At 38.3% G+C, this 109,142-nt stretch overlaps 2 protein-coding genes across 3 annotated transcripts; both read right to left on the bottom strand.

Moving 5' to 3' along the window:
• Positions 1-32,547: 32,547 nt before the first annotated feature.
• Positions 32,548-95,969, bottom strand: CENPI (centromere protein I). Of its 2 annotated transcripts, none has more exons than XM_017655461.3 (21): positions 95,882-95,969; positions 93,927-94,159; positions 93,151-93,288; positions 89,771-89,889; positions 89,379-89,486; positions 73,734-73,782; positions 73,423-73,469; positions 69,537-69,626; positions 69,071-69,199; positions 68,669-68,836; positions 68,399-68,519; positions 67,184-67,275; positions 65,565-65,682; positions 65,414-65,478; positions 51,350-51,444; positions 48,108-48,243; positions 47,125-47,249; positions 43,107-43,155; positions 42,757-42,975; positions 33,657-33,698; positions 32,548-32,962 (listed from the first exon to the last, which is right to left on the bottom strand). In XM_017655461.3, exons 2-21 carry the CDS (start codon positions 94,144-94,146, stop codon positions 32,861-32,863), a joined length of 2,232 nt encoding a protein of 743 aa, XP_017510950.2. In that variant the 5' UTR covers positions 94,147-94,159; positions 95,882-95,969; the 3' UTR covers positions 32,548-32,860. The 2 variants fall into 2 exon arrangements, with proteins under 2 accessions (XP_017510950.2, XP_017510951.2); XM_017655462.3 differs by having other exon boundaries at positions 95,795-95,925.
• A 1,495-nt stretch (positions 95,970-97,464) lies between these two features.
• Positions 97,465-108,902, bottom strand: TMEM35A (transmembrane protein 35A). Its single transcript, XM_017655463.3, has 2 exons — positions 108,626-108,902; positions 97,465-99,265 (listed from the first exon to the last, which is right to left on the bottom strand). Exons 1-2 carry the CDS (start codon positions 108,743-108,745, stop codon positions 98,846-98,848), a joined length of 540 nt encoding a protein of 179 aa, XP_017510952.1. The 5' UTR covers positions 108,746-108,902; the 3' UTR covers positions 97,465-98,845.
• Positions 108,903-109,142: the final 240 nt, after the last annotated feature.

The following is a 109,142-nucleotide window of genomic DNA, read 5'->3' as shown; positions in this document are numbered from 1 at the left end:
GTGCACATGGAATGCTCTCAGGGTAGTACACATGATAGGTCACAAAACAAGTCTTAGCAAATTTAAGAGGAATGAAATCATACTATCTTCTCTAACTACACTAGTATGAAGTTAGAAACAAATTACAGGAGAAAAATTCACAAATATGTGAAAAAATTACACTCCTGAACAACCAATGGGTCAAAGAAGAAATCAAAAGGGAAATCAAAAAGGATCTCAAAACAAATAAAAATTGAAGCACAACATACCAAAACTTATGGGATGTGGGAAAAGCAGTTCTTAGAGGGAAGTGATAAATGCTTACATTAATATGTCAAATGTAAAAAAATAAAACAAACAAAAAACAGAAATAGGCCCATAAACATGAGAACAAAGTGGTTGAGATTAGGGGAAAGGAATGAAAGGGTGAAATAGTTGAAGGGGATAATGAGGAACAAACTTAAAATTATAAAATAAATAAGTCATAGGGATAAAAAGTACAGCATAAGGAATATAGTCAATAATATTATAATGTATTTGTATGGTGACAGCTTGTAACTACACTTTTATGGTGAGCATTTCATAATGTACATAACTGTTGAATCACTATGTTGTATACCTGAAACCAATAGAATATTGTACATCAACCATAATTCAATAAAAAAGAAGAAAAAATCTCAAACAGCCTAACCTTACACCAGAGGAACTATAAAAGGAAAAGCAAACTAAGTCCAAAGTTAGCTGAAGGAAGGAAATAACAAAGGTCAGAGTGGAATGAAATAGACCAGAAAAGTAATAGGAAAGATTGACAAAACTATTAGCTGGTTTTTGAAAAGATAGACAAAATTGACAAAATTTTTGCTACACTAAGAAAAAAAGAGAAGACTCAAATAAAATCACAAATGAAAGAGGACACATTACAACTGACACCACAAAAATATATAGGATCATAGAGACTACTATGAATAATTACATGTCAACAAATTGGATAATCTAGACAAAATGGATAAATTCCTAGAAACATACAACTTACCAAGACTGAATCGTGAAGAAATACAACATTCTGAACCAACCAGTAACAAATAATGAGATTGAATTAGTAATCAAAAGCCTCCCAACAAAGAAAATCTCAGGATCAGATGGCTTCACTGATGAACTCTACCAAATATTTAAAGAATTAATGCCAATCCTTTACAAAATGTTCCAAAAGATAGAAAAGGAGGGAACACTTCTTACCTCATTCTATGAAGCTAGCATTACCCTCATATCAAAACCAAAGATATTACAAGAAAAGTACAAACTACAAAATATCACTTAAGAATATAGATGCAGCAAATTCCCAACAAAATACTAGCAAATAAATCCAGTCACATGTAAGAAGTATTGCATTCCATGACCAAGTGGGATTTTTCTCAGAAATGTAATGTTGAGTCAACATAGAAAAATCAATCACTGTAATTCATGGTATTAATAAAGAACAAAAACCAAACCATATGATCACTTCAACAGATGCATGCAGAAAAATCACTTGACAAAATTCAATATGCTTTTATAATAAAATAACTCAGCAAATGAAGAATAGAAGGAATTTCCTAAACTTCACAAAAAGCATCTACTAAATATCCATAATCAACATCATATTAATTCTGAAAGACTGAAAGCTCTCCCTCTGAGTTCAGAAACAAGAAAAGGAAGTCTACTCTCCCTATTTCCATTTACCATTGTACTAGTAATTCTACTAGACAGTATAATTTAGTCAAGAAAATGAAATAAAAGGTATCCAGATTGGAAAAGGAGTAAAAAGATCTCTACCTGTGGATGACATGATCTTGTATATAGATAATCCAAATAAATCCTCTAAAATGTATTTGAGCTATTGAACAAGTTTAGCAAGGTTGCAAGGTACAAGATCAAATACAAAAATCAGTTGTATTTTGGAACTACTACAGCTCAATAACAAAAAAACAAAAAACCCCAATAACCTGATTTTTAAACAAGGGCAAAGGAACTGAACAATTTCTCCAAGGAATACATACAAATGACCAACAGGTATGTGAAAAGGTGCTCAAACATCATTAATCATCAGGGAAATGCAAATCAAAACCACAGTGAGATATTACTTCACACCTATTGGGATGGCTATTACCCAAAAAACAAACAAACAAACAAAAAGATAGCAAGTGTTGTTAAGGATATGGAGAAAAGAGAACCCTTGTAAACTGTGGTCCAGGAATGTAAATTGGTGTGGCCACTATAGAAAAGAATATGGAGGTTCTTCAAAAACTTAAAAACATAATTACTGTATGATCCAGCAATCCCACTTCTGGGTATACATGCAAAGGAACTGAAATAAGGATCTTGAAGAGATATCTGTTGTCCCATGTTCATTGCAGCATTATTCACAATAACTGAGACATGGAAGCAACCTAAATGTCTACTGATGGATAAATTGACAAAGAAAATGTGGTATATACCCACAATGGAATATTATGCAACCTAAAAAAATGAAATGCTGTCATTTGTGACAACATGGTTGACCATTGAGAACATTATTTTAAATGAAATAAGCAACACAGAAGGACAAATACTACATGATATCATTTCAATGAGGAAAACTGAAAAGCAGTCAAACTGAGAAGCAGAGAGTAGAATGGTACTACCAGGGGTTGTGGGGAGACGGAATGGGGAGGTAATGGTCAAAGAGAACAAAGTTTCAGTAAAAATAAAATTAAATTAAAACCTGTAGTATTTCCATATATTTGTAATGAACAATGTAAAAATGAAATTAAGAAAACAATTCCATTTATAACAGCATCAAAAAAGATAAAAGACTTAGGAATAAATTTTAAAAGAAGTGCAAGACTTATACCTTGCTTATACATTGTTGAAATTAAGTAAAGCAGATCTAAAGAGATAGAAAGATCTTCATGGATTGAAAGACGTAATTGTTAAGATGGCACCATTCCCCAAACTAATCTACAGTTTCAATGCATTCCCTATCAAAATTCCGATTGCCTTTCTTTCAGACACTGATGAGCTAAAGTTCATATGGAAATACAAGGGACCCAGAATAGCCAAAATAATATTGAAAAAGAAGAACAAAGTTGGAGTATTCTATTCTTGATTTGAAAGCTTACTACAAAGCTGCATTAATCAAGACAGTGTGGTCCTGACATAAGAACAGACTTACACATAGAGGTCACTGAAACAGAATTGGAAGTCCACAAATAAACCTATACTTCTATAGCTAATTGTTTTGACAAGGATACCAAGACAATTCAGTGAGGGAAAATAATAGCCTCTTAAATAAACGGTGTTGGGACAAATGTATATCTCCAGGCAAAAGAATAAATTTGAATCTCTAACTCACACTATCAAAATTTAACTCAATATGGACATTTTTCCAAATAAGATACATAGTGGCCAACAAGATACAAAAAGATGCTCAACATAATTAAGCATTAGGTAAATGAAAATCAAAGCTACACTAAGATACCATTTCACATCCACTAGCATGGCTATAGTTTAAAAAAAAAAGAAAAAGGACAAGTGCTAGCAAGGATGTGGAAAAACGGTACTCTCATACATTGCTGAAAGAAATGCAAAATGGAGCAGACACTTTGGAAAACAGTTTGGCATTTCCTCAGTAAGTGAAACACAGAATTGTGATATGACCCTGTAATTCTGTTTCTAGGTATATACCAGAAGGACTGCAACACAGGTGCTCAAATAAAAATTTGCATATATAAATGTTCATAGCAGCACTGTTCATAATGGCCAAAGGTGGAAACAACCCAAATGTGCATCAATTGATAAATGGATAACAAAATGTGGTATATCCATACAATGGAATATTATCCAGCCATAAAAAGGAATAAGGTACTGATACATGCTGCATAATGTTGAAAGCATTATATTAAGTGAAAGAAGCTAGACACCAAAGGCCACATATATGATTCCATTTATATGAAATATCCAGCATATGAAACTCCATAGAGATGCAAATTGGTGGTTTCCTGGAGCTGGGAAAAGTAGGAGAAGAAGCAACTGCTTCATGAGCATGGGGCTCCATTTTGGAGTGATGAAAACGTTCTGGAACTACATATTGATGCTGGTTGCACAACACTGTAAATGGACTTAATGCCACTGAATTGAACACTTTAAGATGGTTAAAATGGTAACTACTATGTATATTTTATCAGAATAAGATAAAGTAGTAAAACAAAAAACAAAATGTCATCTTTCCAAAACTAGCCTTAAAAACTACTTAAAGAAATCTAATAATAAGAAAATACAAAATATGAAATGCTTAAGAAGTCAAATCTATTGGTGATACAAGACAAAATGCAAAGAAAAAATTAATGCCCATTAATGTTAAGGAAAATTCTGAGATCTAGGTTAAAAAGAGGCAATGTAGTTATTAGCCAGTAAGTCTACTCTTACGTAAATGGCTGATGCGGCAGAATCAAGCAAGACTCAATTATTGTCTGACCTCCCAAAACCTCAGTCACAGGCCAAGGAACTTCAAGCTCTTTTCTTCCGTTTAATTTCATTCCTAAACACAGTATCATGACCCTTTGAAGTCAGAAATGGCAGAAAAATCAGAATAATTGTACTTTAGTTCCCCCTTCAGTTCAACACACTCATTTTCCCTACTCTAGCTTTCTCTGCACTTCCCTGTAGTTGGGGAAAATGTACAGCAGGGGGAGATGCTAGGTTATCCTAAATTAAGCAAGAACATGGGATTCTCAACATGACTTAAGACTTTTACTCAGAGCATCCTAGAAACTGGGTTAAGATTGAAATAAGCCTGATTTTTAAAATTCTCACCTGAAGTTACACAGATTAATACTTTTTTATAATTATCCATATAAAAAAGCAAACATTTCCCAATTACATCTAAAGTATATTTCACTTTGGCTCTATCCTCATTCACAATAGGGGAAATTAAATATTGTTTTAGAATTCTCATTGTGCTTTATTTGTTTGAATACAAACATGGTAGCTATATTTTATATTTCATTCTTGGTAGGAAAATATGCAAATACCTCTGAAATCAATAAAAACCTTTTTTAAGATAGATAATATTATAGTGATTTTTTACCTACATACAATTTCATAACCTACTTCCACTTCCACCTGCATTTTAGAAAATTATTTCAGTGTATGCATTTCCCTTGCTGACCTTAAAATGTCTCAAGTAAATATGTAAATCTGCTTTTTGCCTTTAAAAATACTTGAGAGCTGCACAATTATCACATACAATTCTCGTTGCATATTCTTACTTTCCTTGACTGCAAGAGGACAAGGTATGAGATAGAAGAGCATCAAATAATGATTTTGTGAGTATAATTTTTATAAATTTTTATTATACAGTTAATAATCATTATGCAAACATGAAATCTTTATGATTACTAATCTCATCCTTTTCCAAAACAGGACTGGAAACAGTCCTTGTTTTTTTAACAGCTTTAGAAATATAATTTACTGACATAAAATTCATCCTTTTAAAATAAAATAAAGTGGATTTTACTATATATTTTTACAGAGTTTAGAACACTTTGATCATATGAAAAAGAAACTTCATACCCATTAGCAGACATGCCCTATCTGAGTCCTTTGGAGCCTCTATAACAGATTACCATAGACTGGGTGGCATATAAATAACAGAAATTGAATTCTCACAGTTCTGGAGGCTGAGAAATGCAATATCAAGGTGCTGACAGATTCGTGTCTGATAAGGGTCTGCTTTCTGGTTCATAGACAGCTGTCTTATTGCTGTAACTATAGCTGATGAAAGGAGCAAGGGAGCTCTCAGGAGTCTCTTTTATAAGGGCTCCACCCTTCTGGCCTAATTGCCTCCCAAAGGCCCCACCTTCAAATATATCATCTGTGGATAAAATTTCAATATTTCCAGAATCTCTTGCCTGGCCTTAGTGCGTCTCCATATCAATAGGTGTTTCCAAGGGGTGGACAGAAGTAGTCCATGTCCATATCAATAGGTAATTACAATGGCAAGCAAGGGCATATCTGGACCAGAGAGGTTTGGTGGGGCCCCTACTTCCGCAACTGGATCATGAGAGACACGGGAGAGTAGAAGAGGACAACTACTTGTAAGAAAGAAATGGGTTTCTCCCACTTTATTTCTCCCTCTGACTGACTTTGGTTTCAAAGGTATTTAGCTCTGGGATTTTTCCCCCTGGAGTTTTATCTGGAAGTAGTCAGCAGGACCTTTGAACCTGAAATCTGTCTACATGAGTGTGGCCCTTGGGAAGGCTTCCCCTAGAGATGGTGGATGGTGGGGAGGCCCCAGTGGCTGCAGCAGTAGAGGGTGTAGCTTCAACTGGGAGCCCCCTATCTGTAAGGCTTCTAATTGGGGAGCCCCTAGTGGGGAATTGGCCTAGGGTAATGTACCTCCTAATGGGGTGAGGCCTTCCCCAGATGGGGAAGGGTGGAAACACTGGAAGCTGCAGAATTAGCCCTAGGTGAAATAGAAGACTGCTTAGAGGCCCTGAGTGGCCATGTAGCAGCTGGGATTGTGGGATGCCTTTTCTTCGAGATAGTGGAAAGGTTATCAAGAAGAGAGAGAGACTTCGGCAGGAGAGAGACACACTTCAGCATTACTTGGAGGAGCTGGGCAATGACCTACAGGATGCCCTTAGAAAGAGGGACAGTTATTGAGAAGATGGGTTGCACTCCTGGAAGATATGTTAACAGTGAGCGAAGAGGCAACAGGAGAATCCATGGGAGGGGGAGGAAAGAGCAATGCCTTCAGCCCTGGAGATGGTAGAGAAAATGTTAAGAGAAGTTTAGGGGGTGGGGCCCAAGGGTGGGTCTCTTGTCAAGGCCACTGCTGGAGGCACCAGCTTCTCCTGTGTTAAAGACCCACCCAGTTGTAATTAAGAAAATAAAAACACAACAACCATGGGCTCCTCAGGGGGAGGAGCCACCCCCTCCCCAGGTTGTGGAGCACTCCATGCTTTGCTCCTATGTCCAGGATGAGCTGGTGGACATGAGTGTTCAGGATCGGCAGAAGCTGTCGGAACCTCTGCCTACGAGGCTTTTGCGTCTTTGGGATATGTGAGTGGAAAACATTGTTATGTCGAGTTCTGACATGTGTAGACTGGCTACCCTGATGATTCAGCCTTCCCTCTGGCAGTGGTTGCAAAGTGTCTGTCACACCTGAGGGAATCAGGCACTTCTGGATTGGCTGACAGCAGCCATCAGGATAGTTTGGCCTAATCAGGGTGATTTACCATACTTACTAATTGGAAAACTAGTTAGTTTGCAGAGCTCCAGGAGGTATTATGGGAGTTGGGCATGAAGAATAGCATTTATAATATGGACCCCCAGGGCCTCGATGAGGAGATTTTTCACTGTAGGAATGAGAAATCTGGTGCTCCATACAGCTCCCCCATCTCTCTTTGGGTCCCTAGTGACTATTTCTGCTCTCCACATAGGGCAACTGATAAGTGAAGCTACTTGTACAGATTAGCAAATCTGGCGGAGGTTGAAATGATAAGAGCACGGAAGGAAGTTTGGGCTATGACTGAAAGGAGAGGTGCAAAGGGCCCTGTGAAGGTCTCAAGGACCCGAATGTGGGTTGATTTGAAAAACTTGATGGGCAGCCCAATAGAATCTTGTTAGAACTGTGGCACTAATTAAAGCCAGAGCAGCAGTTCCAGTCGCTGAAGTCCAGGACATGGAAGCTGGAGTCAAAACCCCATGTCCAGACTGTGTCCCTGGAAGATTTTCTGGGGGACAGTACTCAGGCTCTGCCTGGGCCCTTACCTCCACAGGATGATTGGGCATAGTGGTTCAACTGAGGGGAAGGTCAAGGTCTCCACCTTGGGGGACATGGTGGGGACTAGGGGCCACATGTAGAATTAGCAATTCATTGATCCCCTGTGAATGTACAACATGTCTTGGCACTGGTGGACACAGGAGCTGAATGTTCTCTGACTTAGAAAGATTCGGGTTCTCAGGCAACCTTGAGTGTTTTCCTGGGAGCCCTGCTGTGATAGATGGCTATGGGGTAAGGCAATTAGAAGGAAGAAAGCCCAATCCCATTGGGGATAGGGCATTTACCCCCAAAGGAGTATACTGTGTAATTTTCTCCCATCCTGGAATATATTGTGGGGGTGGATATCTGGCAGGGCCTGTGGCTACAGACCACTGCAGATGAGTTCAGACTGAGGGTATGTGTGGTAAAAGCAGTTCTAAGGAGACATGCTAAGCACCCACCTGTAGCTCTGCCTGTACCCAGGTGAGTGACAAATATTAAGCAGTATAAATTGCCTGTAGGGACACAAGGAAATTGGAGAAAACTCTACAGGAATTGGAGAAGGTGAGCATCATAAAGCCTACCCATAGTCCTTTTAATTCCCCAGTGTGGCCAGTGAAAAAGCCAGATGGCACCAGGTGTATAACTGTGGAGTATAGGGAATTGAATAAAGTCACACCCCCTTTGCATGCTGCTGTTCCCTCAATAGCAGCCCTTATGGACACACTAAGTCATGACCTGGGGACATATCATTATGTTGTGGATCTTGCTAATGCTCTCTTGTCTAATGACATAACACAGGAAAGTCAGGAACAGTTTGCCTTCATGTGGGAAGGCCAGCAGTGGACATTCACTGTCCTTCCACAGGGATACCTCCACAGTCCCACCATTTGTCATGGACTTGTAGCCCAGGACGTGGCCACATGGAATAAACCATAAGAAGTGTGGGTATATCAGTACATTGATGATATTATGCTCATATCTGATTCTCTTGCAGATTTAAAAAGGCCAGTTACTAGATTGCTGTAACATCTACAAGAGAAAAAATGGGCTGTGAATAGCACCAACATTCAGGCAACTGGTTTGTCAGTAAAAATAATGAGGGTTGTCTGGTCAGGTAAAACTAAAGTTATTCCTGAAGCAGTCATAGACAAGGTCCAGGCTTTCCCCACCCCTACCACTGTGGCAGTATTACAAGAGTTTTGGGTCTTCTGGGCTACTGGAGAGTGTTTATCCCGCACTTGGCACAAATTCTGAAACCCTTATATCGGTTGGTATAAAAGGGTATCAGGTGGGACTGGGATGAAACATGTGCAGATGCTTTTACTGCTGCTAAGGCCATACAGGCCTTGACTGTAATGGACTCAACAAGCCCTGTGAGCTAGATGTTCATGTAACAGAAGATGGTTATGGATGGGGTCTTTGGCAGTGGCTTGAACGGTCATGCCAACCTATTGGATTCTGGTCACAACTATGGAAAGGAGCAGAGGACTGGTACACCTTGATAGAGAAGCAACTGGCTGCTGTGTACCATGCCTTGCTGGCTACAGAGCCCATCACTGGAATAAGCTCTGACCAAGGTAATAATCACCTATCCCATTGCGGGGTGGGTGCGAGATTGGACCCAAAGGCCACAGAGTGGCGTGGTACAGACACCTACACTGGCCAAATGGGGTGCATATTTACAGCAGCGTAGTGCCCTGTCTACTAGCCCCATAAGTGGAGAATTCCAACGCTTATTGGGGCCAGTGACATATACCAGTGGAAAAAGGAAGAACTTGCTGTTGAGCCATTGGTAGCCAAGAGTCTTTATCAGGAGGGAAAAGCCCCTATACCTGAAGATGCTTAGTGTACAGATGACTCCAGTCATGGGCAGCCCCTGAAGTGGAGGCTTGTGGCTTTCCATCCTAAGACTGAGACAATATGGATGGAGGATAGAGAGGGGAAGAGCAGCCAATGGGCTGAGTTGTGGGCAGTACGGCTCGTGATCACCCAGGAGCCCTCCCCTATAGTTATCTACACTAACAGCTGGTCCGTCTATCGGGGCTTGACCCTGTGGCTACTGACAGGGTACCATGCCAACTGGATGGTTGGTCACCAGCACCTTTGTGGGCAAGAGTTGTGGCAATACCTATGGGCCTTTGGTCAGACTAAGACTGTTAATCATATATCATGTGACTGGCCATTTGCCTTTGGCATCCCCAGGGAATGATGAAGCAGACACATTGGCCCAGGTGCACTGACTAGAAGGAAAGCCTGCCTCTGATGTAGCCCAATGGTCAAATCAGCGTTTGTTGCACGTGGGGCAAAAGACAGTGTGTACTGTAGTCTGTCGGTGGGGCTTATTGTTGACCTTTGAAGTCAGCAGAGCCCTGAAAGAGTGCCTTGTGTGCTCTCAGAGGGACTTATGCCGAGTCCCACAGCAACATGGGACAATAGTAAAGGGGCCAATATTCCTTATCAGGTGGCAGATGGACTATACTGGGCTTCTGCCCATATCAGAAGGATATTGGTATGCCATGACTTACGTGGATACAGCTACTGGCCTATTGGTTGCTTTTCCTGCACATTGTGCAGATCAGCAAACCACCAAGAGGGGCTTAGAGTGTCTCTTTCCAGCCTATGGCTGGCCACAGGTGATTGAGAGTGATCAGGGCACCCACTTTACTGGACATGCATTCCAAGAATAGGTGCAGCAATTAGGAATAAAGCAGAGGTTTCATGTACCATAAAACCCTACTGGATAGGCATGATAGGTAACAATGGTCAGTTCACTTACAGACAGTGCTACAGCATTTGAATGAGAAGCTCCAAAAGGAGCCTTGTGCTCTGTAGATATGCTAACACACATTGCCGCCTCTCCTATACAACTATATGTGCTAACCAAAGAGGAGTTATTGAAACCAGGATGTGGCAAGCAGAGCAACATCCTGCTGCCAGCCCCAACTGCATTAAATTTTGGAGACTCTGTTGAGTGGACATGGTCCTGGACATTTTGACACATAGACCAGCAATGGCTGGCCCTTCTTGTACCTTGGGGAAAAGGCCTGGAAGCTGACTTTCTGTGTGTTCCTGGAGTAACAGCAGAGTGGCTCCCAAAGATCACAGTAGTGTACCCCAAATGTACAGGAGGTAAGAGCATCTTATGGGGAAGTTTTATTTTATCTTTTTTGACAGTGCTTGTACCTCCCATTGCCCTATATATTAACTCACCTGTAACTCCCACAGGGAGGGGGGTGAAGCTCTGGTATACTAGATCAGGACAAGATCCCATTCCTGCCACTGTGCTATCAGGACCACTCTCTTGCATGCAACCTACCTGATGGACAGTTTAGGTAATATATTACAGCAGCTATTGATACTGATTGTCACTGTTTCAGGGTTTGTTGTTGTTTAGTAACTTGGCTGGACTAGTTCTGTGAAGTCTGTTCTCCCAGTGTGCAGCCCCCAACTTTCCCACTTGGATTTCCACTTGTTTTGATCTTTAAATCTGGCTTCCTAAGGGGCATCCCTGGGTCATTACAGTTTAGCAGTCAGCCACTGATCAGAGTTGTGCTTAAGTTCCACTAAGCTTAAAGGTCATTAGGTTTACATTTTTTGTTTGATCTGTGTGGCTTGGCAACTGCTTTCACACTTGGCTTACAATTTTGTCCCACATTTAGTCAAGGACTAAAAGCAAAGCAGTTTCCCCTCATTTCTCCTGAGAGTGTGGCCTTAGTTATGTGCACATTCTTCCATATCACCAGGTTTCCTTTGCTGTCTTTCTCTGATCTCTGTTAAACTTCTTGTTGATCTGCCTCTATTGGTCTATCATCGTTTTGTCCTCCACTGATTTTTAGCTGGTTTTTTGGGACAATTCCTTGGAGGCATAAATTGCTCCACAATCCAAATAAAGTCAGGTGCCCCAGGCAGGGCCAGGATGTTGACAGTTTGAGGTTTTCTCTGACTCCCTCCCTGGCAGAACCTTTGTATTATGGAACAGTTTTTGCAGTAGATGGGAGCTGCCACTTGGCTGCCGAGCCTACTGGAATACACTTCTACAACAGAGTTGGGTAGAAGTATGCGTAGAGCCTTCTGATCAGATATTATAGCATCCTACTATTACTATGACTGAGTTCTGTAGATTTTGAATAAATGGTTCTGTCAGTTGTAAATCCTTTTAACATTCTCCAGAGTCTTTGAATGATTGTCTTTGCTAATTTTGAACCATTAGCTGTTTCTCTGGGGAGATCTTTTGAGTTCTTTACATTGCCATCCAGAAATCCTCCCCATTATAATTTTCAACTGACTATGCCAAACAGGTAATCAAGTTTGTAAATTTAATCTAGTCTACTAAGTTGATTATAAATTTTCAAAAATGGTTATAGCTTTTAAAAGTTAAAATTTATGTTTGGTTTAAAAAAGTATATGCTCTTACTACACTGATGGACAGTGACTGCAGTGGGGTATGTAGGGGGGGACTTGATAATATGGGTGAATGTAGTAACCACAATGCTGCTCATGTGAAACCTTCATAAGAGTGTATGTCAGTGATAACTTAACAAAAACCCAGGCAGTTGGCCTGGCAAAATTGTAGATAGATATATATGTGCTATGTTCTCCCTCAATATCCCATGCAACAGAGTTATCTACAAATGCATATAAGGTAAAAGTACAACATATAAAAAACTGTCTTGTTCAATGTCATACATGGTATTAGCTGTGTTATTGTATCCAGGGCTGGCATACTCATAAATTCCCAGGATGTCAAAAGCACTCATTCACTCATACTTTCAGCACTTTTTCCTGAAAGGCTCAGGCAACCTCTGGTCACCCAGAAGGTAAAATACTGAAAATGCAGATTACTTCAGTAAGCTACCACCTTCTGGGATAGTCTTCAATTGTATTCCTGCAAGTTATACTCTGGTTAGATATTCTTCAAAGGTAGGAAAAACTGACATCTTTCCCCCCATTTTGGCTTTTCAATGAAATATTAAAGATTTTCTATTATTTTATAGGCCAAACCTTTAAAAAATAGACATTAGAATCTAAATTTTAGCAAAGAGGGACTCAAGGGGCAAAGTACTTCGGTGACTGCCAAGGTCATACAATTCATTAATGATAAACCTAGAACTAGAAACAATGGAAGGACTCCTTATCATCTAGCCTTCAGCTCTAGGCAGCAAATCTAGTTAGATAAGCTAATATTCTTCCTGGCAAGCTGACAAAATTGCTTTCCTCTTACATACTTGAAAGTGGACTTTAATTCACATGCTTCTTGGGCAGATATCCTTTTCTGAATATCATAAAAATACAGAATTGCTGATGCAGGTCATCAATGTATTCTGTTAAACACTGCTGCCCATTCTTAGTCAGATCAGGCTGCTATAAAAAAAACATAGGATGGGCGGAGCCAAGATGGCGGCGTGAGTAGAGCAGTGGAAATCTCCTTCCAAAAACACATAGAGCTATGAAAATATAACAAACAAAACTCTTCCTAAAATAGAGACCAGAGGACACAGGACAACATCCAGACCACATCCACACATGCAAGAACCCAGCACCTTGCGAAGGGGAGTGCTTTTTGGAAGTCTTAAAGGGCAGGACAGGACACTTAGACCAGAGGCAGGGAATCTGGGGATCACTGGGCACTCGAATCCCCTGGGCAACAGGGAGCACAGAGGGCCCTTATGGAGAAAAATAGCCTCCTGGCCGCTCCCCCACCAAAGGGGCTCCACCACTTTGGAGGAGCAGCCCCAGCCAGGCCATGCCCACAGCAACAGCGGAGATAAACTCCATAGCAAACGGGCAGGTAGCAGAAGCCCTGTCTGCGCACAGCTGACAAGCATAAGCCACTAGAGGTCGCTATTCTCCCAGGAGAGGAAGGCCACAAACCAACAAGAAGGGAAGCTCTTCCAGCGGTCACTCGTACCAGGTCTGCAAACTATCTCTATCACCATGAAAAGGCAAAACTACAGGCAGACAAAGATCACAGAGACAACACCTGAGAAGGAGACAGACCTAACCAGTCCTCCTGAAAAAGAATTCAAAATAAAAATCATGAACATGCTGACAGAGATGCAGAGAAAAATGCAAGAGGAATGGGGTGAGATGCAGAGAAAAATGCAAGAGCGATGGGATGAAGTCCGGAGGGAGATCACAGATGTCAGGAAGGAGATCACAGAAGTGAAACAATCCCTGGAAGGATTTATAAGCAGAATGGATAAGATGCAAGAGGCCATTGAAGGAATAGAAGCCAGAGAGCAGGAACGTATAGAAGCTGACATAGAGAGAGATAAAAGGATCTCCAGGAATGAAACAACACTAAGAGAACTAGGTGACCAAACCAAAAGGAATAATATTCGTATTATAGGGGTACCAGAAGAAGAAGAAAGAGGAAAAGGGATAGAAAGTCTCTTTGAAGAAATAATTGCTGAAAACTTCCCCAAACTGGGGGAGGAAATAATCGAACAGACCATGGAATTACACAGAACCCCCAACAGAAAGGATCCAAGGAGGACAACACCAAGACACATAGTAATTAAAATGGCAAGGATCAAGGACAAGGAAAGAGTTTTAAAGGCAGCTAGAGAGAAAAAGGTCACCTATAAAGGAAAACCCATCAGACTAACATCAGACTTCTCGACAGAAACCGTACAGGCCAGAAGAGAATGGCATGATATACTTAATGCAATGAAACAGAAGGGCCTTGAACCAAGGATACTGTATCCAGCATGACTTTCATTTAAATATGATGGCGGGATTAAACAATTCCCAGACAAGCAAAAGCTGAGGGATTTTGCTTCCCACAAACCACCTCTACAGGGCATCCTACAGGGACTGCTCTAGATGGGAGCACTCCTAAAAAGAGCACAGAACAAAACACACAACATATGAAGAATGGAGGAGGAGGAATAAGAAGGGAGAGAAGAAAAGAATCTCCAGACAGTATACATAACAGCTCAATAAGCGAGCTAAGTTAGGCAGTAAGATACTAAAGAAGCTAACCTTAAACCTTTGGTAACCACGAATCTAAAGCCTGCAATGGCAATAAGTACATATCTCTCAATAGTCACCCTAAATGTAAATGGACTTAATGCACCAATCAAAAAAGACACAGAGTAATAGAATGGATAAAAAAGCAAGACCCATCTTTATGCTGCTTACAAGAAACTCACCTTAAACCCAAAGACAAGCATAGACTAAAAGTCAAGGGATGGAAAAACATTTCAGGCAAACAACAGTGAGAAGAAAGCAGGGGTTGCAGTACTAATATCAGACAAAATAGACTTCAAAACAAAGAAAGAAACAAGAGATAAAGAAGGATACTACATAATGATAAAGGGCTCAGTCCAACATGAGGATATAACCATTCAAAATATATATGCACCCAATACAGGAGCACAAGCATATGTGAAGCAAATACTAACAGAACTAAAGAGGGAAATAGACTGCAATGCATTCATTCTAGGAGACTTCAACACACCACTCACCCCAAAGGATAGATCCACCGGGCAGAAAATAAGTAAGGACATGGAGGCACTGAACTACACAGTAGAGCAGATGGACCTAATAGACATCTATAGAACTCTACATCCAAAAAAAAACAACCGGGTATACATTCTTCTCAAGTGCACATGGAACATTCTCCAGAATAGACAACATACTAACCCACAAAAAGAGCCTCAGTAAATTCCAAAATACTGAAATTCTACCAACCAACTTTTCAGACCACAAAGGTATAAAACTAAAAATAAATTGTACAAAGAAAACAAAAAGGCTCACAAACACATGGAGCCTTAATAACATGCTCATAAATAATCAATGGATCAACGAACAAATTAAAATAGAGATCAAGGAATATATGGAAACAAAGGACGACAACAACACAAAGCCCTAACTTCTATGGGACACAGCGAAAGCAGTCTTAAGAGGAAAGTATATAGCAATCCAGGAACACTTGAAGAAGGAAGAACAATCCCAAGTGAATAGTCTAACATTACAATTATCGAAACTGGAAAAAGAAGAACAAATGAGGCCTAAAGTCAGCAGAAGGAGGGACATAATAAAGATCAGAGAAGAAATAAACAAAATTGAGAAGAATAAAACAATAGGAAAAATCAATGAAACCAAGAGCTGGTTCTTTGAGAGAATAAACAAAATAGATAAGCCTCTAGCCCAACTTATTAAGAGAAAAAGAGAATCAACACAAATCAACATAATCAGAAATGAGAATGGAAAAATCACGACAGACTCCACAGAAATACAAAGAATTATTAAAGACTACTATGAAAACCTATATGCCAACAAGCTGGAAAACCTAGAAGAAATGGACAACTTCCTAGAAAAATACAACCTCCCAAGACTGACCAAGGAAGAAACACAAAAGTTAAACAAACCAATTACGAGCAAAGAAATTGAAACGGTAATCAAAAAACTACCCAAGAAGAAAACCCCGGGGCCGGACGGATTTACTGCGGAATTTTATCAGACACACAGAGAAGACATCATACCCATTCTCCTTAAAGTGTTTCAAAAATAGAAGAGGGAATACTCCCAAACTCATTCTATGAAGCCAACATCACCCTAATACCAAAACCAGGCAAAGACCCCACCAAAAAAGAAAATTACAGACCAATATCCCTGATGAATGTAGATGCAAAAATACTCAATAAAATATTAGCAAACAGAATTCAACAGTGTATCAAAAGGATCATACACCAAGACCAAGTGGGATTCATCCCAGGGATGCAAGGATGGTACAACATTCGAAAATCCATCAACATCATCCACCACATCAACAAAAAGAAAGACAAAAACCACATGATCATCTCCATAGATGCTGAAAAAGCATTTGACAAAATTCAACATCCATTCATGATAAAAACTCTCAGCAAAATGGGAATAGAGGGCAAGTACCTCAACATAATAAAGGCCATATATGATAAACCCACAGCCAGCATTATACTGAACAGCGAGAAGCTGAAAGCATTTCCTCTGAGATCAGGAACCAGACAGGGATGCCCACTCTCCCCACTGTTATTTAACATAGTACTGGAGGTCCTAGCCACGGCAATCAGACAAAACAAAGAAATACAAGGAATCCAGATTGGTAAAGAAGAAGTTAAACTGTCACTATTTGCAGATGATATGATACGGTACATAAAAAACCCTAAAGACTCCACTCCAAAACTACTAGAACTGATATCGGGATACAGCAAAGTTGCAGGATACAAAATTAACACACAGAAATCTGTAGCTTTCCTATACACTAACAATGAATCAATAGAAAGAGAAATCAGGAAAACAATTCCATTCACCATTGCATCAAAAAGAATAAAATACCTAGGAATAAACCTAACCAAAGAAGTGAAAGACCTATACCCTGAAAACTACAAGTCACTCTTAAGAGAAATTAAAGGGGACACTAATAAATGGAAACTCATCCCATGCTCATGGCTAGGAAGAATTAATATCGTCAAAATGGCCATCCTGCCCAAAGCAATATACAGATTTGATGCAATCCCTCTCAAATTACCAGCAACATTCTTCAATGAATTGGAACAAATAATTAAAAAATTCATATGGAAACACCAAAGACCCTGAATAGCCAAAGCAATCCTGAAAAAGAAGAATAAAGTAGGGGGGATCTCACTCCCCAACTTCAAGCTCTACTACAAAGCCATAGTAATCAAGACAATTTGGTACTGGCACAAGAACAGAGCCACAGACCAGTGGAACAGATTAGAGACTCCAGACATTAACCCAAACATATATGGTCAATTAATATTTGATAAAGGAGCCAAGGACATACAATGGCAAAATGACAGTCTCTTCAACAGATAGTGTTGGCAAAACTGGACAGCTACATGTAGGAGAAAGAAACTGGACCATTGTCTAACCCCATATACAAAGGTAAACTCAAAATGGATCAAAGACCTGAATGTAAGTCATGAAACCATTAAACTCTTGGGAAAAAACATAGGCAAAAACCTCTTAGACATAAACATGAGTGACCTCTTCTTGAACATATCTCCCCGGGCAAGGAAAACAACAGCAAAAATGAGCAAGTGGGACTACATTAAGCTGAAAAGCTTCTGTACAGTGAAAGACACCATCAACAGAACAAAAAGGAACCCTACAGTATGGGAGAATATATTTGAAAAGGACAGATCCGATAAAGGCTTGACGTCCAGAATATATAAAGAGCTCACACGCCTCAACAAACAAAAAACAAATAACCCAATTAAAAAATGGGCAGAGGAACTGAACAGACAGTTCTCTAAAAAAGAAATACAGATGGCCAAGAGACACATGAAAAGATGGTCCACATCGCTAATTATCAGAGAAATGCAAATTAAAACTACAATGAGGTATCACCTCACACCAGTAAGGATGGCTGCCATCCAAAAGACAAACAACAACAAATGTTGGTGAGGCTGTGGAGAAAGGGGAACCCTCCTACACTGCTGGTGGGAATGTAAATTAGTTCAACCATTGTGGAAAGCAGTTTGGAGGTTCATCAAAATGCTCAAAACAGACCTACCATTAGACCCAGGAATTCCACTCCTAGGAATTTACCCTAAGAACGCAGCAATCAAGTTTGAGAAAGACAGATGCACCCCTATGTTTATCGCAGCACTATTTACAATAATTGGAAGCCAAGAATTGGAAGCAACCTAAATGTCCCTTGGTAGATGAATGGATAAAGAAGATGTGGTACATATACACAATGGAATACTACTCAGCCATAAGAAGTGGAAAAATCCAACCATTTGCAGCAACACGGATGGAGCTGGAGAGTATTATGCTCAGTGAAATAAGCCAAGCGGAGAAAGAGAAATACCAAATGATTTCACTCATCTGAGGAGTATAAGAACAAAGGAAAAACTTAAGGAACAAAACAGCAGCGGAATTACAGAACCCAAAAATGGACTAACAGGTACCAAAGGGAAAGGAACTGGGGAGGATGGGTGGGCAGGGAGGGATAAGGGGGGGGAAGAAGAAGGGGGGTATTAAGATTAGCAGGCATGGGGGGGAGGGAGAAAGGGGAGGGTGGGCTGCACAACACAGAGAGGACAAGTAGGGATTCTACATTTTGCTAAGCTGATGGACAGTAACCGTAATGTGGTTGTTAGGGGGGACCTGATATAGGGGAGAGCATAGTAAACATAGTACTCTTCATGTAAGTGTAGATTAAAGATTAAAAAAAAGAAAGAAAGAAAAAAAGAAAAGGGGGATTACTCCTTGATAGGATAAAACTATTGGTAAATCAAAGATCAACACATGCTTTAAATATCCTTAATGTTGATCACTCAAAGGGTGTCAGATGATCAGCTTTGGAGGTACTCTTTTCTGATAATATTCCTTTCTCTTAATAAAAAAAAAAAAAGCAGTCCCTGTGTGATGACCTCCAATGAGTTCTGCACAGTGGTATAGAGGGCATGTCAAAGTGTGGGCAAAGGGTCTGTTTGTTTCTATGCAGAAGAACAAGGCCTAGCTTGGATACCCAGAAAATGAACTAAGATACGATATGAGGAGGAGCTTCCGGCATCAGCACTCTCTGGAGGACTCGTGCCGGGGGATGATCATCAAAAAGCTTCCACAGGGATCCGGGCAATGCTGCGGTCATGGTTGCGTCCACCCCACCATTTCCTGGACTTGCCACTGGAATGAGGAGGGAGATGTCTAGGCTGGCATGTGCATACAGTGAGACGAATTTGACCGGATCTGTACTGTTGGAACTCAACCAGGAGTTGGGAGGGGTGCAAGGTGTAGCACTCCAAATTCTCATGACTATAGACTACGGTTAAATGGACATATGGGAGGTGAACAGATCCCAGAAATGGGCTGCTTTAATTTGTCTGATTTCTCTCAGACTGTTCAAGTACAGTTGGAGAATATCCATCATATCATAGACAAATTTTCACAAATGCCTAGGGTGCCTAAATGGTTTTCTTGGCTTCACTGGAGATGGATGGTAATTATAGATTTGCTTTGTTTATGTCACCGTATTCCTATTATGTTAATATGTGTGTACAAATTAGTTAGTAGTTTAAAACCTATACATACTTAAGGTACTCTACAAGAAGATATGTCAAAGAAATAATCAATCCTCCCATGTTTTCTTCCATATGCTACCTCTATAGCTTTTCTTCTTCCTTCCTAATTACAACCCTTAAATAGAATTCGTGCCTCATATTGAAGTTACCGAGTATCATAATTCCTCCAGGTGGTAAAGATACCTCGAGACAAGTGCTGGGCATAGAAGCCACAGGGCATAAATCTGCAAAGTAAAAAGCTAACCTTTTCAAACAATATGGCTTCTCTCTCACTTACCAACTTTACATCTCCCTGTATGGCCCCGGAAGATGACTGGTTAGCCAGAGACGGGTAAGATTCCTCAAGGGAGGAACAACCTAAGACAGGCACAGTCGCAGGGAGGCCATCAGGTGAGAAATTGGGAATCAACAGAGGTGAGGCTCAGAACCTCATCCCCCCTGCTTTGAGAGAAATCTTCTGCATCCGTTGATGGTTTATTGCCCTTGTCTAGCTTGGACTAACACATAGTCTACAGGCACACACCTGATCATCTACAATTGCTCTCCTACAACACTGAACTATGTTTTCTACCTTTATCTTGCATCTACCTACCACTTCAGCATTTTATTAAAAATAAAAATAATAATAATAATAAAGGGAGAAATGTGGGATCAACATATAAATCAAGTATAAAAATCAAATGAATATTCATATTTGACCTGATTGTTTATAGTTCATAATGCGTGATCAAAACCGAAAGTTTCTGTGATGAATGCCCTTGTACTGTTCACCATGTAAGAATTTATTCACTATGTAAGTATTCGTTCACCATGTAAGAACTTGTTCGTTATGCTTCAGAAGATTGGAGACTGACGAGAGTTAGGCTTGAGATTGATTAATGATTGTACATTGAGCATTGACCCCCCTATACTGAATTTTATTGTTGTTAACAATCATTTGATCAATAAATATGAGAGATGCCCTCTCAAAAAAAAAAAAGAACTTAAAAAAAAAACATAGACTGGGTGGCTTAAAAAAACAAACTCCGAGAATTTCAGAAGGCTAGAAGTCTAAGACTGGGGTACCAGCATGGGTGGGTTATGGTGAGAGCTCTCTTCCTAGCTCGTAGAAGGTTGCTTTCTTGCTGTATCCACACAGGGTAGAAAGATCATACATCTCTTGTCTCTTTTTATAAAAGCAATCATACCTCTCATGAAAGCTCTGCCTTCATGATCTAAATACCTCCCCAAACCAACCTGTTGGGGGGAGTTAGGGCTTCAACATATGAATTTTTGAGGAAACAGTCCACAGCATCCATTTTTATGAGAAAAAGAATTTTTTACATGACCAAAATATAGGGTCTCTATATCAAAAAAACTAATAATTTAAATGAAGTGAAAAGTAGTATCAATTGGAAAGAGATCATAAAAATATAATTTTAGACAATAATTTTTTTCTTATAAACCATTTTGTGATATAAAATGTATGTGATGTAAAGAGAGAATCTCTACTATGTTAATTAAAGTTATGTGAGGGAACAGAGACATATCTACTTTTCTTTCCAGACTGTCCCCAAGACCAAGAAGGAGAAGTTAGGATACAAAGGAAAACAAAATGTTAGAATTCTAATAAGAATTTTAGTATTGAACATTAAGTCAATATTTATAACATCAATTTTACATAAATGCTGTTTAAAGAAAGTATTTTTTTTGTACAATTAGGATAATAAACTAAATTTTTTCTTTTCTAGACATTTTTTGCACTGAAACAAAAGTTATTTAAATCTTGTTTTTCTTTGCCATGAAGAGCCTTGAAAAAAGTTTTCATTTAGTTAGATTTGGTTTATTGGCATAGTCATATATCTACTCTTCCGTACATTGAAAAATTGGTCAAGAGAAGAATGTGGGAAAAAAGATATCAAAGAATCATTATTTATCAAAAAGACAAACCTAAGAGGAAAAACTTTTACTGGAAAACTTAAGCTTGTAAGTTTCTTCCATAATCTCAAGATTGTTAGGGGTTAAAATTCATGAAAAATAATCAAATCCCATCTCACAATTGAAAGTTCTACATGATTGTTAAGGACCAAAATACCATGTTCTGAAGAACAACATGACAAGTTACTTAGAAGACAAACTTAAAAGAAAAGGAGAACTCTCTAAAGGAGAAAGGTTACCCATTGGGGAAGCTATCGCATTTACTTCAAAATACCTAAGGCTTTTTTCCCAGATATATAGGCAACCTTCCACACCCTTTCACTTTTTTTTGTTGGCACTTCTTTTTTAAATTTTATTCTGCTTTCATTAATCTACAATTACTTGAGGAACATTATGTTTCCTAGACTCCCCCCATCACTAAGTCCCCACCACAAACGCCATTACAGTCACGGACCATCAGCATAGAAAGATGTAGAATCACTGCTTGTCTTCTCTGTGTTGCACAGTCCCTCCCCGTGCCCCATTATACATGATAACCATAATGCCCTCTTTCTCCCCTCCCCCTTCTCCCTCCCTTCCCACCCATCCTCCCAGTCCCTTTCCCTTTGGTAACTGTTAGTCCATTCTTGGGTTCTGTGAGTCTGTTGCTGTTTTGTTCCTTCAGTTTTTGCTTTGTTCTTATACTCCACATATGAGTGAAATCATTTGGTACTTGTCTTTCTCCACCTGGCTTATTACACTGAGCATAATACCCTCTAGCTCCATCCATGTTGTTGCAAATGGTAGGATTTTTTTCTTCTTATGGCTGAATAATATTCCATTGTGTATATGTACCACATCTTCTTTATCCATTCATCTACTGATGGACACTGAGGTTGCTTCCATTTCTTGGCTATTGTAAATAGTGCTGTGATAAACTTAGGGGTGCATATGACTTTTTCAAACTGGGCTGCTGCATTCTTAGGGTAAATTCCTAGTAGAATTCCTGGGTCAAATGGTATTTCTATTTTGAGCTTTTTGAGGAACCTCCATATTGCTTTCCACAATGGTTGAACTAATTTACATTCCCACCACAGTGTAGGAGAGTTCCCCTTTCTCCACAACCTCGCCAACATTTGTTGTTGTTTGTCTTTTGGATGGTGGCCATCCTTACTGGTATGAGGTGATAACTCATTGTGGTTTTAATTTGCATTTCTCTGATGATTAGCAATGTGGAACATCTTTTCATGTGTCTGTTAGCCATCTGAAATTCTTCTCTAGAGAAGTGTCTGTTCATATCCTGTGCCCATTTTTTTAAAAAAAATATTTATTTATTTATATTTTTTGGAAGAACATTATGTTTACTAGGCTCTCCCCTACCCCAAGTACCCCCAACAAACCCCATTAGAGTCACTGTCCATCAGCATAGTAAGATGTTGTAGAATCACTACTTCTCTGTGTTGCAAAGCCCTCCCCTTTCCCCAACCCCCTGCATTATACATGCTAATCATAATATCTCCTTTCTTCTTCCCCGCCCTTATCCCTCTCTACCCTCCCATTCTCCCCAGTCTCTTTTCCTTTGGTAACTGTTAGTCCATTCTTGGGTTCTGTGATTCTGCTGATGTTTTGTTCCTTCAGTTTTTCTTTTGTTCTTATACTCCACAGATGAGTGAAATAATTTGGCATTTGTTTTTCTCTGCTTGGCTTATTTCACTGAGCATAATAGCCTCTAGCTCCATCCATGTTGTTGCAAATGGTGGGATTTGTTTTCTTCTTACGGCTGAATAATATTCCATTGTGTATATGTACCACATCTTCTTTATCCATTCATCTACTGATGGACACTTAGGTTGCTTCCATTTCTTGGCTATTGTAAATAGTGCTGCGATAAACATAGGGGTGCATCTGTCTTTTTCAAACTGGAGTGCTGAATCCTTAGGGTAAATTCCTAGAAGTGGAATTCCTGGGTCAAACGGTAAGTCTATTTTTAGCATTTTGAGGAACCTCCATATTGCTTTCCACAATGGTTGAACTAATTTACATCCCACCAGCAGTGTAGGAGGGTTCCCCTTTCTCCACAACTTCACTAACATTTGTTGTTGTTTGTCTTTTGGATGGTGGCCATCCTTACTGGTGTGAGGTGATATCTCATTGTGGTTTTAATTTGCATTTTTCTGATAACTAGCGATGTAGAGCATCTTTTCATGTGTCTGTTGGCCATCTGAATTTCTTCTTTGGAGAACTGTCTGTTCAGCTCCTCTGCCCATTTTTAAATTGGATTATTTGCTTTCTGTTTGTTGAGGAGCGTGAGCTCTTTATATATTTTGGATGTCAAGTCTTTACCGGATCTGTCATTTATGAAAATATTCTCCCATACTGTAGGATACCTTTTTGTTCTATTGATGGTGTCCTTTGCTGTACAGAAGCTTTTCAGCTTGATATAGTCCCACTTGTTCATTTTTGCTTCTGTTTCCTTGCCCAGGGAGATATATTCATGAAGAAGTCACTAATGTTCACATCCAAGAGATTTTTGCCTGTTTTTTTCCAAGAGTTTTAAGGCTTACATTCAGGTCTTTGATCCATTTTGAATTTACTTTTCTGTATGAGGTTAGACAATGATCCAGTTTCATTGTCCTGCATGTAGCTGTCCAGTTTTGCCAACCAGCTGTTGAAGAGGCTGTCATTTCCCCATTGTATGTCCATGGCTCCTTTATCATATATTAATTGACCATATGTTTGGATTAATATCTGGACTCTCTATTCTGCTCCACTGGTGTGTGGGTCTATTCTTTTGCCAGCACCAAATAGTCTTGATTACTGTGGGTTTGTAGTAGAGCTTGAAGTTGGGAAGCAAGATCCCCCCCTCACTGTATTCTTCCTTCTCAGGATTGCTTTGGCTATTCAGGGTCTTTGGTGGTTCCATGTGAATTTTTGGACTATTTATTCCAGTTCATTGAAGAATGCTGCTGGTATTTTGATAGGCATTGCATTGAATCTGTAGATTGCTTTAGGCAGGATTGCCATTTGGCAATATTAATTCTTCCTAGCCAAGAGCATGGGATGAGTTTCCATTTGTTGGTGTCCTCTTTAATTTCTCTTGAGTGTCTTGTAGTTTTCAGGGTACAGGTCTTTCCCTTCCTTGGTTAGGTTTATTTCTAGGTATTTTATTCTTTTTGATGCAATTGTGGATGGAATTGTTTTCCTGATTTCTCTTTCTGCTAGTTCGTTAGTGTATAGGAAAGCAACCGATTTCTGTGTATTAATTTTGTATCCTGCAACTTTGCTGAATTCAGATTATTAGTCCTAGTAGTTTTAGAGTGGATTCTTTAGGGTTTTTTATATACAATATCATGTCACCTGCATATTGTGACAGTTTGACTTCTTCTTTTCCAATCTGAATGCCTTGCATTTCTTTGTTTTTTCTGATTGTTGTGGCTAGGACATTCAGTACTATGTTGAATAACAGTCGGGAGAGTGGGCATCCTGGGCTTGTTCCAAATCTTAGAGAAACAGCTTCCAGCTTCTCGCTGTTAAGTATGATGTTGGCTGTGGGTTTATCATATATGGCCTTTATTATGTTGAGGTACTTGCCCTCTATACCCATTTTGCTGAGAGTTTTTATCATGAATGGATGTTGAATTTTGTCGAATGCTTTTTCAGCGTCTGTGGAGATGATCATGTGGTTTTGTCCTTTTTGTTTATGTGGTAGATGATGCTGACAGATTTTCGAATGTTGTACCTTTCTTCCATCCCTGAGATGAATCCCATTTGATCGTGGTGTATGATCCTCTTGATGTATTTTTGAATTCGGTTTGCTAATGTTTTGTTGAGTATTTTTGCATCTATGTTCATCAGGGATATTGGTCTGTAATTTTCTTTTTTGGTGGTCTTTGCCTGGTTTTGGTATTAGGGTGATGCTGGCTTCATAGAATGAGTTTGGAAGTATTCCCTCCTCTTCTATTTCTTGGAAAACTTTAAGGAGAATGGGTATTATGTCTTGTCTGTATGTCTGATAAAATTCCGAGGTAAATTCATCTGGCCCAGGGGTTTTGTTCTTAGGTAGTTTTTTGATTACCGTTTCAATTTCTTTGCTCATAATTGGTTTGTTTAACTTTTGTGTTTCTTCCTTGGTCAGTCTTGGAAGGTTGTATTTTTCTAGGAAGTTGTTCATTTCTTCTAGGTTTTCCAGCTTGTTAGCATATAGGTTTTCATAGTAATCTCTCATAATTTTTTGTATTTCTGTGGGGTCCGTTGTAATTTTTCCTTTCTCATTTCTGATTCTGTTGAAGTGTGTACATTGTCTTTTTCTCTTAATAAGTCTGGCTAGGGGCTTATCTATTTTGTTTATTTTCTCAAAGAACCAGCTCTTGCTTTCATTGATTTTTTCTATTGTTTTATTCTTCTCAATTTTATTTATTTATTCTCTGATCTTTATTATGTCCCTCCTTCTGTTGACTTTGGGCCTTGTTAGTTCTATTTTTCCAATTTTAATAATTGTGACTTTAGACTATTCATTTGGGATTCTTCTTCCTTCTTTAAATAGGCCTGGATTGCTATATACTTTCCTCTTAGAACTGCCTTCACGGCGTCCCACAGTAGTTGGGGCTTTGGGCTGTTGTTGTCATTTGTCTGCCCTCTATTGCTTGATCTCTATTTTTTTTTTTTTTGAGAGGGCATCTCACATATTTATTGATCAAATGGTTGTTAACAACAATAAAATTCTGTATAGGGGACTCAATGCACAATCATTAATCAACCCCAAGCCTAATTCTCAACAGTCTCCAATCTTCTGAAGCATAACGAACAAGTTCTTACATGGTGAACAAATTCTTACATAGTGAGTAAGTTCTTACATGGTGAACAGTGCAAGGGCAGTCATCACAGAAACTTTCGGTTTTGATCACATATTATGAACTATAAACAATCAGGTCAAATATGAATATTCGTTTGATTTTTATACTTGATTTATATGTGAATCCCACATTTCTCCATTATTATTATTATTACTATTATTATTGTTTTTGAGAGGACATCTCTCATATTGATCAAATGGTTGTTAACAACAATAAAATTCTGTATAGGGGAGTCAATGCTCAATGCACAATCATTAATCCCCCCCAAGCCTAATTTTCATCAGTCTCCAATCATCTGAAGCATAATGAACAAGTTCTTACATGGTGAACAAATTCTTACACAGTGAATAAGTTCTTACATGGTGAACAGTACAAGGGCAGTCATCACAGAAACTTTCAGTTTTGATCACGCATTATGAAATATAAACAATCAGGTCAAATATGAGTGTTTGATTTTTATACTTGATTTATATGTGGATCCCACATTTCTCCCTTTATTATTATTATTATTATTATTATTTTTAATAAAATGCTGAAGTGGTAGGTAGATGCAAGATAAAGGTAGAAAACATAGTTTAGTGTTGTAAGAGAGCAAATGTAGATGATCAGGTGTGTGCCTGTAGACTATGTGTTAATTCAAGCTAGACAAGGGCAATAAAACATCCACGGATTCAGAAGATTTCTCTCAAAACAAGGGGGTGACGTTCTAAGCCTCACCTCTGTTGATCCCCAATTTCTCACCTGATGGCCCCCCTGCGACTGTGCCTGTCTTAGGTTGTTTCTCCCTTGAGGAATCTTACCTGTCTCTGGCTAACCAGTCATCCGAGGCCATACAGGGAAATGTAAAGTTGGTAAGTGAGAGGCCATCTTGTTTGAAAAGGTTAGCTTTTTACTTCTTTGCAGATTTATGCCCTGTAGCTTCTATGCCCAGCACTTGTCTCGAGGTATCTTTACCACCTGGAGGAATTATGATACTCGGTAACTTCAATATGAGGCACGAATTCTATTTAAGGTTGTAATAAAGAAGGAAGAAGAAAAGCTATAGAAGTAGCAGGTGGAAGAAAACATGGGAAGATTGATTATTTCTTTGACATATCTTCTTGTAGAGTAACTTAAGCATGTATAGGTTTTAAACTACTAATTAAATTGTGTACACACATTAACATAATAGGAATACAGTTACATAACCAAAGCAGATCTATAATTACCAGCCATCTCCAGTGAAATCAAGAAAACCAGTTAGGCATCCTAGGCATTTGTGGAAATTTATCTATGATATGATGGATATGCTTGATCTCTATTTTAATTTGGTCATTGATCCACTGATTATTTAGGAGCATTTTGTTAAGCTTCCATGTGTTTGTGAGCCTTTAATTTCCTTCGTACAATTTATTTCTAGTTTTATCCCTTTGTGGTCTGAGAAGTTGGTTGGTAGAATTTCAATCTTTTTGAATTTACTGAAGCTCTTTTTTGTGGCCTAGTATGTGGTCTATTCTGGACAATGTTCCATGTGCTCTTGAGAAGAATGTGTATCTGCTGCTTTTGGGTGTAGAGTTCTGTAGATGTCTATTAGGTCCATCTGTTCTAGTGTGTTGTTCAGTGCCTCTGTGTCCTTACTTATTTTCTGTCTGGTGGATCTGTCCTTTGGAGTGAGTGCTGTGTTGAAGTCTCCTAGAACAAATGCATTATATTTATTTCCTCCTTTAATTCTGTTGGTATTCGTTTCACATATGTTGGTGTTCCTGTATTGTGTACACATAGATTTATAATGGTTATATCCTCTTGTTGGACTGACTCCTTTATTATGTAATGTCCTTGTTTATCTCTTGTTACTTTGTTTTGAAGTCTATTTTGTTTGATACAAGTACTGCAACACCTGCTTTTTTCTCCCTATTGTTTGCATGAAATAGCTTTTTCCATCACTTGACTTTTAGTCTGCGTATGTCTTTGGGTTTGAGGTGAGTGTCTTGTAAGCAGCATGTAGATGGGTGGGTCTTGCTTTTTTTAATCTATTCTATTACTGTGTCTTTTGATTGGTGCATTCAGTCCATTTACATTTAGGGTGATTATTGAAAGATATGTACTTATTGCCATTGCAGGCTTTAGATTCGTGGTTACCGAAGGTTCAAGTTTAGTTTCTTTACTATCCAACTGTCTAACTTAACTCACTTATTGAGCTATTATAAACACAGTCTGATGATTCTTTCTCTCCCTTCTTATTCCTCCTCCTCCATTCGTTATATGTTAGGTGTTTTATTCTGTACTCTTTTGCATTTCCTTTGACTCCTTTTGTGAGTAGTTGATTTTACTTTTTGCCTTTAGTTACTATTTGGTTGGTCTTCTTTCTTTGTTGTGATTTTATTTTCTCTGGTGACATCTATTTTGTCTTAGGAGTGCTTCCATCTAGAGCAGTCCCTTAAAAATATCCTGTAGAGGTGGTTTGTGGGAGGCAAATTCCCTCAACTTTTGCTTGTCTGGGAATCATTTAATCCCTCCATATTTAAATGATAATTGTGCTGGATAAAGTATTCTTGGGTCAAGGCCCTTCTGTTTCATTGCATTAAATACATCATGCCATTCTCTTCTGGCCTGCAAGGTTTCTGTTGTGAAGTCTCATGATAGCCTGATGGGTTTTCCTTTGTAGGTGATTTTTTTTCTCTCCGTAGCTGTCTTTAATACTCTGTCCTTGTCCTTGATCTTTGCCATTTTAATTGTTATGTCTCTTGGTGTTGTCTTACTTGGGTCCCTTGTGTTGGGAGTTCTGTGGGCTTCTGTGGTCTGAGCGACTATTTCCTCCTCCAGTTTGGGGAAGCTTTCAGCAATTATTTCTTCAAAGACAGTTTCTATCCCTTTCTCTCTCTCTTCTTCTTATGGTTCCCTTATAATGTGAATATTGTTCAATTTGGATGGGTCCCACAATTCTCTTTTCTTTCATTCCTGGGGATCCTTTTATCTCTGTCTGCCTCAGCTTCTGTGTTCCTGTTCTCTGATTTTTATACCATTAACAGCCTCTTGCACCTCATCCTGTCTACTCAAGTCCTTCCATGGACTGTTTTATTTCTGTATTCTCCCTCCTAACTTGATCCTTTAGCTTTTGCACATTCTCTGCAGGTCCATGACCTTTATTTTGAATTCTTCTTCAGGAACATTGGTTAAATCTATCTCCCCTGCCTCCCTCTCAGGGGTTGTCTGTGTAATTCTGGACTGGATCAAATTTTTCTTCCGTTTTGTGGCAATAGAAGTAGTTGTAGGCAGTTTGAGCGTGTGTCAGCTGGGAGAACAACGTCCCTGTGCCTTGCCCTTCTTTGCTGCCAGTGCCATTACCCACACATAGGGAGCAGCTTCCGGTTTTATTTCCTGAGATGCCACGGGCGGAGTAGCCGTTGGGGCAGCCCAGAGCCCTGTGGGGAGAAGCAGGTGTGCTGGGTGTGCTCTCCTGTGAGAACAGCAACCTTTCGCGCCCTGTCCCGACTTCCTGTCTGTTCTGGGTACCACGCACTAGTGGGGCCTGAGTTTGGCCTGGGCAGCTGCGGAGACTGTGGGCAGCTGCTGTGGGTGTGGCTGCTCCCAGGCTGCTCCCCTGCTATGGTGGGGCCATGCCAGAGGGTGAATACACGGGAGGCTCTTTATTGCCGTGATGGGCTTCAGAGCTGCACTGTCACCCAGGGGGTTAGGGCACCTTGAGTTCCCCAGGATTCCCAGCTGCTGGGCTGAGTGTGCCAGGATGCTTCCATCCAGCTGTGAGGCCTCTGTCCCTTTAAGACTTTCAAAAAGCACTTGCTTTTCTTTTGTTCCAGGGGCACCAGCTGTGGGGACCCGCTCGCAGATTTTACTGTTCCGTTTCCCTAATATGCAGCACAGCATGCAGTATGTGTCTACGCTCCTGGTGCAGATGACTAGGGCTGGGTATTTAGCAGTCCCGGGCTCCTACTCCCTCTCTGCTCTGACTCCTCTCCTCCCGCTGGGAAGCTGGGGTGGAGAGAGCGCTCAGGTCCTGCCGGGCTGCAGCTTGTATCTTACCCCCTTCATGAGGTGCTGAGTTCTCGCAGATGTAGATGTAGCCTGGCTGTTATACTGTATCTTCTGGTCTCTCTTTTAGGGTTAGTTGTATTTGTTGTATTTTCAAAAATATATATGGTTTTGAGAGGAGATTTCTGCTGCCCTACTCATGCCACCATCTTGGCTCTGCACTTCCTTCCTTTTTGAAACACTTTGTTCACTTGGCTTCCAGCACACCAGTCTCCTGGCTTTTCTTCTAGCTACTAGTGGATGTTTCTTAGTCTTTTGCTGGTTCTTCCTTTTCTTTTGTACTTCTTAATGTTGAGCATACCCCAGGGCTCAGTCTTTTGCCATCTTCTCTTTTCTAGCTGCACTAAGGTATCTCATACAAAGTCATGGCTATTCACTAATAATGCCCAAATTAATTTCATCAGTCTCAACTTGTACCTGAACTCTAGGCATACAACTGCCTACTTAGCATCTTCAACTTAATATGGCCAAATTAGAACTCCTGATTCCACACTCCTCCAAATCTGCTCCTTCTCCAGTATTCCTCATCTCTGCATCTGAGAATTCACCCAGTTGCTCAGAAACCTAGGAGTCACTCTTTATTCCTGCTTTTCCCTTTCCTCATATCCAAGCTATCAGCAGACCATATCTTCTCTACCTTTAAAGTAGAGCCTGACCTTCCCAGCCTCTACCACACTAGTGTAAGACTATCCTGGAACACTGTAATGACTTTATAGTCTCTGCTTTCACTCTTTTTTTCCTCTTCAGTCTAACCTTCACAGTACAGGTGCACATAGGTAAATCAGACAATATTACTCCTCTGCTCTCAATCCTTCTAATGGCTTCCCATTACATATCTATTCCAGGCTATAAGGATGTTCATGACTCTCTGGATTATTCCCTATTTCATTTCTTACCTATCTTTTCCCTTAATTGCTACGTTGTTACTTTAGTGGCCTCTCTGCTCTTCCTCAAACATGCCAAGTTAACATTTTTAAGCCTTTTCGCTTGCCTTTCTCTCTGCCCAGAATGCTGTTCCCCTAAATATTCATAAGCCTCACACCTTTTTCATTACGGCCATTGTGAGGTGACTTCAAATAGGCCTTCCCTAGACACCTTATCTAAAGTAGCAACCCTCTCAATATTATGTCCCTATCCCTTGCTTTTTCTTTATAACACCTCATATTATATATTTATTTACATTTTTACCATCTGTCTTCTCCAGTGAAATATAACAAATTCCACAAAAGCAGTACTTTGTATTGGTCACAGCTGTTTAACCAGCACATGGAAGAATATCTAGCACACAGTAAGCTCAATAAATATGTATTGAATCAAAAAATGAATGAATGAATGAATGGCATTCTAGTCTGAATGCATTCAAATAACATAGCTGTTTTGCTCTAAAAAAAAAAAATCACAACAATGCCCTTAAAAACAGAAGTAAATTCAGCTTAATTTCTCTCAAATGAGGTGAATTTTATTAAAGGGGAGTTATTCAGCAAGATATTCTAGCTATTATAAAAAGTTTTAAAAGCTTCAGAATTATCCCTGAAAAAAAGGCCGCAGTTAGTTTATTTGGGCCTAAATACTTAAAAATGGAATATATATATATATATATATATATATATATATATATACACATACACACACACCAAATAGAGCAAATCAAACTGGCATAAATAGAAATGTCTTCATTATCCCACAATTCTCCCCACTTTCTTCCCTCATCAAATTGCTACCGGTGAAAGCCCAAGAAGCTACTCATCACTTAGAGCCAGCTTTTAGAGCTAAAAATGCTGTATCCTATTCACTTGGTACTGCTGCTATTGTTCACATTAAGAAAAACAGCAATATCCACAGAGGTTTCACGGAGGCAACGGAGCATTTTGAATGAGGATGTCTGTGGCTTAACTGCCCGTGTATATTGCCTGCTCTCTTCCATCAGTGCAGCTTATAGTTCCCACAAGAATGTGAAAAATCCCACCACATAATGGATGTATTTATTCATGTATAATTTGGTAGAAGGTGGAGTCTGATGATGAAGTCATTTTTCACTAGTGGGCTCAAGAATCTAGATCCTGAAAAAATACAATTAGGTATACGGAGGCTCTCCAGAGTCATGGATAGAAGGCCAGTCCAGGCCCTCCCCAAAGACGGCAGTCTATTGGTTAAAAGAATATGGAAACAAAAGTTGAGCTGCTTGGCCTTTCCAGCAATGAGTAGGGAATTTAGGCTGGTATGCTGTTAGTTTCTATCAATATTCATTTAATGTTGATAATGTTGCTTATACCCTCAGGTCAGGGGACAGGAGAACGATGAATATTACTTCTTATGAAAAGTTTCAGGCCTTGTAACCCCTCTGAAAATAAATAGTCCAAATACCAGTTCCATTTCTTTCCCTGCAGGCACAAAAAAGGGAAAGTTACTGATTGAATATTCACTACATTTATTCTCTTCTTCCTCTTCTTTGCTTAGGAAAAGTTCCCAGTATCCTAGATATACATACCAAGAGTTAGCTCCAAGGGCACAGGTTCACAACTGTACTCAGTCACTAAGTATCATCCAAACCAGAAAATACCCAAAGTTTAAGGGCTAAACATTCCTTTTATTATATTGCCAAAAAATTTAGCTCTTTAACTGAACAAGTACTATGAAATGGAAATGGGTCGTCATTCCCATACTCTAGGAATTTAACACCTAAAACAAATAACAAAGAGGCAGACATTATTATATTACTGACTGTTTGGGTATGTACACAGCAGAGTTTTTATAATGAGACAACTGTCTGGTTTTGTTAAATCAGCCTCATTACAGTCATACTTTCAATACATGCAACTATGCCACAAAATGAGATGATGCACAGGCACAACAGCAAAAGTGAAACTATGAATAGTTATATCTTAGAGAAGACTGTAGAGGGTATATGCCAATAAATTCACATAAAAGTCACTGTAATGAATCCAGAAGGAAACAGTTCACTTGACTTTGTGGAGGCAGCAGACTTCAGACTTGAGAAAAAGTAAAGCTATAAATTTTTTTGATGATATGAAGTTGTGTGGAATTCCTGAACATGATGAAAATAAATTTATTTACCTGAATAGAGTTCATGTTTACTGTCCTATCTTCTGGACATTCCTTAGAAAACAAGAACAAAAAAAGGAAGTGGGGGAGATATGGAGACAGAAATACTTGGTTAGCAAAATTACCAGAAAATTAAGATGACTCTTCACTGTCTGATTCATTTGCTACATTCTATTCCTCCCATCACTCTAAGATTCCTTTTGAATAAGCACCTGCTATAACCTTCCATATTCCTCCCTAGAAGTACAAAGAGAAGGTAAATAAAATCACAGTAAATAAAGTAAGAAACATTTTGCTAATCTATAGCCTCATTTTTAAAATTCTGTACTTAGCTACTGGAGATGGAAGGTGTTAGAGAAGGCTTTATCTGAGAATATGACACCCAAACTGAGTCTTGAAGGGTGGTGAAGTCTATCTAGTGAGGCAGACAGTGTACATAGTACACATCTGTGAAACTGTAATTCTTTATGAAAACTCAGACCTAGGTGATCCTATTTATTCTCTGGTTTTAAATATTACCTATTGTACTTTATTACTTTTAACAAAGAACATGTTTAATATATCACCAAGATAAAACTCTGCCTATTAAAGTATGCATAGCTCAATGACTTTTTAACACTTAGAGTTTTTTACTTTATGAAAGAGTTTTAGATGTAGGCAGATTTTGATCATATATCATCTTTATAAACATGAAATGGTAAATATAAGCAAAATTAAGTGTGAAATTATTTCTAAAACTCCACATTCAGAGTCCAAATCTTCTGAATTACTTTTGTAACTCAACAGTCGTAGATATCTATGTCTTCTTCACCCGGTATCATCCTCTGTGCCAGACTGTTGATGATACAGCACTTCTTAAAAAGAACTAAAAACTACTGGTGCTGCTGGGGTCCCAATTACATAGACCTAACCTACTCTTGGCTCCTGCTTTAAGGGAAAGTCCGTAACATGTGTGGTTCACAATTCCCTTCCCCTTTCTCCAAGTCATTTGGCTGCATGGATTTAGAACAGTGCTCCAGTCCCATCTCCAAATTTTTCTCCCCAGGCTGCTGACAACCATTCTGCAAGGTCTGGTTCTGACAACCTGCCTGTGCCCACTCAAACACAGCAAATGACAGCCATATCATGATTACCACCTGGCTGACATCAATCACAAGATACACCCTGATCTCTGGTAAGTTAAAAAGTGAAAAAAATGTATGTTTTCGGCACTGATGAAATACAGTCCACACTGATAAATTCTATATTTACGTCTCTAGCTCCAACCTCTCCCGTGAGCTCCAACCCCCTATTTCAAACCACCTTACACTTCTTGAATGTCTTACAGGCGTCTCAAACTTATGTAGGCCAAAACAGGACTTGATTCTCAACTTGCCCTCTTGAAAATCCAAAATAACCAACCTCCCCTGTTCTTTCATCATTATTTCTCTAAGAAATGGAATCACCATCAACCCAGTTACTTAATTCAGAAACCTCAAAAGTCCTTTTCATTTCTCATTATCCCTTCTAATCAAGCTATCAAGACCTGTCTGTTCTATCTCTGCAATATATCTCAAATCAGTCCACTTCTATCCATCTCCACTATTACTACATGTACACAAATCATTATCACTGCCTCTGTTTACACTCTGTTAATAGCCTCCTAACTGGCACCCCTGCTTCCACTCTGGCCTCCTCTTATAACTTTACCCTTCTTGAAAAAGTCAAAGTGATCTCCATTAAACATCAGTTCAGACCATACTATAAGCCTGCTTAAAACTTTCCATTGTTTCCCATTGTACTCCTAACAGACCTGTAAGATAGATGGCCCCTGCATCTCTCCAACCTTACTTCATTCCATTCTCCCTCTTGTTCCTTAAGTTGTAAGCCACACTAGCTTCCTTTTTCCCTTGAACCCTTTGAGTCCTTGTACTGTTCCTACTGCATGGAACACTCTTCCTTCAGCCATTCCTAGGCTGGCTTATTCTCATCTTTTAGAAGAAATCTCAGATCAAATGACACTTCCCCAAAAAGGCATTCCTTGAACACCCATCCCTGACAACTCCCCAGTTACTTTCTCTCTCACCCCACAGTTTATGTCCTTCATAGCATTTCTCAAAATTTTAAATTATCATGTCTACTTATTTCATTACCTGTTTATTTGTCTGATTAGAATATAAACACTATTTGGGCAGAGATGGTATCTATCTTCTTAAGCACTACATTCTCATTGCTAGAAGCATAGTGGATACCAAATAAATAGTTGTTGGATGAATAAACAAAACATCCAGTTAATGATTCAAAGGTAGTTTATGATAAGGAAACCTAGAGCTTCAGAATTTCCTGAAATGTAGGCTCTACAAATGTTAAAAATATTTCAATTCATTAACTGAGCTGAGCTCTTTGATACTAAGAACTGATTGGACAAATTAAGTTCACTAAAATTATGTTTTCTTAAATTGGCTACTGGAAATATTTATAATGTGATAATTCAGTAAAATAAAATTGTCAGAATTAAACCATACTACCATGGCATCAGAGGTTATTTTTACCATCTCAAAGGTAAGATACTTAGGGGGCAGTTAGTTGGTGATGGGGGACTCAAAAGGCACTCTTTTAAAAGAAAGATTGACATTAAAGCCTAGAATTTTCAGAACCATATAGAAACATCATCAGTTACAAAAATGGCAGTTCCACATATGGCCAAATGTGCTCTGTGCCACTAGCACAATACCTTCCAGCTAGAGCCAACCTTCCTTAAACACTTAAAATCTATTTTCTGATTTAAAAGAATATATCAATTCCTGATCCTCTGAAACAAGTTTGCTTACCTATGTCCAAGATAATGATATTTACTACTTTAGAAACTGAGTCTTAAAACAAAGATGCATGCATGCGTGTGCACGCACACACACACACACACACACACACAGTCTAGAAGAAAAAATAAAGAACTGACTTATGAAAATATCAATTCTATTCTATGATTCATTACATGCATTTCCAAATAAGAACTGGATGAAACTATGTTGACAGGGTATATAGAAACAGACCCTGATTAATAGTTAGTGGTAACGTAAACTGGTATAACTTCTACTGAAAGCAGTTTAACAATATCTAACAAAATTAAAAAGATAAACCCTTTAAAAGCAATTCACTTGGAGCAATTTTATCCAAAAGACACACTTGCATATGTATGCAATGATGTATATTAGTTCAAGAATATTCCTTAGAGTATGATTTCATGACAAGATTAGAAACGACATAAATGCTCAACTTATATTAGAGCCATACAGCGGAATACTATGAGGACATCAAAAAAGAACAGGCAGGCCTTTATATTTACAAGTGAAACAAAAGCCAAGATATTAAGTCAAAAAATTAAGAGGCAGAAAAGTATGTATAATGTATGGAGTTGAAAAAGATCATTTACAAAGAAATATATAGTATGTCTCTGGAAGTATATTCAAGAAACTTAGAGTCGTTGCTTTACAATAAAAGGTATCCATATGGACTTCTACTTGCAGGGTGAGATCATGAGGAGTTCTGTAGACCCACTCTCCAGCAAAATGAACACAGTTGACAAAAACTATTTTAAAAAACCCAGCATTTAAAGTAACTGAAAATTGTCCTAAGGTCATATAGCAAATATAAAAATATTTATTCAAGAAAATCTACTAAAATTCCATGAGAACATACAGTTATCTGTGGCATGTGAGCCATGATCTGCTCCTTCCTAGTGAATGTGGTGGAGGGCTCTACAAATAACCCAAGAAAATGGGCAAAGGACTTGAACAGACATTTCTCCAAAGAAGATGTAAAGATGGCCAATGAGAACATGAAAAGATACTAATAAAAGGAATTAAAGTTTACATAAATAAATGGGAAGACATCTCATGTTCATGGACTGGAAGAATTATTATTGTTAAAATGTCCATATTAGTCAAAGCAATGTACAGAAATTCAACACAATCCCTATGAAAATCTCAATGGTATTCTTTACAGAAGTAGGAAAAAAAAATCATAAAATTTATATGGAATCACAAAAGAACCCAAATAGTCAAAGAAATTTTAAGCAAGAAGAACAAAACTAGAGGCTAATTATGCTTCCTGATTTCAAAATACACAACAAAGCCACAGTAATTGAAACAGTATGGTACTGGTATAAAAACAGATACATAAATCCATGGAACAGAACAGAGGGCTCATAAATATACTGATGTGTATACGGTCAACTGATCTTTGACAAGGGTGCCCAGAATATACAATTGGGAAAAGACAGTCTCTTCAATAAATGGTGCTGGGAAAACTGGGTATCTGCATGCAAAAGAATGAAACTGGACCCCTACCTTACACCACTCACAAAAATTAACTCAAAATACGTTAAAGACTTAAACATAAGACGTAACACCGTAACACTCCAAAAGGAAAATAGAGAAAAGGCTTCTAGATATTGGCTCTGACAATGATTCTTAGATATGACCCTAAAAGCACAAACAAAAAAAGTGAAAGTAGACAAGTGGGATAATATCAAACTAAAAAGGTTCAGTAAAGGAAAAAAATCAAGAAAATGAAAAGGGAGCCATACCTAATGGAGAAAATATTTGCAAACCATGTATGTGATAAAGGGTTAATATCCAGAATAAATAAGGAACACTACAACTCATCAGTAAAAAAAGAGATTAAAAAATGGGCAAGGGAACTAAAGAGACATTTCTCTAAAGAATACATGCGAATATTGTTCCATTTGGATTGGTCACAATTCTCTCAATATTCTTTCATTCCTACGGATCCTTTTTTCTTTCTGTGCCTTGAAAGGGTATCTTGCTGCAACCCTCCTTACCCCAAAACGACTCAGGAGACACGGGCTCATGCAAGAGATTTTATTATCTGAAAGAGAAAATGGCTGCCCCCAGAGAGAGGGAACAGCAGCTCATGGGTGAGGAAGCGTGTTTTTAAGGACTAGGGATAGGGTGTGTGCTGCACTGGTGATTGGATCTTAAGGGGTGGGCAACCATCTGGTCATTGTGATTGGATCTTAAGGGATGGGTGACCATCTGGTCATTGGTGACTGGATCTTAAGGGGTGGGTGACCATCTGGTTGGTGTTGATTGGATCTAAGGGGTGGGTGACCATCTGGTTGGTAGTGATTGGATCTTAAGGGGTGGGGGTCTTAGCGTGCCAGAATTTGCCTTCATTTCCATCTTTTTCTTTTCTTAATTGGGCCTCTGGGGAACTGGGTGTAGAATCTCATTCTCTAGCTACTTCCTGCTGGAAGGAGGCACAGACTTTGGGGTTAGCGAGGCCATTGTTGTAGAGTTGGGGAAGGGTGGGCATCCTGAGATGATTCGTGATGTTATCTAGCTGGTTTCATTATTCTTTGTGAGAAGGCCTTGATAGCCCTGGAGGAGTATCTGATTGATAGTATGGTTAGAAATTTTCAAAATTTGATTTTGAATGAATTTTTCAAATAGGTTAATGAAGCAGGGAAGGAAAAGGAGAATAATAATAATAAAGGTAATAGGGGCTAGGACGGGCAGGTGCCAAGTGAAGGGGTAAGGGAATGGATTGTTAGGGGAGCTTTCTAGGAGTTTGGAGGCTTGTTCATGGAAGTGTTTTGCACCATCCCGGACGAGACCAGATTTGTTGTGTAGAAGCGGCATTGTTATTGGAGTAGGGCACATATGCCACCTTACACAGCAGTATGGAGGTCCTGTTTGGGTTGTAGAGTAGATTACTGGAGGATTTGTAGTCTGTGGAGTTGAAGGTGTAAGTGGCCCCATTGGGATGGAAGAGAATAGTGAAGAATGCATTTTTGAGGTCAAGGACGGAGAAGTAAGTAGAAGAGGTGGGGATAGTGGATAATAAAGTATAGGGGTTAGGGACTACTGGATGGATTGGAATAACAGCTGCACTGATAATTCTTAAATCTTGAACTAGCATATAAGAGCCATTAGGTTTTTTGATAGCCAGTATCAGGGTGTTGTAAGGGGAACTGGCTGGTCTCAAAAGGCCCTTTCGTAGAAGGGGTATTGAGATTGTGAGTAGAAGGAGGTAGGGTCTTTGAGTTTGATGGTTATGGATGGTCAGGTGGCGATAGAGGAGGTAGAGGTGTCCAGACTGTGGGGTTTACTTGGCAAGGGGGTAAGGGAAAAGGGGAGGGAGGTGAGTCTGAAATGGTTTGGAGAGCAAGTAGAAAAGGGATCAAAGGTGAGTGGGGTTGAGGCGTAGGCCAAAGGTAAAGGAGATAAGAGACCCTAGCTTGGATAAAAGGTCTCTTCCCATAAGGGGAACCGGACAATGGGGAATCACTAAAAAGGAATGAGAGAGAGTAATGCCCTAAAAGAGGCAGTGAAGCATGGGAGTTTGTAAAGGTTAATTAAGTGTGCCCTCTACCCCGACTATAGACCCAATTAAAAAAGAAAATTACAGACCAATATCCATGATGAACATAGATGCAAAAATACCCAAGAAAATATTTTCAAAATGAATTCAAAAATACATCAAGAGGATCATAGACCATGATCAAGCGGGATTCATCTCAGGGATGCAAGGATGGTACAACATTCGAAAATCCATCAACATCATCCACCACATCAACAAATAGAAGGACAAAAACCACATAATCATCTCTACAGATGCTGAAAAAGCATTTGACAAAATTCAGCATCCATTCATGATAAAAACTCTCAACAAAACTGGTACAGAGGTTAAGTACCTCAATATAATAAAGGCCATATATGACAAACCCACAGCCAAAATCATACTTGACAGCAAGAAGCTGAAAGGTTTTCCTCTAAGATCAGGAAAAAGCCCATGATACCCACTCTCCCCACTGTTATTCAACATAGTACTGGAGGTACTAGCCACAGCAATCAGGCAAAACAAAGAAATACAAGGCATCCAGATTGGTAAAGAAGAAGTCAAACTATCAGAATATGCAGATGACATGACATTGAACATAAAAAATCCTAAAGACTCCACTCCTAAACTACTAGAATATCTGAATTCAGCAAAGTTGCAGGATACAAAATTAATACACAGAAATCTGTTGCTTTCCTATACACTAACAATGAAATAGCAGAAACGGAAAGCAGGAAAACAATTCCATTCACAATTGCATCAAAAACAATAAAATACCTAGGAATAAACCTAACCAAGGAAGTGAAAGACCTATACCCTGAAAACTACAAGACACTCTTTAAGAGACATTAAAGAGGACACTAACAAATGGAAACTCATCCCATTCTCTTGGGAAGGAAGGATCAATATTGTCAAAATGGCCATCCTGCCTAAAGGAATCTACAGATTCAATGAAATCCCTATCAAAATACCAAAAGCATTCTTCAATAACTGGAATAAATATTTCTAAAATTCAATGGGAACCACAAAAGACCCTGAATAGCCAAAGCAATCCCGAGAAGAATAAAGCAGGGGGGATCTCGCTTCCCAACTTGAACCTCTACTACAAAGCCACAATAATGAAGACAATTTGGTACTGGCACAAGAACAGACCCACAGACCAGTGGAACAGAATAGAGAGTCCAGATATTAACCCAAACATACATGGTCAATTAATATACAATAAAGGAGCCATAGACATGCAATGGGGATATGACAGCCTCTTCAACAGCTAGTTGGCAAAACTGGACAGCTACATGCAAGAGAATGAAACTGGATTATTGTCTAACCCCATACACAAAAGTCAAATCAAAATGGATCAAAGACCTGAATGTAAGTCATGAAACCATAAAACTCTTAGAAGAAAACATAGGCAAAATCTCTTGAATATAAACATGAGCAACTTTTCCCTGAATGCATCTCTTAGGGCAAGGGAAATAAAATAAAAAATGAACAAATGGGACTACATCATACTAAAAAGCTTCTGTACAGCAAAGGACACCATCAGCAGAACATAAAGGCATCCTACAGTATAGGAGAATATATTTGTAAATGACATATCCAACAAGGGGTTAAATCCAAAATATATAAAGAACTTACATGCCTCAACACCCAAAAAGCAAATAACCCAATTAACAAATTGGGCAGAGCATATGAAGAGACAGTTCTCCAAAGAAGAAATTCAGATGGCTAACAGACACATGAAAAGATACTCATCACTAATCATGAGGGGAATGCAAATTAAAACCACAATGAGATATCACCTCACACCAGTAAGGATGGCCAGCATCAAAGAGACTAAGAACAACAAATGCTGGCGAGGATGTGGAGAAAGGGAAACCCTCCTACACTGCTGGTGGGAATGTAAACTAGTTCAACCATTGTGGAAAGCAATATGGAGGTTCCTCAGAACACTAAAAACAGAAATACCATTTGACCCAGGAATCCCACTCCTTGGAATTTACCCAAAGAATACAACTTCTCAGATTCAAAAAGACATATGCACCCCTATGTTTATTGCAGCACTTTTTACAATAGCCAAAATATGGATGCAACCTAAGTGTCCATCAGTAGATTAATGGATAAAGAAGATGCGGTACATACACACAATGGAATACTATTCAGCCATAAGAAAGAAACAAATCCTACCATTTGCAACAACATGGATGGAGCTGGAGGACATTATGCTCAGTGAAATAAGCCAGGCAGAGAAAGACAAGTGCCAAATGATTTCCTTCATTTGTGGAGTACAATGAAGCAAAACTGAAGGAACAAAATATCAGCAGACTCAGAAACTCCAAGATGGAACTAGTGGTTACCAAAGGGGAGGGGTGTGGGAGGGTGGGTGTAAGGGGAGCTAGTGGTTACCAAAGGGGAGGGGTGTGGGAGGGTGGGTGTAAGAACGAACAAGTTCTTACATGGTGAACGAATTCTTACATAGTGAATAAATTCTTACATGGTGAACAGTACAAGGGCATTCATCACAGAAACTTTCGGTTTTGATCACGCATTATGACCTATAAACAATCAGGTCAAATATGAATATTCATTTGATTTTTGTACTTCATTTATATGTTGATCCCACATTTCTCCCTCTATTATTATTATTCTTATTTTTATTTTTAATAAAATGCTGAAGTGGTAGGTAGATGCAAGATAAAGGTAGAAAACATAGTTTAGTGCAATCACAGTATTCTTATACAAAATCTAAAAATTCTTTAAATGCCCTTACCTGTAGCAGAAAGGAAACAGCGTAACTCAACAGAGCAGGGTGATGGACTAAATTTAAACTGTTTTTATATTCAGTTACTCCAGCTTTTTCTAAGACTTTGGGGTCAATAGAAAATCCTCTTTGGAAGGGTTTGGATGTCCACAGGCAATCAACCATGGCTATCAGATAGTGATTAAATTCTTGATAGGTCTTGCTGCTGAAACTGAACTCTGATTTTGTCTATTGGAAAAGAAAAAAATTGTCATGATCATCTACCCTCCTTTTCCTTTTTATTCCAACATATCATATCTATGTATGTACACTCAGTTTTTAAGCAAGGGTGATTTAACACAGAGGTTTATTATCCATACCTTGTGTACCAACTCATTTTTCTTTGCAGCAGTCAAATTTTTACGATACCTAAAAATGAGATCAAATAGAATGAATTTGATTTTTAACATTAAATGCCTTTGAAATATAAGCAAATGAAGTATACAATTTAAATGTAAGTATATGCAGATGTGTACATATGCAAATATTCAGCTGTCTAGTTAAGGTTTTTATCCTTTTGTGGTACATTCTCCTCAAAGAATAAAAATTAAGAGACTACTCTTAATTACATGAGCATTTTGTAATGAATAAACTGTAAAATCACTACATTGTACACCTAAAACTAATACAATATTGTATGTCTATTATACTTCAATACAGGAAGAGGATCTGAAAATATGTATTTTTTAATTAACAGAGGCTCAAATATTGAGCTGTACATTTAAGATATGCACTTGGCTGTATATAAATTATACTTCAGTAAAAAAGAAAACAATGAAGGGAATGCTTTTAATGCTTCACTACTAAAAAATCAATAGAGTCTCAAAAGCAGTCACTGACACTGTATTTTCTTAATGTAGAAAAACAAGTACAGTAAAAATGGTAAAAAGAAAACAGAACTGTTATTTTTTTTCTTGCCTGAGAACTATTATCTAATTAGTTTTTTACATTTTAACCTTGGCATATTCCTACAAATAATGCCAAAAAGGTTTAAACTTATGAACTAAAAGGAGTAATTTCCGTCCATAGGTGAAAGAATGAGGGGGATCAGAATACTTACAGTTTCATATAATCAGCAAAGCTCCCTTTATTGCCCAGAAAATGTTTTTACTAGAGAAACTACATAGACCTAAACCAGGTGTCAGCAAATGTCTAATTTTTCTTTAAGACATGGCAATGAGAATAAACTGCTGAATGCAGCAGTACCACTGCACAAAAGATCCTTAACTATGAATTTTTAAAATCCATATCCGCAACAGTGACATTCTAAAAACAACAGTTAACAAAAAACCTAAACAGACCAATTACCAGCAACGAAACTGAATTGCTTATCAAAAAACTACCCAAGAACAAAACTCCTGGGCCAGATGGATTCACTGCTGAATTTTTTCAGACATATACCCATTCTCCTTAAAGTTTCCCAAAAAATAGAGGAGGGAATACTTCCAAACTCGTTCTATGAAGCTAGCATCACTCTAAAACCAAAACCAGGCAAAGATACCACAAAAAAAGAAAATTACAGACCAATATCCCTGATGAACATAGATGCAAAAATACCCAAGAAAATATTACCATACCGAATTCAAAAACACATCAAGAGGATCATAAACCATGATCAAGTAGAATTCATCTCAGGGATACAAGGATGGTACAACATTCAAAAACCCACCAACATCATCCACCACATCAACAAACAGAAGGACAAAAACCACATGATCATCTCCACAGATGCTAAAAAAGCACTTGACAAAATTCAACATCCATTCATGATAAAAACTCTCAACAAAATGGGTATAGAGGGCAAGTACCTCAACATAATAAAGGCCATATATGACAAACCCACAGAGAACACCATACTTAACAGAGAGAAGCTGAAAGCTTTTCCTCTAAGATCGGGAACACGATAGGGATGCCCACTCTCCCCACTGTTATTCAGCATAGTACTGGAGGTCCTAGCCACGGCAATCAGACAAAACAAAGAAAAAAAGGCATCCAGATTGGTAAAGAAGAAGTCAAACTGTCACTTTGTGCAGATGACATGATATTGTACATAAAAAACCCTAAAGACTCCACTCCAAAACTACTAGAACTAAAATCGGAATTCAGCAAAGTTGCATGATACAAAATTAATACACAGAAATCCATTGCTTTCCTATACACTAACAATGAAATAGCAGAAAGAGAAATCAGGAAAACAATTCCATCCATAATTGCATCAAAAAGTATAAAATACCTAGGAATAAACCTAACCAAGGAAGTGAAAGACCTATACCCTGAAAACTACAAGACACTCTTAAGAGAAATTAAAAAGGACGCTAACAAATGGAAACTCATCCCATGCTCTTGGGTAGGAAGAATTAATATTGTCAAAATGGCCATCCTGCCTAAAGCAATCTATAGATCCAATGCAATCCCTATCAAAATACCAGCAGCATTCTTCAACGAACTGGAACAAATAGCTCTAAAATTCGTATGGAACAACAAAAGACCCCAAATAGCCAAAGTGATCCTCAGAAGGAAGAATAAAGCAGGGGGGATCTTGCTTCCCAACTTAAAGCTCTACTACAAAGCCACAGTAATCAAGACAATTTGGTACTGGCACAAGAACAGACCCACAGACCAGTGGAAGAGAATAGAGAGTCCAGAAATTAACCCAAACATATATGGTCAATTAATATATGACAAAGGAGCCATGGATATACAATGGGGAAATGACAGCCTTTTCAACAGCTGGTGTTGGCAAAACTGGACAGCTATATGTAAGAGAATGAAACTGGATCATTATCTAACCCAATACACAAAAGGAAATTCAAAATGGATCAAAGATCTGAATGTAAGTCATGAAACCATAAAACTCTTTGAAAAAAACATAGACAAAAACCTCTTGGACATAAACATGAGCAACTTCTTCATGAACATATCTCCCCGGGCAAGGGAAACAAAAGCAAAAATGAACAAGTGGAACTATATCAAGCTGAAAAGCTTCTGTATAGCAAAGGACACTATCAATAGAACAAAAAGGCATCCTACAGTATGGGAGAATATATTCATTAATGACATACCGATAAAGGGTTGACATCCAAAATATATAAAGAGCTCACGCATCTCAACAAACAAAAAGCAAATAATCCAATTCAAAAATGGTCAGAGGATCTGAACAGACACTTCTCCAAAGAAGTAATTCAGATGGCCAACAGGCAGATGAAAAGATGCTCCACATCACTAATCATCAGAGAAATGCAAATTAAAACCACAATGACATATCACCTCACACCAGTTAGGATGGCCAACATCCAAAAGACAAACAACAACAAATGTTGGCAAGGATGTGGAGAAAGGGGAACCATCCTACACTGCTGGTGGGAATGTAAATTAGTTCAACCATTGTGGAAAGCAGTATGGAGGTCCCTCATAAAACTGAAAATAGAAATACCAATTGACCCAGGAATTCCATTCCTAGGAATTTACCCTAAGAATGCAGCAGCCCAGTTTGAAGAAGGCATATGCACCCCTATGTTTATTGTAGCACTATTTACAATAGCCAAGATATGGAAGCAACCAAAGTATCCATCAGTAGATGAATGGATAAAGAAGACGTGGTACCTATACACAATGGAATATTATTCAGCCATAAGAAGAAAACAAATCCTACCATTTGCAACAACATGGATGGAGCTAGAGAGTATTATGCTCAGTGAAATAAGCCAGGTGGAAAAAGACAATTATCAAATGATTTCACTCATCTGTGGAGTATAAGAACAAAGAAAAAAACTGAAAGAACAAAACAGCAGCAGACTCACAGAACCCAAGAATGGACTAACAGTTACCAAAGGGAAAGGGACTGGGGAGGATGAGTGGGAAGGGAGGGATAGGGGAAAAAAAGGGGCATCATGATTAGCAGACATAATGTAGTGGAGGGGCACGGGGAGGGCTGTAGAACACAGAGAAGACAAGTAGTGATTCTATAGCATCTTACTATGCTGATGGACAGTGACTGCAATGGGGTATGTGGGGGGGACTTGATGGGGCGAGTCTAGTAAACATAATGTTCCTCATGTAACTGTAGATTAATGATACTAAAAACAAAACAAACAACAAAAAAAAACCCAGTTAAAACAGCCCCTTATTGGAAGGTCATTCTCAAGAGAAAGCCATATTCCCTACTTCCATAGGTCCTGGCAGAAAATGGATAATAATTTCATCACATTTAATATTTTATTGTATTATATATAATAAATTTATTGTAGTGTATTTATAAATTATAATTTATTGTATAGTTGAAAAATGAAGATAGAATTATGATGTACTAATTCATAGGATGGCAAAAAGGCTTTGTACCTGTGCATAATGTAACAGAGCTGGTTCAAGATACTGGAATCCAGGCTGAGGAGTGCAGGATAGAAGATCCCAGAAGGAAACAAAACCACCAACGGAAGGTTATAATGTATATATATATCACACACCTTTTGGAAAGAATGATAACATCAATATATAGTTTATTCCCCAGAACCTCTCAACCAAGTTCACCAAAAGAAACATCAGTAAAGGATAAGCAATCATAGAACATCAGGCCTGGGCCTGATTCATAAACATAATAGGTAGCTACAAATACTTAAAAATATATCTTACAAAACATCACCCTTGCCATAAAGGATTATTTCTAGAAGATCATTATTAAAATCCTTTATTTTTTTTTTTCTGGAGAGAGATTTCAGAGTTTAGGACTTTCTTCTTAAGTCCCATTAAGTACTGATTTATCATATTAGTTAGCTGTCAAGCTGGAAAAGAAAGGAGCATGCTTCTAAGCAAACATAACACAAGACAAGCAGGTATCAGTGAAGGGAAGAAGCCACAAAAACTGAGGTCAGTGTGCACTTCCTGGATAACAGTTCTGTCCATGTTGAATACTACCAAACAATAGAAGAAGACCAGAATCATAGGTACTGGGAGAAATAAAGCAGTTGAAAGGTAGGAAGAACTGAAGAAACTAGAAGCTATCTGCATTTTTTACCAAGGGTTGGGGATGTACAATGGATAAGCAAAAAGTGATGCTAGAGACAGACTTCCATCTAGGGCCAGCATTAACTCAGTGGAATATCTACTGAAGTGGTACCTGGACTTTTCAAAAAAAGCATTTGTTTTTCTACTTTGTTTTATGAAAGTCAGTTATTCAGGTAAGAACTTCAAAATACATAGCTTATTTTAACTATGCTAATAAAGTCATAGCCCAACTTAAAGGGTGTACAGAAAATTTAAAGAATAGAGCAGTACAGTGGATAGCCATCACAAAATCTAAATAGGGAAAAAGGGATGTGTACTACCTTCTCATAGAAATCCAAAATAAAGTGCAGCAAGAAAGTACTGTTGTTTTCCAAGCGCATTGCTATGGTGGACAGCCACCCTACATACCGAATCAGGTCAGACACAGAGTTCATGGAGCCACCTAAAGTTGTCTCTCTGCAATAAGAAATCATGACATTCAGATTCATATTAGAAAAATTCTTCACAATTTCCAAGCTAAAGCTGGATAATATATAGCAGAAAGTTTTAAGGATTTCAGAAAACAGTCAGAGCTCCAATGTGTATGTAATTCCCATTTCTTAAACCACAGTAATTAATCAACACTATACAAGCCCTCTAGCGAATGATTAAGACCAATTCACAGAACATCCTCAGCAACCACTCTACTAGTAAATACCAGAAAAATAAAGGATTAAACTCCAGACATTAGACAAATTAATGATGTCCAGAGACCACAGCAATCAGCAAGTTAATTTTTAAGTACACAAATCAAAACCTAGTTTTGCCTGAATTCCTAAGCTAAAATGCTGTTTAAAATACTTTCACTTTAATTTAACTGAAATTCAGTTCAGTCCTGAAGCTGAATTAGTAAAATTTTTGGCATCTTTTGTTCTTCTAGTAAAAGCCAGATCTGGATATTTCATATTTTTCCCAAATCAATGAAGTGTGTCTCTTTAAATCATACATGGGTATAATTAGTTCTATCTATTTATTCACCTCTGTCCTTCAATCCATTGTTGAGTGGATTAGGAAAAGACTTAGAAATGTGATTTCATAGCTTTACCCTCTGACCTAGGTAACCAACAAATGGTTATGTACAAAGAATAAAGAATAGTATATAGTCTTAGAGCTTGAGAGAGATGATGACTTTACCACTACCCACTACCATGATGGTTCAGTGTCAAAGTGAGCAGGGAGAGATTAGAGCTTTCAAATAGGCAGACATCCATATAATCATCTGGCTATTCGCAAAACTATATTTTAACTATGATTTTTGGAAGCACTTGACAAAGACATCTGAAATAATTTGAACAATGGCGATTACTCAGAACAGTATCCTTTGAAGTGTTTCTTCATAGGACACTACTGGCATTTTGGATGGAACAATTTGCTTGCTGTTCAGGACTGCCTCCTACTTTCTAACCACTGCAGCACATTTAGCATCTCTGGCTCCCACCTTCTTTCCAGTCACTGTGCCAAGGGAAAATGCTCCTTAGAGAACCACTGCTGAGAATGGTTTCCCAGCCTTCTCTCCATGTGATCTACACTACAATTTTCTGCATCATATGATCATGCCATATGACTGTCAAAGAGGGAGTAAATCTGTAGAAAGTCATTTCTCCAGAGTAGAATTATTTAGAACTTAACAGTTATATTTTATAATGCCAAGCAGTATTATGATAAAGTTATCTGCATTTGTGTACACTTAAGAATTTTAGAAGCAGAGCTACTTTTTAAATGCCCCCCCAAAATTTGTGATACTAATCAAAATAGGATCCTAGGATTTGGGGGAACAAAATATAGGAACTGTAAGGCACCTACATTTGGGTGCCTAAGACTTACACTGTAAGTTGAGTGAAGATTATAAATACAAACATATTACTAACAGAATTGAGGTGTTCAAAGAGGTTATTAAGCATTTATATTTTTCCCTTTTTTATTGCAGTACATATAATAAAATGCACAAATCTTAGTGTACAGCTTGATGAATTTTGACATGTATATATACTCATGTAACCATTACTCAGATGAACATATCAAACATTCCGGGGAAGGTTAATCATTTAAATATAATTTCTTTATGATAGCGGCTCTCAAACTTTAGCTTACACCAAATTATGGAAGCATTTGTTAAAACACAGATTATTGGGCCCTACCTCCACAGTTTACTTCAGTAGGTCTGGGGTAGGGTCTGAGAATTTGCATTTCTAACAAGTTCCCAGGTGATGTTGATGATGTTGGTCCATGGACCACACTTTGAGAAGCATAGCTTTACAAGATGTTTTCACTACCCACTAATGCCCCATTTCCTTCTAAAAGTGATCAGATATATATGATATATGGAAGCATTATAATAATGAATATGAAGAATTAAAAATAATTTTCCAGGCAACACCCAAAAAGCTTCCATTCTCCATTCTCCTATCAAAGTAAATCACTATAGGGATAAGAACATATAGAAAAATAGGTCTGGGCTAATCTAATCAAGCTAACCACTAGTTATTGGCAACTGAAGCTAAGGGATTCTTATAAAGTAAAAATGTGACTGATGACATAGCAAATTTGTACACTGATTAGATATTTGAAGATATTAAGAACTACCAATTTTTTAGTTGTTATACTGGTATCATTTTTCTACAGTTAAAGTGATACTGGTTTTGCTTAAAATAATCTAGTACAGAGGAAGAGGAATGGGAGGAGTGTTTAGATGAAAAAAGTTAATGAGTTGATTTGATAAATGTTGAAGCTGGATGATGCACACATGGGGGTAACATAATACTATCTTCTTTACTTTTAATTATGCTTGCAATTTTCTATAAAAATGAGGCTTAAAACATTAATATTAGAGAATAATGCAGCTAATAACAGAATATAGGAGAAGCCAAAGATTTTAGGTAGAAAGAGTCAAAACAACCTGAGCAGGCAGTTCCTTGAAATTCAGTCAGTCTTACTTTCACCATGAGGGCAAAGCACACATTTAACAGTTATCAACATAATGGAAATTTGGGGCTCTTATTTTATTGCAAAGTCAAAATAAATGGATGTGTATAACCAAAATATATCAGAGAAACATAACTAAACTGTACAGCAAAATTATAAATTTTTCCAGGTGTCATCAAAATTGACTTTACATCTAAATAAGAAATGTGTTTTATAAAGATAACTAAACTGAATGGGAGCCCACTGAGCTGTACACTGAGACTGGTACATTTTATTGTACATACCTCAATTTAAAAAAAGTGTCCAAAGTAAAAACAAAAACCTGAATGGAAGCCAGAGTTGCAAGTTCTAATGTCAGTTCTCCAGTGCTTTGCTATATTAATTCTTGCAAGTAACCTAGAGACTTAGGAGTGGCTTTCTGATTTATATAATAGAACTTGAAGGATTATGGGAAGAAGAGTGAAAAATAACAAAAACACTTTTTTATGAAAGTAAACCTAAGGATTTACATGAAACAATTAGGTATCATGTCAATTATTAAACTCCACATACAAGCATTTTAGTACACAACACCTCTTGTGGAGGTTGTAAGATAACTCACAGAGGACTGTTCGTCACCGGTTTCATTTGGATGTACATAGAAAGCCACAACAGCCAGTTCTGCAGGAGCTCTTTCAGACTCTGAAGAACACTACACTGAGGGGGGCAAAAAAAAGTATCATTCATAAAATCATTCAGACATACTATAGTGGCCAGAACCAGAGGCTTAAGGTGGAAGGGACCATGGAGATGACTGCATCCAGTTCAGAACCCAATATTTCTGAATGCTCAAACCTGATCAGTCTCCAAGAGACAGAGGAAGGCCAAGTTCAAGTTTATTTGCCATTTTCTCTTCAAGATTGGCCCCAGCTAATCAGCCCAGGAACAGATTCTTGTTTCTCTGAATTACATTCATTTATAACATATCATCAAATACAGCATCATCCACCCCTGACTGCTTTCCATCAGAGATCCTTTGAAGTTGCTACACATGAGTTTAGCACTCTTTTCACCTTGTGTCACAACTACGATTTACTCCCTTTTTGACAATTACAAAATTTATCTGATCTTCTGTGACTGTGGAAAATGAACAATTCTAGTTTTTCCTTTCTTAGGCCTTGCCTTGATTTTTCAAGGCCTCATTCACAAACAAAAAACATAGTCTTGTCAGAAGTAGGCAGGCCCAGAGCATTTATGAGGATAAATCCTATCTATAAATCTGAAAGCAAATACATACCATCCCAAAACCTAATATAGAAAACCTTTCTTAAACAACCTTAATAAATAATGGCCCAGACACTGTTTGAGTATCCCCAGTTATAGGGTGCTCACTGCTAATTCATAGAACAGGTCAATCAATATACTTTTAGAAACTGACACCTCCCATTCAGGTTATAAATATGTTCAAGTTGAAAGAAACCTTGGAATCACCTAAAACAATCTATTTTGGTGTCAACCAGAAAAATTAACATTTAAAAATGTATCCAATATTACTATGTCATAGCCAGGAAACAAAAATCCTTAATTCCCCATTTACCTACTCTATCCTACCCAGCCTCCATATTAAAGCAAGGCATGAGATTTTTATGTTTATGAAAGGGACAAGGGTTTAAAGAAAAAAGGTTGAGAAGCACAGCTCTACACTATGTATTTCTCTACATAGACATCTCCAATAGACAGCTATTAAATTTATGCCTGACCTACTTACCGTTGAGAAATATACTACTTCTTAAGGTCCTTTATTCCATTTTTCCATTTTGAGTTTGCTCTACCTGTAAGATACTGCCCTTTATCTTATCCTATCCCCTGCAGCCACAGAGATCTGTTCTTTCCATGCGACAATCCTTCACTTATTTGAAGGGAACCAGAAAATCTTAGTATTTTTTTTAACTCCAAGCAAAACATCCCCTGTTCCTTTACTGTCCCAAACTAGAAATTTTAAAGTCATTTTGTGTCCTTCATACTTTATTTCTAGTCACTAAATCCTACCAATATTTCTGTTCAAAATGTCCAGCTCATCCATGTCCTTCCAAGGCCATTATAACTACTCTAGATCAGGCCTTCACATCTTTGGTATAAATCAGTATGGACAAAAATTTTAGACTCCTAGTCAGTCTTCTTTACTCTAGTCTCATTGTCCAATCTCCAATTCTTTCTCCATGGCTGTCAGACCCTTGTTATTTAAGTACCCCACCCACCATATCCATTGCTTCAAATAACTTGGATTGAACATCCCTTTGGCAAAGGAATAGCATTATTTACCAAAATGATAAAAATGTTCAAGCCCTTTCCTTTTATGCAGTGACCTCATTCCTGGAAATGTATGCCAAGAGAATACTTCAAGAGAAGGAAAAAATATCTACATTATGAAGATGATCAATACAGTTACCTACACCTAAAAGAAATAAATCAGAAATAATAATAGAAAAGAGATTAAATTATGGTATAATATCCATGGACTATGATGTCTTTTAAAAATATTATAAAGACGGTGGAAACATGGAAATTGTTACACAATAGTAATTTTGCATTCCAATTTTTATATTTATGTCCACTGTTTATAATTATATATAAGATATAAGTCAATACGGGCAAAAGTTGGAAAATTAATATGCCAAAATAAAAATAGCAATGTCACAGTGGATTTGCAGGGTTTTCTCATTCAAAATTCGTCAGTTAAAAAAGTTGTGTGTTGATAGGCACAGCTAGCTAGGCACAAACAAAAACACTGAAAATGTGGACATACTTTAATAGATATTTAAAAATATTATTTACCTATTAGATTAAACTGGGTAATCAAGCTATACTACAGCAAGGCAGTAATTAGTTACTAAAAGCCTCAGAAACTAATGGAACTTTTAGTTAATTCTACTACATGTCACATTGCTGTTATCCTTAGTCACCTGTCAGAATGAAAGCCCCTTTGGTCACCTATCCTTTCTTGTACTCCATACTTATCTATACAGCTCAATATCCCTGGTTCCTTTACTGTCCCAGGCTAGAAATCTTGAAGTCATCTTGTGTCCTTCATGCTTTATTTCTCCCTTTCATTGATCTCATCCTTCCCAAATCTTTCAGTTACAGTAACCAGAACCTCTATTCCATGGTTATCTAAACCTATATACTTTCATACTTTTCAAAGTATGTTTTCTGTCTTCTCACTCTAATCCTATCCTCTCCCTCATCACCCAACAAGGGGACACTGTTTCCTCTGAACACATTTCCATACCTAACTTCAATACCTGGAGTTAAGCACTGCCCTAGCTTCCCACTGCTAATATGGGAAGAAAATATTTGCCCCTTCTTTGATAAGGTAAATAAAAAATCAGAAATGAATCTCCGTTAAGAAGAGAGTCAGCTTTAATTAGAAAGATATATAAAGAAATCAGACAGACCTCCTATTTAATTAGGGGCCACAGAAAAATTACCTTGTTTTATAATATTTCTAAATAGTTTATGAGCTACAGAACCTCGTTAGCTAAATTACTGCTAACATTAGCTGAATTTGTTAGTGTAAATTTCAGACTGCACTTTGTTATTGTCAGTTTTTCTCATGCATTTGACTATCTTTTGGCTTTTCTGAACACAACACAGAAACTATCTTCAATACTATTTCCAAACTATAACTCCATCTTCCTTGTGTAAAAAACCCCTTTCTCTTTTGATGTTTATACCATCCAACTATATTACCTTTTACTTTTTATCTTTCCATATCTCTGCTATCTATCTCCTGGAAATTCATCAACATTCACTAAGGACCTTATCACTCTCTGTCTCTTGTCCTGCCATCAACACCACAGTTATGTCAGTGTCCAAGAAGATGATCCACCCAATATTTTAGCTTCACAATTCCTTGGCTTCAAACCTAATAACCTTCATCTTCACACTACCTTAGTCACCTACTCCCACAGCCACACACTAGACTTTGTCATAACCTGAACTGAACCTCCTCCAAAATCTATTACCTTTTCTTTGTTATGACTTCCTAGTCTTTCAGCTTTCTCACACCCTCAACTCCAACTACAATTACTCTTGCTCTCCAATTTCAGACATGTAATCCCTTGATTCCTTCATTTTGAACCTAATTTTTCAAGTTTTTCAGCCTTCTCTTCACCTCACTCCTTATCTAGACTAGACCACACTGCTGATTATTTACAACTCCCTTACACTCTGTTTAACTAGTAAAACTCCAACTGATTCAAGCTCATAACTCACTTTCTCTGTTCCTACATCTGAGCTGAAGACAGCACACAACTATACAGATTGGCGCCACTCTATATTTATGGTCTCCAACTTCATCGGGCCATTAATGAGGATCAATCATCCTTTTGCTTGTTTTCAATCAGCTTGTTCTCTCCTGTTTCTCTCAGTGGCTGTCCTAAGTATGTAAGACCATCCTAAAGCTTCTACTCAATTCTATCCTCTATCATGCATTTCCTATTTTGACATATTTAACATTTTTAGGCACAAAGTATTTAAATTTCTTACTCTTTCTTTCAACTGTACAAATATATCTATATATCCAAGTATCTATACATCACTGTCCCCAGTCTTACAGAATAAGTGGTACCTCCCCACCTCCCACAATACATTGAAGCAAATTCTCTACCTACTCTTAAACTAACACCATTGTGTTTCTTCTGAAACTGCACCATCAATATCCCCAGCTTTCTCCATTTTCAAGCTCTCCCTCTCCTCAACTGATTCCTTCCATTTTATCTATGAACATGCATGAATTGCTCTCACGTGGGGACAAAAACAACAACAAAAACAAAAAACTATAACCTTCCCTTGATTCAAAGTCCTGGTATAGTGCTCTCCCTCTACCTCTTCATTTTAGACAAGTTTTTGAAATATAGTCTATACTTACTATCTTGTCTTTACTTCTCATTGACTCGTCAACCTCTACAATCTGGCTTCTACTGCCACATTCCACCAAAACTGCTCACAAAGGCAGCCAAAAGGTCTGTATTATCAATTTCAAAAGAAACTTTTTTTTGGTCCTTATGTATCTGGATATTCCTGGGATATATGGCAGCATTATTCCTTCACTGCTTCTTAAAAGCCAGTATTCTCTTTGTTTCTTTACACTATTCTGTTCCTTGCTTATTTTCATATTTCTCAAAAAGGTTGTTTTATAGACTCCCTTTTCAGCTGAGAATTAAATACTGAGTACTCTCCAAGTTCTATCCTTGGCCCACTGTCTGTTTCTCTTCCTTCATCCCTCCACTCTCAAATATAAACATGTATCTGTGTATAAATGTATATACACTTATTAGGTTGGAATATAGAAATTAACAACCATCAAACATCTCTCATGCATAGAAATGGCAATTTCATATGGTTCAATAATATTTAAAGATAAGTAGCTAATATTTACAGAGAAATATCTCTTTAGATTGGTGGAATAAGAGAAGAGATAAAGAATAACATAATTAGAAGACTGTAAGAGGATCACAGAAAAGCTGCAAAATGAAGCCAAAAGTATATTACCTGGGGATAAGAGGTGTGTATTGACATGTGAATGATGAATTTGGTCATGTAGTAAGTTGCAAATAATATAAATAAACCTCAGATTCAAGTTAATGTGATTGGTAATTAATAAAGTGCATTTGATTATGACAAATACCAGGAGAACACATTTGTCCTATAAATATGGCCAATAGTAAGTAATTTAAGGTGGAAATAAAAGTTATAAAAGAAACATTACTTTTATTGCCACTCTTTTGGAATAGTGGCTCTCAAAGTTGGGGAGAACTCCTGGAAGCCACAGTGGTCTTTTTGGAGAACAGCCCAAACTAATAACACATTTAATATTATCATATAAGGCTGGAACAATTTTATTAGCAGAAAATGACTATATTATAAATACATAGTATGACTGTCACAGAGAGTTTAGTTTCCTTTGGTCATTTCTGTATTCCCAGTGGCAAAAAGGGCATCCAGCACATAGTAGGTGCTCAGTAAATATTTGTCACATGAGTAAATGTAGCTACAAAAACATCAAGCACAACAATCAAACTTAAGTATGGTTAAGTATTTCCTAGTTTGTTTTTATTAATACTCATTTGCCACCTGTTCATTTACTTGTCATCCACTATAAATAAAAACAGTTCAGGAAAACTAAAGGAAGCAGTTCAGGAAAATTGAAGGATAAAAACCCCTTAAAAACAGAAAATTCCATGCAATAACTTTAATTAGAGTTAATATAGCATCAAAAGTCAAGGTTCAAGAGAATCCTATTAGAAAATCACTGCTGACTTATAGGCTACACGCAGCAGCCCAAATCCTCATGTCTGCTTCCTTGTGCAAAGAGAGAGAGGTACCCACGGCACCGAATGGCCCATCTGGGCCATGTCCTGTGATTTGTTTTGTTTTGTTTCTGCCCTCACACTGCAGGCAGCTGGGGAAAAGACCACCAGGAGCCCTGAAACCACCCACTCGCAGTAGTATAGAGAGCAGCTCTGCAGTCTCACCATCTCAGAGAAGATGGCTGTGTGAGAAGTGTGGCGGAAATCTCCTCCCAAAACCACATATATTTTGAAAATGCAGCAAATACAACTTTTCCTAAAAGAGTGACCAGAAGTAAGAGTACACCAGCCAGTGTACATCTGGGAGAAGTCAACATCTCATGGAAAAGGGTACAGTAAAAAGCCATGACCTGCCCTCTAGCTCCATCCATGTTGTTGTAAATGGCAGAATTTGTTTTCTTCTTATGGTTGAAAAATATTCCATTGTGTATATGTATCACATCTTCTTTATCCATTCATCTACTGATGGACATGTAGGTTGCTTCCATTTCTTGGCTACTGTAAATAATGCTGCGATAAACATAGGGGTGCATCTGTCTTTTTCAAACTGGAGTGCTGCATTCTTAGGGTAAATTCCTAGGAGTGGAATTCCTGGGTCAAATGGTATGTCTATTTTGAGCTTTTTGAGGAACCTCCATACTGCTTTCCACAATGGTTGAACTAATTTACATTCCCACCAGCAGTGTAGGAGGGTTCCCCTTTCTCCACACCCTTGGCAACATTTGTTGTTGTTTGTCTTTTGGATGGTGGCGATTCTTACTGGTGTGAGGTGATAAGACAGGCGGAGAAAGACAAGTATCAAATGATTTCACTCATATGTGGAGTATAAGAACAAAGAAAAACTGAAGGAACAAAACAGCAGCAGAATCACAGAACCCAAGAATGGACTAACTGTTACCAAAGGGAAAGGGACTGGGGAGAATGGGTGGGAAGGGAAGGATAAGGGTGGGGAAAAAGAAAGGGGGCATTAAGATTAGCATGTATAATGTGGGGGGGGGCATGGGAAGGGCTGTGCAACACAGAGAAGACAAGTAGTGATCCTACAGCATCTTACTATGCTGATGGACAGTGACTGTAATGGGGTTTGTGGGGGGGACTTGGTGAAGCGGGGAGCCTAGTAAACATAATATTCTTCATGTAATTGTAGATTAATGATGACCCAAAAAAAAAAAAAGCAAAAAGCCATGACCTGTCAGGACACAAGCACTCCACACACCCCAGCTCACTGGCGGGAGGAAGACAATCAGAACAGGGAGGGAGTGGAAGCCCAGAACTGCTAAATACCCAGCCCTAGAAATCTACCCCAGGAGCACAGACCCACATTGCATCATGCTCTGGAGATTAGAGGGGCTAAAAACCAAAGTCAGAGACTAAGACTGCGAACAGGTTCCCACAACTGGCTGCCCTGGGACAAAAGAAAAGTAGGCATTTTAGAAGACTTCTCAACAGTCAGAAGGCTGCTAAAGGGGCAAGGATATAGGAGAAAGAACAGGTGGACAAAATCGTCCTGGCACACTTAGCCCAATAGGTTGGGAACTTTCAGGAGCTTCAGGCAACCTATCCCCATGGTTGGCAACACAGCCCCAAGGCCTATCACCATGATAAGCAGCCTGTCACTCCTTCCAAACCACTGGCACCTGCATGCAAACACACTCTCCCTGCCATGGCTGCAGACCAGCCAGAGGACAGCTCCGCCTACAGCAAATACACAGCTGAACGCAGAGGCTTCTCCCTGTATGCAGCTAACCAGCCAAGACAGCGGAGACAGACATAGTGCCCAGAAAGCACGAAGGGGCTTTAACCTCCCTGCAAACAACCATGCAGCTTGGCAATGACCCCACCATTGCCCTAGGTCATCCTGAGGGCCGCCCTGCCCAGAGCAGCTTAGGGGATTTACGCAGAGCTTCCTCAACTGTGTGCAGTTAGCTGGCACAGACTGTGGAGACAGGCATGACAACCGGGAAGCACGAAAGGATTTCACCCTCATTGCAAATACCCACATTGCTCAACTGCAACTCCCGTCATTGCCTAGGCCAGCAGAAGAGCTGCCCCGCTAATGGCACCTTAGGGGATTAACCCAGAGGCAGCCCCTGTGCATTTCTAACCAGCCCAGACAGCATAGACAGGCACTGCGACCAGGAAGCACGAAAGGGCTTTGTCCTTGTAGCAGAACCCGCGCCGCTCACCTGCAACACCCTACAGCCGGCTCCCTTGGGACAAAAGAAAAGCGAGTGCTTTATGAAAGGCTTAAAGAGACAGCGGCTTAACAGCTGGATGGAACCATCCCGGCAAACTCAGCCCAGCAAGCTGGGAATCCTAAGTAACTTCATGTGCCCCAAACCCCTGGGGGGTAACCCAGCCCTGAAGCCCCTCACACTGATAATCATTCATTGCCCCAGGCCGGCGCGGCCCTGCCACAGTGGCGGAGTAGCCGGATAGGGGGACCGCTGACAGCAACCGCCCAGAATTTCCTCCCAGTGCGCAGCAACCCGGGGCAGAACCAGAGGCTGCCGCCAGCGCATAACTGCCCAGCACAGAGGAAGCCGAAGCAAGGTCCGGAGGGTGCGCCGTTCTCACAGGAGAACACAACTGGTGCAACTCCCACTCCCCGCAGGGCTCTGGGCTACCTCAAGGGCTGCCCTGCCCATGGAAGCTCAGGGGGTTACCCAGAGGCTGCACCAAGTGTGCAGGTAACCGACACAGGCAGCGGACAAGGGCAAGGTGACCAGCAAGCAGGAAGGGACTTTATTCTTGCAGCTGACACATGCACCACCTGCCTACGACTACCTCTATTGCCATGAAAAGGCAGAAGAATCTGCTCCATTCAAGAATCACCGAGACAACCCCAGAGAGAGGGCCTGGGGAGATAAGATATAACCGATCTTCCTGAAAAATAATTCAAAATAAAGGTCATAACCATGCTGATGGACCTGCAGAGAAATATGCAAGAGCTAAGGGATGAAGTCAGGAGGGAGATCACAGAAATGAAACAACCTCTGGAAGGACCTAAGAGCAGAATGGATGAGGTGCAAGACACTATGAATGGAATAGAAATCAGAGAACAGGAATACAGAGAAGCTGAGGCAGAGAGAGATAAAAGGTTCTCCAGAAATGAAAGAATATTAAGAGAATTGTGTAACCAATCCAAATGGAACACTATTCGCATTATAGGTGTACCAGAGGAAGAAGAGAGAGAAAAAGGGATAGAAACTGTCTTTGAAGAAATAATTGCTGAAAAATCCCCAAACTGGGGGAAGAAATAGTCCCTCAGACCATTGAAGCCCACAGATCTCCCAACACAAGGGACCCAAGGAAGACAACACCAAAACATATAATAATTAAAACGGCAAAGATCAAAGATTAAGGACAGAGTATTAAAGGTAGCATGAGAGAGAAAAAAGGTCACCTACAAAGGAAAACCCATCAGGCTATAATCAGAATTCTCAGCAGAAACCTTACAGGCCCGAAGAGAATGGCATGACATATTTAATGCACTGAAACAGAACGGCCTTGAATCAAGAATACTGTATCCAGCACGATTATCATTTAAATATGATGGAGGGATTAAACAATTCCCAGACAAGCAAAAATTGAAGGAATTTGCTTCGCACAAATACCTCTACAGGATATTTTAAAAGGAATGCTCTAGATGGAAGCACTCCTAAGGCTAAATACATGTCACCAGAGAAAATAAAATCACATGAAAGAAAGCAGACCAATCAAATACTAACTAAAGGCAAAAAATAAAATCAACTATTCACAAAAGCAGTCAAAGGAAACACAAAAGAGTCCAGAATAAAACACCTAACATATAAGGAATGGAGGAGGAAGAATAAGAAGGGAGAGAAATAAAGAATCATCAGACTGTGTTTATAATCGCTTAATAAGCAAGTTAAGTTAGACAGTTAGATAGTAAAGAAGATACCTTTGAACCTTTGGTAACCACAAATCTAAAGCATGCAATGGCAATAAGTACATATCTTTCAATAATCACCCTAAATGCAAATGGACTGAATGCACCAATCAAAAGACACAGAGTAACAGAATGGATAGAAAAGCAAGACCCATCTATATGCTGCTTACAAGACACTCACCTCCAACCCAAAGACATACACAGACTAAAAGTCCAGGGATGCAAAAAGATATTTCATGCAAACAATAGGGAGAAAAAAAGCAGGTGTTGCAGTACTTGTATCAGACAAAATAGACTTCAAAACAAAGAAAGTAACAAGAGATAAAGAAGGACATTACATAATGATAAAGGGGGCAGTCCAACAAGAGGATATAACCATTATAAATATATATGCACCCAATACCCAATACAGGAGCACCAACATATGTGAAACAAATACTAACAGAATTAAAGGAGGAAATACAATGTAATGCATTTGTTCTAGGAGACTTCAACACAGCACTCACTCCAAAGGACAGATCCACCAAACAGAAAATAAGTAAGGACACAGAGGCACTGAACAACACACTATAACAGATGGGCCTAAAAGACATCTAAAGAACTCTACACCCAAAAGCAGCAGGGTACACATTCTTCTCAAATGCACATGGAACATTTTCCAGAATAGACCACATACTAGGCCACAAAGGAGCCTCAGTAAATTCAAAAAGATGCAAATTCTACCAACCAATTTCTCAGACCAAAAAGGTATAAAAGTAGAAATAAATTGTACAAAGAAAACAAAAAGGCTCACAAACACATGAAGGCTTAACAACATGCTCCTAAGGAATCAATGGATAAATGACCAAATTAAAAGAGATCAAGCAATATATGGAGACAAACGAAAACAACAGCACAAAGCCCCAACTTCTGTGGGACGCAGCGAAGGCAGTTCCAAGAGGAAAGTATATAGCAATCCAGGCCTATTTAAAGAAGGAAGAACAATCCAAATGAATAGTCTAAAGTCACAATTATCGAAAATGGAAATAGAAGAACAAATGAACCCCAAAGTCAGTAGAAGAGGGACATAGTAAAGATCAGAGAAGAAATAAATAAAATTGTGAAGAATAAAGCAATAGAAAAAAATCAATGAAACCAAGAGCTGGTTCTTTGAGAAAATAAAATAGGTAAACCCCTAGCCAGACTTACCAATAAAAAAAAGAGTCTACACACATAAACAGAATCAGAAATGAGAAAGGAAAAATCACTATGGACACCACTGAAATACAAAGAATTATTAGAGAACACTATGAAAAATTATATGCTAACAAACTAGATAACCTAGAAGACAACTTTGTAGAAAAATACAACCTTCTAAGACTGACCCATAAAGAAACAGAAGACCTGAGCAGACCAATTAGCAGCAATGAAATAAAAAAGTACCAATTACTAGCAACTGGTAATCAAAAAATTCCAAAAATACAAAAGTCCATGTACAGATCACTTCACAGCTAAATTCTACCAAGCATTTAAAGAAGAGCTAGTACCCATCCTTCTTGAAGTGTTCCAAAAAGAAAAAGAGGAGGGAATACTTCCAAACTCATTCTATGAAGCCAGCATCACTCTAACACCAAAACCAGACAAAGACACCATAAAAAAAGAAAATGAAAGACCAATATCCTTGATGAACACAGATGCAAAAATCCTCAACAAAATATTACCAAACTGAATCCAAAAATACATCAAAAAGTTCATCCGTCATATCCAAGTGGGATTTATTCCAGGGATGCAAGGATTGTACAGCATTCGAAAATCAATCAGTATCTTACACCACACTAAGAAAAAAGATAAAAACCATGATCATCTTACTAGATGCTGAAAAATCATTTGACAAAATTCAACATCCATTCATGATAAAAACTTTCAATAAAATGGGTATGGAGGGTACATACCTCAACATAATAAAGGCCATATATGACAAACCCACAGCCAACATCAAACTTCATAGCAAAAAGCTGAAAGCTGTTCCTTTAAGATAGGGAACAAGACAAGGTTGCCTATCTCACCACTTTTATTCAACATAGTACTTACTGGAGGTCCTAGCCACAGCAATCAGACAGCACAAAGAAATAAAAGGTATCCAAATTGGTAATGAAGAAGTTAAACTCTCAGTGTTTGTAGATGACATGATACTGTACATAAAAATATTAAATAATCCACCCCAAAAATTACTAGAATAACTGAATTCAGCAAAGTTTCAGGATACAAAATTAGCACACAGAAATATGTTGCATTCCTGTATACTAACAACAAACTAGCATAGCAGAAGGTGCAATGAGGAAAACAATTCCATTTACAATTACATCAGAAAGAATAAAATACCCAGGAATAAACCTAACCAAGGAGGTGAAAGATCTATATCCTGAAAAATACAAGGCACGCATGAGAGAAATTAAAGAAAACACCAATAAATGGAAATCTATCCCAAGGTCATGGATGGGGAGAATTAATATTGTCAAAATGACCATCCTGCCCAAAGCAATTTACAGAGTCAATGCAATCCCTCTCAAAATACCAACAGCACTCTTCAATGAACTAGAACAAATGCTTCTGAAATTTATATGAACCACAGAGACCCTGAACAGCCAAAATGATCCTGAGAAAGAAGAACTACACTGGGAGATTACAATCCGTGTACTTAAAGCTCTACTACAAAGCTACACTAATCAAAACAATTTGGTACGGGCCCAAGAAGAGACCCATAGATCAATGGAACAGAACAGAGAGCCCAGAAATAAACCCACACATATGTGGTCAATTGATATATGATAACAGAGCCATGAATATACAATGGGGAAAAGACAGCCTCTTGAACAACTGATGTTGGCAAAACTGGATAGCTACATTTAAGGGAATGAAACTGGATTATTGTCTAACTCCATAAACAAAAGTAAAACGGATCAAAGACCTGAATGTAAGTCATGAACTATAAAACTCTTAGAATAAAACATAGGCAAAAATCTCTTGAATATAAGTAGGAGCAACTTTTTCTTGGACACATCTCCTTGGACAAGGGAAACAAAAAGTGAACAAGTGGGACTACATCAAACTAAAAAGCTTCTGTACAGCAAAGGACACTGTTAGCAGAATAAAAAGGCATCCTACAATAAGGGGTTAATATCCGAAATATATAAAGAACTCATAAGCCTCAATACCTAAAAAACAAATAGCCCCATCAATAAATGGGCAGAGGACCTAAACAGACACTTCTGCAAAGAATAAATACAAATGGGCAACAGAGACATGAAAAGTTGCTCCACATCACTAATCATCAGGGAAATGCAAATTAAAACTGCATGAGATATCACCTCACACAAGTTAAAATGGCTAGTATCCAAAAGACAAGAATCAACATGCTGGTGAGAATGAGGAGTATTAGGAACCGTCTTACACTGTTCGTGGGACTGCAAATCTGTGCAATTGCTGTGGAAAGCAGTACGGAGGTTCCTCAAAAAAACTAAAAACAGAAATACCTATTGACACAGGAATTCCAATCCTAGGAACTTACCAGAAGAAAACAAAATCCCTGATTCAAAGAGATATATGCACCTCAATGTTTATTGCCTCACTGTTTGCAGTAGCCAAGATATGGAAGCAACCTAAGTGTCCATCAGTAGATGAATGGATAAAGAAGAGGTGGCACATATACATGAATGGAATACTATTCAGCCATAAAAAGAAAATACATCCTACCATTTACAAAAACATGGATGGATCTAGAGGGTATTATGCTCAGTGAAATAAGCCAGTATAGAAAGGCAAATACCATATGATTTCACTTATTCGTGGAATATAAAAACAAAGCAAAACAGAAGGAACAAAATAGCATTAGACTCATAGACACTGAGAAGTGACTAGTGGTTACCAAGAGGAAAGGAAGTGGGAGCTGGGGGGTGGGGGTGGGAGGGAGTAGGAAGGGACTGTTGAACCACTGTGATGCACATTTGATTAAAAAAAGGCAATTTATGACTAAGCCCCTCCTCATAACTGTCCCTCTTGGATAAAAGAAAATAAAACCACTACTTTTGTGTTTCATTCAATTACCCCCACCACCACCATAGCAGACATAGCAATAGGCAGAAGATATTTTCAAAATACTACCCCAGCTGACCTTAACTCCCAGAGGAGGCTGTTGGGGCAGATGCAGGGAGAGGACGAGGGGAACAAAAGGGCACAGTAAGTTTCAGTCACAATATAAGTTGATCACAGAGACTGCTGAACCTTTCTGATGTACATCTGAAACCAACATAAGATTGTATATTTACAATACTTTAATTAAAAAAAACACTGCTACACTGTGGGCTTGGAATTGTCTACTACCAGTCATAGAATACTTCCTATTGAAGTAGGAAGTTTTTTTTACCTTGAAATAAATGGTTGATGTAAAGAAGAGCTGTGCTAGATGATCAAAAAGAAGTGGTTTCACCTCTAGGAGTTAAAAAAAAAGATTATTCAAGATCATTTTAATTAATATTACATTGAATTAAATGATTCCAAATGTTCTTGACACATACCAGAGAAGCTACTAAAAGGAATCCAACTCACAAGTTGAAGGAATTGTGACCGACAAGAGAGGCCATCCCAGAGAGGAAAGCTCTTATACAGGAATGCTTCACAGGAATAAAATCCCTCCTGTAACACAAGTTGATAGTAAAACCTTACACGGAACTCTCCAGTCCATAACTATTCTCTAAACAACCACTTTACTTTTCGCTATAGTTGTTTTACTCTTAAACAAATGTTTTTGTCAATATAATAAAAGCATCAGGTTAGGTATCAGACTTCCTCATTAAAAGGACCAGAATATTTGGATACATTATCATCTTTATCAACATAGTTTTCAAATACCATAAAACTTCATCAATTGGAAAGAAGGTAAGAAGTCAACTTATGGAATATTTTTAATGATGAATGAAACTGTACTACTTTGGAGTATATATAGTCATTTGAACAGTCAATAAATATATACAATGTTATAAGAGAGCTGGAATTTCATTAGAGGGCATAGACAAAATCCAAACTCTAGGTAGCTCCATATGGAGAAGCCTGAGTGTCTAGGCTGCTTACATTTTCACCAGAGAAGACCCAGGGCTTTCCTTTTTCCTTGTGTCACTCTGGGCCTTAAATAGTGGCATGCACCAGGATCCCATACAAGACATTCTCCTGACATGAATTCTCTGGATAATCTCATCCATAACACAGCTAAAACCAACACCTATATCATGTGGGTCCTAAATCTATTAACTGTAGCCCAAATCTAATTCCTAAACTCTAGACTCATTACCTAACTGCCTAATGGATATGACCTCTTAGATGTCCCACAGGTATCTTTTAAATAAATTTATTTTTCCTTCTAAGCCTGCTCCTCTTATAATCCCTTTCTCAGTGAATGCTATCATCCTTACAAGTGAAAATCCTAAAAGTCAAACTAAATTAGTACCTTTATCCTCACCACCATAATCTACACCCAACTTCCAATTCAATGGTTTTACACCAAATCCTTAAGATTTGGTCAAGAAACATTTATTGAGCATCTCTTTTCTATCAGATGCCAAATGGAACACTTATAGATGAAGACAAATTAAACATGGTTCCCACCCACCAGGAGCTCACAAGGTATGGAAAAATAGGTGCTGAAAGTGCCTTATACAGGTAAACACTAAGAGCTAAGGGAGCAGAGAATAAACATCTAACCCAGACTAGGCTTCTTGACAGTGCTGATACCTGAGCTGCAGCTTAAAGTACAGCTCAGGTTTACCTAGGCCAAATAATTAATTGGCTGGAACATATTCAACATTCAAAAAATGTTTGTTGATTATAAGAACACAAATAGTGACAGTATGAGATTTATCTCACTGGCTAATTCAATTAATTGACCATTTATAATTGGTCAATTATATCTTCAGTTTGTTCTCTCATATTATAGGGCTTTCTCTCTTGCATAATTTAACAAATTCTTTCCTCAAATCCAAGGGTACAAAATAAACATCAGTTCAACTTTATTTATAATGAGTTTTGAAGTGAACAATTACTATTTACAAAATACGTCAAGCATTAAAAAGGTATTCAATGGATATCTAAATAAATTTTGTTAAGAAGTGGTGGACTATGTGTGAAGCAAGTAGAATCTTACTTGTAAGAAGCACTCTGCCCTGATGATAGTGTCCAGGAAGTCAGTAAATTCTTTTCCATGTTCATAACTATTCACCTTGTACCAAATACACTCTGGAGCAGAAAAATTAAACATAAGCATCTGGTTGAACAATAATAGAAATTATACAAAACATAATTAGCATAATACTCTGAACTGACAAATACAAACCAGTCATCAGTCTCATACACCCTAGCCAACTCACACTGCTGACTGTAACATGTATGTGGAGGTGACAGTAGATGTTCCCTAAGAACTTGGTAATACAGGGGGAAGCTTATAGTGAAAAAATAAACTGGTAAAATTCACATATAATGAGTGTGATTAGCTTTATGTTACATAGTAATCCAAGAAACTATAAATGTATGGATTGCAAATTTGAGAATACCTTAAACTTCACTTCGGGTGAGCTGGGGATAATCTAAGAGTGGCAGGACTTCAGTAAGTTATAACCTAATAAATTGTATCATATCCTATCTAAAGAAAAACTCTAAGTAGAAAAAGCAGAGTTAGTCTGGAACTGACTAAAAGCAACTTTAAACACTTGAAGAGTCAGGAGTAGTTTATCCAAGAAACAAACAATCTGGTCAACAGAAATACTATCTCTAGAGAAATAGACCCCGTTGGAAGAATGAAATGATGACCAGGCTTTACTAAAGCTTGAATGTAAAACTCCCTCACTGCCCTTTCCTTCAACTCTATAATTTAAAGAAATCTGCTTGTGACAATTTGGCCCCCATATATACTGATAGCAGAAGTAGAAGGAGGTATTCTAGTTGGCAGACATGAACATTTTGGTCACCACAAAGAATTATTTGTTATGAAATAAAAAGTTAACATTCTGACTTATATATTAGTCTCCTCCAAGTTTGCTTAGGATTAATCTGATGATTCTGGGGGCTTAATGGAAAGTTAATACAAAGATGAAGATGCCTTGAATTGTGATGGTTATCAAAGTGGAGCTACCCAGTGAGTTTTGGTGGCCATCCAGCAGTATTTTCCTTAACACATTTCCTTTTTAACTGTCCCTTAAAATTACAATAAAGGAAGCATTCTGGCTCTGAATTATCAGAGAAATAATTACAGCATATGAAGATTCCTCCTGTCTAGAATTTGTCACCCTTACAAAAGAAACCCATTTGTAAGCTATCTTGTTCCTTCCTCATCCATCCAATGCTTTTAAGTATTGATTTTTACCTTCTTGCAATGTTTGACTCAACCAGTGATAGAGCCTCAGTAAGACTGACTCATCTCTGACACAGTTAATATAGTGAAGTAGCAGAGAGTTGTTCAGCACTGCACCCATCTGAGAAGGCAGCTGTGAAGACAAAATGGTTGGCCAACTGTAAGTATATGAAAAGTAGATTAGAACAACAAGGAAATCATCAGATAGGAAATATATAACCAAAACAAAGGCCAGGAAGATCAAATGGAAAATGCAAAGAAGCATATGGTCCAGTCACATACCTCTAAGCAATGAATGTTCTGTAAGAGCTGAGGGAAGCTTTTAAGTTGTTCTAGTGGAAATAATCCATTGCTACTGAGATAATCAGAAAGCCTCATCCCTTTTTTTCCACATTCCTTGATGCAGCTACTGGAATTTAGCACTGGTATAACTGAGTGAGCATTCCATTTCTAAAGAAGAAAGACAATAAAACAATCTATCAATGAACTAAACAGACTACAAACTATAAATGTAAAAGCAGTTGTTAAGCTGGTTCAATTAATGGAGTTGAATGTGGTTTGCACAGAATCCTGAGTAATAAAAATATACTTAAATGTCTATAATCTCTTCAAACACCTGAATGGTTATTGTTCAAATTTAATAAAAGAAGGCTGCAGAAGTCATTTGGGGTTTTAGATACTTACTCTTTTTATTGGATGGACATTAGCTGGACCTAACATCAGCTTCAGAGGTTCTGGAGAAGGTCCCTGATTCCTTTGCCTCACAGCAACTAGAGCTGTCTTCCACAGATTCTCTGAATTCTTAAAATAGATCTATAAATTTAGATTAAAAGTACATGAGAGTAGGTACTCATAAACTGGAGCAATATAAAATTCAAAACTCTTCATTAATTGAAAATATATTATGAACTATTTTGTACCCACCCATGTAAATCTACTTAAAGTTTTTTTTCTGATCAGCATTCCATTAAATATATCAAGTGGAATCCAAATGAAGTACCAATCTCTAAAAAGCTTCCCAGAAACAGTGCCACAATACTAAATCTTAAAACAATATGCAGTAAACATTTTAGTCCACATCTATAAAATAACCTAATAAGAAATAACAGATTTCAATCTTAATACAACTTGCCACCCCTTAATTCCTTACCTTCTTCCTTACAGGCAAAGATACAGAAATCAAAGTGGGAACAAAGAACTTATATAGTGACAACAAAGCCTGGAGATGAGGCTGCATTCCCTGCAATAAAATAACAGTACTCAATTTTTAATTCTATGGCCAATAAGAATAAAAAGGAACAATAAAATAAACATATTAAACATATATTCAGACCCTAATTTTACTAAGAGGTATAACTACAAGAAGACGGTACATAAAATCAAAGAATGAATAACCAGACATTTAAAGCAACTTTCATAAAATAACCCTTGCCAACCCGTGGTCTTCTCTTTCACTACTTTTCTCCCCTATTTTACTTCTTCCTTATATTTTCTCTCTTCTTCTCTGCCCACTGTTTAGGCTTACCAGCCACACCTGCTTGCATGACTTACTCTCACTGGTAGCATACTCAGGGCTCAAAGTTTACTCATTCTTGATTTAGACAGCAAAGCAGGAGGACAAAAACGGAAGCCAAGAAAACAGAGCAGATGAAATATTAATACCTTATTATCATAATTACTGGAAAATTAATTAGGAAACCTTAACAACTGGTATGCAATAGTTATGTAGCTTGATATAACTGAAAGAAGTCTTATCAAAAGCAATTTTATAATGACAGAAGTCATTACTGCTGGTTACCTATGTTATATCTGGCTGTCCAGAAAAAGCATACCACTAAAATGAATTCCAAGGAAGTAACAAAATTGTTTTATTACAATTTTTAATCAAATACTGTACAAAAAAAGGGAGGCAGAAAATGGGGCTTAGAAATATGGTATTCCCATTTTATAAAATTTTCCTGAAATTAAATTTATAACAAAACCAAAATGACCCAGTTTCCTTATGTTGAAATATCTTCAGATCTCTAAACTCATTATCATTTAGTGTCTGTGTTTGCTTTGAGTTGGAATATTTTTTGATAGAGCAAATATTTAGTACTGGAGAGACCTTTATAACTCATTGTCTAGTTAATTAAACCCCTATCTTTGTTGTTAAAAAGTTAACAATCTCTCTTTTTTTTAAAGGGACTTCCAGTTAAACATGGCATATTGAACACAAGTGTTTAATTCCAGGTCCTCCCAAAACCCTACTAAAAAGTGAAGGAATGAAAAGGCATAAAAGCACAAGTTCAACCAGAACAAGAGAGCAGACCACAGCAAAGGAGATTTCAACAAGATTTTGGAACCTAGAATGAAGATGGATAAATAGTTACAACTTAGCAGAACAGAGAAAACAAAACCTAAGGCAGCAACAGAAAAAGTCTCAAAAGAGCAGATTCATTCTTGAGAACTAGAAAGACTCAGGAATTTGAGGGACCACATACCTCTGAAGTGTAGGTGTAAAAGGGGCAGAAAACAGAAGGGTTGGTTGAAAGCCTAAGCAAGAAAAAGCTAGAACCCCAAATTCATTCATGACACTAACAAAAACAGGGTTTTACCCTCTAAAGATGAAGCTGGACTCAGACAGTAGGCACAGCTGAGGGAGGGTACCAGGACCCTTATTTATCACTTTCCATTGCTTATGTCCCACAGTGCTAATAGCCAGGTTTATATCCCTGTGATGTTTAATTTTATATGTGTCAAGTTGTCTGGGCCACAGGGTGCCCAGATATTTGGCCAAAGATTATTCTGGTTTTTTCTATGAAGGTATTTTGGATAAGATTAACATTTAAATTGGTAGACTTTTGAGTAAAGCCAACTGCCCGTGAAAATATAGGTAGGCCTCATTCAATCAGTTGAAGGCAGATGTAGAACAAAAAGACCAGCCTCCCTGAAACAAGAGAATTCTCTAGCAGACCTGCCTTCAGACTTCATCTTCAAGACTGGCTGTTCCTAGTATGACAGCAGACTGCCTTCACACTTAAACTGGAACATTGCTCTCCTGGTCTCTAGCCCACTGGTCCACCCTGCACATTTTGGATTTGCTAGCCTCCATAGTCATGTGAGCCAATTCCTTATAATTTATTTCTATATATAAATACACATGGTATTGGTTCTGTTTCTCTAGGGAAACCCAATATAACCCCTGGGCAGGAAGGAGGATAATCCCTCTCTGGGAAAAGTGATGCAATCATCTGGGGGGGCTCCCCAATGAAACATCAAGGTCCTACCATGAACAAGTTCTGCTAACATGAACAAGTTTCCCATTTTAGTACTTTACTATTAAGAAGACAAACAATGTTTATTGGGCCTTTGAGAAAAGTCCCTACAGTGCAAGACCAAACAAACTAAAGAAACTCTGGGGAAAGAGACACAAAGCTGGGAACAGAAAAAAATCACAGCCTCAGTCACACAAGATATGCCTAATAGAAGGAGAATCCCAGAAACCATCTTCACCAACCCTCAAGATGAGACCTAACTCCCCTTCCTGTTCCAAAGATTGCTCTCAGTAGGATCTAGTGCGTGTAAGAGAACATGCCTGCTCCACTTCCCATCACTTGCCTGCAGAAAGTCAATTTCTGTGGTTTCCCTTATGGATCAGGAGTTATGGGGCATGGATGGGTATAGAGGGAATACATGCCTTTGCAGGTACAAGGAATTCACATATCCAGTATATTTGCTGACATATGTTGATTATACCTGTTACCGTTAGACATGCTCAGTTATATGTGAGCATGGCTATATCTTCCTGGTTTGATATTATTTGGACTTGATCAAATTCACCAAAACCCAGCTAATCAAAAAATTTTTATGAATGTATCTTTATATATAGGTGCTGATAAGGGAATAACTTAGTAACATACTATACAGAATGTTAACAATGAAGCCATACATTTAATGTCTGGGTTTTTAATTTTTAGACAATCACGTAGTAAATCATTTTTTTAACTTGAACATACACTGTTGTTTCAGTTAATACAAATGAGCAAGATCTTATTTATGGTAGAAATTTTCTTATTCCATTGAAAAGTTTTGCTGTTAACATGGAAAAGTGTACATCTTTTTCACAATTTCTCTTAATGAGAAATAAAATCCAATTTGGACAAAAACATCATTAATATCCTCAGAGAGCTAAGAGAAGATATTGTACCCACAGAATCAAAATAGGAAGCTATAAGACAAGAACAATCATTGAACTATACTAAAGAAAATCTCACACTGAAGCATGAATGTGCACGTGTTTGTTTTTCATTATATTTAAATGCCTTTAGATAGATCATGCAGGCTTCAGAAGTTAGGCATAAGCACAACTTCTTATTGTTTTATACCCAAAGCTTCACAGATTTCTGTTACCTGGAGTTATAGTAGAAATAATGCAAGAGAACTGTAAGGACAAGAGATTATGGCCAGGGAATATACTGAAGTTTAAGTATCCAGACAAGAATACTTTCCTAGATCACATTCACAAAAGAAAATAAACTAATCACTTTAATAAAATAAAGTAGTCCTATGCCGAAGGACAGTGGCTGTAATGGGGTGTGGTGGGGACTTGATAATACAGGGGAATGTAGTAACCACAATGTTGCTCATGTGAAACCTTCATAAGACTGTATAACAATGATACCTTAATAAAAAAATAAATAAAGTAGTCCTTTTTGACTATTCCCTGACACTTATTTTCTAGCCATACCAATCCAGTTCCCTAAACACTTTCTGCTGTATGACATTTACATGTCTTCACTCATGCTGTTCCCTCTGCCAGGAATGCTCCTGTTACTTCTTGATCTAGTTAAATCCTATTCATCTCTTAAAATTTCCCTCAATCATCACCATTCCTCTTTGCCCTCAGTTTGATTCTGATTTTTTTATTTTCTTGACTGAGCTTCCCAGACAATAAGTTCCTTAAAGATTATGACTCATTCAATTTCATATTCCCAAAGCCTCATTCATAGCCCAGTACCTAGCTCTGGCCAGTTTTAGGTCTTTTCAGTACTCACCATTCTGGACTGAAGATCAAGCAGCTTTCTCACACGAAATGGTTTGACTAGAAAAGGTAAAGAGAAGAAATACTATGCATGTAGTTTAGAAAAAAAGAAACTACATGGTTCGTGTAGCTCAAAAAATGTGTGGATATATGCACACACTTTATGTGGCTAAGCCATTAAGCAGATGCTCTTAGATAAAAATACTAAAAATCAATTCCCACAAAATCCAGTCATAGAACTAATGCTGATAGTTAACTTTTTTAAAGACAATACAAATGCTAATTCCAGAGTGAATGTAATAAAACTGGAATGAAAATACTCACCATTCTCCTTTCTGGTAAGTAAATACAACAAATGGCAGACATAAGGGCACTGTTAAAAATAAGAATTTTAAAAAGAAAAATGACAATATATCTTGAACAGAGAAGCAAAGCAACACATTTTCCTCAAATGTCAATCTTATACTGATTAAGTAAAAAGGCTTCAGGACTTCACTGAACAAGTTTTATGAAGCTTCCCTTTTTCATGCTACATAGCAGTGATAAAACAGTTTTAATTAGCAACCCATTAAGCATTTTAAAAATTATTTTAGATGTAAAAAACTAGAAAGAATCAATGAAAGCAAGAGCAGGTTCTTTGAGAAAATAAAGAAAATAGATAAACCCTTAGCCAGACTTATCAAGAAAAAATGAAAGTCTACACACATAAACTGAATCACAAATGAGAAAGAAAAAATCACTACGGACACCACAGAAATGCAAAGAATTATTAGAGGATACTATGAAAAATTATATGCCAACAAACTGGATAACCTAGAAGAAATGGACAACTTTCTAGAAAAATACAACCTTCCAAGGCAGACCAAGGAAGAAACAGAAAATCTGAACAGACCAATTACTAGCAACAAAACTGAACTGGTAATCAAAAAACTACCTAAGAACAAAACCCCTGGACCAGATGGCTTCACCGCTGAATTTTATCGAACATTTAGTGAAGGCCTAATACCCATTCTCCTTAAAGTTTTCCAAAAAATAGAAGAGGAGGGAATACATCCAAACTCATTCTATGAGGCCAGCATCAATTTAATACCAAAACCAGGAAAAGACACCACAAAAAAAGAAAATTACAGACCAATATCCCTGATAAACATAGATCAAAAGCACTCAACAAAATATTAGCAAACCAAATTCAAAAATACATCAAAAAGATCATCCATCATGATCAAGTAGGATTTATTCCAGGGATGCAAGGATGGTACAACATTTGAAAATCCATCAACATCATCCACCACATCAACAAAAAGAAGGACAAAAACCACACGATCACCTCCATAGGGGCTGAAAAAGCATTTGACAAAATTCAACATCCATTCACGATAAAAACTTTCAACAAAATGGGTATAGAGGGCAAGTACATCAACATAATAAAGGCCATATATGACAAACCCACAGCCAACATTACACTTAACAGCAAGAAGCTGAAAGCTTTTCTTTTAAGATTGGGAACAAGACAAGGATGCCCACTCTCCCCACTTCTATGAAACATAGTACTGGAGGTCCTAGCCACAGCATCAGACAATACAAAGAAAAGAAAGGCATCCAGATTGGTAAAGAAGAAGTCAAACTGTCACTATTTGCAGATGACATGATATTGTACATAAAAAACCCTAAAGAATCTACTCGAAAACTGCTAGATCTAATATCTGAATTCAGCAAGTTGCAGGATATAGAATTAATACATAGAAATATGTTGCTTTCCTATACACTAACGATGAACTAGCAGAAAGAGAAATCAGGAAAACAATTCCATTCACATTTGCATCAAAAAGAATAAAATTCCCAGGAATAAACCTAACCAAGGAAGTGAAAGACCTATACCCTGAAAACTACAAGACACTCTTAAGAGAAATTAAGAGGAAACTAACAAATGGAAACTCATCCCATGCTCGTGGGTAGGAAGAATTAATATTGTCAAAATGGCCATCCTTCCTAAAGCAATCGACAGATTCAATGCAATGCCTATCAAAATACCAACAGCATTCTTCAACAAACTGGAACAAAAAGTTTCAAAATTCATACGGAACCACAAAAGACCCCAAATAGCCAAAGCAATCCTGAGAAGGAAGAATAAAGCAGGGGGGATTTCACTTCCCAACTTTAAGCTCTACTACATAGCCACAGTAATCAAGACAACTTGGTACGGCACAAGAACAGACCCACAGACCAGTGGAACAGAACAGAAACTCCAGACATTAACCCAAACATATACGGTCAATTAATATATGATAAAGAAGCCATGGACATACAATGCGGAAATGACAGCCTCTTCAACAGCTGGTGTTGGCAAAACTGGACAGCTACATGTAAGAGAATGAAACTGGATCATTGTCTAACCCCATACACAAAAGTAAATTCAAAATGGATCAAAGATCTGAATGTAAGTCATGAAACCATAAAACTCTTAGAAAAAAAGCATAGGCAAAAATCTCCTGGACATAAACATGAATGACTTCTTCATGAACATATCTCCCTGGGCAAGGGAAACAAAATAAAAAATGAACAAGTGGGACTACATCACACTGAAAAGCTTCTGTACAGCAAAGGACACCACCAATACAAAAAGAAGCCATCCTACAGTACAGGAGAATATATTCATAAATGACAGATCTGATAAAGGGTTGACATCCAAAATATATAAAGAGCTCACGTACCTCAACAAACAAAAAGCAAATAATCCAATTAAAAAATGGGCAGAGGAGCTGAACAGACAGTTCTCCAAAGAAGAAATTCAGATGGCCAACAGGCACATGAAAAGATGCTCCACATCACAGTCATCAGAGCAATGCAAATTAAAACCACAATGAGAAAAACATATTTCAGGCAAACAACAGAGAGAAGAAAGCAGGGGTTGCAGTACTAATATCAGACAAAATAGACTTCAAAACAAATAAAGGAACAAGACATAAGGAAGGAGACTACATAATGATAAAGGGCTCAGTCCAACAAGAGGATATAACCATTCTAAATATATATGCACCCAACATAGGAGCACCAGCAGATGTGAAACAAATACTAACAGAAATAAAGGGGGAAATAGACTGCAATGCATTCATTTTAGGAGACTTCAACACGCTACTCACCCCAAAGGATAGATCCACCGGGCAGAAAATAAGTAAGGACATGGAGGCACTGAACTACACAGTAGAGCAGATGGACCTAATAGACATCTATAGAACTCTACATCCAAAAAAAACAACCGGGTATACATTCTTCTCAAGTGCACATGGAACATTCTCCAGAATAGACAACATACTAACCCACAAAAAGAGCCTCAGTAAATTCCAAAATACTGAAATTCTACCAACCAACTTTTCAGACCACAAAGGTATAAAACTAAAAATAAATTGTACAAAGAAAACAAAAAGGCTCACAAACACATGGAGCCTTAATAACATGCTCATAAATAATCAATGGATCAACGAACAAATTAAAATAGAGATCAAGGAATATATGGAAACAAAGGACGACAACAACACAAAGCCCCAACTTCTATGGGACACAGCGAAAGCAGTCTTAAGAGGAAAGTATATAGCAATCCAAGAACACTTGAAGAAGGAAGAACAATCCCAAGTGAATAGTCTAACATTACAATTATCGAAACTGGAAAAAGAAGAACAAATGAGGCCTAAAGTCAGCAGAAGGAGGGACATAATAAATATCAGAGAAGAAATAAACAAAATTGAGAAGAATAAAACAAAAGCAAAAATCAATGAAATCAAGAGCTGCTTCTTTGAGAAAATAAACAAAATAGATAAGCCTGTAGCCAAACATATTAAGAGAAAAAGAGAGTCAACACAAATCAACAGAATCAGAAATGAGAAAGGAAAAATCATGACAGACTCCACAGAAATACAAAGAATTATTAAAGACTACTATGAAAACCTATATGCCAACAAGCTGGAAAACCTAGAAGAAATGGACAACTTCCTAGAAAAATACAACCTTCCAAGACTGACCAAGGAAGAAACACAAAAGATAAACAAACCAATTACGAGCAAAGAAATTGAAACGGTAATCAAAAAACTACCCAAGAACAAAACCCCGGGGACGGACGGATTTACCTCGGAATTTTATCAGACACAGAGAAGACATCATACCCATTCTCCTTAAAGTGTTCCAAAAAATAGAAGAAGAGGGAATACTCCCAAACTCATTCTATGAAGCCAGCATCACCCTAATACCAAAACCAGGCAAAGACCCCACCAAAAAAGAAAATTACAGACCAATATCCCTGATGAATGTAGATGCAAAAACACTCAATAAAATATTAACAAACAGAATTCAACAGTATATCAAAAGGATCATACACCATGACCAAGTGGGATTCATCCCAGGGATGCAAGGATGGTACAACATTCGAAAATCCATCAACATCATCCACCACATCAACAAAAAGAAAGACAAAAACCACATGATCATCTCCATAGATGTTGAAAAAGCATTTGACAAAATTCAACATCCATTCATGATAAAAACTCTCAGCAAAATGGGAATAGAGGGCAAGTACCTCAACATAATAAAGGCCATATATGATAAACCCACAGCCAGCATTATACTGAACAGCGAGAAGCTGAAAGCATTTCCTCTGAGATCGGGAACAAGACAGGGATGCCCACTCTCCCCACTGTTATTTAACATAGTACTGGAGGTCCTAGCCATGGCAATCAGACAAAACAAAGAAATACAAGGAATCCAGATTGGTAAAGAAGAAATTAAACTGTCACTATTTGCAGATGATATGATACTGTACATAAAAAACCCTAAAGACTCCACTCCAAAACTACTAGAACTGATATCGGAATACAGCAAAGTTGGAGGATACAAAATTAACACACAGAAATCTGTAGCTTTCCTATACACTAACAATGAATCAATAGAAAGAGAAATCAGGAAAACAATTCCATTCACCATTGCATCAAAAAGAATAAAATACCTAGGAATAAGCCTAACCAAAGAAGTGAAAGACTTATACTCTGAAAACTACAAGTCACTCTTAAGAGAAATTAAAGGGGACACTAATAAATGGAAACTCATCCCATGCTCATGGCTAGGAAGAATTAATATCGTCAAAATGGCCATCCTGCCCAAAGCAATATACAGATTTGATGCAATCCCTCTCAAATTACCAGCAACATTCTTCAATGAATTGGAACAAATAATTCAAAAATTCATATGGAAACACCAAAGACCCCGAATAGCCAAAGCAATCCTGAAAAAGAAGAATAAAGTAGGGGGGATCTCACTCCCCAACTTCAAGCTCTACTACAAAGCCATAGTAATCAAGACAATCTGGTACTGGCACAAGAACAGAGCCACAGACCAGTGGAACATATTAGAGACTCCAGACATTAACCCAAACATATATGGTCAATTAATATTTGATAAAGGAGCCAAGGACATACAATGGCAAAATGACAGTCTCTTCAACAGATGGTGCTGGCAAAACTGGACAGCTACATGTAGGAGAATGAAACTGGACCATTGTCTCACCCCATATACAAAGGTAAACTCAAAATGGATCAAAGACCTGAATGTAAGTCATGAAACCATTAAACTCTTGGAAAAAAACTTAGGCAAAAACCTCTTAGACATAAACATGAGTGACCTCTTCTTGAACATATCTCCCCGGGCAAGGAAAACAACAGCAAAAATGAACAAGTGGGACTACATTAAGCTGAAAAGCTTCTGTACAGCGAAAGACACCATCAATAGAACAAAAAGGAACCCTACAGTATGGGAGAATATATTTGAAAATGACAGATCCGATAAAGGCTTGACGTCCAGAATATATAAAGAGCTCACACGCCTCAACAAACAAAAAACAAATAACCCAATTAAAAAATGGGCAGAGGAACTGAACAGACAGTTCTCCAAAAAAGAAATACAGATGGCCAAGAGACAAATGAAAAGATGCTCCACATCACTAATTATCAGAGAAATGCAAATTAAAACTACAATGAGGTATCACCTCACACCAGTAAGGATGGCTGCCATCCAAAAGACAAACAACAACAAATGTTGGCGAGGCTGTGGAGAAAGGGGAACCCTCCTACACTGCTGGTGGGAATGTAAATTAGTTCAACCATTGTGGAAAGCAGTATGGAGGTTCATCAAAATGCTCAAGACAGACCTACCATTTGACCCAGGAATTCCACTCCTAGGAATTTACCCTAAGAACGCAGCAATCAAGTTTGAGAAAGACAGATGTACCCCTATGTTTATCGCAGCACTATTTACAATAGCCAAGAATTGGAAGCAACCTAAATGTCCATCGGTAGATGAATGGATAAAGAAGATGTGGTACATATACACAATGGAATACTACTCAGCCATAAGAAGTGGAAAAATCCAACCATTTGCAGCAACATGGATGGAGCTGGAGAGTATTATGCTCAGTGAAATAAGCCAAGCGGAGAAAGAGAAATACCAAATGATTTCACTCATCTGAGGAGTATAAGAACAAAGGTAAAAATTGAAGGAACAAAACAGCAGTGGAATTACAGAACCCAAAAAGGGACTAACAGGTACCAAAGGGAAAGGAACTGGGGAGGATGGGTGGGGAGGGATAAGGGGGGGAAGAAGAAGGGGGGTATTAAGATTAACATGCATGGGGGGGAGGGAGAAAGGGGAGGGGGGGCTGCACAACACAGAGAGGACAAGTAGTGATTCTACAACATTTTGCTAAGCTGATGGACAGTAACCGTAATGTGGTTTTTACGGGGGACCTGATAGAGGGGAGAGCATAGTAAACATAGTATTCTTCATGTAAGTATAGATTAAAGATTAAGAAAAAAAAGAAAGAAAGAAAGAAAAGGGGGTTTACTCCCTGATAGGATAAAACTATTGGTAAATCAAAGATCAACGCATGCTTTAAATATCCTTTATGTTGATCACTTAAAGGGTGTTAGATGATCAGCTATGGAGGTACTCTTTTCTGATAATATTCCTTTCTCTTAATAAAAAAAAAAAAAAAAAGCAGTTCCTGTGTGCTGACCTCCAATGAGTTCTGCACAGTGGTATAGAGGGCATGTCAAAGTGTGGGCAAAGGGTCTGTTTGTTTCTATGCCGAAGATCAAGGCCTAGCTTGGATACCCAGAAAATGAACTAAGATATGATATGAGGAAAAGCTTCCAGCATCAGCACTCTCTGGAGGACTTGTGCCGGGGAATGATCATCAAAAAGCCTCCACAGGGATCCGGACGATGCTGCGGTTGTGGCTGCATCCACCCCACCGTTTCCTGGACTTGCCATTGGAATGAGGAGGGAGATGTCTAGGCTGGCATGTGCATACAGTGAGACAACGAAATTGACTGGATCTGTACTGTTGGAACTCAACCAGGAGTTGGGAGGGGTGCAAGTTGTAGCACTCCAAAATCTTATGACTATAGACTATCCACGGTTAAAAGAACATATGGGATGTGAACAGATCCCAGAAATGGGTTGCTTTAATTTGTCTGATTTCTCTCAGACTGTTCAAGTACAGTTGGACAATATCCATCATATCATAGACAAATTTTCACAAATGCCTAGGGTGCCTAAATGGTTTTCTTGGCTTCACTGGAGATGGATGGTAATTATAGATTTGCTTTGTTTATGTCACCGTATTCCTATTATGTTAATATGTGTGTGCAAATTAGTTAGTAGTTTAAAACCTATACATACTTAAGGTACTATACAAGAAGATATGTCAAAGAAATAATCAATCCTCCCATGTTTTCTTCCATATGCTACCTCTATAGCTTTTCTTCTTCCTTCCTAATTACAACCCTTAAATAGAATTCATGCCTCATATCGAATTTACCGAGTATCATAATTCCTCTAGGTGGTAAAGATACCTCAAGACAAGTGCTGGGCATAGAAGCCACAGGGCATAAATCTGCAAAGAAGTAAAAAGCTAACCTTTGCAAACAATATGGCTTCTCTCTCACTTACCAACTTTACATCTCCCTGTATGGCCCCGGAAGATGACTGGTTAGCCAGAGACGGGTAAGATTCCTCAAGGGAGGAACAACCTAAGACAGGCACAGTCGCAGGGGGGTCATCAGGTGAGAAATTGGGGATCAACAGAGGTGAGGCTCAGAACCTCATCCCCCCTGCTTTGAGAGAAATCTTCTGCATCCGTGGATGTTTTGCTGCCCTTGTCTAGCTTGGATTAATACTTAGTCCATAGGCACACACCTGATCATCTACATTTGCCCTCTTACAGCACTAAACTATGTTTTCTACCTTTATCTTGCATCTACCTACCACTTCAGCATTTTATTAAAAATAAAAATAATAATAATAATAAAGGGAGAAATGTGGGATCCACATATAAATCAAGTATAAAAATCAAATGAATATTCATATTTGACCTGATTGTTTATAGTTCATAATGCGTGATCAAAACCGAAAGTTTCTGTGATGAATGCCCTTGTACTGTTCACCATGTAGGATTCATTCACTATGTAAGAATTCGTTCACCATGTAAGAACTTGTTCCTTATGCTTCAGAAGATTGGACACTGACGAGAATAAGGCTTGAGATGGATTAATGATTGTGCATTGAGCATTGACCCCCTTATACAGAATTTTATTGTTGTTAACCATTTGATCAATAAATATGAGAGATGTCCTCTCAAAAAGAAAAAAAAATGAATGAAGTCCTGATATATGTTACAGCACAGATAAACTTTGAAGACATTATGCTACGTGAAAGAAGCCAACCACCAGAAAGTCTTTAAAAGAGATCAGCCTGAGTTGATCCTAATACTTGTCACCACCTGGACTATAGTTACTGACTGGTAAGCTGAACACTCTTCGAATTCCCCAGGGGCTTCTTTTGTAGCCTGGCAATGCATCTATCTGCCCCCTCTGCATGGTTTATGCTTGAAAAATAATGCTTTTCAATGTCTCACTGGTAAGACATGGGTACATACATATCCTCTGAGATGCTGTGTGAAGATAGCAGAGAGAGAAGGACAAGGATGTGTAGGAGTGAGAATTTGGTTGTGCTGCACCACGGACCTAATGGAATTCTGGTGGTAGGAAGTCTGCAGACAGACCACTTGGGAAAGAGGAGTTTTAAAGTCAGTAAAGGTCAAAGTAAAACAGAAAAGCTAACTCACTCCCAAGACAGTAATCTTATTTTGAGACAAGGTTTGGGGTTTTATAGTGGACAGTCAAGTAAGACAGAGAGGGGCCAGAGGGTCAGCCTTCTCAGTATTTAAGATACTTATTACAAAAGGATCCCAAATCCTGTCTACACAAGGGGGTTTCTTGATGCCTTAAGAAGCTTTTGCAGATTATAAATTGGATTTGCCTAGTCATGTGACCTCAAAAGAAGTCAGACACATCTAATCGAGAAATAAGTTTCATTTGGAGAAGAAAATGTCCATAAATATCATTTGCTTTCCAGGTTAGATTGGGCTGCAGAAGGAGTTTTCAGTAATGTTTTTTAACACTGATGATCACTGAAGAGTATTTATGTAATTTATAATGGGCAGGGCTTTCAATTAGGGTGATGGATGGGATGGATTCTCTTGCTGAAATGCAAACATGTAAAAAAAAGATTCAATGACAGAAAAAAAGTGAGCTAGACATAAAAGGACAAATATTGTATGATTCCACTTACACGAGGTACCTAGAATAGGCAAATTCATAGAGACAGAAAATACGGTAGAGGTTACCAGGGACTGGGGGTAAAAGGAAAGGGGAGTGTTTAATGGGTAGAGAGTTTCTGTTTAGGGTAATGAAAAAGTTATGGAAACAGTTAATCATGGTTGTACAACACTGTGAATGCAACTACTGTCAATGAATTATACACTTGAAATAGTTGAAATGGTAAATTTTGTATGGAAAAAATATAGCAGGTTGAAAAAACTAAGTACTCATACATGCTACATGGATGAATCTTAAAAACATTATGCTAAGTGAAAGAAGCCTGTCATAAAAGACCACATATTATATTATTCCATTTGTATAAAATGTCCAGAATAGGTAAATCTCAAAGACAGAAAATAGACTAGGAGCTGCTCAGGAACCCCCAAATAGGAAGTCAGTGGGTGACAGCTAAAAAGAGTAATGAAGATGTTCTAAAATTGACTATGTTCATGATTCCACATATCTGTAAACATACTACAAACCAGTAAATTGCATACCATAAGTGGGTGGATTGTATGGTATGTGAAATACATCTCAGTAAGGCTGGTTTTTAAAAGTATCCAGAGAGAAAAGAAGAAACAACAGATTACAGTTCGACTGATTCAATGGCAATAGAAAGACGAGCCAGTGGAATATTGTCAATGTCTTGAGAGAATTTAAGTGTTGCCCTAGAGTTATACACATAGCAAAACCAATATTCAGGAACAAGAGCACAATAAAGACATTTTCAGACAAAGGGAGTTTACCATCAAAAGATTCTCACCAAAAGAATATTCTAAAAGGATATACTCTTAGGGAAAACGATCTCAAGTTAAAGGTCTGAGATGCAAAAACAAATGATGAGCAAAGATATTGGTAAATATGTGGGCAAATCTAAACAAATAGTAGCTGTGAGTAATGTCTACTTCATGTATATTTGGAGGAGGATGGAGAAGTTATGAGCTGTAACTAAAACCAGACAATAGCATATAATCTGGTAGGGGTATGATCAGAATTAAAGCATTTTAAGGCCCTTGTATTGCTCAAGATGAAGGTAAAGATATTGGTTACCTTTAGACTTTAAGAAACACCATATTAGCAATAAAAACTGGGAAAGTTTTAAATGTTTATTAATTCATTAAAAAATCATAAACCCTTTATGTGCTAACATAAACGACCTGTTATGAAAAACTGTATTTTCCAAACAAAAGAAAAATAGTAGAGTGACATTGTTTTATGTTTTATATTATATATGCATGTTAAAATAGGTATAATACCTAAAAGAACACACACAAAATGTGTAATTTCCAAATAAGAATAGAGGAAAACCACAATAAATCCAAAATAAGAGGGATAGAAGGAAAGAATCAGAAAAAAGCAGATCATTTAGAAAGCTCAAAATAGCATATTTGAATTTACTTCTATTATATCAATAAGCACTATAAAGATACATAAATAAACAAATTCTCCAGGTAAAAGCAAAAAAATCATCAAAGAGGATTTAAAAATAAAATCTAGCTATATGTTATTTAAAAGAAGCATCTAAGACATGAGGACAAAAAAAGTTAAAAAAAAAACAAAAGATGGAAATATACAAATCAACTAGTAGTCAAAATAAAGCCAGTGGCAATGTCAGTATCAGACAAAACAGACTAAAACAAAACGCATTTCTAACAACAAGGGGTTAACTCCATGATAAAAGGTTTGATTCACCAGGACAACATGAAAACTGTAATTGTGTATACACCTAATAATAGAGTCAAATACATATAAAGTAAAAACTGACAAAGCTACTTTCATAGTGGGATATTTTCAACATACGTCACTCAGTAATTGATGGATGGGCAATGAAAACCACAAATCCATAAGGATACAGAAAATTTCAGTTCCAATAACCTTTATTACCTCACTCTACCTCAATAGCTCACCACATGGTCACTCTGACTTTTGTCATCACATTGAACCATATCCTCCTGAAATCTTAAACTCCAATGCTACAACTTCCTATTATTTCAGCTTTTAATCCCAATACATGCCTTGAATGTCACCAAGGTATCCTGAACCTCAGCTGTGTGTGCTCCCAATCTGCCCTCTTCTGTCTTCACCTTCTTCCTTTCTCTCTCTAAGACCCTCTGGCTCATTAGCTCAATCACTCTCTTGCCTCCTTGTCTTACCCTGGAGAAATTCCCTACCCTTACATATTAGTAACGTCACAAATTTGAGCTCTCTAACCTCATCTGGGTCTTCAAAACTTCTGTCTCTATTCATCTCCTATCCCCACTTCCATCAGGAGCTATTTCAAATTTACTGTCCTCAAACACAATGTTCTATCTTCCCCTCCTCACTCTCAGCAGACCTTGTCTCCTACTTGAGTGAAAAATTGAAAAAAAATCACCAGTACTGGGCAGGAAAGGAATTCCAACTGTGTCCCCCACTAACCCATAAATTTAACAATATCAACACCCATCCTTTTTAAGAGGCATCTCTCTTCCTGTTGAAAACAAATTCCTGTAACTTTAGCCCTTATCCCTAGTCTTATTTTGATGTCTCCCATAGAACCCTATGGATGCTATCATAGGATTTATCACCCTGTACTTACTTTTTCCTCTACTACATTCAAAGATCTTCGAAGTTCAGCCTCTTACTGCGTAGCTTAACCCTGACAAAGTTACTTAACTTTTCCATGCCTCAGTTGTCTCATCTCTAAAATGGCAATGATATATCATTTCCGATGAATCCTGGCTCAGTCATGTGACCCTGGGTCATTATTTGGCTCCTCTGTGCCTCAGATTCCTCATCTCTAAAGTGAGGATAAAAGTGTCTGTCTTGTAAGTTTGGCAAGATGCTTAAATGGGTTGAAACCAGTTATCTGGTGTGCATCTTACACTTACAGCACATTTCAGTTTGGCCTAGCCACATTTCCAGTGCTCCCTAATCACATGAGGTTAGTGATTGCCCAAGTATAGAAAATTGTAAGTGCTCAATACATTTTTTAAAAATACTGATATAAGAATAAAAAGACCTTTCAGATCTTTGGGAATAGAAAAAAAATACTTCACATAGTCTAAATCTCTTTTTTTTATATTTTAACATCTCTGAAAATAGGACTAATCCTGTAATCAATGTCATGTGACAGTTTTAATGGCAGCAGTCTTTTCTAGTGGTTCATAAGATAATGATGCATCTTATAACTGATGGCATCTGAGAATTGATGAAATACTGTGTATATAAACACCTAATATATGGCATGCAAGTCTCACATATATTATGTTTTATTCATATTTGTATTCCCAATACTAGTTCAGTCATTGAGTAAATTTCTAAGAATGCCTTGTAACCTCAACCTTTGTACACCTAAATCCAAACATATTCTCTCCAAAACTACCTCCTTCTCACAAATTTCCTTTTACTATCAAAGGTACCTTCATTATGAGTCATGCTGACTTACAAAATCAGATCTTCTTCTTCTGACTCTTCCCTTAATCCAATTTAAGTACCAGGTCATATCAATTCTTCCTTTACAATTTCTCCTAAAATTTGTCTTTTCAGTTTTTCATTCCTACTGCCACCCCCTAAGGCTATGACAGTGATTCTCAGACTTTTAGTCTTGAGATTCTTTACATTCCTAAAAATCAGAGGATCCACAAAGAGCTTTTGTTTATACAGATAGATTATATCTATCAATTTTTACCATATTAGAAATTAAAACAGAAATATTTAGATGTTTATTAAGTCATTAAAAAATAATAAACCCATTATAGCCAACATAAATGACATATTTTGTGAAAAATAACTATTTTCCAAAAAATTGACAAGGTGACATAGTTTTACATTTCTACAAATCTCTTTTGTGTTTCTGACTTAAATGAATATAGCTGGGTTCTCTGCTTTTGCACTGAATTTGTTAAGATATGTTGTTTTGATTGAAGCACAGGAAGAAAATCAGCCTCACACAGTTATATAGTTGGAAAAGAATGGAATACTTTAATAGCCTTCAGAAAATTGTGGATATTAGTCTTTGATACTCCACCAAAACTTGTTAAGTGGTAATCTCCTAAGGATTAGCTGCAATACAGAAACTGAAACCTTATCAATGAACTCTTTATACTTTGTTCCATTAAATTTCATTGATGTATTTTACACTTGGAATGGATCTTTACCCATGCATAATTTTATAACATTATACTCAGTCATCTGGAAAATACTGGTTCATTGCATTATACTGAGCTTCTAAATAGTGACACACTTCATTATACAATATCTAAAAGTCACATTCATTAATATGGTTACTAATTTCATCAGAAAAGTCTTTTAAGTATTGGGATGCTGTTAAGTTCACAGTGGCAGATACAAATTGTCCAAATTTGTAATTTTCACTTGAAAGCTCAAATTTTATTACTGGCAACAAAATATAAAACAAACGTTGCCAGTTGTTTTCTTTGAAATGACAGGTCTGCTTTGCTCATTTTCAAGAAAATATCTACCAAACAAAGACTGAACTCTGAGTAACACTTTATATGTCAGCCATTCTTTCAAGTGAAAATGGTATGCAGGGGAAAAAAAGCAGCTAGTTTTGCTAGTGACTCAATCATACAAGTGCTTCTCCTCAGGAAAGCTATTGTACTTTACCATGCAGAAGGGATTTGTTTGTATTTCCAATTTCATCATACAGACTATTAAAGACATGTCTCAAGGTCAAGATTTAATAAAATTAATGAATTAATTTTTACTGCTGCATTTAGGATATTATTCTTAAGTGAAACTAGCATTTTTTTTTTTACTGCAGTGAAGACTAAAATGACCACTATTACAGTTTGGCCCCACTGACTTGATTCATGCTAAGGGGCCAGGAGTTTTACCAACCATTGCTGCAGAAACCATCAGCGCAAATATCAACACAGTGAATACAGCTGATAACATCTGATATTGCTATGAAAGTAATTTTGACCTCTCAGACCTCCTGAAAGGGTCTCAGGGAGTCTTAGGGGGTCCACAGACTGTATTTGAGAATTTCCAGTCAAGGATTTCATCACGTTATCCCTGGATTACCATGTTAGTTTCCTAACTAGTCTTCCTGACCCTAGCCTCTCCCCTAATTCATAGTTTGTCACTACTAGATAAAACCTCACAAGGCTGCTTTCAACATGTTCTATCCCAAAATTTTCAGGGACTTCCCCACTGAATAGAGGATAAAGTTTGAATTCTTATATCACATTCAAAGACCTATACCTTTCCTCACCCAACTCTTTCAGCCTTACTACCACCACTGCCTGACACCAACAGTAATTAAGTCAGTCTGATCTATTTAAGGTCTCCTAAAACACAATTTATACATCTTGCAACTTTGTGTGAAATATTTCTGTTATATCAAACATTATTTCCTTTCATCAAATCTCAAATCCTAGTCAACCATTAAGGCCCAGCTCAATGCCCGCATCCTTTATGATGCTTTTTAAAATCTGGTTTACATTGCTCTCTTCCTTCCTGGAAATATCACAGCAATTATTATCCTAACTTTATCATATACTAATTTAATTCTTGAGTTGTTATGTAACTTATATGCTTTCCTTAATTCCCTAACTGGATTATAAATCTCTAGAATATAGAAACTCTCCATTAAACTTTGAATTTTCTATAGCAGCTCATACAATGCAACAAACACAGTGGAAACATCAATTTTTGAAGATGAAATCAGTGAATGAATTTCCTTCCCAAAAGTAAAAGGAATTCAGTCAGATGAATGGTTCACAAGGTCTGCAAACTACTGATGATCCTTGAAAGTCTTCCAGGTGGGCAGTAGATTGATTTCTTACAGTTATTAATGTTTTCACTGGGAATAATTATGCTATTTAATTAAAATCAGTCTATTGGCATAATAATGAAAAGCAATCCTCTCCTCATTAATTCTGATGAGGTTTTTGCAGTACAGATCAAGAAAATATAGAATACGTGACCCAAAGGACCCTGTTGGAGTGGTTTAAAAGGGAAAAAATGGCAATCACTGCTCTAGATCGGCAAAGAAACTCCAAAGTGGAGTCAATTCTATCTTCAACATTTTATTTCCTTAAAAGAAAATATAAAGCAAATATGATAAAAAAGTTTTATATTTATTAATTTGAGAGACCAGTGTAAGGGTGTTTGTAATGTTATTCTTTGTATTTTTTGTTTGATATATTTTAAAATAAGTAAGGAAAAACACATTTTGTGGCACTCTAAAGCACGTATGGTATATCAATATGCAAGCACGTACCATTTGACTGATGCGTGCTCATGTCCGGTTTTTACTTACCAGTGTATCATCTTGCAATGAAGCAAAAAAGAAGCCATAGAGCAAGTTAATTTGCTCCTTGTGATCAATGAAGTCAAACATTGCAACCAGCCAACGATAAAAAAGTACCTATCGAGAGGCAAAATGCTTATCTTTAGAGAAATATAACTGGCACAGAAGAGCTTAATTCCCCCCTCAGGGCTGTTTTAGCAGCCTCTAGCACAAAGTAGGATAATAGACTTTATTTCTTAGTAAAAATTTCTGTTTAAACAGAGTTCTTACATCAAGCTATATTGTACCAAAACTACAGGCTTTGCACAAAAGGCCACTACCATTACTCTGTAAGTGGCTCTTCCTTGCCAGCCCTTAAGTGGTTCTGAAGGACTTATTATCAAAGTGTTCAAAAAGATTACCTTGGTGCTACCAGAACACTTGCCAACACAAAGCCAGGAGACTGCCTTAACCACAGAGTCCTCTGATATAAGTGTTGCTGGAATCATGCACTTCAGTATCCGAGTGTTTACAGCATTCCCTGGAAAGCAAACAAACTCTAAATTAAACTACACTTTAGTTCTTGATTGTTCCCTTACTATTATTCACTCTTGATCCTAAAAATCTCTTTATACTTAAGACAATAAAAAACAACAGTGAGTGATAATAGATTATCTCTTATCACCACTACAAAGAATGGTTTGAAAGAAAAATGTACCTTTAACTCTTAATATAAACTATAAAGCAAATTCTTTGGCTGTAATACTTTATTTAAAAAGGGAGGATAAACATGGAGTTTGGTTTAGGAGATGAAAATGTTTGGTTATCAGTGGTGATGGTTGCACAACTCTGAATATGCTTAAAAAACACTGAATTGCACACTTCAAAAGGGTGAGTTTTGGCGTTAGCGGGTGAATGAAAAAGAGGAAGGGAATAAAGAGGTACAAACTTTCAATTACAAAATAATTACAGGGATAAAAGTACAGCATAGGGAACACAGTCAATAATATTGTAATATCTTTGTATGATGACAGATGGTAAGAACATTTATTGTGGTGAGCATTTAGTAATGCATATAATTGTTGAATCACTACATTGTACACCTGAAACCAACATATACTTCAATTAAAAAGAGGAAAAAAAACTGAACACCAAAGGAAAAAAAAAGGGTGAATTTTATGGTATGTGAATTATACCTAAAACAAGTCTTTACACACAGAAAAGTTTCAAGGACTACTTTTTTATTTTATTATTTTTAGTGGCACAGTAAACTGTCATTTATTTAAAGCTACCAGCAGATTATCATTCTTGAATTAGCTGTTACATCTAATAAATAAATATATTTGTATTCTCTATCCCACCCAAAAAAGCAGGGAGGATAACAGAATGGAACCTCTCCTTGGTATTAGCTGGTAGTAACATCATTCTATAGTGGCACAATCTTTCCATCATGCTCTCTGGCTTCCATGGTATTCTCCTATCTGGTAATAGAAGTAATGCTGCAAATAGTTTTGTATACACTCTACATCAACTTCTGCTTATTAAGGCTTCAAGAATTAAATATAATATCTCATTAATTTCTTTTTTAAAATTTAAACATTGTTTATTTGAATTATAATGTGATCACAACCATTCATTGAAAAAAAACACTGCTCTCAACTTCTCATTCACATAGAATTCTCAAATGGATACATGGGTCTTTAACCTGTATTTTACATGTATTACAATGTGGCAATCACATTTGTTCACTATAATAACACTGTTCTCAACTCCTGCTAGCAACATTCTTACATATATCTTATACATGTCTTTAACCACTGTTTTATACACATTACAGCATTGTGATCACATCCACTCACTGAAACAACAGCTCTTAATGTCACCTGCAAGTATCATTCTCAAAACATCTTATACACATGCCTTTTTTTTTCAGAGGGTGAAGACCTCTCTTGCTAATTTACATATTATCTCTTCATGTAGTTACCATTTTTGAGTGTGTGGTGAAAGCACCTGAAATCTACTCTCAGCAAATTTCATGTTCAATACAGGAATATTAACTATAGCCATCATGCTGCACATTAGATCACTGGACTTACTAATCCTCCATCACTGCAACAGAATGGTATCAGTTTCTACCCCATCATTCCGTGATGCAGGTAATATACTCTCAAATAAAAACCTCTACTTTCCATTCTTGTAGTTTCCTGTTTTTATCTCTTTTCTCCCCGACTCCCACCCCAGAACCTCTCTTAAGTTTACAACAGTCTGACCACCAACACTTCACATATGTACCAAATTCAAAGGGGGAATTCAATACAGATTCTACTATGTTCCAGTGACTTTTTAACTAATTTCTAAAGAATCTAAAGTCCCTTTGTACCTAATTATGATGACATTTCAAGCATACCTGCTCCTGAATATACATTTCAACTAAGCAAAAGAGCTACATCTAGTAGAATAACTAAAAGAGAGAAAAGCAATTAAGGAGGCCACATTTGATGTCACAAAATTTCAGCTTAACAGAAAAGTGAAAAGTTAGACTAGAAGCCAGAAATTATTCTTGGAATCATTATATGTAAGTTTCTACTCTGAGACATGCATTTTGAAAGAGGCTTGCATTTGCCTTAAGACCTGGCAACCATCATGAAAACCTTCTAACCATTAATTTGAGATACCAAAAAAGAGAAGTTCCAAATTGAAAACACCTATATGTTCTATACATGTTTTAAGGGAGAAGGGAGAGAATTGTTCTCAATAGACACTGATCAAACACAGATTCCTAGAAAAATATTAGAACCAAACAATGTGAAACCATTTACAAGAGCCAACTTTATTAAGTCAAATATAACTTTCTAGGAAAACACAGAGAACTAATTAGGGAACTAAAATACCTGGAAGTCATATATTGAATTTGGCCAGTAATGTGTTAATTGCTTTAAAGCACACACACATCCCTGCAAACATGATGCTAGGATAACACACAAAGGAAACCAATAGGCAAGAACCAGGAAATAGTATACAGAGCACCAGTTTTGATACTTGTCTTAATGTTCAAACAAAAAAAGTAAAAAATCTGGTAGCAGTGTGGGCAGAAGGGAAGTTAGGAGACCTGAGTTAACACCAGGTAAACACCAGAGGGGAAGTTAGGAAACCTGCATTCCTAAGTTCTAGCTCTGACTGTAAGCAAGTCTCTTTAACCACTCCGGACCACGGTTTCCTCACCTTTGGATAAGAATATGTTAAAAGGTTCTTCTCAAGTAAAAAGAATACTGCCAAATGTTATTTCTTTCTAAGAACTCCCCTCCCTCTGTCATTCCAAATGAATTTAGAACAGGAAAGGAAGCATTTCCACAAAAGAAAAAGCATCTTTACCATTAAAGTCATAGATATTAGAATGGGACAGTAGCAACAGGGACTTGTCATAGGTAACTGAACCTTAAAGGCAATGAACTAGACCAAATGTTCTCTTAAAGTGCCTTCCAGCAACATTATTTAAACTATCATTTATGCCTCTTAAGAGAAAAACTAAAAATGGCTCCCATGTACTTGGTGACAAGAGTCAACATATTTTGTTTATAAAGGTAAATGATAACTAGCCATTTTCAGCATTTGCACACAGAAACTTCTGGCGTAAAGGTAGTCTGAACTGAAGAAAGATTCATTTTATAATCTTACCAGATTGATTTTATAAAGAGAATAGTAAAAATAACGAACTATAACTGATTCCAAGGAATAATCTAATTCAGTGTTTGGAAGGTAAAACTCAGAGCAAACTGATGATAAATGTTTCCCCTTGACATACCAAATTTGCCACTGAGTGCCACATTTAATAAAATGTCAATTCCTTCTGGAGTTAACCCATTCTTCCAAGCCACATTTTCTACAGCTTTCAAGTGTTCTTCCAAGGTTTTATCTTTACTCTGTGAAGTTTTAATGGGACCTGGAAAAAGGAACAATATTAAATGGTGGGATCTTTAAAATTCTTTTAGTACTCAGCCTCAAAAATTACAATTTGGGATACTTAAGAGAAATAACTTTCTATAAAAAAATGTCTTCCTAAAAACCCTTCAAACCCATTAAAACTCTACAATATTTACCAGCAATAGCACCTTCAGTGAGGAAAACTGAATCATGCCCCAGCATCCCTGCTCTAAACTAACTAAAAACACTAACCTTGGACTGTAAGCTGTTTCAAAACTAGGGCAGTGGCTCCCAAATCTTGATGCATATTAGAATCACGTAGGGTGCCTTTTAAAAAATCCCAGTGTCCAGGTTGCATCCCACACCAATAAAATTAGAATGTCAAAGTGTGGATCCAGACATCAGAGTTTTTTTTTTTAAGATTCTTGTGTAATCCCAGTTTAGAAATGGCAGCAGTTTGGAAACCACTCTGCCAGGAACATGCTTTGTTGTTGTGTCCCTAGTACCTAGCATACTGATGTGTAGTAAGTATGCAGTAAATGTCTATTAAATAAATAAAAGCATGAATGAACAAAAATATGTGCTTTCCTTTAAAAATCCTTAATACAAAGTCTGGAATAGTTTTATGACTTTTATAAGGAAAACCACCTTTCTTACCTTTCCCCAAGTAGCTCACTGCTAGTTGCAGAGCATTTCCTGTTAGATCATCAGCAAGTTCATAATCTTCCACTGGATTGTTTTCATGTTTTGAGATGCTCTTTGAGCTACTTAGGTCTTCCTTTGTTTTCCAGGCCAAGAGATTAGTCTGGTCACTCTTCCTACCTTGAGAAGTCCTCTTTCGTGCCTGAGAGTTCTTAACCTTCTTTTGAGGTGACATTACTGTACATGTTCTATACAGAAATAAGTGTCAAGTTACCATTAATCAGCCAAACCATCACTTTTTACTCCACAAAAACAAGGACCATAATTTCCAGTATTCCCAACATTGAGTACACAGTACCTAGCATACAAGTATACAATAAAAAAAAAACTTGACAACAATTCAGGCAGCAAAACCTATAGGTTAACTTTCTCAGAAATAGTAACAGAGAGAACTTTCCAGGGTAACATTCACCAGCTGAACTGGCCTTCCTGTGGGAGGTCAGGGCGGGTAGTAAGAGTAAAGGCAACACTGCAAATTCTCTTAAAATGGTTATATCACAAAATGTGAATTTAAAACTAACCCATCTCTTGAACTCTCCACTCACTCCTCTTTTTCTGTCCACCCCTTCTTATTTTGTTTTTAATCTTTTATATTCCCTACTTTGTCAGTGCTAAATTAAAACTGCATAGTTCAAAAGTCAAACTGGTGGCCAAAGGATTCTCAGAACAGAAACATTCCCTGTTAAATAATTCACTCATTCAATAAATAACTTAACATCATCAATATGCTAAATCAGGGATAAAAAAATAAAACAGTCAAGGTCTCTGCTCTCATAAAACTTATCGGACTGGACTAAGGAGGAGTGTGAGTCAGTAAATAACAACTAATAGTGACCACAATACACAGTGATGTGATAGAAACAGGGTGGGAATGTGAAGCTACTTTGGAGTAAGTGTTCAGAGAAAGCCTCTCTGATGTGACCTTCAAGATGAGATCTGAATGTCAAGAAGGAACCAGCCATGTGAAGATCTGGTGGAAAAGTATTTCATGGAGAGGGAACAGCAAGACATACTAAGACCTTAAAACAAGAGTTTTTTGTGTTAGAGAAATAGCAACAAAGAAGAGGAGGGGGGAGGGTACTGTGTCATCAAAGAGGTAGAGGGTAGTGGGAGACGAAATCAGAAAGGCAGCCAGGGACTACTAAATTGGGACCTGTAGATTAGAGTAGTTTGTATTTTAAGCGTATGGCAACTACAGGGGAAGGGAAGAGTGCTAGAGAGGAGAGTGGTACCATCTGATTTATGTTTTAAGACCGTTTTAGCTGCAGTATGGAGAATAGGATGTTAAGGGTCAAAGAGTGGAAACAGACCTATTAAAAGGGTCGCAAAAGTCTAGAAGAGATATGACTGTAATCTGAACTAGGCCTAAGGAATACCGGTGAAAGAGGTAGAAAATGATTTTATTCGATATGTTTTGGAGGTAGTCTGAGCAAGGCCGTGATAAAAGAACTGGATATAGGGAAAAGGAAAGCGAGGAACCCAGAATGACTTCTAAATTTTGGGATTCAAACGGGAAAAACAAGGGTATGGTCAGAATGACACTTACTCAATCCCACCTCCCTAGAAAAAAAGATAAGGCCAGAGCAGGAAAGCAATAAATCTTAGTCTAACCCCGTGGGAAATTACAGGTTCCAAGTTCTTTCTTACGGTTCTATGAAGAAGGGCGGTTAAGCAGCTTCTGATCCTATCCAGCTGAACCTTCCCATAGCTTAAGAATTGGCCCTTTCACAGCCTGCGGCAGAAGGGAGAGAACCAGAAGGGCCCTGACGACAGACCCACTGGGCAGATTACTGGGCTGGAGGAAAACCCGACCCCAGTCACACCTTGCAGAATAGTCCTGCTCAGAAGTCAGGAGATTCCCTTCGCTCTCAGGGCCCCGGAATTTCGCGCGGTATTTAAAAGAACTTCACCTGATACGCTTCTCACTCCCAAAGCCTCTGGAGTCCAAACATTGCCTCCCTGATTCAAACAAACAGGCCCCGCCCCGCGCATGCGCTTCCGCGGAGACTCGGGCGGGGCCTAGGCGGAGCGGCGCGCGTTCTGCTGAAACCTGATTGGTTTAATTGTAACTAAAGGGCGCGAGGCGGCGCGCGCGCCACCGCTGTCGCGGACCCAATTCTGAAGAGCCGCCTGCAACCACCCGCCTGGCCCCGAGCGCAGGGCGAGTGGCAGTTGCTGCTCGAGCCAGCTGATTGGCTGGCCTTCCCACTGTCCTAATAATGTCCGTACTCGTCATTTTGCATGAAATGGGGTAATTAATGTCTCGATTCTTAAACTTAACAAGGTCAATTATAGTAATCATTTTGCCCAGATGACCCCCAAATGTTGGGACTTTGAATCTGTAGGAAAATACGAAATTGCAAACTTGGCGATAAAGTCTGCTTACCTTATGTTCGGCAAGAGATTTAAGTCAAAGGATCTGGGATCTCTGAAGCTGTCGCCTTCCACGTAGGAAGCTGGTGGGTTGGAGGAAAGACCGGCTGGACCTGCCCTCCCTTTTGCCAAGGATGTGTATGCATACCTTCCAAGGTTTGCTGGGGACATTTGTCCTGAGCCAGGCATATGTGCAGGTAACCGGCCAGTCAACTGTTAAAGATTCCTAACTTCGAGGAATGAGGGACCTTAAAGAAATTGACTAAAACAGCAACAGGGCTTAATCTCAGACCTGAGTTTAGTCCCTAGTTTAAAGTCTTGCTAGAGATGGAATCAGAGAGTTGGAATGACTCTCACTGATTTTTTGAGGCCGAAACATAGCTATTAAACTGTAGGAAGAAACTTCAATCTTAGGGAAATGAAAAATCAAAGATTAAGTTGATGTATTTAGGAAAGCCTACAGCAGATTTTACCACGTTATATGGTTTTCAGAGTACTTTCATTAACTTTTACCTAATCATGCATGATTTTGAGTGTTTATTTTGTGTGAGTAACTGCCTTTCCTCATCTAGTAAAACAAAATTTCTTGAGTCATTTTTCATGCTTCCAATCATTTCATAGACTCAAATATAAATTGGAAGGGATTTTAACCTTTCAATCCCCTTCTTTTTTGTAGACAATAAATTTACACCCTGCGTGGTGAAATAACTTGCCCTGCGACATGTCTGTGGCATTGGAAATTATGCCACTTTGTGGACACCTATACAGTGAGAGACACTGGTTCACCTTTATTTAACATTACCTGCAATTTTTTTCTGAAATCGTTCTTCCACCTTCCTTTGGCATCAGCTAATGAATAATTCCCAAACCTGGAAATTGCACTGAGATCCCAATTTTCTGGCTTCCTGTCTTAACGTGCTGACATCACAGAAGTGTGGAGGAACTTAAATGAGATTGGACTGTTGGTAACCTTATTAGTATATTAAGTGAGTATACTCTCCCTTCTCTTTCTTCTCCCTGATCCAGACTCAAAAGTAAAAGAGATTGAATCCCTTAATATGACCCTTCCTTTCCAGATTTTCATTATTTATTCAGACAGTTTCTTCCAAATTTCAAAAATTTTTATTTTGAAAGAATGAGAGAAATAAGAAGACAGAGGTATCAATTAACAAGAACAATGACATTGAAGAAAATACAATAATTTGTACTCCCCCCACACAACACCCCCATCCCTGGCACAATACTTTTAAAACCATCAAAGCACATCTAACAAGGAGAAACAGCAGTATGTAATGAAGAAAACAAATTTTCATACTGCTCAATCCAACTACCCATGTCCAATGTTTTTCCCCCAGCTAAACTCCACCCACTGGAATGATGAAGAGGTGTAGAGGAGACCACCAAGGAAGTAACTATGATCTCTGCTTACACTAGCAAAGTTCAGTGAAGATTCAATAGGAGTAGTGAATCGGTTTGGCAAGGATCCAGCTCCTCTTGTCAAATTTCAGATGATTCAAGAGAAAAGCTAGAGTTTGAGATTCACAGACTTCTAACAGGACTAATCCCTGCTCCCTCAACCACAACAGTGGAGCAGCTGTCAAACCCTGGTTCGCTGGTGAGAACAGTGAAAGAGAGGCAGTTTTTGGCTTAAGAAAACCTGAACAAGATGTCTGGTAACAGGTTTACTGCTTCAGTTTCCAACTGTGAATAAAGGAGCTTGGTAGGTTGGGTTTGGACAAAGGCAAGGTGAAACTTCCCATTTTATCACTTGAACAATTAGGTTCTCTGTGCACTGCATATATTCCTTATTTTAATTAAACTCAATATGGAGTATTTAAAATTTAAACAACTATTAAAGTAGAGTAAAGTATTCATTTTACATGTAACTCAATGTCTCAAATTGAAGGAACTTTCTCATAAAATGGTAAATTTAAGTTTTCAGCTTAATCTATTGAGGAACTCCCCCATCTCATGGGAATACATCACTTGTTTTATACCAGAAGTAAGTACAATTCTCCTTACAGGAGGTTTATTTTATTCTGCCTTGGGCTAGAATCAATCTCTAAAGGGAAGGATACATATGCAGGATTAGTTCAAGATCAGAGCCTTCTCCTCTGCATGTGCGTGCATACACATACACACACACACACACACACACACACACACACACACACACAGAGTAAATACATTTTCCCACACATAATCTCACAGTCACATGCTTGCCGGGAGTCCATCTCACAAATACACTTCAATACTTAGCCATATACATGTACATGCAGCAAGATGTGAGTTGCCCCAGAGTGATTAAAGGTGGTGCACATATGTCTATGTGAGGAGCTCATTTTAGGGTATAGATGTACACAAGCCAATCCATTAACTAGCAAATAATATTTTTCCCTTTCCCCAAGATCAATAAATCAAATGAAAATACACACACTGACATCTTCCTGGGTGGCATGGAGGCAACTGCCTGGAAGGTCCACTTTTGCACTTCTGCTTTCCTATGACAATTTCATTTTGCCCTGAGGGGCCTTCTCATATAAGGAGGGATGCTCCTCGGCACTTCCTGCATTCCTGGAGGCATTGCCGGCATTTCCCAGGGGCGATGAGGGCTTTTTCTCAGAAGATCGGTCTTCTGGTTTGCGGGCAATCAGCAGGCGACAGGTGAGCAGGATTCCAAACACCAGGGCATGGGCGTAGCGTTTGAGAGGATCACCAACTAGCTGGTGGAAGAAGAGCACAGCCAACACCAGCAAGAGCAGGAAGAAGTTGGCCACATCTTTGGGACGCCCAGGCACAAGGGTCATGACAATGCCACAGGTCACCTCAAGAGCACCAATGCTTTTGCGGAGGAGAATGGAATTGATCCCCATTTTCTTCAGCAGAGGGAGGGCTCGGACATAGCTCTTGTAAGCACGTTTCTAGGGTGGAATACCATAAGGAAATCACTGCATTAACTGTGATGTTAGCATTAGAACAAAGAACACATAAGCAAAGTCCTTCTTTTCCACCATCCGCTTTCCACACCAGCCAAGAGTGTCCCAGTTTTTACTAAGCTCAATAAAAGCCTCAGAATTAAGATAAGAAAAAGGCCACCATACATCTGAGAAACTTGTCATTTAAACCTTGGTAACAGCACCAAGGGTAAGAATTTGGCATTATAGTTTAAAAGCATTTTTCTGATTATAAAAAACATTAAGAATTTAAAAAGAAAATTCAGTGGGCCTATAAAAACCAGTACAGCTTTAGCCCCTCCACATTTTCTAGTGCCTGCCTTATCTAAACCCAGATACATATGAATACGAACCAAAATGAAGTAAGGCAAGGCACAGTAAAGCCTCACTAATGTGGACTTCCCGAATTTGGAATGTGATCATTTAAAAGTCGTGCACCTTAGTTTATATTTGTAAAATCTGTAAAAAGTTTTTAAAAGTGTGTGCTAAGCAAACAGAAAAATTTAAATAGACACACATGTTAGCCTTTTATATACATTTAAAAGACAAAAGTCATTTTCATGGGCATTGAGATAAATCCCCAGGTCTATATAAGACACTGCTTTGATCAGCCTGGTTCAAATTTATTCATTTTAATTTAACAGGTATTTCTTGAACACCTACTTTGGATTAGGCAATGGAGATAGAGAGATTAGTCAGACAGGGTCAAGAACCTCTCAGTCTACTGAGGGGAATCTATAAACAACATTATAAAGCAGCATGGTTAGTGGTATAGAGTAGAGATCTGAACAAGGTCTAACTGTAGCCCAAAGGGAGACTTCAAAGACCAGAGAACAGAGTCACTGGATATATTACAAAGTAATAGAATTATATTAACCTTAGAGTAATAGATAATCATATATTTCACTATTCAGATTGGCCTGATTCTTATTTTGTAGTAAATTGATGAGATTTTACCAAGTGTCTTATTGGATTGGCCAACTGCTTTGTTTTCATTAAGTATCCATTAATTCACTCAATATTAAGTGTCTCCTTGTGCTAGGCACTGTATTAGGTACTCTGGGTACAGATATCAATCATTCAAAGGCCCTGCCTTTCTGAAACTTGAGTTTATGTAAGAAGAATAGTTATATAAATACATATGTACAGTAAGTGTTATGAGTGCTGGATAAAATTATGTAGTGTATGGTGGAGGCACACCAGAGTGGTCAAATATCCCTAGATGGAGACTGAGAAAAGCTGGAGTGGAATCTTAAAAGAAAAGGAAGTGTTGCAAGATCCATAAGGAAAAGGCATTGTAGGCAAAGAAGCTGGGTGAACTAAGTCCCTGAACACTATTCAGCATAGGTTGGGAGAGGGAGGAAAGAGAGTGAGACATGAGTCAGGGGAGACAGGTATGAATCAGATCATGCAGAACTATTTATGTTGTGTTGTGGATGGAGCTGGACTTTATCCTATAAGCCATGGGGAGGAACAGAATTTGCTTTTAAGTAAGAGCCCTCTGGAGATAGGGTGGAGGATGGATTGGGAGTAGTACACCTGAAAGCAAGGAGACCAGGTGAGAGACCTGGACTAGAACAAGACAGTAAGGATAGAGGGAAGGGGACAGGGGCAAGGATACTTTGAATGCAAAATCAACAGCATTTGACATCTTATTGGATAGGGACACTGAGAGAAAGGGAGAAGTCAAGATTCTCTGGTCTTTGGCTTTGATGTCTTGGTAGAAGGGTGTTACCTTTCTCTGAGTTTGAGAATGCATCCAAAGGAATAGGTTGGAGGTGAGGGGCAAGAGGCAAGAAGGAATGAGGAACTCAGTTTGAGTTTTTAAGTTGAAGTATCTCCTAGACATCTAAGTGGAGATACCTAGTAGGCAGCTGAGTAAGAGAGGTCTGTGGTAAAGATACAGAATGGATAGTCATCAGTATGCCCAGGTAGAATGTACACAGTGGAGGAAATTGGGTGAGAGACATCTAAAAATGGGAATAGGAAGAGAGTCCACAAAGTAGACAGAAAAAACTGTGGTCAGAAAAGTAGGAGGGAAACCAGGACAGATGGAGTCATGGGAGACAAGAGTTTTAAGAGAACAGTCAAAAGTGCCAGATGCAAGACAAGTATTATAAGAATCAGGCAGAAAGCCAACTTGACCTCTCAGAAGTATCTGGTACTTAGAAGAGTGTCTAGGTTTGGAACAAATGTTAAATCATTTCTCTCAATTCTGAACAAGTGAGTACACCTTTATTTCATGGATTAATTATCATGAGTGGTACGAGATAATCCTCTATGAGGACTGTTAAAAGACTGGTAAGTTAGTGAAAAAGGCTTGGATTTGGGTTCAAACAGACTTGGCTTCAAATCCTATTTCACTTTCTAGTTGGGTGTCCATGGGCAAATTATTTGACCTTTTTGAGCCTCATTTTCCTGAGCAGGACTGGGACTAAGGTGAAGTGAGTGAGGCCATTTGCCTTGAGTACAAAATTTAAGAGGACACCAAAACACTCATTGACTAAGGCAAACAATACCCATGACAAACCAAATATCAAAACTTAAAAAAAAGGCAGAATCTGACTCTGTACTTGCACAACAGTGCCTCATTTACCTCTTCCTAATTCTGGCCTTGTCAGATTCTGTCTTCATTTAACTGCAACTCACCCTAGTCCCTACCCTATTCCTGAGCGTATAAAGTTGGTTAGTTAAAAAATTGTTAGTTATTTTACTTCCCTCTTCCCATCTTAAGTTAAATCATGGATTTTCAGAGAGAAATTACAAGAGATGTTGACAAGTAGGCAGAGTAAAATCCTGGGTTGAACTGAGCCAGACCCACATGGAGCAGAGCAGAGCTGAGAGGGCACCTGATGGTAAAGAGAAGCCTGCCTGATTCCTTTCACTATTAACCTAGATGTCATCTGCCCACTCTCTCCCCCTCCGCACTCTCTAGCAGAGGGACACTTTAGGGAAAGAAATCTAGACCCAAGAGGCCTCCTTAACATTTTTAAGGACCATTTCTAATTAGCAACACAAAGCTTCCCAAGAGACAGTTCCTAAATCCTAAGTGTATGCTTCTGACAAGATGAACACAAGAGGCAAGATGAATTTCTCACAGTCAATTGGGAGCCAAGACTTCCAGATGCTGGCTGAATGGCTGGAAATGCTCATTTTGAGGCTAGGGCTAACCACCCATCACTGAAGAACAGATTCTTATCTATACAGTAGTGGAATCTGTAGCCTGGTGCCAAATTCCACATCTTTAATAAAATTCCTATGATTTCAGCAATCTTTTGTTCTTTCCATTTGGTGTAACTCCATATTACTTTTTCAGTTTATCTAACCTCTTAAACTGCAGCTGTGGATATTTTTATGCAGCTGTGGCCTTTTTCTTTCCTTCCTTTATTAGGACGAAACTACATGTGGATAAGCTGTTTCATCAAATCCTTAGTTCAAAGCTGAGTAGGTACAGATAGCATCTATTCTGTAGGACTCTAGACCGGGAATGTTTAATTTGTTACAGATGGGACTAAGCTTGGATGGGGTCTTGACATTATAGGAAGCCCTTTATTCTCTTTCCTGTGGAGTAGGATAGAGACATCAAAAGAATCCTACTATTGCCAGCCCCATTGATGCTTGATATGGGCCACCTCACTTCTAACAACAGATGGGTCATATGTCTTGAATGTATAGTAACTAGATCTCTATAAAGACTAATTGTTCTGATAGTAGGAATAAAGAGTTGACTGAGTCAATCTCCCAAAAGGCTCTTGCAGTTTACTTCATAAGGACTGTTTCCTTTCTATGGCAATGGACCAGACCCCGTAACGATAGTTTCTTTCTAGGGAAAAAAAGCAGGAAAGAGAAGTGTTTAGTCAAATGTTTCAAGCCCCTTTAATCAAAAGCAATCATCCAGCAATATCCTTGGGCTGACATTCTTCAGATAGGCTAAATTCCAAATTTAGTTTTGCCCCTAAATTGCTTGGAGGAATTGCTAAGTATATTACCTCAGTTTCCCCTCTTGCAAATTAAATGAGTATTCTGGAGATTTAGTCAAAGGCTCATGCATCATGGCATCAACCAAGGGTCAGCCACATTTTATCATTAATGAACCATACAATGAGAAATCCATACGTTTGCAAGGCACAGTAGTTTTATGATAACAATGATGAATCAAGCAGGTCCATTCTTATGAAGAGATATGATTCAAACATGAGTCAAGAGCATATGGAGCATTTGTGTATCATATTTTTTTCTTTTTGTCATTTATTCTTCCTAACACCCCAGGGTCCATGATGTCATATTAATGACATTAAACATGAACAGCTGAAAACTGTCTCAGACTATGCATCACTCACAATTAATAAATGATGTGAACCAGCAACAGGACAAAATGGGAATGCAGGGCAAGTGGTTTCCTTCACTTTAGTTCACTTATGCCAGTTAGGTAGAAGAAAATATACTTTGGCTAATATACCTTATCATTCCATTTGTATTAAGTTCAAAAATGGGTAAAACTAACTTTTATTGTAGAAATCAGGATAGTAATTACTATCTTGTATTGGATAGTATTGCCTCCTTGGGGAAGTAGTTGCTGGATGAAGCCATGAGGGGTGTTTCAGGGTCCTGGTCATGTTCTGTTTCTTAACATGGGTTTTGGTTGCACAGGAGTATTCTGAAAATTCCTGGAGCTGTATACTTATGTGCATATTTCAGAACAGATGTTAAACTTCAGTAAGATTTACAGGAAAAAAGCTGTACAAAAGCAGAAGAGAGCAACTGGCAAAAATATATTTGAGCTAAAAATCTCAGCCTGGTTGCTGTCTTAGACCACAAAGGCTATGTACATGCTGCAGAATTTACTGACTCAAGTATGATTCTCCTGAATTTCTGTAGGAAGAAAGAGCCGTGAATCATAGATCACTTCTTAAATGCAATAAAAAGCCATTATATGTTTAATTACCAAATATCCATGTGATTGATAAACACATTTTAAACAATTCTATTTTCCAGTGTCATATAATGCCCACCTGAAAAGGAAGCTGGCAAACCTGGTCCTACAAAGCAAAGCGGATCCCTCCTAGAATGCACCTTAGGGCAGAAGTCTGACCTCCTCTCAGTCAAAGGTCGCTCTGAAACAAGCACAGCTGTGGGCCAGCAAGAGGCTATCAGCTCCCTGGCATATGCTCCAATGTAGTTTAGTTTGGGACACATAGCTGTGCAAACTAAGCAAAGTCACTTCACATCTCAGGGTCAGATTCCTCTCTGAGGGAATACCCGAACCATATCACCTCAGAGAGCAGTCTAAGCATCAGTGAGTGACCATCTTATTACCTAGTTGGGAAGCAATTAACGGCTGTGATTGGAAGCATAAGAGATCACCTATGGCCATGAAATCAACTGCCCAAATATATCTGGAGTATTTCTCCATGGTTACACAAACAGGAGGGCATTTAGCCACAGATAAGGAAGTCCATCAAATCAACAAACCTTCCCTATGAGGGGAGGCAAAGAAACAGAGACTGGCCCTTTTTTGTCAGGGACAAAGTCCCTTGGATAGTAATTACTTCACTGTGACAGGATTTTGGTGTTTTCTTATCATTCCATATGTGGCCTTTTGTGTTTACAGGATGGAACCAGTGCTACAAAGAGCTGAAAAAACAAATTTAGATCAAGCCAATCATTCATATGTTCCCCATCACTGCACAGGAAACTGCCTAGCAGCATTTGTAAGTGCTGGCTCCCAATTTCAAATGGATTAATGAGGGCATTTAGTCAAGAGAGTGATCAGTCATGTTAAATTCATGTGGGCTTTAGAGTGCTCCATAATGACAGTTGCTAAATCTGGAGGAGGTATGGGTGACATACACAAAATGGGCTATTCTGAGAGATATCTGGAAGTTCTGTATGGAAGCCACTGTGCATTACCCAGCAGCAAGGCTGGAGTTTTCAATATTAGCCAATTTCATAAAGGCCTATTCACCAGGGCACAAGAAAATAGCATCTTCCTCTTCTAAGTGCCTCATTTCAATCTCTTTAACTGATCATTCAAATTAGTCAGGAACACTGCATAAAATAGAATTAATTATCATCCTCACCTCACCGAGGGTATTTTTTGAACACCTACTATACACAAACTCTGTGCCAGATAATTTCAAATATAATCCCGATCAATATTTACAACGACCTTCTGAGGTAGGAATTATTGTCCTCATTTTATAGATGAAGAAATTGAGGCACGAAGACTGTCAGGACTTGAACCCAAACCTGTATGACTGACTCAAAGCCTGGACTCTTTCCACTAACTCTTCTGGGCTTCCTTGGTAGAGACAGAAAAGAAGTTCATAGTTACTGTTTGTTTGGTTTTTGGCAGTGATTTTCTCCTCCTAAAGTTGAGGGGGCAACACTGAAGCGTAACACTAATGGTTTTAGAAGAAGAAAAAAATAGTTGGCAGAAAAGCAAAAAAAAAAAAAAAATTAAATTTGAAAAATTGGCTATTGGCTTCAAAGTGAAATGAAGCCCCAAAGTATGGATTGGGGCAGTTGAACTGTTACAAAAAAATGAGCAAGTATGTGTCAGATAGTTTCAAGAATCAGTTGTAAATTCTGACATCCAAATAAGCAGTTGTAACTAATAATGACTACTCTGCTAAGAGTATTGAGCCAGGGACTTGGTTTCTAATCTCTGTTCCAACAACAGCTTACCCTATGATCTTGGATCAGTTTATCCATCAGTAAAATAAGAATAACTAATAAAATGAATCTACTTCACAGAGATGCTCTAAAGAGTAAATAATCTTAAAACAACTACTGCAGTCAATACATGACTTACTCCATCACAGCAGAGGAATCACTCCTGAATGGAAAACGGAATATCCCAGATAATGATCCCAGTTGATCTAGGGTTGGGATCCTGAGGGTCTATTGCCCCCTTCTAAGAAGCAAGAAATGGCTTCTGAACTGCGTAATCAAGAGTCAACTGGAGAAATCTGAAGGGTGGTGACCAGCCAAGATAATGTTACAATGAATCATTCATTCAGCCATTCATTCAACAAATATAAATCATCGTACTAGAACTGACTTTCCCCCATTTCATATGAGTTCAAGAATAAAGCTGGGCTCCCCAGGCTATACGTAGTCGGACCCATGCCAGACAGCTATCTCCAGCCTAGGACCCAATGCTCAACACAGGAGGGGACCCTGGACAAGGGCAAACTGAAAAATCCTGCTCAAACTTTATACTACTCTGAAGTCTACCTCCCAGCTAGACATAGTTCTATTTCTTCAGAGGCCCCTGAGAAGAGAACTGCACACACACACACACACACACACACACACACACACACACACACAGGTTCTATACTGCTGTATTAAATTATACCTATTCAAATATGGACAGTTCCACTCCCTAGGAAGAAACCTGCTGTAGCTCCATTTGTTGCTGGTCCTCCTGATGAGTTTCTGCCAAGCTGGTTAGGAAGCTTCCCAGTGACTCCGTCTTAGGTGGACTGCCTGCAGAGCCTACTTCTGTACTTAGGGTGCTGCTTGGGGGACCCTAAAGCAGCTGAGCAAGGTCTAGGGCACAGAGAGTATCCTGAAGAAGGATAATATATCTCTCTATATTAAAAATATATCTCTGTATATTTTTAAGGGAAACCTTAAAAATACCTAAGGTACAAACACACCAACATATAAATATACATATACATATTCATATACATATATATATATATATGAAAAGTAAAGGAAAGCATATTTATTTATTCATAATCTAACACCCAACTACTACCACCAAGATAAAAGTACTGTGGCATTTTCTCTCCACCCAGTCACTCTGCCTTTCGTGACTTCTGCTACCCCACTTCTCCTCTCCTCCCTAATGCAGGTTGCCTTGGGTACTTGGTTTTGACCCGATTTCATTTCCATCTTGTCAAACATGCTGGAAGGAGGGAGTGAGAAGGAGAAACACATTAGGATTTGCCACTGGGGCTAGACCTAGACCCCTGGAGTGCCAGTCATCCTCCCCGACCCCAGGACCACCCTCGGGTGGGGGAGACATGGAAAGCACCAGCTCAAACCCTGAGACAGAAGCCAGAGCTGCCTGCAAACATTTTCTGAACACCTACAAATTGCCAATCTCCATCTATTTGCAGTACATGTTGAGGAGTCCTGGAAAGCTCTGCAGTGGGCTCCAGGAGCACTATGTATTCCTGGCACCATGTGGGGCTATTCCTTCCTCCTTGCCTCTGCCCTAATGGAGGAGTCCCTCTTTCCTCTTTGCTGTCTCCTTTCTCTTTCCTCCCCTAAGCCCCTTTCCTTCTTGACCTTGAGATCCCAGTAATGGGCTCCCTCCCATTGTTGGCAGTCTGGCAAAGGCAATGAAAAGCTTAAGAGGGAAATGAAGAGGCAAAGTGACGGGGGGGAGGTAACAGACCGAAAGTGCTGGAAACATCCCCTGCCATCTCCTCGAACTCCACAGCCCAGGAACAAACCCTCTTCACGCCCAACTAGGGAAAGCAGCCCAGCCCCCAGGTTGCAGAGGCGATGTTTTGGCCAGTCACCTTCGGTGATTCCAACTCTGCAGAGGGGAAAAGCTGCAGAGGGCCGGGCCCTGGACAACCACAGGAGGCAAGGTTGGGATTACAGTTGATTTTGCACAAGAGAAAAACCAGACTTTGCAGATTAGCCCACAAACAAAACAAAACATTCAGCTCTCCCTTGAAGCAAAGGGAAGAAGCTGGCGCTGAGTGACCTTTATTCGTGCCAGGACTGCTTTGTCTACAGGATACAGACGCACGCCCAGGAGGCCAAGGAATACCATCAGTCTCCAGCCGGGGTGAGGAATCCCTTTCCCGCTCCTAAAAACTGTTTGTTTTAGTAGTCCTTTCTCCCCAGCTTTTCCCCTTTGTTCTTCCCAAGGATAAATAAGCTCTCCAGCGTGCTAAACTCTCAGCTCCAAGCGAAGGAATCAGACTTGAAAACTGGTTGCCCGGACTTTGGGTGTGCTGGGAGGAGGGAAGGGCTCCTGCCAGTGACAGGTATCACGTAGATCTCAGCCTTCTGGTTTACTTGGGGGTAGGAGGCACTCACTGGGCAACCCCTCCCCCAACTGGCATCCAGTGGCTCCAGAACAATTGCTCCCGGCAAAGCCCAGAGATGAAATAGCTCCTGTCCAGCTGCTCCTGTCCAGCTGCTCCCACCCAACTGCAAAGTTGTTGGGGCGTAGGGAGATTCCTGGGTGAAGGTAGGTAAGGGGATGGGACCGTGGCCTGGGAAGGAATGAAGGGGAGGGGTATTCGTAATCCCTTGGGCGTGTGCTCCTCACCATCCATTTGCTTCACTTACCATCTCACTGTAGGCATCCTTGCTGAGCCTCGGGGTCAACTTGATAGTCCCCATGAAAACGAAGAAGAGTCCCAGGGCCACTGAGAGGGCCACCACAGTTACGGTTCTGGGGGATGCCATGGGATCACCAAGGCAGGTCCCAACTAATCCTTCGGCTTTGCGCACCCTAAGGCGCAGGCAGTTAGCACAGAGAGAGCTAGAGGGACGCTGCGGAGGCAGCAGGCACCTAGAATGACAAAGGGAGAGGAGGGAGCTCGAGAGAAAAATTGAGAGATTGAGATTCAACCTCTCTCACTACAGCAATCGCTGGGTCCTAATGCCCTACCCCACTTCTCACGGCCAAAAGCAGTCTGGAAGTTAAATGAAGCCCTAACCTGAGGTGGAAACTTTGAGTCTTCAATGGGGAAAGGTAGTTAATGTTTGAGTTCAGTCACTGAGCTACCTCTAGAATGGGGAATTAGGGAAGACGTCCATTCTGCCACTTCCCACCAGGCATACTTTTCATCTCAGTAGTCCT

The sequence above is a fragment of the Manis javanica genome, chromosome X (assembly GCF_040802235.1).
Source record: "Manis javanica isolate MJ-LG chromosome X, MJ_LKY, whole genome shotgun sequence".
Taxonomy (NCBI): Eukaryota; Metazoa; Chordata; class Mammalia; order Pholidota; family Manidae; genus Manis; species Manis javanica.
Note: the sequence above shows the minus strand (reverse complement) of the source record. Positions and strands in the feature narration are given on the sequence as shown.

Excerpts from the sequence above, each read along its gene's own strand:
- CENPI (XM_017655461.3), bottom strand. The coding sequence starts at position 94,146 with ATGTCACCTCAAAAGAAGGTTAAGAACTCTCAGGCACGAAAGAGGACT. Across the intron at positions 69,627-73,422 it reads TTGATCTTCAGTCCAGAATG|GGAATGCAGCCTCATCTCCA; the intron begins GTGAGTACTGAA and ends ATTTTATTGCAG. Across the intron at positions 68,837-69,070 it reads ATGTCCATCCAATAAAAAGA|AAATGGAATGCTCACTCAGT; the intron begins GTAAGTATCTAA and ends TTTCTTCTTTAG.
- TMEM35A (XM_017655463.3), bottom strand. The coding sequence starts at position 108,745 with ATGGCATCCCCCAGAACCGTAACTGTGGTGGCCCTCTCAGTGGCCCTG. Across the intron at positions 99,266-108,625 it reads AGGATGCCTACAGTGAGATG|AAACGTGCTTACAAGAGCTA; the intron begins GTAAGTGAAGCA and ends ATTCCACCCTAG.